General features: G+C 45.6%; 4 protein-coding genes across 8 annotated transcripts; 2 read left to right on the top strand and 2 right to left on the bottom strand.

Annotated features, from left to right (window-relative positions):
- The first annotated feature begins 11,935 nt into the window (after nt 1–11,935).
- On the top strand, nt 11,936–73,473 carry pik3cb (phosphatidylinositol-4,5-bisphosphate 3-kinase, catalytic subunit beta). Its single transcript, XM_036536572.1, has 24 exons — nt 11,936–12,282; nt 28,918–28,997; nt 43,976–44,162; nt 46,853–47,081; nt 48,533–48,756; nt 54,984–55,163; nt 56,264–56,431; nt 57,992–58,081; nt 59,132–59,383; nt 60,341–60,437; nt 60,648–60,778; nt 61,388–61,441; nt 61,725–61,913; nt 64,536–64,657; nt 65,004–65,147; nt 65,465–65,564; nt 65,990–66,186; nt 67,432–67,541; nt 67,662–67,740; nt 70,100–70,267; nt 70,504–70,627; nt 70,844–70,989; nt 71,116–71,248; nt 71,534–73,473. The coding sequence occupies exons 3-24, from the start codon at nt 44,010–44,012 to the stop codon at nt 71,669–71,671; spliced, it is 3,228 nt and encodes a 1,075-aa protein (XP_036392465.1). The 5' UTR covers nt 11,936–12,282; nt 28,918–28,997; nt 43,976–44,009; the 3' UTR covers nt 71,672–73,473.
- Nucleotides 73,474–87,569: 14,096 nt separating this feature from the next.
- On the top strand, nt 87,570–115,272 carry LOC118782751 (period circadian protein homolog 2-like). Of its 5 annotated transcripts, none has more exons than XM_036536291.1 (24): nt 87,570–87,722; nt 97,669–98,130; nt 100,801–100,899; nt 101,223–101,377; nt 101,523–101,644; nt 102,183–102,384; nt 102,858–102,909; nt 103,605–103,747; nt 104,606–104,684; nt 104,862–104,968; nt 105,134–105,287; nt 105,492–105,600; nt 105,972–106,109; nt 106,428–106,533; nt 106,948–107,107; nt 107,798–107,925; nt 108,425–108,610; nt 108,875–109,120; nt 109,459–110,363; nt 110,665–110,844; nt 111,591–111,753; nt 112,509–112,707; nt 114,217–114,367; nt 114,808–115,272. In XM_036536291.1, the coding sequence occupies exons 2-24, from the start codon at nt 97,775–97,777 to the stop codon at nt 114,970–114,972; spliced, it is 4,305 nt and encodes a 1,434-aa protein (XP_036392184.1). In that variant the 5' UTR covers nt 87,570–87,722; nt 97,669–97,774; the 3' UTR covers nt 114,973–115,272. The 5 variants fall into 5 exon arrangements, with proteins under 5 accessions (XP_036392184.1, XP_036392185.1, XP_036392186.1 ...); XM_036536292.1 differs by having other exon boundaries at nt 109,462–110,363; XM_036536293.1 differs by having other exon boundaries at nt 106,951–107,107.
- Nucleotides 115,273–120,547: 5,275 nt separating this feature from the next.
- On the bottom strand, nt 120,548–122,014 carry her13 (hairy-related 13). Its single transcript, XM_036537407.1, has 4 exons — nt 121,694–122,014; nt 121,505–121,591; nt 121,305–121,386; nt 120,548–121,177 (listed from the first exon to the last, which is right to left on the bottom strand). The coding sequence occupies exons 1-4, from the start codon at nt 121,772–121,774 to the stop codon at nt 120,720–120,722; spliced, it is 708 nt and encodes a 235-aa protein (XP_036393300.1). The 5' UTR covers nt 121,775–122,014; the 3' UTR covers nt 120,548–120,719.
- A 4,444-nt stretch (nt 122,015–126,458) lies between these two features.
- her8.2 (hairy-related 8.2) lies at nt 126,459–129,000 on the bottom strand. The gene is made up of 4 exons (XM_036537555.1): nt 128,714–129,000; nt 128,393–128,488; nt 128,182–128,260; nt 126,459–127,167 (listed from the first exon to the last, which is right to left on the bottom strand). The coding sequence occupies exons 1-4, from the start codon at nt 128,774–128,776 to the stop codon at nt 126,755–126,757; spliced, it is 651 nt and encodes a 216-aa protein (XP_036393448.1). The 5' UTR covers nt 128,777–129,000; the 3' UTR covers nt 126,459–126,754.
- Nucleotides 129,001–140,215: the final 11,215 nt, after the last annotated feature.

Genomic DNA, 140,215 nt, shown 5'->3' on the forward strand with positions numbered 1-140,215 from the left:
AAGGCTGTTAAATGGAACACCTAGGCCTAACATTTTCTTTAAACATGGTTGTTCATTTATTTTATTCTTTCACATTGGCTGAAAATGTTTTTGTTCGGTGTAATCAAAAACAGTTGTTTTGTATGGTGTTAGTGAGTAACATGTCTTGCAATGGGTTAATAACTGCTCCTCAAAAACAACTGTTGTCAGCCATTCGATCACGGAGGGACAGTGCAATTAAATGACTGTCTTCCCACAGGTACAAGATTCAGATTGCGTTACCCACAAGCGCTAAAATAAATCGAACTGATATCAGAAGTCTCACTTAACAAGCTGGATCTTATGATGTAAAACGCAAAGAACGCTCTTTTCTAGCGCAAAACAAGTTTGAAAAACCGATCAAGAGTCATTTGCTCTTTGAGGAATTAAAAAGTTTTCCGAATCAATTTAATGTTTCACCTTTTTGCTTTTATTAGATGTAACTATACTCCGGTTGGCTGCCGATTATTATTATTTGTTTTCTTAGCAGACGCCCATATCCTATATCCAAGACCACAGGCTGCTTTCAGTTTAACACCACCGGCAAAGCGGTTATGCAAATAGGCCTACCAAAAGCGGGCCGTTTAAACGGATCGGAAGAAAGAGTTGAAATCAAAGTGATTAAATTGACTGGGCTCGTGCAAGTCGTTAGGTAAGACATGCATGAAGGAACTAAGCAGTAACGTTATTCATCACGCTTAGCCAACCAACAGTCAACATACTTTATCTAAAGCTGTAATTTGTAATTTGTAAAAACGCGCATGGGTTTCTTACTTGTGTGTATCCATCAGGGACACAGTGTAGCATCGTTGCATGAAAACACAGGAGTTGAAAAGGTATATGTATCATAAAGAGGGATTTGAAACAGTATTGCAAACCATTAATATTCCGGAACCGGATTTGACGGGCTGGATGACTTACTAAGGGTATAAACTTAGTAGCGGCGTCCGTGTGGAGTAACCCGTTTTAAAATGCCAAATATCCGTACAAAAGTAAATATAATACGAATAAAATATGGAATAGAAAATTCTTATTTTTGTCAAGACAAGAAAAAGTCATAGGGTTCATTAAATTTCACTCCGATATGCTGCAAATCAAAGCGGTATTTGCCATCCTCTCATCCCTAAGGTCTTTTCAAGCCCTTATGTTTTATCGTTTCATACACAGTTTAAAAATCAATTCTTTAGGGAGATAAATATACCAAAATCCCACAAAAGGATGGTGTCGAATTTAAGGTGGCAGCTATTTGTGGAATAGCCTATTGTCGCTGAAGCCACAATGCACTTTAGAAATGAATCGAGTGCAGTGTGCGTGCGGCACCTTTCACCGCCGAGGGGCGGCATCATCTGACGTCTTTATTAGGCGCGTCGAGTTCAAGTGAAGCTGTATGTGTATTCTGCCTCAAAGCATTTATGTTTTGCAAACAACTATGTATAAAAGCGCATCATTTAAAAGGGTTATTTTTCCAAGTATAATTCAAAAGTGGATGTTAAAATGGTAGTCAGTTAATAGTCACGAGAGCAATGAAGGTGATAGTCACTGACAACTGCGGTTTATAACTTGGTAAGACGCATTAACTTCTCAGAGAATCAATCAACGGGCATTTTTCGTTAACCTTACTGCCAAACTGCTGACGTTATTCGTTATCAGAAATTAAGGACGAAGCGGCTGTGTGGTTAAATTTTATGTGGATTTTTGTCTTTTTATTCTTTTTTGCCTCTTCATTTTCAGCTCACAGTATGGACAGAAAATGATATGTTCATATTTAACACTCTTCTTTAATTTTTACTACAGAATCAGTATACAACAAAACGCGGCTGCCAATCATCAAATTATCATTTTTTCCCCTAACACAGATGCTAATAATTGCGAAACTAAAAATAATTGTCAGTAATTTAACTTAAATTCACTAGCTTTACGATTCAATCGGTCAGCGTGGTCTCTCGTCCCACACACATTGTCAAACATTTGAGAAAGCGTTACAGATACTTTCTTGTTTGATTCTGACAAAGGTAAGATGAATAAATAAAATAAACACAGTTAATTCCGGCGAGCTACAGCCTCCGAGTGTATTCGTGGGTAAGAGTTAAACCAACTGTGGTCAATTCAGTACAGGATACTGTAAATAAAAATCCATGTGTGTTCGCAAGGCACCGACTGTGTAGATGGGTGGCGACACTGATTACTCGCCCTTTACAAAACATACAAAAAAAGAAACAATACAACAAAAACAATAAAAAATAGAGGTTAAAATTAAGCAGTGCGTAGCACTCTGTCATATATAGCCCTTTCATGATCTCACATTCTTCACTCAAATAGCCTATTGATTTCACCTGCAATAATTTGACATTTTGATTAATCGAGTAAGCCCCAAAATGTAGCTCGTCATAACATAGCGTACTGGTGCATCGTTGCAGAATATGACACCGTTTCTCCGCAGCCCTAAAGGTGCGAAAAATAAATGACAGCTGCAAGGAGGGAAAATAAAAACGCAGCAAGAGTGCTCTTTAAAAAAACACAAAACCCTCAGTATTTACTGTGATGACAGTTTCCACAGTTTAAGATGATCACATTCAGTGACACCTCCATATTTTATTTAAACCATTGGCTGAATAGGATCAAAAACACGATCAACAGAAATCAACATTGCTGGATAGTTTATATTTTTTGTTTTACATTTCAAAAACATTTATTTATGTTTTACTTTATTCATAATAGCACTGCACATAGAAATGTCTTATTGTCCACGAATAATTACTTTCATTCCAGAAAATATTTTCACAATTATTCATACCCCTAGTTAGTATTTTATAAATCCTACTCTGGCGTGGAGTACACTGACTCTGGCATTTCTGAGAGGGAGTTTTGACCATTCCTCCAGGCAAGACTGGTCTGTGTTCTTCAGAGCTTTTGGTTTTCTGTTGTGAACTGCTTTCTTGAGTTCAAACCACATATATTTGATCGGTTTGAGGTCAGGAAATTCAGATGACCGTCTGAGAACATTTATTTTGTGCTCCATTAACCCTTTCTTTGAAGATGTGAATGAATGCATTGGACATTTGTCATACTGCCATGCCCATTTGACCAAGTTTGAGCTTCTTGCCTGAAAAGGTTTTGTCCAGAATGTTATGGTACACATTTGAAATCACAATGCTCTCTATCACAACACTGCCTTCAGGACCAAGATGCAAATCGCAATAGACCCTACCATCATATTTCACAGTGGGCATGCTTTTTTCATCATAACCATAATCTTTTTCTGCTAAATATAATGCTGATGAGCATGCCAATAAAGTTCCATTGACATTGCATCTGAACGTAAGGTAGACTAATAACTGCCACTCAGAAGTAGTCTGCCAAGTCCAAGACACCTCCTTTTGTGGTCTCTGCTCAGAAGAAGCCGTTTCTTTGCAAGGCAGCCATGAATGCCACATTCATGCAAACAGCTTTGAATGGTAGTTTTTGAAAATTTATATCCTGAAGATTACAGTTTGGTTTGGACATCTCTAACTGTTGCCTTTGGATTTATGGTCGTCTCTCAAACCACTTGTCTTACAGCCTGTAGTAGCAATGAACACTTGCATCCTGGCAAAGTCGCCACTGTACCAGTAGCCTTAAACTTCTTAATAACGGACAGCAGTGGAAAGTGGTAGATTTGGCTTTTTGCGAATTCTGTAATATCTGTCTCTCAACTTGTGAAGGTCATGACCATTAGCCTGTAGTCGTCAGAAATCTCTTTGACCTTAATCATGATAATGCGTGCTACTCATGAATTTCTTTGGTGTTGCCTCTTTTTTTTACCCAAGGGAAACTGCACGGTTTCAGATACCTCTATACAGTTGTTTTAACTCTTCCACTTAACTAAAAGTAGAATGCTGGTGTAGTTTTGTTGTGTTTGATTTTATTCAAAATGTGAATAAAAGTACCCTGCACATTTTTTAATTAAAATGCATTATTTGTGAACAATAGGAATTTCCAGTCTGTAAGGCCATTAGGATTTAAGGGTAACAACATTTTTTGTTTTTATTGGAATATAGGACTGTACTGATATTCTCACAGAGGTCTCTGCTCTCCCTCTGTCTTGGTCATACAGTCAGACAGAGACAAACACACACATGCACATATCTATGATCTGTTAACGCCTATCTTGGTCCTGGGGGGTAGGAGGTGTGAACTGTGGCAGGTGTGCACTTGAGCATAAAGTTTGGCAGCACATTGAGGCAGTCCAAAACAATGGTCCTGCATGCAGGAAGTCCACAGAGCCGTTGGAGATAAGAGGGAGAGGGACAGGATGGAGAGATATATTATATATGGAGAGAGGGGTTTGCATCTGTGGTACCAACATTAGGAAATATGTAGCAGACAAAGTATAAAGAGGCTTTGATTGTGGGTAAAAGAACTGGTCACGTATGTCAATGTGTTAATAGCACTGGCATCGTGCATATTGAATTAAAAACAAGACATGACCTTGTGTCAAGAAAAACATGCAATTCTCGATTCAGTTAGAATTACGGTAAAAGCATGAGGTGATTCACTATATAATTCAAGGGTGTATTACTTCTTCGAATGAACTAAAATGTAGACTACTGCCGTTTATTAATTCGTTTAATTAAAGTGTCTATTAATATTAGAGTTGACTCAGACACATATTTAGGAATATTTTCAGAAAAAAATACGCTTTCCATTTTTGATGAATAAACATTATCTGCAAGACTATTCTAAAAACAAAGCGATAGATGCGACAGTGGGTCATGCGCAGTTATGTCAATGAAAAACTGGAAAACATTCCACACGAACAGGAAATAACTCAGTTCTTTGATATGCATGCTTGCAACAGTTTATGTCTGATATATTTGAGTTGCTCTGACACTGTCGGTAGTCACATACAGGATAGGGATGCTTCTGTATCGGAGAAAGTGTTTTGCTCAATAAGGTACTTTAAGTATTTATCTGGATGTACTACGCACAGAAGCAGCAAATTGCCCTTAAGAGGCATATTTATACATGCCTACTACTTCATAATAGCAGGACACATTTGCAGGCTTTATATAGTACAAATTTTTGTCTTAATTTCATCACAGTATTTTGAATGTAAAATAAAACACAGCATGTTGCATATGTAACGAAAAAGTAACAGTCTCAAAATACTTTATCGAATATTAATACCATATAATACCATAATTAACATAATACCATTTTGAGTTAATACAGTCGATCAAACGTACTGTATAAAGTATTCTACAAACCAAAAGCAGTGTATGTCCAGAATTTCTGTGAAGGGGAGCAAACATGGGGTAAAGAGGCATTTGCGGGGTAAAGGATCGGTGTGAATTACCTCATATATCTTGATGTCTTTCACATTTCATAATTCTTACTTGACGAATACAAAACGAAACTACAGACACATAATGTGTATATTAACGCACCTCATTTGACGACGTAACAATTGGACCTATATGATCTATACTACAGGAGAAAAGATTAAAGCAATGTAAGATTTTTACAACTACCGGGTCCACATTTATCTAGGTATTGTCTTAATGTACTATGCATAAATTATTGAAAAATGTGTTTTGGATGTCCAGATGTTTCTAGCTGTGTGCTTTAATAAAATGTTCGCAAAATAATTCGCATGTATTCAGTTACTTGCCTTAAAAACGAGTAGTTAACTGCAACGTTGATTGTACATGACTTTAAGTACATCTGTACTATCAAGCAATGTCGACAGTTGTGTGAAGCAGGACATAATTGCTAAGAGTATTTAATCGTTTCATTATGTCTGTGACATATGTCACGTCAGGAAAAAAGTCACTGATTACTGGCTAATTAGCAAGCTGCACTAAAGCCATAGGACAGACCTGAACACATTCTAGCTAACTTAGCAACAGCTAGCTATCCGAGGACACACGCTGACAACTTTTAATGCGCACTGTATACAGATTACAAGATAGCTAGGTGTTTGCAAATTTACAACAAATTTTTTGGGGAAATGATTCATTGTTTGGATGCTGACGGAATAACATACAACTGATAATTGTGAATCATTTATATTCTAACTACTGTTACAACAAAAACGATTCCCCAGAGTAGTTGCAGACAGAGACTAACCATATGCAAACAAACAAATCAGCAACGCGCTTTACTGACCACTATTTTTTCAGCGCACTAAGCAGTGGAGCGGCCACGAAAGCACGCAACACTGAAAAACAACGCAAGCTACTTGTGCAAGAATCACGAGCAAGAATCTGATCTTCACTGGCTCTGCGCAGGTAGATAATGGGCGCAGATATTTCGGGTCATGCATACATGTGCTGTGGATTAGCCAGTTTGCACAAAAACAAGCAAACTAGTTTAAGCCAACCAATATCACTAATTTTACAAAGGAAAACTAACCGGCTACGAAGAAACCCGGAGGAAAAAATCTTAAAGAGGCAGTAGCACTACTATATCGTCCAGCAAAAAGTTCGCAACAGGTACACCTCAAAAGAAGGAAGCAACTGGGGTGCCAACGCTTTCCGTGACAAGGGCAACCCAATGATTACACCCCTGAGGTCAAGTCATCTTTAACGATAAATAAACAATTTAAGACATTGTTCCGCTGCTTTCTCATTTCCCCCACACCGACACGAAACAGCGACCATAATCGATTTCTTGTGCGTGCTGGTAAAATAACTGAATCTATGACCTCGATAAGAGAGGATACTTTTTTTGCTTTTTTGATGACAGTTTAGCATTTCTATTTGGGAATGATTATGTCTAATTACAACGTTTTCAGAGAGTCATGAAGTGCAAGTGTGGAAACTGCAGAACATTTCATGTCGCTCGCACGTTGTGAAACGTATAGTTCTAAATAGATATATAATTTCATAATATCATTTTTCAAGCTGCTGTCATTGTGCAAAATAATTGCATAATTCGTTTGATACGTTTTATTGTCAATGCAAACCTACTGATAACAGCAATGTCACTCACAAGCTTTCTGCTACCAGTGCTCTGAATCTCGAAATCATTAATTTTATTAATGTAATAATGTAATAATAATAATGTAAATATGAAATATGAATTAAAAACCTTTCAGAAATTACTGCCGTGGGGGCAGCAATGCACCTAGTGTGTTTCTTTAAAATGAAGCTGAAAAGCTTTGAACAGTCTTTAACTGGGCCATTTTTGCTTTAAAAGTTTAGTGAATTAACATGATTGCATCCTTCATTATGCGCCAAGCGAAGGTAGATTAATCAAGACGAATGGGAACAAATCGTTCTCACGGCACACGCTGGAGCCCGGTCTCCGCTGCAAACGTACCTGGGCTCGTTTGAGTGCAGGCACACTTCCGCGGCTAGCGGCCGGGGGACAGCGGGCACAGCAGCTGTGTACAGCGGGCTTAGGCAAGTTGACCCGGCTGCCCGAGTCGTATACAGGTTGCCGCTTTCCCAATGCTTTTACACAATTGAATTCCTGACATTCTTCAGAATGTTTTAGATTTAAGCGCAACCATTTCCAGTTGGACGGCGCACACATCACCCCAAAGCCATTGAAAAGGAGAGTGGGGTCACCAGTGTTTATTATACACTAGATAGAAACAGGAAAATATGCAGCGATTTGATTCGCAGAAATCCGGCAATTGTTAAGACCTGTGTGAGGCTTTTTCTGTAAATCAAAAATATGAAACGTTAATTTTGTCATATTCCTTTGTCTTATTTGTACGAGTATAAACACGAGAAGTTTCTATTTTTTCTTCCTTTTTATTCCCAGCACCCTAGAACAGAGCTGCACGCGTGAAATACTACGTACGGCGATACGTGATGTTTTCGTCTCCACGTTCAGTTGTGTTGGATTTCTTCTAAATGACAATGTCATGAAACAATAGATAGCATAAAATGATTCACTTATATGCCAAAATAATCATTTAAGTATGTTTTTGATATACTGAGGTGGTTTATAAATAGGAAACATATACAGTTGTTTGTTTACGGGTCTTCTGCCAAAAAAGACAGAAATTCATCTATCTTCTAAAAATAAGACGCAATAAACACACACGGAGAAAGGTCAACCCCTCAAAAACCATCTTCCTCCAGAAACATTGTGCATTGACCTCCTTGTTCTACTCACCGAACCCAAACAAAAGACATTTATAATGTTGCCTCTTGTTTTGTAGAAAGTCAAAGGGTAACATGCCCAAATCAAAATCACTGTACTCCTTGCGACCCCAGTCCTGATCAATATTTATGCATTGGTCAATCTTCTTAGACCGTATATGAAATTTTCAACTTTAGGCATTTTGTGGACTGTATAACACGTCGATAAAATCGCAAAGTTGTCAAACAGGCAAGTATGTCAAAACTTTAAAAAAGTGTTTTAAGAGGAAGAATAAATTGCATCATTAGTGCCAATGAATATAATGTTACACTATTTTCAATTCAAATGCTGGCGATTATAGTTTTGTGGCATTCAGGTTCCTCCTTGTATATTGAGGTCAGCCTTATCACCTTTGACTGCAATAATGTGACTCCGCGTCTAGAGGGCGGCATTGGCCTATAACAGGACAGTTTGGGCGTGCAATATTTAATATTTTATCATATACAATATATATGTTCGACAATGTTATTACCGATGGCTCGCAGTTCACTGACGCCACATGCAATTTTTTCCTATTTAAGGCACTCATATGGTCTGTTTTAACATTTCCGCCCCAAGTTCTTTGTGGACACTTCCTGTCAGCAGGGGAACGGTATGCAGTACCCCCACATTTAACTTGCATCCCACCTTAATTTTTATCCCACACAGTCAGAAACTGTTTGCCTTTGCTGTTCTGCCTTAAATATTTCCGTGAAATTGTTGGAAATATAGTTTTTGGGTATCTTTAAAGTTACTAGCTATCAAAGTGTAAATTGCTTATAGTGCCATGTCATTTTAAAAGGAAAATTTAGATAAAATATCTAAATATTTTTCCATCTTTCAATAGATTCTTTATGGCATTACTCATTTGAGAACCTTATACCCTAATTGGTGTAAGATGAACGTGCAAAAATCATGTGTTTCTTTTTTATGGAAGTTTTGTTTTCTTAGGTCACAACAGGGTTATTATAAGTTACATCTGTACTTTGATCGGACGCCCTAATAACACTGTTCAAATATGTGACACTGTGTTGTAGAAGGTTCCATTGTTCAGGTGATATGGTAAACTAACATCCAGTGGTGCTCCTCAAAAATAAGGGTGTCACCCCAATTGCACTTTGGGATTTCAAAACCGAGCTCTCTCATCAGTTACATCATCCTTGCATTTTACCCACACCATGAGTCTTTGGGTCAACAGATCAGTGTAAACGGGGATCTGATTCTAAACTGAACTGGCTTATTAGATCATGGTAAATAAATGGACTTAATAAAGACAACATCATGATGGTAATCAATGCACGTTAGCGCTTAATCATTGCTATTTTTATGTAATTGTGCGCTGCGCAGCAAACAGGAAGCCCTGCTCCTTATGTGTACATTTGGGCTGGGCCGCACTCGTGTGTACATCTTGCCTTCTGTTTGACCTTGGCACTCTGCCCTCCACTCAAGCATGCCCCATGTCAGATCTGAGACTTTCAATTTAATTTCAACGAAAAGTACTCCTTTCAAGCAATTACATACTTTCATAGCTGGATTTCACAATTAAACAAATTATATATGTTGATACCCATAATTATATACATTCATATGAGGTCTCCTTTTAAGTCGAATGTGTTTTTTATTAGATGGTAATCTCATATTATCCGATTATCCAGAATGCTAGTTTGGATTGAATTAGGGTACATTTAATCAAATAAAAGTGGAATAACTCTGTAATCGAAGCATGCTGGACGCAGCTCCGCGGGCTGCCTTTCTCCCTTAAAGTCGATCTTATGTTTAGCAAATTAAGGGCAATAAGAATGTTATAGGGGTATACGCCTCTGTATGGCAGGAAGAACAAAGATGCCTGCTTTGCCTATGACATATGATGAAAACACGCCAGCGCAGCGGTTTCAGGGGAAAACCGATCTTGAAAACCAATCCCTTCGTTAGTCATATCTTCAACACAGCTGAAAGCGGGAACTTTTGGAGGCCCTCACATAAAGCCATTAAATGGTGTCAGTGGTCTCAAAAAAGGTGAACTTGTTTATACTAAGATTATGATGACATAGTTGCTTATTACTGATACAGTTATTAGTAACTGGTAATTTATACAGCGTGCAAACTATTTAACAAAATACCACACGGTGGGAAGTACCGTCTGAGGCCTCTTAGGGGGGGTGACTTATCAAAGGGTAATTTGCATGGTGTAATGACCACTGTCCTCCTGTGTCTCACTTGGTGTCCAATGCACCACATACAGCTGAGCCTTGCATTTGCTCATTCTCATCTTTGGCTCATTAAGGGGCTGTAAGTGTACACTAATTAGCGGGTGCGTGCAAACTAGAAGTAGACTTTCTAGACCTTGCTGTATTTATTTAGAGACAAGTGTACTCCTGACAGGATAGGTTTCCTCTGTAACAACCCCACTGCCAACATTTTAATAACTGGTTATTTTATTGCAACATTGAACAAGTAGGCCTACTGATCAACTAACTGCAAACACGACAACAGAAGACAGCATAGACAACCCAGCCGTGTCAGGGAGTTGTTTGGATCAAGGTGTGTTTGGGTGCCTTTGATGTGAACTTGAGAGAATGTCAGTTACCTCTACTTCTAGCTCTCTTCCTCCTCAGTTGGGTTACGGGGGTGTCTGATTTTCACAACCCAGTCCTCATATTACCAAAGCTCTGACCCCTGACTTGGAGAACCTGAAGGAATATTTTCTGGTGAAATGAAGTCTCTGGAAGAGTTCTGAACCTTCCTGAGACGCACATAACTGCTTCCAATAACTGTGATGTTAATAACTCTGACACTCGACACTCTACTGCTCACAGTGAATTGCGTGTGATTGGAAAAGTCTCGCTAGGAGTGCGTTTCCTACTTCCACGCACTAGCTGTCCGTTTCTTAGCTCAATGGTAACAGCCTAGGAAATAAAAGTAACTGAAAACGAGCAAGGTTCGATTCACCCAATTGATTCCAGCGTGAGGTCATCGTAAACCAGCAGTGACCCCTAACCAAAGTACTCTACAGAAAATTCAACTGTTGTATTCTATGTTGACCACCAGATGTCGACAAAGATTACAAATTAACCTGAAATTACAAAGTGCTTTGCAGCAAGCTATCATTTTGTAAAATATAGAAGCTTTCCGGGTATTTCGGGGGTTTTGTAGAAAAGGAAGGCACAGGGAAAAGTCGGCCATCTTGTTGCAAAGTCGACGTGAATCTTGTCATTTCTAATTGCTACTTAACTACTGATCTGGTCCTGTTATGCCTCAGGTGGCAAACTCTATCGAGTCTTTACCACCATTTCAAGTCACTTCTTTGCATCATTCCGAATCACAGGTGTTCGATAAAATAAGTTTCGTGTCTGTCTATTCACTATTTTATTTTGGTTTGCCATTTCATTTACTTAGCCTAGGTAAACCGAGTTGCTGCGTCGGTAAGCTGTAGATAACAGTTGAAATGCACGTTAAACAAACGTATAACGCCAAAAGTACCGTGTGCTGCACTTGCTCCCACCGCAATAGACAGCACTTTGTGCCGTGAGAATGTATGTGCATCACTAACAAAGTGAATAATGATGCTAAAAAACGACTTCTACAGAAAGCGCGTAACATACAGTGGTACGTGCGAACGCCGCATAAAACCTTAAATTGAACGAGCCATCCTAAAGTGAGCTTACTTGGCATTCCTCAGTAACTAGCCACTTTTGCGTCGCCTTTAGTTTTCTTTCATTCCTCTTTCAGTTCACGGGAGGTTTCAGAACTTTGTATTTCCGGGTGAAATCACAGCACAGCGATATCCTGAATTTGGGGGGTGTGAATATGGGAAACTGCCGGCTGCGCACTGCGAGAGAATGAGAAAGGGAGGGGAAGAGCGAGAGAGTCAGAGATAGGAAAAAAGAAAAAAGCTGCAGTTGAGCTGTGCGTGTTTCACCTTGTGAAAAACAGGAAGATAGGCGTTGTAACCCACCTGCTCCGTATTGTCTGTCGCGTTAGACGACCCCGAAGACGCCGGGCCGACTGTACCCCTCCTCGCATGGCCAAGGAACTTCATGAACTATCTGCCTGGTGGATTCGAGTCTTAGAAATAAAACCTTTTTGATTTTCTGAGACAGATGACCGATGCAATTACAATCCGACACAGCTGAAAGCATACACACAAAGGTACGTACTTGGCTAATTTACATATTTAAGTATCCGTCCGTTTGGAACTACTGAAATGGGTTAAATGTAATTTAGGATACACCGTACTGCCAACTGTTTCTTGTTTTGATACATTTCTGAACTTGTTTATTCTGCTCGTTTTGCCGAATTGAACTGTCACTTCTGTGAAACCGTTGTCGCCTCTGAAAATGCCTCGTCAGTTGAAAGGTCCGTGAATTGATAAAGGGCCCTGGAATGAGATTATTTTAAGTTTATTTGTTTAATTAACCGCGTCATTTCGGTTTGAACACTGCTGTGAGGCTCGGGACTTGGAAAATGCAACACTAGCTGTTGGGCGATGGGTGCTGGAAGTCTTAAACGTATTAGCTCCATCAACTTGTGATGTTTTCTCGCATTGTAGCCTTCAGTTTATCCCTCTGCGTAAGGTCTTTTACTTTTCCTTCTTGCTCGTTTTTCGTCACGTTTAAAGCCATTGTTTTGAAGTAGCCGTACACTGCCTGTATGTTTTTGTCGCAAACATTTGGTTCATTAATACGAGCAACAGTGCTAATGGTGTCTGGCCGTCCAGCAGGACGTGGTTTTTTCATCACTGACCATAAGCTTATCTAGCATTTCGGTACGCATGCTGCGATGATGTGGATTTTGCTTACCACTACACCCGAATGCTGATGCTGTTAAACAAGGAATAAAGTGGGTAACTCGGGGAATTCACCGTTCTGTTAAGTTTTATGGGGACTGCAGATAAAATAGGCCAGAATATATCGACGTTTCCCTCCGTGTGGTTTATATTTAAACTCAACCCAGACGTCACATTGGATAAAGGCAGACACGGTAGAGCGATATAGAGGGCGATACGCATAACTTGAAATTGGGGGTAACAAGCTAGCTGCTTTCCCAAACAATAAAGTGAAACTTGCATTAGTTTACAGAAGAGAACTGCCGAGTGAAGGTCTACGCGAACGCAGTGGTGATATTAGTTGGTAGGCTATGTAACAGAGCGCTAACAGGTGCTCACAGTCCGGCGATGCCCATCTCCGGGGGCTTTTGAGACCATTAGCTGCTTTTTAGAGCCATCAATGGTCTCTAGCTGGACTTGTTCACTTTGTCTTGTTCAGTCAGAAATGTTTGTTTATGAAACACACTCTCACACGTACATAGTTCTTGATTTTGTGAATTTTCAGTTGCTGCGGTGCCCAGAGTTCGTTGATCTGTTGGTGATTCGTAATGTGTCTCAGGTTATGGTTGTCTGTAGGTGATTTTAAGCTCTGGACAAATGCATTTTCTGGCGGCGAACTGCGCACATGCAGTTACTACAGCTGGTGCCATTTCACTTTTTCTTTCCACAGTCAGGCTCTCTTTTACAAGTTTAATCATGTCCTGAGATAGCGATGCTCCTCCCCCTCCCCCGGCTTGTTCTTCGCAGAGGCCAGGTCACTCAATGAGTAGACTTGAACACAAGAATTAAAGCAAAAAAGAGACATACAGCAATCTCTGGTGAGACCAATCCGTTTATAGGCGCAAACGCGAACAGGGCAGGAGTTGTGAGGCTTATATTTGCGTGTTTACCGTAACAGCGCAGGAGTCTAGCTCTGAACAACGCCGCCCGAGGTGTGCGCCTGTGCGCGGCCGTGCGCGTGCGTGCATGCGTCCGTAGTATGTGTGGAGGTGCTTGCTGTCTCCCCTAACTGGGTTCAGTTTTGTTCCAAAGCAGACTCTTCGCCATCCCCTTTGTTGAGATGACTTCGTTGACAGCTGTTGTACCTGCCCCTCCGAATGTCTGTCTCACGTCTTTTTCGCCTCCCGCTGTGCGTTTGCCTGTGGAAGCCTGTGAACATTGCAGCTGCTGGCGAGCGCGGGCACAGTGCAGATGTAAAGAATCGTCAGTTTTGTGAATCGGTGCCTGGCCGCGACCCAGGAGCATGTGACAGAATATGAGCGCGACTGCAGAGCGGTCTGCGGATGCACTGAAATAGCCCGCGTGATGTCACCGGTCAGAAGACAGGGCACAGAGGGTTGCCTTGGGGGGGCGAGGCGAGAGATAACTCAGTGTTTGGGGTCTGGGGTGAGGTCACTGGGGCCAGAGTGTAGCCTTCTCCCGTCATGTGAAGGCTTTTGCGTGTTGGTGAGGAAGTGTATATTTATGGTCTCCTAAAGCACATAACCCCCACTCACACATGTATACACACACACACAAACACACTCCCTGTGGAATGTGTGCCTCTGGGATGGGGAGACAGTTGCAACTCATTATCGTACAAACCATGAATGTGCCTCTTGGATTGAAATGGCAGGCAGGGTGTCTGGCGGGACAAGAGTTGACAGACAGTGGATTCCCAGAGCTTGTTTATTGACAGCTATTTTGTCTGTCCTGTGGTGACATCGTATTGATGGGTTGTGATTGTGTAGAGGGCTTAGAAGCCCAGGCAACAGCAGTGGGACAGTGAGACATGCCCGATGCTCTCTGCGGACCGTTTCAAATGCAGTACAGCGTATTAGGATGGTCGGATTTAATTGCTCATTTTACACAGTATTAGGTTGAACAAATAAAACAGTAGAAATTCAGAACAGGTGTGTGTGTTCTCACTATCTAACCAGCAAATCCTTGTTTGTGCATATGTGCCAAATCCAGCTCCCAGGGGAGGATGGCTGTCTAAGAATTAGTTTTTTTTTTCTGAAATCTGCAGTGCCCCTCTCCCCACTCCCAGCAGTACTGTGTCTCAAGTGAGAAGCTGTTGTTTTGTGTCACCAGAACCACAACTGCACTCACTGCATAGATTAATCTCTTTGACGTCAGTCTCCAGACACTTGGTCAACGTTTTTTTTTTTTTTTTCTTCCCTCCCAAAGATTCATTTCTTGTTTTGTTTTCTAAATGGGCTGCACTTCATGAGAAATGAAATGGACAGTGAGAAAATTACAGCTGAAAGGGCTTGAATAGGCCTGCTCGGGCTGCGGAACGAGGGGCTGGAAAACAAGTCCCAGTTTTGTTCTGTTGTTTGTCCCGCGGCCCGGAGCTGTGAGTACAGCAGGGTCTTTTGGGCCAGTGTTCTGTGGCTGCTGCAGCAGCTTCCCTGTTGTAGGGTCACCTGTCCACTCCACTGTCATTGTGAGTCAGTCTCCCCCAGCCTTGCTGCTCACGCTCAAGCCGTTTTCACATATGAACTTCGGACAGTGTCCGGAGAATCAGGTCCGCACATTGTCCGGAGTTGCCCTTTCACACATGTAGCACACAACAGGAGATTGTCCGTGTCAGACGCATTCTCACCTACTGGAAATACTCCGGTTTGGTTTAGGCGAGGGGCGGCGCCTGGGTAGAGAGTGCAGGAGGCAGGACATGACGCAAAAAGTACGCTGCAGAAATCGCAGTGGCTGTATTCGAAACCGCCTATTGCATACTGTGTACTGCGTACTACACAAGTATATACTATGTACCGCATGCTGTTTTTCAGTGTAGCACCCAGTATGCGACCATTAATGATTACATTTGTAGTATGTTACATTGTCGCGTGAAATCATTGCGAGTTTAGAAACGTCCAGATTTCCTCGTGGTATTTTCCAGTTAGATACCACTTGCATTCTCACGAATGAAAAGTATTGATGAGTTTACAAAAAGTATTCGCGAGTTGAAGTATTTGCAGGTTTTTTCTTTTCAATGTCTTACCTTTCGGCGGTACGGGCATATAATGTGGCACGGAGGATGAGAAGGCGAACAGTTATTGTACTTTTGGGTAGCCTATAAAAAAATATCACACACAGCCATCCAAATGATGCTACCGGTACATAGAATTTATTATTAATTATACATTTATTGTAACAGGAAGGTAAGTTTTTGTTGTTCGCTATGTATGTATATGTTAGGTAACCAGTTTACCCATCTCACTATACCTATCACTATTACTTAGCTACAGATAGCTAGCTACTAACCAGATAATAAACTACTAACCAACTTTATTAATCATCATCAAGAGACAAGTTTTGGCAGTATAGCTATAGGTAACTATCTCTTTAACGCTCATTGGACTGAAAAGAACATGTATTTGGATGTATCCGCAATGTCAACGAAAGAGTGGAAAGCAATATACAGGCACGCAGAAAAGAGTATGAAGCAGATGTTTGTATTCTTCCAGTTCCACGCCCGTTGCATGATAGAAAGATAGAAACGTCATCAACACGCCCACTCTCTCGCTGTGGACTCTCGGGAACATGACCTGCTCTATTCACACATGGACTCAATCCAACATTAGACGGACTTTGTACTAGGCAGCTGGCAGAGTGAAGTCCGTCTCATGTCCAGTCCGACTGATTCGGACATTTGCGTTGTCGCATACAGCTCCTCCGGGTAATGGTTAGATAAGTTCCGGCTTTCAGTGCATGTCTGAAAGGGACTTCATATGTGTGTGTGTTTGTGTGTTTGGGGGGGGGGGGTTTGAAACCTCTGCGTCAAACCTCCCCATCCTTTGGCAGTCTCCCCTCCCCCACTCCATCCCTCCTGCCCAGCTGTGGTCCGACCCCATCTCGCCTCCGCCTCCGCCGCACCTGCTCCCCCCTGGAGCACCAGGCTGGCCCCCGATGAGCCGCAGGGTGGGAGGGTGTGGAGCCGGTGCCTGCCGAGCGGGCGAGCGATCGAGGCAGGGAGAGAGGGATGAACGTGCCTGTGGCGCAGGGCAGCAGAGAGCCGCTCCGATGCCTCACTGCAGCATCCAGCAGGCTCTCTTGACTCACTCTCCCTGTGCAGCTGTGCCTCCATCTCGCTGTCCAAGGCCCTCCAGTGAGCTCACCTATTCAAGTGCTCTCGCACCCACCCACGCCCCCACCTTCACCAGCGCAGCGCTCGTGCTTTCATCCCTCCACCTCCGTAATTATGATTTGTGTGAGCGATGATTCATATGTTAATTGTTTTGATTCGGGGAACTCTGCATCAGAATTATGGGCTCACAAATAAAGCGGCGCTCTGTATGCGAATGTGGGCACGGCGCATGGTTTCGAGAGGTGGACAGCGAGTAAGTGTCAGTTGCTGCTCTTGTGAGGGCCACATTTCGACATGGTGAGGTGTCCACAGAGATTTCAGAGCACGAAGAGGAGTGGAGCTTGAAGAGGAGACCCAGGTGACTTGTCTTTCTGTGGAGCCTCTTTTCTCTGGCTCTCCATATGCAGCTCTCCAAACAGTTCGGCTTTGAAGCAATTACAGGCTGTACTCAACTGCTATAATGGGCAGAAATTCTCCAGACCCATAAGAATGCAGTTACTTTGAGCTATCACTCCATTGCTTCACCATGACTTCAGTTTCAGTGTGTTTAATCTCGTTCTCAAAGCGCACACATGCACACGCATGCACACACACGCACACACACACGCACACACACATGCACACATTGATCAACAGTGCTGTCCACTTGTGTAACATCCTCTTCAGGAAAAGGCAGAAGTTTTAACTGTCAAACAAACGGGCCAGCGTTGTGGCATTGCAGCGTTTCGGCATGCGTCACAGTCGGGGCGGGCACGCGGACAGAGGGGCAGACGCAGGCTCACTCCAGGAACAGGAAGTGAAGAGGTGCGGACGTGACACAGCTTTGCAGGGAGCAGGCAGTGGAATTCTTCTGAGTACGCCGAAACAAGCTGGGGCCAGTCAGGGAATCCAGAGAGAGAGAGCGCGCGAGAGAAAGAGAGGGGGACGGAAAAGAGAGGAGTCTGTTCTCCCTGCTGTAGCCCCGAGGTGCGACTGCTTTGTGTTACCTGAGAAGAGTGACTCTCACCACCTCACTATGGTTACATTGCCTGCGGCACCCCCCCCCCCCCCCCCCCACCCTGCAGTGCGCTTCCTGATCGTGAGGTTTGAGCATGTATCTCCACGTGCATCGGTCTCTCTCTCCCACTCTGCCGCTGTTGCATGGCAGCTTCAAAGGCAGAAGTGCAGGCTAGAGCACGTCATCGATAATGGAGGGCAGCTCAGCTGCGAGGCTAATCGTGACAGGCTATTGGATATTTGGGAGAGAGCTCTTTGCGACCACATGGGAGCAGCCTACTCTGATCTCTCAGCCCCCCCAGCCTATCTCCCAGCCCCCTATAGTCCCCACACCTCCCAAAATCTGCATTCCACACAGTTTCACCTTGAGCTCGTTGCTTGTATTTGGGAGTGCTCAAAGTATGTCAGTAAGGATTGAGCTGTGTATCTCTCTGGCAGTTAATATGCAGCCAGCAGGAAGTATACCCCATGCTCATGCCACAGCAGAGGCTTGGCCCGCCTCTTTTGTGATTAGTGTTCTCGTTGGGTCTAATGGCTGCTCGTCAGCACGCTACATGCCACCTCATGCAGCTGCTGTTATGGTGACCCGTATGAGAAGCGGGGCTGTGATGCCACAATAATCATGAATAAGCAGCTGGCAGCACAGGTGTTGTGATGGAGGGGGTGTGGGCACCGATACACTGCAACAGACACCTGCAAGGTCACACACACCTGTTTCCCTGTTGGATCAGACCCCTGTAGTGTCCCCCCCCAGGCAGATGACATGCTCTTCCGTGACCCCAGTCAGAGCTGACTGTCCCTGCATGAGGAGAACATTCCTCCTGCCTGGAGGTGCATGGTCTCCCTGTAACAGCAGCAGATCAGGGTTAGAGGAGTTGTCAGAGGAGGGCCAGCACTGACACCGCTCACAGCAGTGGTGTCTGTGTAGAGATCCGCAAGGAGTGGCCAGCCGATGCCAGTTCCTGTTCCCAGGTCCGCTGTCACCGCTTCTAGCTGAGAGTGCCTGAATGAGAGACGCTCTTTATTAATGCATGACCGCGGCCTTTGTGCGGCGCAACCTAGCAGTTTAGCGAACCAGTCCCAAGGCTACTCTCATAATGGGCGAGGAGATAAACAAAGACCCCAGAACAGAATGCACCGAAAAGGATCGTCTCTCTTGCGTAAGGCGGTTGTTGTTCCGACGGGTTTGTTTTCTTAATTTATTTCCTCTTCCTGCAAACGGAACAAATTTGTTTTTTTTTTCAGTCAGAGACGTGAGGGAGTGCGCTTTGTGAGGCAGAGCCGGGCAGAGGGACCGTTCTGAGGCGGGGGGTCTTGCTGCACGGACCTGGGGGTGCTGTACTGAGACCCGCCGGGTGCTCTTCCTCCTGCAGTCTCCCGCATCTCCAGGCTGTGAGTGGGCGTGTGCGGTGCGCGGGCGGCCTCACGACTTCTCCAGGGCGTCTCAGGGGGACTTTACTCCCCGCGCCGCAGGCCTGCAGGGAGGCCTGAAGGAGCCCCGCCTGGCCCGGCGGAAAGCAGGACCTTTGTTCTGTCAGGCGGGAGAAGGTAACTGATTAACGCCCGCGCTGTCCCCCGCGGGTTCCATTGTGCGGCAGAAACGAGTGGCCCTGGATCCTAAAGGTCACTCCAACAATCGGCACTATATATAGTGTGGCCTCTGCACGCAGGGCAGAGAATATGAGTGGGCGGGACGCGCAGGCACCCGGAGCTATATCTGGACACCAGGGGTTACTCGCTCAAAGCTCTTCTCTTTCTCTGCTTCCTCTTTACGGCCTCTCAGCTAACTGATGGTGATTACAAACTTCTCTTTTCCTGTGTGTGTGTGTTTGTGTGGTGAGGGTGGAGATGGGGTGGGGGTGTGGGACAGAAGGACAGAAGCAGCCTGAAAACACCGACAGACAGACAGTGCTCTCTTTGTTTACGTGGGGCAGTGGTGACGCAGCCGTCGCCGCGGTAATGCTGCCCAGAGGTCTATTTGCAGCTATTGTTTGGGCTCTTTAACACTTTTACCAACATTTTTTTTGGTACCACTTTAGTATGTAAATGACTTGTTTATGGCGTAGGGCGGCACTTGGACAGTGGTGTGTGCTCGCAGTGTGTAGAGACGTGTTTTTTTGTTTTTCCTGCTCTTTTGACTCATGCGCTTATGTCAGGTCCTGGACGGTGGCGGGGAGGGAGTGGGGTGAGCTCACTTGGAGCCAGAACTGTATCCACCTCACTCAAACAGAACTCCACAGCTGCAGTATTGTCTCTCTTCCCAGCAGCCTCGGTTCTGGCTCTTCTGTCTCTCACTCAAACAGAGTTCTGCAGCTGCAGTCCTCTGTCCTCTGTCTGTTTCCAGTGGCTTCAGTTCTGTGTTGTCCGACTTTCACTCAAACAGAACTTCACAGTCCTGTGTCCTCTCTGTCTCTCGCTTAAGCTAAATTCCTCAGCCTCAGGTCAAGCGTGCCTTCACAATAGGGCTGGGCGGTATACCGACTTTTTAAGGTATATCGATATATTTTCAAATGAGATGCAGGATGAGACAATACCGTTTATATCAACGTAGTTTGATGTTGCGTTACATAACCCGTTTCTTCCGTAAGGCCGTGTCAGTGTTTGCATCTGTCCTCTCTCGCGCTGGGCTTCCACACAGCGAAACACCTTGCGAATTTCGCCCTACGACTTTTCGCTCTGGGGGCGTGGTCGCGAAACAGCAAGCATGTTTGGCTATCATGTTTGTAGCAAGTGTAGTTGTGGTGTGGTGACGTAGCCGGCTGGCAAGCTAGTTAGCTAGCAAGCTATTGTAGCCAGCAAGCCAGCTAGCTAGCTATTGTAGCAAGCGATTCAGCTAGATTGTGAAGTCAACCAGTCAACTGTGATGTAATGGCATAGACATTGCATTGTGTATGCTCTCCACCAATTTAATTACCTCCCATTTTTTTTGCCCTTCATGTTCTGAATACAATGATTCTATTAAGCCAATTAAATTATGCACATCAGTATGTTGTACAACAACACAGTGAATAAAATTCACGTATGTGCTTTTGCTATCACCCGCCATAGCCTAACTCCCGCTTTAAAACATAAGTTTTCCTAAGGCAGCCAATTAAATTATACTGTGCACACGTCAATATGTTCTAGAACAGTACACTTACCCCCACCTCTCTAGAGAACGTCACATACCAAGCACATTATACGCTTCACATGACTCTTCACAGGTGTCTTTGACTTACAACTGAGCATTTAGCCCACTTCCTAGAAAATACCGCGATATATATATATCGTGTATCGCCATTCAGCCTAAAAGTACTGAGATATGATTTTTGGTCCATATCGTCCAGCCCTACTTCACAATTTACTTGAATAAAAATACTTCTGCTGCTGGCAACAGTGAAATAAAACCTCTGTTTTAGACCCCGCAGACAGGGCTCCTTCTGTTCAGTTGGTACAGCGCTCTGACAGCTAGAGGTATGGGCTGTAATTCCTGGCTTTCCCGGTGTTGCAGGAGGTGGAGTGTTTCTGCCTGCCCTACCCACGGTTTCCCAGCAGCACCCTGGTTAATGATTCTCTCATGGAGGATGTGAAAGCTGCCAAGGCCTCCAAATGCTCCCTCCAAACGCAGGCAAATCAATAGTCAGCAGGGCCTTTTAGGCCTCAGCTTCCTGTGCTGGGATCAGTGGTTTTGCTCTGTTTTTTTTCTCCCTGTGCCTGTGGCAGTGAGTCAGGAGGAGGAGGACGACGACGAGCCCTGCATCACTATGATGTGACCGTGACACTGTGGAACCTTCCTGTTCTCTGTCTCTCTCTCCCTCTCTGTGCCTGTCTCTCTCTTTGTCTCTGTTTTTTTTCCCCTCTCCCTTCTCCTGCTCTGTGTTGAGTTCTGCTTGTGCCTCTGCATTGCCTCCATTGTTGGTATACGGTGTCAATGTGAAAGGCACACGTGCCCCTGGTGAGTTCTGACCTCCATAACGCTTCATTAATGCTCCAAGATTTACACACCACACTCCTGGCAGCCGGCTCCAGCTGGCCCCGTTCAGCGCTGTTTGGTCGCGGTCGGCCCCAGTCGGACCTCCGCTCTGTGCTCTGACACGCTCCCCAGCTCGGATTCCGTTGGAGTGCCCTAGCAACACAATGCGCAAAACGGAGCCAAAACCACTGTACATGACAGTTCATTGTTTCTCCCTCAGTTTGATCGGCAGACAGTTTCGGACTAAGGTTACAGCTTGTCATCTGTTGGTATGGTGGTTGTTAGTATTTTTTTTTTTTTTTTCTTGAAGCCAAACCAAATTGAAAAGAATATCATCGAGTCAGTCAGCAGTTCTACTGTGTAGCTAGAGTGGGTGGGGGCAGGAGTGGAGGGGCTGAGGAATTCTAGAGATCTGCAGAGTCACAGGAGGAAGAAGGGACACTGGGATCCGGGCAGAGTTGTGTGTGTGTGTGCATACCTGTGCCTGTGGTTAGTTTTGTGTGTGTGTGTGTGCGCGTGTGCGTGCGTGCGTGCGAGCGAGCGTGTGTGTGTGTGTGTGTGTGTGTGTGTGTGGTGTGCTTATGTGAGCATACCTGTGTGCGTGTGTGTGTGTGTGTGTGTGTGTGTGTGGTGTGCTTATGTGAGCATACCTGTGTGTGTGTGTGTGTGTGTGGTGAGCTAATGTGAGCATACCTGCATGTGTGTGTGTAGGGTTGTACCTGTGTGTGGGGGCACATATGCATCGGTGTGCCTGTGATTTGTGCGTGGCTGAGGAATGATATGAATTCTCGACACCTGGGGGGCACAGGGCTGCTGTAACCGGAGCCTGCCGCCGTCCCGGGGCCCACGTGTCTCTGTGAAGAGAAGAGCGCCTGTGAGCTCCGTCTCCTCTCTTCCGCCTGGGAGCCGTCTCTTTCTTTCTTTTTTCTTTTTTTTTTTTTTTTTTTCCTGCTCCAGCGTCTAAACAAAGCCAGACTATTTGTCTTGTAAATGGAGCTGCGTTTGCACTTTCCTGTCTCTGGGGTGCCCTCCTTCTGCTTTTCTCCATCCGTCTTGCCGTGGTTTGAGGCAGTCAGGATGGGCGTGGCCCTGCTGCATGCGAGATGAGAATATGCTTTAATCCATTGCTCGGTGTACGTCCTCATCGGCGGTGACGAAGGCCGAAACGCCTTCAGCAGCTCACCCGCACTCTGCAGGCCGCTCAGACAGCTGCAGGAACATGCGGAGAAGCAAGTGCACCAGAGCACCACCTCATGCTGTCTGCCCACTGCAGAGGAGATTGCAGAATGAAGGCACACCCCAATGGATGACACTACTTTAAATTCAGTATTCCTGTGACATGCATTACTGTATGGCTAGGGAATCTCTGGGGCCTGTGTGGGAAGGGGTTCAGACTGCAGGCGTTTTTAGAGTAGGGATTCGGACTGTAGCGGGTGGGGGTTCGGTCTGGTGGTACAGGGCAGGGTGGAGTGGGGGTTCAGGCTGGGGGCATTGTGGAGATGGGGGGTGGGGGGTGGGGTCAGACAGCAGGGGGGTGTGGGGTAGTGTGAGAGAGTGTTCACTGGGGAGGGGGGTCTGATATTTGATGTTGTTCCTCTTGGAGAGGAAGCTGCATGCTTGGCATTCCACAGCAAGGGAGGGGAATGGGTGAGATGGATGGATAGTTGGAGGGAGGAAAGGAGGGAAGGAAAAGGAGGATGAGCTCTGAATATCACACTCGATCGCCCTGGCACTCTGCAAAAGCCTTAACCTTAAATGTAACTTGCACAGATTAAAGTGTGGCAACTGTGCCTGGTGGATTTAATCAAAACCATCAAGTCATATTGAATGTGACAGACCTGTACAAGAAACCTCCATTATTAACGCAACACCGTACTGCATGAGAGTTGCCCTCAGATTCAAACAAAGCCACCAAGCACTCTCATGGGGAAAAATAACCCAGAATAATTTGGCACTGTGTTAATGTAATAAAATGACGGTAGATTCAGTCAAGACATCAAGCCATCTTAAGTGAAACAGTTAATTATCCTGTCACCAGATTGTTCTGGGTAGGAGTTATAATGTAATGTTATGTAATTTTAAAATGCTTCATGTTTACTGTTTTCATGTTTTGATTGAATTGAGTGAATTCAGTGAATTCAGTGGTGTGTATTATGATTAGTAAATAAAGGTTTACTAACGTACAAAGTTCTCTCCAAACCGCTGCCTTTTAAACATGTACATGTTTTGACGTGTAGCAAAGCCAGAGAGGAGAATGTGCACCCACACCAGTGTATGTGTCTATTACATTATTTAAAAAGATAGCATGCAGGTGCACAATGTTGACATTATAAGTTTGTCAGCAATGGGAAAATACTAGCAATTACCTGATCAAAGACTCTCAGTCATAGGTTGTTGAGGGGGGGAGAGCATTTATGGAAAGAAAGAAGTGTAGGAGGAGCCCCTTCAGAGCTGAAGTGGTCAGGTCTAGAACGTGTCTTATTTGTTCTCTCATAGTACTGTGCTGTAATTTCCAGCAGGAAATGACTACAGTGCAGATGGAGTAGCAGCTAAACAGCAGGGGCCTGAGTTCGGCCTGGCCTCTGGCTGAGTCCTGCGGGAAGCTGTAATGGTGGGTCTCACCAGCGTGTTTATGAGTCTCGCAGCCGCACTGCTGGTGGCTACGTCACACTGGTTTGCGCCTTGTTTGCGTCGTGGTAAGAGTGGAAGAGTAGGCGTGAACTCTCGGGGTAGATAGCGGTGTGTCCTCAGGCATGGAGGACAGAGGAGGAGGAGGGGGAGGGGCATTGGTGGGGGGGTGGGGGGGTTGGTTGGGGTTGTCAGGGGTTAAACGAGAACTGTTAATGATGGGGGCCTGGTGGGTTCGCGAGGTGGTAGATCTGAGATGCCCCAGAATTTTTACACCCCCCCCCCCACTCCATTCCCTGTTGTGCCTCTGCTTGTGGAGGGAGGTGGCTGACTGCTGCTTCTGTGTGCCTGTGTGTGTCTGTGTGTGTGCCCTCCCTACAGAACTTCAACTCTTGTACAGTAAAAAGACTAAGAAGGATAGAGGGTGGTGGGGTAGAGGAAGGGCACAATAGCAGACCCTGAGTCAGAGTCCCGGGCCCAGTCCCTAGGTGGGACTCACTGCTGCTTAACTTGGCGTGTGTGGGCCGGCGGGGGAGTACAGCTTGCGGCGCTCGTAATGAGGGAGTCAGCCGTGTGGCTCACGTGTGACGTAGCCTAATGAAGGGGAGTGGGGCGAGGGCACACAGGTCCACTGTCGTCACCCACCCACAGGAAACGGGGGCTGTCCGCATTCCTTAATCATCGCTCCATCAGGGCGGGGGAAGGGACGCTGCCTGGGGACAGCCCCACGGAGCCGCTGAGGGTGGCAGAGGCTGCGGTGGGTGGAACTGGGCTGGACGCTGGCTGTGCTGGTCCCCGCGGTGGTGCGTTTCTGAGACGCGTCGGAGAGCCCGCGGAGGGCCTCGGCCTACGCGGGCGCGTGAGCTCCGCGCCGCCCGTCTCCGAGTCATCGCGCACGAGGGCGGCCAGCCCCATTGCGCATTGTGCATCGTGCTCCCCTAAGCCCTTTGTTCGGCCCGTGTTACAGGTCTGTCCATTCAAAGGCAAGTTGTATTTATACTTCCAAATGATTGTCTTTACAGACACCCCCCCCCCCAACCCTCTCCTCCTCCCCACCCCTTTACTGCTGTTAATACAGCTTAAATGCAGTGTAATTCCTGTTCTATCACATTTCCCTCTACGGTGAGCGGGGTGGAATTTCAAAAATGGCCTGATTCCCTTAGGTCTTTTCATCAAAGACACTCATTATCGGTTTTGCGCGCGCTGCAGCGGCGGGCTGACGTCCCACGCACCGGTACGCTGCTGCCCCAGCTGCCCGGCTCCCGTTCTGCGCTGGGATCAAAACCCTGCAGCCGAAGGCCTCTGCGCGAGTTAATGTTTAATGTGGGGAAACTTTGCGGACACGATCTCTTATCCTGAGCTGAAGCTCAGGCTGCCCGTGGAAGCTGTCAGCGCTTCGAAGCACCTCCGGACACCTCATTTCCATGTTCGTTTCTGGGGAAGTCCAGAGCTGACGTGAACAACTGAACTGTGTGTTATTAGGTATCCAGGGCGGGACAGCGTCAGGGACATGGCAGTGGGAATGTGCAGAGCACTTCCAGTGAAACACTTATCTGGGCTTCATTTCTGGTTTCAGTTTAATGTATATGTACATAGGAAAATTACACCGGGAGACTTGCTGTGTTTCTGTGAAAGCAGCCGTATTTGTTTGGTTCATGATGTTGACTGTGTGTGGTATGGCAAGCTGGGAAAGTCTGCTGCAAAACTCTACGTCTCAATTGCTGGCCTCCGCCGTAGGTGGGGTTCGACTTGTGTTCAGGGGTACAGACGTGTGCTTGAAGCATACAAGGAAATTGTTTTGCTCTCTCTATTCAAATTGAATTCCTGTAAATTGAGTTAGCAGCAGCTCTGTTCTGACTACTTCTGAAGGGAAAAAAAAGCCACAAGAGGAATGTTTATTGATGCATGACTGTGGCTGCCAGGATGGTGTGGAACCAAAGTCAGTTTACCGTGGGGTGTATTCGCATGACCACAGACACACACACACACACACACACACACACACACGCATAGACATTCTCAGAGTGCTGTCAGCAGACCTGAATGGTAAGCATGTTTCCACGTTGAGTATGAGAAGCCCGTAGCAGTTTCAGGAGCAAGAAGTTAACGTCGCAGGACGGCGCTCCAAGAATGATTTGAATCATTGCAATATTTTCACACCGTAAAGACATTTTACACAGCACAATAAACGCGCAGCAGGATGCACTGAATTGCTTCCCTCCCCTTGCCCCTAGTCGGTTTGCTGGCTGTTTTCCTCGCCATGCGAGGTCACACCCTTGTAAACAAGATAGCGCATCTTGCCGGTGGGAAAAGTCCCGGCGGAAATAAGGGGCCTAGTCACCCCTTCCTCTGCAGCGGAGCGCTTGCAAGCTGTGTTTACATCTCCATTTATCCATCTCTGCGGTGGGAGATCGCACCATGACATTTACATCTCCGAAGCTCTGAAGTCACCCTTTGAAGATGATTGGGCTACGATATATTTCATCTCCGCAGTTCCTCCTCTCGTTTAGAAAATTGCCTCTAGTGCACACCGTTAATGTACATTAAGCATGTTATATGACTGCACTTTTGACCGTTTCTCCATTGGCAGCCGGTTCATCCGCCGCCAGCCGAGCCGCACACACACACGCGCGCGTGTTTACGAGAAGGAAATGTAAAACGGGTCGATCCTCCGCTATTGTAATGCAATGAACCAGTTCTCTATATACTTCCCAAAACGGCGCTGTATAGAGAAATAGGTTAGCTATAAAAATCATCAGCTGGGTCTGAACAGAGGGGTCAGTTGTGATGGAGGGCCGTGTCTGTGCAGTGTTGAGCGGTGGATGTTTGTTCAGTTGTAAATGAATGGTACAGGAGAGGAAGTGCACCTGTGGAAGTCCCCACATTACTGGCTGCTGTAAGAGACTATTGTGCTGCTTCACAGAAGTTTACAGTAGCTTCTGAGACCGTCAGGCTGTATAAATAGACGAAACTGTAACCTGTGTAAGTTACTCTGGATAAGAGTGTCTGCTCAGTGACAGTAATGTAATGTAATGAGACCGAGTGTGTTCTGAAAGACACAGCTCTCTGAGGCACACAGGACACTAACAAAGTGCACACTGAAAGACAAAGTTCTGAATGACACAGCACACAGAGAGGGGGGGGGGGAGAGAACACACTGTCACTAAGCACAGCTCATTTAGACTGCGAGATTGCACGGTGCATAAGACACACACTCAGACGCATTCACACACACACATACACAGAAATATCCATGCTGTTAAACTCGAATGAAGCTCACTGGACCGAAATGCACGCAGTCTTCACACGCGCACACACCGCACGTTCCTCTAAGACGGCACAGTCAGGTGCACTCTCTGAGCGTGACATTGCTGCCTCACACGGGCCCCGCTCCGTTTGAAACGGCAGGCACCGAGCCCGAAGGAGCGGAGGGAGGGATCTGAGCCGTCTCCACACCGTCCTGATCTGTGCGCTTGCAGACGACCTGCTCTCTGTTTGCCTTTGAAACATTAACCAGCACTTATCAGTGGCTGTTAATGGGGCTGTGAATAATTGAGAGGGCTGTTTGAGCGTGCTGCTAGCCTGAGCGAAGATGGTGATGGCGATGGCGGTGGCGGTGGTTTGGCGTGCTCGCCGTTCTCCATTCCGCCCCTGGCTTGTGTTGGTCCCACCCGCCCATGGTTTGGTGTGTACACAGAGCAGAGAGGAGTGTCTCTGCACCTGGGACAAGGGGCTGCTGGTTCCCCAAGCCACTGCCTCCATCCTGCATCGCTCATGATAAACAGCTTCTGACTTTTGCTGCATATGTAAATATCAGATTTACTTTGACCTTGATGATTATGATTGAGTGTGTATGTCTGTACGTGGTATTTGAGAAGAGATCCGTACTCTGTGTGTGTGTGTGTGTGTGTGTGTGTGTGTGTGTGTGGGTTTGCGCAGTATTTGGGTAGAGATGCGCACAGCGCGTGTTGCAGGTGAACGCCCTCAGCATGTCGCCTGTGTGTCCGTGCATGTGTGTGTGCTGAATGCTGATGGGGTCCTGTTACAGGACTGCGCTGAGCAGCCTGGCTCCAGCCTGACAGACAGGGGGCTCGCCCCGTGCTGCTTCAGCCATACCCCAGAGCTCCAGGGGCTCCATTTCCTCCCCCTCAGCCCGCACCGGCTCCGCTGAGCGCATGCGGAGATTATGATGCTGCTCAGCTTGTCTCCTAACCTCTTCCTCCTGCTCCCTCCCTCCCCTCCACTCCTCTCTCCCTCCCTCTCTTTCTCTCTCACTCACACACATGCACCTGACTCTCCCTTTCCTCGTTTCAGATGACATGCCCACCCACCACCCTTGATGTCCCAAGCATGGAGGAGGGTCACAGGAAATAAGCAACTCAAGGTGACACCAGGTAAGGCCGTTTGCACGCACAGGCGTTTTTAGCCTTGAGGGTGGTGGAGGTGTGCGTATATGCATATCCATCGCAGATACGGAGGGACACACATTCTGCTGCAGGCTGACTGAAGCGAGACTAGACAGTAAACTTCCCTCTACGAAATACCACTCTTCAGAGATGTGACAACTTGGTTGTTATTGTCATTATGAAAGTGGTCTCTTGCATGCGAGGGCTTTTAGGTTACATTTGCTGCTGCTTGAAAGCTGCCGTCTGTTTGGAATGAGTTGAGCTATTTGTAAAGGAACGGGGAAGGGAATGTGGGGAATTCATAGGGAAGGGTCACTGGGAATTTTTTTTTTTTTGGGGGGGGCGGAAGTGAAATGAGTTCTACCTCTAACAGTTAATATTTGGTTTTGTGAGATGGTGTTGTGTGAAGTGGAAGTGAGCAGTCTTCCTATAAAAGCAGTGTGAAATATGAGAGAGTGTGTGTGTGTATGTGTACAGTAAGGGTTCCTTAAGTACAGAGTTGTGTGTGGTGTGTGGTTGCTGAATTGCAGGCGTGTGGCTCTCAGGTAGTCTGCACTGTGAGCTCTTGAGTGGCCCGCTGCGATTCCCAGCTAATCAGTCATTAGTGAGGCGGGTTGGCTGAAAGGTAATATGTGTTATGTAGAGCTGTGCTAATTACCGATCGACAGCTGTGTAACGGTGGTCCTGAAAGACCAAAATGTTCTGAATGTCCTAAGTGTTTCTTCTGTTCTGTGTTTCCTTGGAAACTTGGCTTTTAACGGTGTGCTCAGTGTTTCTTGGGGTTTGTCCGCATGATCAGTTTTTCCCGGTTGTTCATGGTTTGCCACTGTGCTCAGCGTTTCCTGGAGTGCGTAGTTTTACTCAGTGTTTCTCTGGGTTCAGTGTTTCTCGGAGTGCGTAGTTTTACTCAGTGTTTCTCTGGGTTCAGTGTTTCTCGGAGTGCGTAGTGTTACTCAGCGTTTCTCTGTGCTCAGCGTTTCCTGGAGTGCGTAGTTTTACTCAGTGTTTCTCTGGGTTCAGTGTTTCTCTGAGTGCGTAGTGTTACTCAGCGTTTCTCTGGGTTCAGTGTTTCTCGGAGTGCGTAGTTTTACTCAGTGTTTCTCTGGGTTCAGTGTTTCTCGGAGTGCGTAGTTTTACTCAGTGTTTCTCGGAGTGCGTAGTTTTACTCAGCGTTTCGCTGGGTTCAGTGTTTCTCGGAGTGCGTAGTGTTACTTAGCGTTTCTCTGGGTTCAGTGTTTCTTGGCCATTGTTTTCCGGTGTGTCCTCTTTCTCCCAGTGCTATCAGTGATCCAGAGTAATCTCACTCCTGCCCCCCCCCCCAATTACCGCAACACCACTGCTGTGTAGGAGCTGAGAGCTGAGGAGTTAAGAGCAGGAGGGCTGCAGACTGCTGCCGCTTAGCTTCAGACAGAGCTTCTGTCAGTCAGAGCTGCTGCTGTCACTGCTCACACAGACCGGTGCCAGCGCCACCAGCAGGGCAAACCCCCAGAGCCTGCGTCTTAGCGGGCACCTTTGAGTTTTGACGAAGCTTTGATCTGGCTTTCTCTCCCACAGCTTCCCTACGGTTCCAGCCCTAATAATAGGACACTGCTAAATGTCACCAGCCGACGTACACCTGTGGGCATTGCCTTTTGTCCAGGACACAATAGTCCTCTCACATTCCCATGAACCACAGCAGGAATATGAAATACTGTGTCATATACTCTTTTCATACACAATCTGAGGATATCCTCTCATAGTCCCCACTCGCAGACATGCATTAAACACTGTTTGCTTTCATTAATGCACCATACTGCACAGGGGTGTCCTCTGTCATTCTCAGGGTGTTTATTGGAATGCCACAAGAAGTTATTGAGGGCACTGAATGACAGACGTGTGCCAACCTGGCATCACATTCAGGAGCGCAGTGTCCCTGATGCTAAGGCTCCCTCTGCTCTTATAACTCAAGGGGAAAACTGTCATCTAATCACACATTCTGTGTGTGTGTGTGTGTGTGTGTGTCTGTGTGTGTGTGTGTGTGTGTGTGTGTGTGTGTGTGTGTGTTTCCATTCCCCTGTAGGTCCCTTGTTCCAGTCTCTAGTGTGTGTCTGTGCTGCGCAGTGTGACACAGCCCAGGGAGGGTGATGTATTAACAGCCACGTAACACAACGTGATGCGTTTCAGACGGCGTGACGCAGTCCGACACGGCCGTGGCAGGGTGTCGTAGTTGCGGCCTTGTAACACAGTAGCAGCCCTTACAGAGAGGAGGACTGCGCCGGTGCCCGGAGGGGATTCTGGGAATGCTGTGACAAGGAATGCAGTGTGTCAGAACTGTGCGTTTGCGTGTGGCTGCATGCCGTGGAGACTGCAGGAGCAGACTGAATGTGCATGTGTGTGAGAAGGCTCTCTTGCGTGAATGAGGCATGTGCGTGTGCAAGCATCTGTGTGCGTGTGCGCAAGAGTAATATGTGTTGGGATGGGTAGCTCTAGTCTTCCTATTCCAGCAGCTGGAAAGTCTGCAGGCAGCAAGTTGTAATATGTGAAGTCAAGGGTGTCATTTGCCCTATATGGAAGCTTAAGTGTTTCTGTGTGTTTCTGTGTGTTTCTGCACCTGTCTGTGAGCCTGTCTGTCTGGTCTGTGTCTGTCTGTGTCAGTGTTTGTGTGTGTGCCTGTCTGTGTCTGTGTGTGTGTGTGTGTGCCTGTCTGTCTGTGTCTGTGTTTGTGTCTGTGCCTGACTGTGTCTGTGTCTGTCTGTGTCAGTGTTTGTGTGTGTGCCTGTCTGTGTCTGTGTGTGTGTGTGTGTGTGCCTGTCTGTCTGTGTCTGTCTGTGTCAGTGTTTGTGTGTGTGCCTGTCTGTCTGTGTCTGTCTGTGTCAGTGTTTGTGTGTGTGCCTGTCTGTGTCTGTGTGTGTGTCTGTGTGTGCCTGTCTGTCTGTGTCTGTCTGTGTCTGTGTCTGTGTGTGCCTGTCTGTGTCTGTGTCTGTCTGTGTCTGTCTGTGTCAGTGTTTGTGTGTGTGTCTGTCTGTGTCTGTGCCTGATTGTCTGTGTCTGTGTGTGTCTGTGTGAAAGTTTGAGTGGTGCTGAAGCACCGTGGAGACTCGGCTCTCTCGTTGCCCCATGTCAGTAAGTTGTGTGAGCGATGTGACGCAGTGTTCCAGGCCAGGCTCTCACATGACACGCCATCATCGGGAGCCGCAGACGTCAGTCTCCGTGGGCGTCTGCCTCCCTTCCTGAGCTGTCAAAATATAGAATCCTCCGCGAGACAGAAAAAGCATCGCGCTCGTCACTCGCATTCTCGTATTTGTTTTCAGAAAAGCCCCCGATCACAAGCTCTCCGTGACCTTTTTAGATGCACTAACAGCGTCCGTTTTCATTCGATTTCTTTGAACCGTTTCATATCCGTCCCGTTTCTAAGCCCCGAAGCTTTCACAGTGACTGCTGGGCTGAATGGCTTCATTATCTTGGTCAGTGTTGTTAAAGTGCTCTGGTGTTTGTGAGAGCTCTAGTTTTATTATTAAGCCTTTGCTTTGCAGACGCTCTTACCCAGTGCAACATGCGTATCTAACAACTTACATGTTTCCATTTATACAGCTGGATATTTTTACTGAAGCAATTCAGGTTTAGTGTCTGTTTACAGTACAACAGCAGTGCCCCACCTGGGAATCAAACTTTTGACCTTTGGGTTGCCAGTTTTAACCACAACTCCACACTTCCTCCAGACGTCTAGGGGCTTGGTGTTGTACTGCATGACTCCCACAGTATAGATCAGAAGGGTGCTGTTCTGAATGTGCAGATCTGCAGCATGCTCTTCTTACAGTGCGTATCCGTAGGGTCCTGTTCTACATAGCTCTGTCATGCAGATATATAGGGTGCTGTTCTGTAAGTCTGTCATGGTAGAGTGGTGAGCTGTCAAGCCTTGACTGAGTTTGGAATTTCAGCCTGAGAACGTCATATCTGAAATAATGTTTAGTGATGATGGGTTTGATAGTACATGCCCCTCCCTGCCGAGTAAAGCTCAGCGGCTCTGTAGGCTGGGTTTGACTGGAGCCTCTGAATCACTACAGAATCAGAGAGGTGTTGAACAACTTATTTTTAACCTCTCGGTAATTTTGTGAATGGCACAGATAGCGATACGCAGTAGTAGCAGAGTAGTAAGATGTTTTGGAAGAAGGGTAATCAGTCTTCTCAGCAATTCTAGCTGCAGTGTGAGTCATTGTGCTCTGCCCAGTGGATTGATTGGAATTTTGCAGTTAGTTGTAGTCATGGGACCCGGGCGATGTTGCCGTGCTGGTGTGAAAGTGCCTTATCCTTAGACAACCCAGCGTTATCGTGAAGGGAAGCCAGCTGGGAGCAGCACTGTCCTGTTCTCAGTCCCTTTTGCTCCCTTTGGTCAGAAGCCCTCTACGTCTTTCTCTCCCTCTCCACTAGGCAGGTTAAGTGAGCAGAAACCTTCACCTCGGCCACATCTGGTTATTATCAAGCGCTGGTTTTGGTCACCATTCCCCTGTGATGTGATGCAGCTGTCATTATATAAATGTCTCTGAAAGATCATTCACGTCTTCACATTCAGGGGTGCAGTGGGGGTCTGGAACATAGTAGGCTTTGGTTTTAGTCTCAGATGATTTTTTTCCCTCCAAGGCTCTTGGGTCTTACCCACACAGTACCGAACTCAGAAAACACTCAAGCTTCTTTAAAATGTCCATCGATTCAGTCAGAGAGGTCAGTGTTAGACCTGTGGACTTGTACCACCTGTGGAGTTGAGTGGCAGCTCAACCTGTGAACCAAACAGCCGGCAGCGTAATGATGTGTGTTGCGTTGGCCACGCACTGTGAGTCTCAGCACCGAGTACAGACTCACTTGTCAGGTGATCCAGAGAGAGAACATGTCTGGCCCGTACTGTTAGTCCTAATATGACTAGTCTTTTAGTGTGAGCTACTGAAGGGCATTAGCCGTTGCTCTCTTTTCACCTTCACGTTCGGTCCTTAACATTGTTCAACTGACCATGTTAAACAGGGGAAGTTTTTACCTCGGCTCAGCTTCCTCTAATCCAATATTATAATTACCTTCCCTCTGAGTATTAAAAGCTTCCTCTTTAGGCTGGCCAAAGTGCCTTTCTGGTAATAAACAATCTACTATCTGCCTGTGTAACGTTGAGAGTGATCATGCGTATAACATTCTCACAAAGTTATTCTTCACAGGAAGTGCAGCGTGAGGTGTTTCCTCTCTGTGACAGGTTGATACACACTGCATCATGTGGCCATGTGACAGTCACCAAACTGCCACCTGGGCCCATCTGTCACATGTTCTTGGAAACTAAAGAGGAATTTTTTTTTCTGAAAAGATGCATTTGTTTTTGTTACACCATGTCCTTCTTCGTAGAAACCGATAACATCTCCCCATCTTTGCATGTGGTTTTTCCTGATGGAGCTAATCGTGGCCTTCGTACTACTATGGAAGCAAGGCCATTTGACTAATGACTTAAATGACTCTGTGTAGGGTTTACAGATCAGTGGTGTTGGCAACGTTCTGTTCCCTGACATAGGGATCTGTGCATGAATCAACTGGAAAGAGAGTGAAAAGATTTTGGAGAAATGTCGTTGTATTACAGTGCAGACATCCACATGGAATAGTATGCGTTTCTTCAGCTCGCAAATATTAATGTCCCATGTACTAACCACTGCATTTCATTGTGTTTGGATCAACATTGACATTTGTGATGATTTTAAATCATCAGTCATAGGTTCAAACCTGGTTTTCTTGCTTTCAGTGAATGAGGTGAACCCCATAGCATAAGAAACCCTACAGACATTACAGTGTCTTTGTACTGACACAATCCTCTGACGTTGACCACGATGAATTCACTTCCCTTTTGATTTCTGGCCTTTCTGAAATTCATTGTACAAGGCGTCGCGCTTTTTAGGCTTTGTACTCAGACTTCGCGTGAAAATGGCTAGAGGGAGCCTGCCAAAGCAGAAGAGTCATCGCTGACACATTAAAAAAGTTCTATAGTACCTTCGGCACTTTGGGTTGGATTGCATGGGTACTGTAGAAATAAAGTTTATCATTATTAGTGGAAGTGGTATGAAATGGGCAAACAAACATGTTTCACCACCTCTGGACTCAGCACAGCAGCAGTCTGTTTCAAAGCCATACGTGCGGTGCTGTCCACTTGTCACCGATGTTGCCCTAAAACCTTATAAAGTACATTTACCATAACTCCAGGGCACACAGTCACCAGCTGTATTTGTCAAGCCACCCTACAGTTTTTATACTTATGCTTTTTTGTTTGTAGTGGTAGCTGCAGACAGATTAGATAAACCTTAACTCTTGCTCTTTCCATAGCTTAATGAATTCTGTGTATGTCCTCTGACAGCTTGGTACTTGCTTATTTTGCATTTTATCTTTCTAATTCCACAGAACTCTCAGAGCAGTTTTACAGGAAACAGGAACTGCTTGCAGAAAATACTGTTTTTTGTCAATCATCCAGTGTTGTTGTGTCATTTCTCATTGGCTAATGGCAGTCTTTCACTGTTCATGAAACTCAGCACTTGAACAGCAATTAGCAAACATTTCAACACTCAAGCTCTATACTCAAACTCACTATCTACTCACAGATCATGAGGTTCTTGAAAGAGTAACTGTCATCATTTATTGGATCTGATGCACCACGTGATCTAAGGTGTTAGGGAAAGGTACAGTTTCAGCACACATGCACAGTGTCGCCAGGAATCATGTTAAACTTGTAGCAAGCACAGAGGGGTAATTAAAAAAAGAGCCTAACTGGAGCCAAAATCTTAGACTATGCTTGGCATCAGCCAGTAGTTGTACATACAGCAAAAAGCTTTCCAAGCCTCATAATGAGTCTCCAGCTCTGTGGCCCTGTTTCCCCTGGCAACCGCAGTGTCACCGTCTGGGAAGCTGTGTTGTCTCCCAGGGCCGGGAAACAAGTGCCAAGGAGTTGGACCAACTTTGAGATTTAGTACCTGGTGGAACTACTGTAGTACGATGGAGTAAGGCTGTTCTGTGAAAAATGTCTGCTAAGGTCTGTAAAGTAGAGCTGTGTGACACAAGTCAGTGTTGCTCAGGATGTGTGCTAGGAACGTGTATTCTTATGTTGAACTGTGTAATGACCAACTGGGGCCTTGCAGAACTCCTGTCAGGCACCTCACCTGACTGGAAATTTCTGGGCCCTGGCTGCTCTTCTAAGCTATTAGCCTGGAAAAGAAACGTATGAATCTATAACATAAGTAATGCAAAAAAACAATTTGTACGGATTCATATGCATTATGTTAAGCCACTGAATGACATAAAAAGGTTGTGCCTGGTTGTTGTTGTGGCAGACCTGAGTATTTGCTGATATTTAATGGCATGTTGCGTTTGCGGCCGCGCTGTTGACACAGCGGCGGAGCCCGGGGACAAGGCCAGCGTTGTGCAGGCGCAGGACTGCCCCTTCTGTGACAGTGTGTGCAGAGCCGCTGCAGGACAGAGCTCCATTGTGGGCTGGCTGCTGACCGGCCTGCCCACACAGTGACACATTGTTCCTTCGGCCCGGCGCGCTCGGCTCACCTCACCCTTGTGCTGCTCCCCAGAGCCCAGTCCCTCTACTGCTCTTCCACTGTAGTGCCCAGCCCCTAAAAACCAGCACCCAGCCCCTAAAGTCCAGCACCCAGCCCCTAAACTCCAGCACCCAATCCCTAAACTCTAGCACTCAGCCCCTCCACCGCCTATGAAATCTAGCTCAGCTTGTTTGAACCCTCACCTGATTTCTGTTTTTGCATGAAGCATAGCTGTGTTTTTTTTATTCAAACACACACAGTGCTTCTTGAGACGGGTCATATTTGCAATTCATTGGATTTTTCACGTAGAGTCTGGAGCTGTCTGTTATTTCACACAGCCCTTCCCGTGACTCCACCCTCCTTCCTCCCTTCCCTTTTTCCGATTTGCTGAGGGAGGTGTGAAGACTCCACTGAGCTCAGTAAAGGAGAAGTCCCCACGGGCTGTGCAGTTTCAGTTGCGCCGTTCACAGGAGCAGAACAGCACAGGACTCAGGCCAATAGATGAGAGGGCTCAGTGCGGGAGGAAGGATCTTTAATATCCTGTTTGAAATTCAGTGTCCGTGTGTGAATCTGCGCGCATGTGCGCCCGTGCGCTTGCATGTTTGTCCTTGTGCTGATCCGCGCCGCACTGCTTCAGTGACCGCGTGGTGTGAGAATGAGCCCGACGCATCCAGGCGTGACACAGAGCCTGACATATTCGGGCGTGACACATCCGAACCTCTCACATCCTGGCGCATCCGCGCTCGCTCTGACTCACATGCTGTCACTCCCAGGCCCCTCCGAACAGCACCCTGAGCTCTCCCTCCGAGCCCGCATCCCCGCCGGTCCCGTCTCTCACGCACCGCATTGTTCTTAATGCCCTTTGTTTGTGCCTACTTGTGTGTGGCCGGCCGAAAGGCTTTATCGCTGCTGGTCCAGATAGCTGCCATTGGTTCCCGTTTCCCGTCAACTGCCTGCCATTGGCTCCCAGCGCACCAGCTGTCATGTCAGGTAATGAACTGCGGCGCTTCAGCATCCGTATGTACACAGGCCCTCTGCGGAAATGAACAGTAAGCCCAATATCCTGCTCCAATCTCTGTGCATCAGAGGGGATTAGCAAGGTGTTTGCTTTTCTCATTAAAGTCTCAGCGGCAAGGTTGCACCGATTGGCAGGATCACTGACTGCCTGCTTTCAGCTGTATCTGTTAATTTATGCCGTGTCCATCCTCGGCCAAGGTGACTTACAGTTAGGGGTGTCGCCTGTCAGTGTTTGACACTTCTGACCGTTAATGTGTGCAAGCGATAGCCTGTTTCTGGGAAAAGCCCTTAATCTGCAGGCTTTTTTAAATTGGGTCAGGAGGTTAGCATTTATCTTGCTGCGCTGAGATCCGTTGCCAGTGTCTCTCAGTCCAGCTAAGGGTAATTGCCACATCTGTCCAGAGCGCATTTCCAAAACCCACGGATTCAAGTCGAGTGCAGCCCCAATGCTGCTGTGCGATAACATACAATGAAACAAACACACCCTTTGTTTTAAGTGCTCTTTGAATTGTAAGCTCAGTAGCCTTGCACACCGCGGTGGGGCTGTAGTTATCTGTCCGAGGTGAACGCACACGGGCCTCCACCTCTCTGACTGTCGACATGAGGAAGAGAAAAGGAGGAGACACGCTCGGCGCAGGGTATGTTTATGTAACCACTGGGCGCGCAAACAACCTCCGAGGCACAGGCAGCCATTCCAGGGTGGGGCGGAGGGCGGAAGTGACACGCGTCAGAGCCAGCCGCCGGGACACCTTCCAGGAGCTGCCTGCGGAGTGAGTCACCGGGGCACGGTTTGAATCCGCGGCGGGGACGAAAGCGCGCGCTGGGACGCAGGTGGGGGGGGTGAGGCTGTGGGGGGTGTGGTGTGAGTAAACAGCCGGGGCGAGCGCGGAGGCACGGCGTCTCTGCCTCACTGCAGGCGTGTGGAGGAGGAGGAGGCCGGAGGAGGCTGGCAGCCTCTCCCGCTCTGCCCAGCGCCGCAGACACGCTCCCCCTCGGGGCCCACCGCGGGCAGCTGGCGAAGCCTCCTGCCCACCGCCATTTGTTTGCGTTGTCTTGAGGATCAAAAAGCGTGCACGGGGCATAAAAGAGATCTGTGTACACATCCCGAAGCTTTTGTGCCAGCCCGAGAGCTGGCTGATAAGTCCTGCTGCAGTATTTTTAAACATTAACCAAGTGATTCAGAAATGATCTTTGTCTGATGCGCGCCTAGAATTAGGGGGTAAAAAAAAAAACACACCAGTTATAGCTCTATAATTCCGCCGTAGAGCAGATGTCATTCCTCTAATGACATAATGCTGAGGATTTGGCCATTTACTTTCCGTGCCCAATCTTTAGAGCTGTCACTGACTTGTCACGGTGCCCAGGGGAATGAGTAAAGTAGATCTCATATCCTGCATTATGTTTTACAGCTCAGCGTCGCATTCTCCCCATGTCTGTCTCTCTGAAATTGACAAATAAAAAAAGATCAAAGTTTTCCACGGAGCATTAACGTTTCTAATAATATCCTCCCCATGCCCATGGGAGCCTAGTTGTGTTTGTATGCGTGTGCGTGTGCGTGCGTATGCGTGTGCGCGCGCGCGCGTGTGTCTGTTTCTGTAGGAAGACAGTGTACCGATCTCTAGAGAGAGATCTAATCAGAATTTGGGGTCTGGGAGTGGTGTCAGTGTGTTTTGAAGTGCAGAGTCTGTTAGAGAAAGGAAGTGTGTTCTGCTGTTTGTCAAACCCTCTGCCTGTTTCTCAGTACTTGGAAGCTGTGTGGTGGATTGGTTTGGGTGCTGGAGTTGTGTGGGTTTGAAATCTGGCTCAGAGAGTGCATTGTTTCAGACACACAAATAAATATATATTTGTGTGTGTGTGTGTACACAGTGTTTAAAAATATGCACCTGAAATCAAATACTTTGCCTTTCAAAATACATTTAGATACATTAAACCATTATGTGGAGTAATGTCAGACACATGGCAGTATGGCAGTTACATGTGGGAAAATCTTATTTTGAATGTAGTTGTGAGTTGTGAAACCAGCTGTGAAACATGCAGTGATGTAATGAATATGTTTGAAATTTTATCTGATAAAAAGTATTTTAAATGAAGTTGACTAATTAGTTAGTTGTTTTTTTTTCCCAGCATCGTATCTGAAAGTCGAGCGTATCTAAGGATTAAATTTCCAATTCCGCTATTCGTATAGCTACTTCCGCATTTGATCCAAGTCTACTTATTCGCCCCCCCCACCCCCCACCCCCCACCCCCCCAGGGCATCTTCCTCTCTGACTGCATTTGGGTTCCTCACCTGGAAAAATACTGCGTCACATCCCTCAAAACCAGCCCACACGGATTGCCAAACACGGCCTCCAGAAATCCCCCCCCCCCCCCACCCACCCACTCTGCCACTTCTCATCTCCTCCGGGAAGCTTCTCATCTCCTCCGTGCAGTTACTCACAGAGGGTAAAGCGGGTGGAGTCCCGTGGCCCATTTCACTGCTCTGCCTCTGCCTCTGCGTCGCAGTTGCAGTTGCGTGCACGTGGCCCGGCACGCAGCGTGAGACTGCTTCAGCCCCAGCCCCACGCTCCAGGCCTGGAGAGCGGGTGGCACCAGCACCTAGGGCCTAGGGACTGTGCGACGTGCCAGTCAATGTCTGTAACCCCTGCAGGACCGGAACCTTCACTGCCCTGTGGGTGATGAGCAGACTCATGCATTGCACCACCACGTAGGTCACAGCTGTGAATCAGATGCTTGTCGTCATGAAGGGCGTGCTTCATAAACAACTGCAGAATAGCCTCGTTTTACACAGATTAGCTATCACTGTAGACATTCCCCACCTGTGTGTGGGCTGCTCTGGTAACACTGTGAGCTTTAGCAGCGGTGGCATTTATTTTTAACTGTAGGGGCCATTATCTGTTTCGAGCCGCCCTGATGGCCTAGCAGCTAGAACCACAGCAACAACCTCAGCGCCTGGGTTGTTGAGTGTCAGGGCTACACGGTAGCATGCGAGCCATGGACCGCGCAAGACCCCAGAACCCGTCAGCACCGCTCGCCTATTCTGCAGGGACACTGATGTTATCTCCCCGGGGGGCTTAAAGGGGGCGTTTGTCTGTGCCTTTTGTGTGTGCCCACTGAGCCTGATGTCATTTGGGAATGCTGAATCAGGTTATCCCACTAGATCCCCCCCGTGTGAAGTCACAAGTGGGTATTTTTAGAACAGGCAGGGGGCAGTGGGGGAGTGGCATCTGAGGTTCATTACTCACCAGGAAGGAATTTTTGTTTACCGTACTTGATAATGTAGTGCACAGTAAGGATAGGATACTGTCAGCACATTCATTTCACTAATTGCCATTCATTTCATTATTCATTTATACTGCCGATTATCTATTATACATTTACCGATTATCCATTTGTTCAGGTAGGTATTTTGTTGAGCAAATGAGGTAAAGAATTTTGCTCTAGAGTACAGCAGCCCTCCTGGGAATGGGACCTGGTTGGGTTATAAGGGCAGTTGAATAGCAATTGCACAGCATTGCCAGCCTAAACAAAACTACAGTTTCAAACTAAAAAATGTAGAAACTTTCAAAGGTCCTTTTGTATGTTGACCTTTGTTTCACTCTTTGTTTCCCCGAACCAGGGCATATTACTGTAGTAAGAGACACAGCCGACTTTGTATGTTGTTTGGGGTGTACCTGTGGATGTCGTGTTTCGTCTGTATCTCAACTGCTGTCATGAGCTCAGGGAAACCTCCGCTTCCTGTGGCCTTCCTGTGATAAAACCGCATCTATGTTTTGCAGTTTATTGGAAATACTGTCTTTTCCTGGCAGCCATTGTTCCTGGGCTGTGTGTCGAGGCCAAGCTGCATACACATAAAATCCCTTTTCTGAGTTCAAATGAGGTGTTCCCTACGTGAAATAACTTTTTTTTGGTGTAGGGTTCCTACTGATGTGGTTCCCCCCCTCTTCCCCCTACACACACACACCACCCCAGGCATCACTTCAGTCTCAGGTATGAACTGTTCTTTGAATGACTACGCTGAACCAGACACTTCGACCTGCCTTTGATACTCTTTACACCTCTCCACGGGATGAAAGCAGGCTTCTGTGTGAGTTGTCACAGGAGAGTTTTACAGAGTGGTGTCGAATTAACCCGCGCATCTTCCAGGGCACTGTCATTGACTGCTTTTCCCACAGAGCCTCTTGAGCCTTGTGGCGTGATGCATTGCCCTTTGAAATGGTGCCTGCGTCAGGCCCTGTGGAAACCCGGTGGAAACCAGGGGGCCTGAGCTGTGCTTGGTGAGCTTATGCTTGTGCTTGTTTGTAGCAGATCTGGGCATGTGTTCAGCCGATCGTCGGCTTGATTGACTGGGGGGTTTTGGTTTTTGTAAGCATTTCTGACAGAATATCAGAGCAGGGACCGCAGTGCGGTTGGTGAGACCCGGTTGGTTGTGCTGCAGTGCCAGTGCAGATGCCAGCTGAGCTGGTCTCCTGAGCTAAGCGCCATCTGCTCTCCCTGATTTCCCCTGGTGGGGTGTCACACTTCTCTCAGAAGGGGTCTGCAGCGTGTCATGTACTGCCACTGTGCCAGTGGTCCCAGACATCTGCTGGAGAGGCCCAGAATTTCCGGGCTTTTCCACTCCTCCATGCTACATAGAGTCCTGAGTGCGCTGCTGCTGTCCCGGCAGCCAGAGGTTGACCACAGACAGCTTGCGATTACACGGCTCTGTATGCGACCGCGGCTGTGGCTGGAGAGCCGCTGGGTCTGCTGTTTTCCACCTGCTTTCCTTGTATTTCCAAAGAAAGCTTGACAGTTGTGTCCCCATTTGCTTAAAGCGCTATCTCCGACATCCCCAATATGAATTTGAATTATTATCGTTTTTGTAGATAATTCTTGCTAAAATGTCTGTTTGGCTACGTTCCCTAGCAGAAAGCTGGCTGGAGGTGGGGAATTTTGTTTTGCTCTTGTTCTGAACATACAGCACCAGATGCTCATAGCGTAGCTAATGGAGAAACTGACTCTTAACACGTGCACTTCAGGAGTCAGTGATTTTTAGTACAGGTTGTACCTTTCTGGTCCGGCACCCTCAGGACCTGACCGTTTCTGAACCAGAGAATTTACCTCTCCACGTGAGGTCGGCGTTGTAGATAGCACGTCTCTGATGTTTTTCCTGGCAAATAAATGCTAAAGCACTTGCAGTGCTCCTGGCACCGTGATGTGCCCTACATAAGCCAATGCCTATCCAAGGCTTAGCAGCTATCTTCATAACGGAGCGTTAGTGTTGTTACAAACTCGTCCCTGCGCACAGTGTAAGCAGACTCCCTGCTAAGTGGAATCATTCCAGACAATGGGCGGTGCCCGAAATACAGAGGTTCAACCTGCATGACCGTTCTGTCTGAATAGCTTTGAGTGTGTGGCTTGTGGATTGATTGTTGCCTGGGACAAAATGCATTTAGCATTTTATTGTTTGTGTCGTAAGACTCCATAGACCACAGGAGCCTCCTAAAGCAAACCTTACAGCTGCTGGCACAGCTCTGTTATGATCACGATGCTCCTGAAAGGCCTCATCTCCGGTGTGAGCGGGTGCACCCATTAACTGTCCTTTGTGTTTCTCTCGCAATGTGCCGAAAATAACGCGCAATGGAATATGCCTGCTGTGTGCCCTCGCTGGAAAAAAGGGAAGGTGTATGTCAGGCTTTCCATTCCCCTTGCTGATGCAGGACCCAGATTTGTTGGGTCTGTGTAATTATCGCAGCCCCCGTGAGTGATCTCGCGAATATTTAGCACGGAGAGAGAGGGGCAGCGTGGTGGTATATATAACCTCTGTCTTTTGTTTTCTTAGTGGGCAGTAGTAATGGGCACAAAGAGTTCATTCATGCATGACAACCGTGTTAGAGCGAGGTCTTGCTCTGTGGTTTAGTAAGTGTTCTGTGTACTGAATGGCTTGGTTCCCTCAGACGCATTGTAAATCTCCTGGATGTCTTTGAGTGCTCTTGAGTCCTTTAGGCAGTGTAAGAGTCGAGACCACAATGTTCTAGAAGAAATTAAACTGGATAGAGGCCAAGTCTAAACTCAAAACCTTGATTGGCAAACAAAAAATTCTGATATGGAGATAAACAGCTAAACTGAGGTGCAAATGGGTGGTTCCCACAGCAGAACCAGTCCCAGCTCTGAAGGTTCCATCCTTGCTCTAAGAGTCTTACTGAGGTGGGATTAACTGTGGCAAGACAGCTCTCCTAGTGTTACTGAAGTTTTTTGGTTTTGTTTTTGAGTTAGGACTACACAGCTCTTTTCTCAAATCGTGTATTTTGTCTGTTTACAGTGCATTTTGTTGCTCTTCTTGGGCATTGTGGTCCTTTCACCTCCTTTAGGACCAATAACGTCACAGTTTGTCTTGTGACACGGTTTCCACTCACGTGTGCGGTTCTGCTGTTCCAGGTCCATATGGTTCTGCTTGTGTGTGGACCCTGCCATGCCTCCCGCTATGACCGATATCCTGGACATTTGGGCGGCCGACTCACAGCTCTCCAATGAGGACTATGTCTCTGTGGACTTCCTGCTCCCCACTGGTATCTACATCCAGATGGAGGTGCCCCGCGAAGCCACCATACAGCACATTAAGCTGGTGAGTATGAGAGTAAGTGAGGGAGGGAGGGTGGAAGAGAGGGAGGAAATGAGGGTCTGAGGGAGAGTGGGAGAGAAAGTCTGAGAGACTTTTAAAGCTCTAAGGTTTCATAGAAATCCTATTCCAAATTACCTTGTTTTGAATCTTATTTTTTATTTACAATAAAGAATACATTTTGTTATAAAGGTATACTCAGTAAAAACATTATACGTTGCAGTTAATCTTCAAAATGATGTTGAGCCAATACTTCCAGCAGCTGAGAATGGGAAGGCGTAAAAGAATAAAAAAGTAATTTTACATAGAGTACAAAGGACAGCGTGCATTTGTCTGTGCCTTTCAGACTGTCTATCTCATTTGTTTTTCTGGCAGTGGTGATTATGTGTGTGCTTGCAGAATGCAAATTTTCTGTCATGTGCTGCCTCTGTCCAGGCGCATGGGTCAGGTTGGGCGGAGGGCGGGGGGGGGGGGGGTCAGCAGCCTTTAGGTGAGGCGTCGGCAGTGCATCTGCGAAGATGTAAACACTGCATCATCTGCGTGACACCTCTCACTGAGTAAACAAGGCGTGTGTTTCCTAGCATTGAGTCTTCTGGTTTTCGCCACAGGGTTGAAAACAAGTCATGAGCTCACCAGAAAACACATTTACTAGAGCAAACTACAGTTAGCTGATTTTAACTGTTACCTCATACTCCGTCTAGCTCTGCCGTCTGAAACATTGTAAATGTCAGTAAGAAGCATCAGTAATGCGGCAGTCCTTTGAGAGTGGGTTTGTGTGTTTATTATTTTTTGTGTGTAAGTGCCTTCAGCTTAAACAGCTGCCTTTCTGGGTCCTGAGCCTGCTTGACTTCTATTCATGTGGAATTTACAAGGCCTCAATGTAACCTTTTACCTGAAATGGAAAGTCAAATGCTATTGTAGCTATTGTAGCATATTAAAGCAGTAATTTTTCATTTATGCAATCTACATCACTTGTTTTCACAGACAGTGATGTAAATGACTGAAAATGCTAGGCAATATTTGCTGTCACAGTAGCTCTCTTGGGTAATGCACATATGGTTCTTTTCAGAAGAAATCTGTCTTATTTTGCTTTAAAAGCAGGAAAAAAAACATAAATCCAGAATTATTCATCTTTCTCTCTGGAACACGGTCTTCTGAATATTTTGGCAGCACAAAGGGAAAAGAAAAACATGTCGGCTCCATGTCAGATCTCTGGCATTCATTTTCACTTTTACTTTTCTGTTTTTTTTTTTTTTTTTTTTTTATCAGTGGAAGTATTTGGCATCAAACCTGGAGCTCTGTTACCTGGAGCAGCAGGGAACAAGTTTTCTTGTTTCAGAGTGTGTCTCTGTGGGCAGGTGGAAAATGAGTAAGAGACATAAAAGAATGCACAGAGGAGAAAGGCATAAGGACAGAAGTGCTTCCAGGGGAGCTGTGATTTAGAGGGCAGGCTGCAGGAGGATAGGGGTTTAATTGCGGCTGTGATGAAGAATATACTGCCTGCTTTATAGCAGAGGAGGTTTGATTTAGCACTGGGCTGGGGCTGGGGTTTGTGTCGTTCATTTGGAAAATGCCAAAACTCCCTGGAGTGAGAGCAGCGAATGCCCACCGTATATCTGATTTCATCATTTACATTTAAATGAAAAGATGGGAGCGATTTGTAGACAGTCGTCCACAGTTCTGTCTTTTCAGCATTCTGTGGGATTGTTTTTATACGTGATTATTTTTTCATTGATATGATATATTGAGAGGTTAAACAATATTAAACATTTACTCACATTCAGTATTTTCATCAAAGTTTTGTGGTAAGCTATGGACAACAAAAACATCCCATCTTTGTGTATATTGTAAGCTGCTGTTGTAGAAGGTCTACTTTAAATTCTAAAAATGACCATGGAATATGCATACTGCCAAATTGTTGGTAAATTATTTTTGAAGGCACACAGTTATATAAGTTTCCAAAAAGGCCACTCCTGCTGGAGCAGCAGACCACGTGCCCATGAAAAGATGAATAGGTTGGCAAATGGTAGAGGGGAGTCCTCCTGTGTCACCCCTGTAGGCATTTGATCCAGCTGCAGGGCGCTGGATGGCCTAACCATTCATGCAGTGTTACTCAGAAGGGCGGGGCTGGGGTAAGGGCCACCTGACACTGCCGCCTCCTCCGCTGTGACAGAGCATGATGTCGTCACGCCGCGGACATGCCTCTGACCCTTCAGAGCAGACGTACACAGCAGAAAATATGATTAATGTGTTTATTGTTCAGCGGAAGGCTTGACTCATGCAGTGTCATCAGATTTGGCCAAACTCAGGGGCCTCACGGCACACTGTCATTTCATGAATGCAGCCACTTCTCCTTTTTTTACTTTCAGTGGTTACAATAAGCGCAGAATTCTCATTGATGTAACTGTAACAGCATGACATTGACATTAAGCTTGAAGGTGGCAGGTGCTCCGTCATTTTCCTATGTAATTTTTTTTCAACATTGTTGTGCAGTTTTTTTGTTTTGCGTTTTCTTGCAGGGACAGGGTGGGCATCGGTGTTCTCTTACTTTGTTGTTGCATTGGATTTTCAGTGATTTTCTGCCTGTCTTTGACATACGTAAATGGACAAGTAAGAGATTTATCCAGCATTGAAAATGGCTCCTGAATGCCTTGTGCTTACGAGCCCTGATCCCAATGCCCCATGTTTCCGCGTAGCTCCTATGGAAGCAGGCGCAGTCCTACCCCCTGTTCAGCTTCCTGGGGGAGATGGAGTCCCACATGTTCGAGTGTGTGAACCAGTCCGCCGTTCACGAGGAGCTGGAGGACGAGACGCGGCGACTCTGTGACGTCCGGCCCTTCCTGCCTGTGCTCAAGCTGGTCACCCGCAACTGCGGCCGCGCTGAGCGCCTGCTGGACTCCAAGATCGGCGTGCTCATCGGGAAAGGTAACCCCTGACCCTTTGACCCCACCCCTCACTTCTGATCAGTGACCTCGGCCACAACCAACAACCACAAGCTTACCCAGTTCCTCACCTGCAGACACAGACCCCAAGCACTGAAATCAACACATTGGAAAAGAATATTCAGACCCCTTGAGTTGAGATACCAGCCTTGATATATCCTTGACTTTTCTGCTAAATCCTCATCTGTACTCTTAAAGTTTCTGGTACTCAATAATTAAAGTGTTCCTTGTTCCTGAACTGTAAAGGGTTCCAGTCTAAGTCATGATTTCACTTCTGTGTATATTGAAACCACCTCATCAGGGTCTTGTTTAACGTGTTGTTGACGAGATGTTATCTGTGTGCCAGAGTCCCTCACACAAACATTTCCAAAAACAAGCCAGTCGTCTTTATCTGGCAGTTTAAGGTCATTGGCAGCTAATAGCAGTCCATTCAATGCTAGTTCTTATTTGGTCAGGTCTGTCAGACCTGCAGTGAATAGTGCTGCCAGAGTCTCTGGTTTTTATTTACTTTTGGGCAGCGTTGCGCAGTCCTCCGGGCCGCTCCCGTGTGAGGGGCAGAGTGGAGCGTGCTGCACATGTGAGAGCCAGTTAGAGCACGCTTCTGCACAGGAACCCCATGGCTTCCTGCCAGCCCCCGCCCCCACCCCCCCACGGATGACGGTAATCGGAGGAGACCGATTGATCCAGTTTGATATTCCTCCTTTCATCGCGGTTTTTGCCAGGTGTGCTCATTGAAGAGCGCTAATTGAAAAACCACACAGGCCCAGCTGTGATGTGTGAGTGTGCCATGGCACGGCCAGTGGGCTGCAGCGGTGCCCACTGTGGGCTCTTGGGTACATGCTGCACAGCTACTCGGGTCAAAAATAAAAGAGATTCATTTTTTTCATTTCCCACATTATAGGGTAATGGTTAGACAAATCAGGCTTGTAACCAGGTAGCTGTAGCAGGAGTCCCAGTGCTGCTGTTGTACCGTTGAGTATAAACATTGTGTTGATGTGATGTGTCTTTTGATAGGAAATCCTGTAGTATTAATGTGATAGGTAATGTGGAATTTGAAATGTGTTCATTATTTCCTTTTAGGTAAAGGCATCTGTTAAGCAAATGGTGATATTGGCAAAAACAATAACATGGTAGCGTTTTCCCAGGAGATGTGTATTTCGGGGCCTGCCGGTCCAGTCGCATACTCCCTCTAGTGTAAATGCAGCCAAGCCAAACGTCTAACGGGGTCTGCCGTGCGTGGGGGCCGGTAGCCCGGGGCCGGTAGCCCGGGGCCGGTAGCCCGGGGCCGGTAGCCCGGGGCCGGTAGCCCGGGGCCTGTAGCCCGGGGCCTGTAGCCCGGGGCCGGTAGCCCGGGGCCGGTAGCCCGGGGCCGGTAGCCCGGGGCGGCGCCGCAGCAGACGGCTCTCGGATAACGTCACTGCTCCGCCCCCGCAGGTCTCCATGAGCTGGACGCTCTCCAGGACCAGGAGGTGAAGGACTTCCGCTCCAAGATGCAGCGCATCAGCGAGGAGAAGATGCAGCGCATGCAGATGATGACCTGGATGGAGTGGCTGCAGAGCTGCTTCTCTCCGCAGCTGGAGAGCGGGGCCGCCGAGGGGCCACAGGACAGGGCCTGCGAGGCCACCCTGAAGGTCACCATGCACTTCGACCAGTCCCAGGTACTCTCTCTCTCCGCTCCAGTTCAGTCAGATTTACTGCCATGTCGAATATAGTTATGTTGCCAAAGCATAAGCTGAAACGGCCAATTAAAATGAATGATGGAGAGCAGGTATATTAAAATAACCATTTGTCATAAACAAAAAAGACATTTATTGGGTCTTTATAGCATTCACTGTCCCTCGGACTGTGATAACATACTGTGCTGCCAGTACCAGTCCTTCCCTATTCTTTCCTAAAAGTAACATCAGCTTCTCAGTCCCTGAGAAGCTCTCCAATTCAGCGCAGATTTCATTTATTCTGGGGAAGTGGAATGTCCTTGTATTGTTGTACTCTTCACATTAGGTTATGGAATTCAAATTCCATCTCTCTCCCTCTCTCTTTCTCATGTTCGCTCACTCGCCATGCGCTTGGACTAGCCCCCAAATACACATATCATTTCCCTCTCAAACGCTCTCACACTCATGACTGGTACACTTACTCACAGTCTCACACCTTGGTGATGGATGAGGTGACTGACACACCTCTCTGTATAGCGTTTTGAAATTCTGGATGAAAAGCTGTACCAGTGCAAGTCTTCAGCATTACTCAGACTCACACACACTCGCCTTCCACAAGTACACAGGCGTAGCAGTGTTACATTCTCCAGTACACTGACATTCTTTCACGTAATCCCTGATGCAAACCCTTCAGCACAAGGTTTATGAGGGCCCCTTCAAGGGCGCATACACCGTCCCCAAGGTAGAGGCATGTGAGCCGTGAAGCTGGAGGCTGGGTCAAAGGTCATCGTGCTCTTCAGTGTGGCAGCACCGTCCCTGGTGACAGAGGGGAGGAATGAGAGAGAGGTGGTAGACAGGCAGCGTTCCTGCATGGACATGCCTTTGAGATCTCTGTCCTGTTTCTTTCTTTTTTTATCAGCTTTCTCTGACACTGCTAGTCATTGGACCGAATGAAAAGAAACTGGCATTTTGACAGCACTAACTAGGTCACTGTCACTAGGATGTTGCCATCTTTACAAGCAAACTTTCCCCATGGCCTCGTGTTTACCACTTGTTCACTCAGGGCCTTTTGGCTTGCTGGATGAAAATAAATTTTTCACACAACAAAATCAATAAAAACATGGTGTTTGTATCCTGGAGACCTGTGTGAAATGGTTGCAGTTATTATGTATTCCTCCTCTCCTTCTCTCTTTCTATGTCCCTCCCCCTCTCCCTCCCTCCCTACCACCCTCTTACTCTGTCTCTCTCTCTCTGCGCTGTAAAAACACAGTCTGAACAGCTCTCTCACAGAGGCACAAGCTTTATCTTCAGTCTTGAAACACTTGTCTACTGATAGGCCATTATCTGTACATCTGAAACATAGCTGTTCTGAACATGCCTGCACACTGACCCAAGTTTAAGAGATGCACACTGCAAAATGCTTCAGTGTGCTGGGTATGTCCTCCAGGATCGTCACTCTGACTCACATTAATCTCCATTATCTAGTCTATTCTGCATGCACTGGATTGTGAGGGGGTATTAATTTCTCTCTTGATACTCAATGCAGTAAATGTTATGTAAATGCATATAAATGTTATGCATCTGCCAGAAGTTGCCCTGTTTATACAGTTTTCAGTGAGTTGTGCCAACATTCAGCATAGCCCCTTGCCTTCGCCTTTGAGAAACTGCTCATCTTCTGTATCATTATTAATCTTTTTTCATTTTTAATTTTCCTCCCTCATCAGAGAAACAAGTTACTTTCACCACGGTAACTATATTCCAGCTGAATAACTGAGAGCGCATTTTGGTCGAAATAAAAGCCGTTTTGTTGAGCATAGGTGTAGAATTGAACATAAGCTTCTGTATACAGTACATCAGCCTGGTAGATAAGCAGGCTAGGATTATGGTCCCTCCCACAAGGGAGGCAGCATAAAAGGCAGAATCCGCCCACTCCCAGAACCGAGCTGCAGCATTCGCCCACTTACGCACCGAGGGGAAGAATAAGAGCACAAATGGTGCCTTACGTTATGTGGTTTTTTTTATTCCTTATCCAGGCAAATGTAGTTTGCGTTTCATACATCATCTATTTTAACATGTCATACTGTCATGTGAGGCACCTTGCTCCTCTGTAGGGAGCAACAGCAGTGACATAGGCCTGTATCTGATGTGGTTAAAAGCTCAGCTCCCAGACCACTACAGCGCATGCTGCTGTCCAGTTACTGAGATGTGTTTATCAGATTCATGCTGCGGCTTAAGGCATAAAGCAAAACATTCTGTGCATACCTGAGTAGCTGAGAGGGAATTGCGGAGGTGTACAACAGGGCTGCTCCTATAAACTTGGCTCCTAATCCTCTGTGGTCCTGGGCCTAACCCATGTTTTCAGAGCTGCACTAAAAATGTTATTTTGTTCATGCTGATATACCGCTTACACTAACCAAAAACAAGTGCAGTGAACTCAACACATAAAAGCTGTAGTTCCATACAAATGAAGCAGAAGGCAGTGACTACTAGGGGTGCAACGACTAATCGACGTTGTCGAATAAAATCGATGACCAAATTAGTTGCCAACGTACAAATGAAGCAGATGGCAGTGACTACTAGGGGTGCAACGACTAATCGACGTTGTCGAATAAAATCGATGACCAAATTAGTTGCCAACAAATTTAATTGTCGATTAGTTGGTGACGTCATGGTGTGTGTTTTTAGTGCTGACTACATTACTTTACTGGAGTGATCAATGGAGATGGCAACACTTTCACGACTTCAAGACCTCAAAAGTGTGGCAGCCTTTTGCTCTTAACCCTTTCGCATGTAACTTATTTTTTATGTTCTGTGTAGTACGCGTGTTACCTTACCTAGTTTTCAGTTAGCATTTGCTATATATGTATATATATTTTTGTGTTAACAAGACGATGTTAAATCGCTGTTTCCTCAAAGCTAAAATTAGCTAGAATTTTTCCAATCTAGTTTTCTAATCGCACCAGTTTTAGCGTACGTGCTAAACGGCTAATCACACCGGTGTGACTGTATGCGCGAAAGGTTAACTCTGCCAAGAAGGCTGTGAACTGCAACATTTGCAGACCTGACCTTGGCTGGCATGGGAGCACATCAGTTATGCTCGAGCATCTGAAGAGGTGGCACGTTGGCTCTCTGGATGATGAAGACTCCTCTCGTTAAGTTAGTTAGCTAGCTAGCATAGCTAATGTTAATTTTAAACGCCATGTTACTTCACGTTATGAGCTGCCACGTTTTCTATTTTGAAATACATTTTCTCTTGACCAATAAATTATTGATGACATTGAACATACAGTGTATCAAATAATAACCTATTATTCACAACGATCCTGTTCATATTCCAAATGTGCCCTAACTTTACAATGTTAAACCAGAGCCCGTCTGCTATTTAGACATTCTCTGCTTAAACGTTGCATTGTTGTCATGGCGACGTTTATGGCTAGAGATGGTGTTGCTGCCGGGTGCATAATGTAGAGAACACCGTAGAATTTGATACTTTCTAAATCGCGAAATATTTCTGCAACTCGTTTCAATGCGTGCGTGCCCAATATGGATTGCATTCGAATTAATTCGAACAAGTTATGGGTTTGCTGGATCTCGTAATGCTACTATGGGTGGCTTTCTTCAAAGGAAGCAGACTTGTACTCCCCAGCAAGCACCTGCCCCCACTGAATTAGTGTAATCATTTATTAAAAGACGTATTTTTAAATGAAGTTCTCATCTTTATTGTCTTTATTGTTAGTTAGCATGTGCCTAAAACAACCAGGGGCAATTCTAGGATCAGACCTTTAGGGGGGGTTCAGCCCCTAATGAGAATGTGACATGCATACAGTGCCTTGCAAAAGTGTTCAACCCCCCTGCTAAATCACTCATTTCACTGGATAACAGTTAATACATTAATATTTTTCTATATGTATTTTAATTTACAGCAGTAACATTTAATGAATTACTAGTAAGTAACATGAGTTTTACACCACAAAATATTTTCCTTGCTCTCTCTCTCTCTCTCTCTCTCTTTCTGCTGACTCCATCCTGCCCTCTCTCCCTCTTTGTGCTGTCAACCAAAAGGCAAACGTAGCAATCAAACAGTTTATAATCTAATAAAAGGTATAAATTGATCCATATCAATTTATAACATTATTCTAATTGAATATTGGGTTGCTGTGGGCAGTGCGGTGAGGTAACGTCATTTTGACCTTGCTCTCTCACCTGAACCTGGCTGTTTCCTAAAAAAAAAAAAAAAATCATATATCCATCTATGGAAAAACAGACATTTCCAATGAGTCAGGGTTTGTTCCAATGCTTTAATGTACTGTCCATAAATGTACTGTAAATATACCATAAAGCCCAATTCTATCAGAATAAGAAACATTGTGACTACTTTAACTAAAATAATAAAGTGCAGCAGTTAGCTCCTTAGCTGGCAACTGTGCAAGCAGACTAACTCAAAAAGATAACATTAGCCGATAATCTCTAGCGAAATATGTCAACTAACGTTCTTTGACACAATTCACACCATGGAACTATAACCAGACACTTTCTAAGAAAGGAATAAACCACGACTGGCGGTGCAGTTCTATGGAAATAAACCACGACAGGGTGGTGTGATGCGGCCCCGCGGCAAAGCCAAGAATAGTTGATTATTCTTTTCAATAATCGATAGATTATTTGACTATCAAGATAGTCGTTAGTTGCAGCCCTAGCGACTACAGTCGAGCACTCGTCATGGCTGACATCATTGCCACGGACTTTACATGATCTTGAACATACGCAACGCAGTCGGCCCGCGACTCTGCTACAGTTATGTGGGTTTTTTGTGCTGCTCTGTTTTGGCTGCGTCTCGCCGAACAGGAGCCCTCTGTAACTCCGCAGACTACCGCGCTCATATTCACTGCCCGGGTCATGACATCATGACCGAGGGCCCCCGCGGTGCTACTTGTTTTCAGAGTTAGTGGGCAGCAGTGAATAGAGGGGAACCATAAATATTTTTAAGTGCGGAGCTGGCTGGCCAATCAGAGAGTCTCACCGGGGCCCTGCGTGCAGGGGAGCAGGAAGCAGAGCTGCCTGCTGCTTGATGGAAAAACACAACACTGTAAACAAGGTGTCAGACTCCTGGTTAACCACAGCAGTCCAGCTGTCCGCACTTCACATGGTCTGCTCCTCAGTGGCGTTTAGCCGAACACGTCTGATCTGTACTGTAGAGCGCTAGCTCCCCCCCAGTCCATGGGCACTGCTCCAGCAGGTCTGATCTGTTATGAAAAATAAAATATGTAATTCTTTTTTATGTAATCTATTAAAAACTGTTTTTTTATGCACTTAATGGCAATTGAATGCCACAATATCGAATAAAATTTGATGGGATACATAGAGGAGATGGGCCACTGTGCGGTGCAGCGCCTTGCTGTAGAATGTAGTATTGCCTGCAGACAAAGCGGAGAAAGCAGCTCTCAGCTCTCATTTGTTTAACACGCTCATTGTTTGGCTGCCAGGCTGGTACCATAAGCACTCCAACACTCAAGAGGGAAGCAAGGAGAGAGGCTGCTGTTCTCTCTCCACTGTCTTCCATTCATTCCTAAGAAATGGGAGAGGTGATTAATGTTCCAGAAAGTCACGATGGAGGCCACCCGGCGGAGAAGGAGAAGTCAGTGAACTGAATGGCATTGGAGGGTCATTTCCTTAGCCTGGCGGATGACCAAGCAGACCATACACTACTGCTGCAGCATTTAGTCCTGCCTGTTGGCTGCCAGAATAGGCTCACCCTTTTTTTCCCCCTCTCCTTTTGAAGTGGTGGTGAAGAGCAGGATAGGAAGACCCTGCTGAGTTTGCCACTGTTTCAGCAGCCCATGAATCTGTAAGATTTGCTGGACTGGGCCGGGCCGGGCTCAGAACCCGAGCAGTGTATATGCAGCAATAGCATGAGCTGGGGGAAGGTACGTTGCTTCGTTGCCGGGACAGTCAGCCCTTTGGCAGTGTAGTCCGCTTTGAATCATGGCAGTGTCTTCAGAGTGAGGGTACCTTGTGTGTCTGTTTAGGATTGGGTTGGCACAGGGAATAGCCACAGACCTCACACGATCTAAAAAATTAATAGTTCTGTTGGCCGGCAGTTGACGCTGAAAACATCTGGCTCGCTTTCTGTCCTCTCCTCTCTCTCATGAAGTAAGCGTAGAGAGAAGAGGACAGTTTGTATGACATTCATATTCATACGTGATCGTTCTCCTCTCTCCTCACGTTGATAGGACACAGCCAGCCTGAAGGTGTCCCCCTACATCACGCCCAACGAGCTGACGGAGCAGGCGGTGCGGAAGTGGCTGACCACTCACGGGCCGGAGGAGGAGGGCAGCTGCAGCGAGTACGTGCTGCGCGTCAGTGGCAAGCTGGAGTTCCTGTTCGGGGACCGCTCCCTCATCCACTACAAGGTGAGCCCTGTGTGGGTCTGGCCTGGCTGGGCCGGGCTCAACACAACACAGCGAGATATGGCGCAGCACCTCTCAGAATACAGCGGAGCTGCATAACACTCATGGTAACGGTGTACTCCACCGGAGCGCTGCGAGGGGCGGTGTGAGCCGAGCTGACTGAACATAGGACCGCAGTAAACAGTAGGCCACCCCCCCCCCCCCCCCCCCCAGCACCATATTCATCCAGACCCACCACCCAGCCCCCTCCCAAACCTCATTCTGCAGAGGCAGGAAACGCTCACCCGTCCAGTGTTGGTCTAGAACGTGGGAGGTGGTCCTCGCTCTCATTTTAAGCGTTTCTAAACGTTTGTGTGGTGTGTTGGCTCTGGAGTGTGCGGCCCAGGTCTCTTTGAGGGGGCAGACTTGTTGCTCATGCTTTCATGTTTTCCATGAAGCTACACATGAGATTCCATGACGCTCAACCTTAGCGCTTGAAGGTGTCATTTGCAAATGCCTTATTTGGCACTAAAATGAGCAGGTTTAGTCTCTCACCCCTGAGCCGTGGTGAGCCATAGCTAAAATTGTCAACTTGACATTGTAACAAAGTTGAGGACAGAGCTGGGATTGAAGAATGTTGTTTTTAGTAGACTTTTACATGTCAAATACCTGCTCACAAAGTACACTGTGCCCCATATTCCAGTCAGTTCCCCCATTAATACCCCCACCCTAAGTGCTCACTTCATTAATACACCCACCCCATTAATTATTAGCGAGCAGTAAGCTCTCTAAAGGACGCCCCCTGGCTAGTCTAGCCTCAAGACTGGGTCTCATCGATGTTGTTTTCAAGAAAACTCTAAGTGGGGCCAGACCTTTCCAAGAAGTCTGTGACCTGACAGGGTCAAGTCATTAACATCCATAACAACAGACTTGTTTTTGCTTTCACCACTCATACGCTTCACTTCTCACAGAATGTTCATCTGAACCTTTCCCCGTGATCAGCCTGGCCGTAAATTCACAGCTTAGATGTATTTTCTTTAGTTCCCTCCTTCCTGTGTGTGTCCCCTTAAATGCGCTGTGGTGAGTCTTCCCTCACTGTCCTGTCTCCTGTCTGCACTCTCCAGTACATAAAGACGTGCATGATGGCGAAGGAGAGCCCCCACCTCACCCTGGTGCATAACAGCACAGTTAAGGCTATGTTTGAGAAGGAGATCACGGCCATCGGAGCAGTGGTCAACCGCAAGACCTCCAACCCTCCGCTGCCTCTGCCGCCCAAGAGGAGAGGACCATCTGTGAGTACTACAGTCTGGCTGGTGTCTCTGTGCTCTGGTCCGTCTGGTGTCTCTGTGCTCTGGTCCGTCTGGTGTGTCTGTGCTCCGGGCTGGCTGGTGTCTCTGTGCTCTGGTCTGGCTGGTGTCTCTGTGCTCTGGTCTGGCTGGTGTCTCTGTACTCCGGGCTGGCTGGTGTGTTTGTGCTCCGGGCTGGCTGGTGTGTCTGTGCTCTGGGCTGGCTGGTGTATCTGTGCTCCGGTCTGGCTGGTGTCTCTGTGCTCCGGTCTGGCTGGTGTCTCTGTGCTCCGGTCTGGCTGGTGTCTCTGTGCGCCGGTCTGGCTGGTGTCTCCATACATTAGCTTGTTTGTATATTCATGGTCACCAATCAATTGATAACAATGATAAGAGCTTTATCAGGCACTGCGGCCGTCAGTATGTACGCTCTACCATAATCTCCTCCTCCATGACAAATGAATATCTGTTTTTGCGAGGGAGAATGCGAGCTGCGCAGTGCTGCCCTTTGATGTATTTATACCTCTTCACTCTCATTTGAAAGGTCGTCTGGATTTTAATTGGAGGTAAATGATTTGATGGGCTGTGTCTCCCAGCAGGGCTGTAAGTGTGTAAATAACACTGGCCTCATTAACAGCGTCTCTCATCCTGGCTGTTTCATCTCCCAGGCGATGCTGGGAGAGGGACAGTAATTACGCCAGCCCTCTCTGAGCCTATTCAGGTGTCTCCTCCTCTGTCCAGCACAAACGGCATTACCAGATAGGCCTTGTTGATTGAAAACAACATGCGATGGGATCTTTTCATAATCTGTATTCAAAATCATATGAAATGCTATGACTACAATAACGTAAGTCCCCTTTTTATAACTTTTATTGCTGTGTATCTTGCTGGTTTTTTTTTCTATGTAGGAGGGTTGTTTTAATGTATTATACAAAAAAATAGGCATTAAATAAAAAAAATGATAAGGCATCGTTATTACTGTAGATATGGGTGAAACCAGCTAGAAAAGGCCACTTGGCCCGCTAGGGACATCGCAATGTCTTTATCTAAGATACGGGCTACTGTGCTGGCTGTAGCTGCAGTCCAGACGTCCCCTGCGCCCGGCACCGTCAGGGCCATGTGTTCCAGTGACTGCCCAGCCGGCGGTATCATGTGTTTACCAACCGGCTTCACTGGCCAGAACGGAATGTTAATGAGCCTACTATGGGCCTGGAGACGGCCCTTCCGCCTGTGGTGGCGGGCAGCACATGACTCCATCATCACACACACCAGCGAATCGCAGCAATGTGCTTTTCAAAAGGTTCCAGGAACTGAGTGTCTGACTCACGTTGTGGGTTTCAGTTATCGGCTACAGCGCTGAGGAGGAGTCATGTGATGGTGTGTGTGCGTGTGTATTTTTTTTTGTTTTTTTTGTTTCCTTTTTTTGCTCGCAAGGACTGACCTTTTCCAGTTCTGCTTGCCTCACCATTAATTTGATTCGCTTGACATTCATTGGGAATTGTTTGCTTCTGCGCTGTTTCTGCCGCCTTGTGTTCGCTCAGCACATTCCCTGCCTCCGTCTCCCCCCAGCAAATGCAGATGTGCGTGTGGGACGTCCAGGCGCCGTTTAAGATTGTGTTGGTCAAAGGAAGCAAGGTCAACGCGGAGGAGACGGCCAAGGTGAGACGAACCTGTGAATGACCTCTTTCGCGATGTGGCCCCTGTTGGACCGAGGCCTTAGCACGCCGTGAGTCCTGCTACGTGGTGGCTCTGTTACAGCGTGATCCCGTTACACTGTGGTCTCTTACACGGCAGCCCTCTGTTTTCTACCAGAATGGAGAAGTATGGAAGCAGGGTCTGGATGGAGTTATGTAATGTCTAGCTCGTTGCAAGATTTATTTCCACTTGTCAAGACTATTCATGCTGCTGACTACACTGCATAGAAGGGAAGTATGCACAGTCTAACCATTGTGCCGGTCAGTGAAGAACTGGACAGGAATCTGGCAAATGAAATTCAGCATTGCCAAGTGTGAAGTTATAAATGTGGGAAATGACAGTTTAAAGGAGCATTGTTTAACAATGGGTACTAAAGTATACTTTTTGCAATAAGATGTAATATGTGACCCAAGTCTGTCTGTCACATTGTGCCAAAGCAATAGAATAGGATGGTGAAATATATAGCAACACCCTGAGTAGCAATCAGAAAAGGGCATGGCAGATACATTGCAAGAGACACTCTTTACTATCCGTTAAATAATGAGCCTAGTTGCATGAAATGGCCCGTTCTTGTCATTAGAGTTTTTATGTTGTAATCCAACACAAAATCACTGTCCACACTCGCTGGGTGTGCTGTCAGATCCTTCCTTATTAGTCAAGTGATTTTTTTCCACTGTAACTGCACCTTCCTGCCTGACTGACCTTTCTCCTGATACTGACACCCGGTGTCGTCTTTTCTCATATGTAATACCCAAACACATTCAGTGGTTCATTCATAAAGTCAAGGGCTGTTTCCATCTTGCACTCTGACCACAATCTTTCTCAAACTGTCGCTCTCGAACTCCATAATACACACATACATAACGCAGATGCAGACACGTTCACACGGTCCGACAGCAGACACGATTTCTCTGTCCTCTGCATTCTGAAAATCACTTACTAATTCGTTCACGTGCGCACACGCTCACACACATTCGCGCCCGCACTCTCTGACCCCTCGTGTCCCTCCCTCAGGTGCAGGTGCGGGCGGGGCTGTTCCATGGCACGGAGCTCCTGTGCAAGCCGGCCGTGAGCCTCGAGAGCAGCGGGCGAAGTGAGCACGTGTGGAAATGCACGCTGGACTTCGACATCTCCGTCAGCGACCTGCCGCGCATGGCCCGCCTCTGCTTCGCCATCTACGCCGTCATGGACAAGGTCAAGAAGCAGAGGTCCACCAAGAACACCCACGCCAACAAGTCCCAGACCATCCGCAAGGCCGGAAAAGTGGTACGCACGTTGTTCTTTTTCCCAGTTTGCTCCAGTGTCCCTTGTTTTGTCTTCCTTGGTCATTACATTATTGTCATTTAGCAGACGCTCTTATCCAGAGCGACTTACGTAGGTAACAGTTTTACATGTTACCCATTTATACAGCTGGATATTTACTGAGGCAATTTTTGGGTTAAGTACCTTGCCCAAGGGTACAACGGCAGCACCCCAGCAAGAACTTGAACGGGCAACTTTTTGGTTACGAGCCCTATTCATTACCACTACACGCTGCCTCCCCAGAAGAAATAGCATACCTGCACGCATTTGTGTTCACGTCTCTGAGCCTGTGAAGGCCACAGTGCTGGAGACTCTGATGCCAGTCTAAACGAGGGGGCGCTGCGGTGACCGCAGGCAGCGTGGGGGTGTTCCGTTTCCCCTTTATCACATGATAACGCTGTTTGCCTTACGTCTCGCGCCCCGTGCAGCCTGCCTGACCTCAGCTCCGGGGTCAGCTCCGAGGAAAGCGCCAGGCCCGCGCTCCGCCAGGCCTCCGGGCAGCAGGCCCCGGCAGATGAAAGCCCGAGCTTTAATCCTGTTTCACGACGCGTTTGACACGCCCGCCCACACGCTCCTCGCCCACGTGTGCTATAACAGGACGGCTCGGTCACGGACCCCCACGCTGCCTCCGATCTCATTCGTCATGCACAGCATCCTCTGAAGGGCTAACCGATGCTGACGCGCTGCGCGTAGCCCCCGGCTCATGTGTGCAGCATATGAGCCCGAGACTGGAGTCAAACCCAGTGTTATGCACGGTGTTATTTCCTGGGCATCCTCTGGGTCCAATTAAAAAAAGGGAGGAGGCGCTTACAAGCCTGTGCCTTCAGTGGCGTCGATCTGACCGCGTGTCCCTGTCTCTCTGTCCGCACCCCCCCCCCAACCCTGTGTGAGCGCTACTGATGGCGTCTCTGTCTCTGGCAGCACTATCCTATTGCCTGGGTCAACACCATGGTGTTCGACTACCGAGGACAGCTGAAGACCGGAGACATCACTCTGCACAGCTGGTCTTCCTTTCCTGGTGAGTACACACACCCATATGTGCGCACACACACACACACACACATACACACACAAACACACATGGTCACACACAGTACATGCTGGGGTAGTTAAGCTGTCAGCACGCATATGGACTCCTGGAGCAGGGACTCTTAAGGCAGACAGATCTGGGATTAGTATGCCGTACATATTGTTTCTCCTGCTGAGATTGTGTGTTCTCGCCCTTCAGATGAACTTGAAGAGATGCTGAATCCCATTGGCACTATACAGACCAACCCATACACTGAGAATGCTACTGCTTTGCACATCCAGTTCCCTGAGTACTCCTCCTGCCCTGTCATCTTCCCTCCATTCGACAAGGTGAGCTGATTTCTGCCGCACCACTCTGTCTGACCGCACACAGCCTTTACACTGTTAAGGTCTAACCACACAGTTTTTGCACTGCTACTGTGTGACCGTACAAAGGTTTTACACGGTTACATTGTCTGACCACTCAGGTTTTTCACTCTAACGGTCAGACCACACACAGTTTTTTCACTGTTACAGTCTAACCACACACAGCACTTACACGGTTACTGTCTGGCCGCATACAGGTTTTACATAGTTACTATCAGACCACACGCAGTTTATACACGTAATTTATACACTGTTACGGTGTAACCACACACAGTTTTCAGGCTGGTACTGTCTGAGTTGACAAAGCCCTGACATGCACTCTGTACTTCAAAAGTGGCTACCTTTGGATAGCACGGTGATTGAACTGTTCATACTACTCTTCTGTGAAGTACAGACAGAAGAGTGAAGCTGGCTGTAGATGTTGGAGGGGTGCACTTATTGCGATTGTAGTTTTTCGTGATTTTTCTTGCACTGTAGTTTAGAAGAACGTTAACAGCTAGTGTCATGTAGTCATGTTACCATATTCAAACAGCTGAGCTGAGGCTGACGGTTTACTTAATCATGTCTGCACAGATATTGGAAAAAGCTGCAGAGATTGCCCGTGGCAGTGACTGCATGCCTATGGTGGTAAGTGTCAAAGTTCTGTTTCGTCCCAATTCTATGAGGAAGTCTGCGAGAATTAATAGATACTTGGAAAATACATTTTTAATTGAATTGTAATTTTATCACTTGTAAATCCAAAATTTCCATTTCCTTCCTGAAACTAGAAAGAAACTAGGCAGGCTCTTGGAGGATTATGTAATCTGATGTGACACTGCATGCTTGCTGCAGCTTGCCCCTGCAGTTTGGCTGTGTATTATTGCACAATGGTGCCCTCTGGTGGTGAATTTGTGGGACTGCTTCCTCACAGGGGCGAGGGGGTAAGAAGTTCCATATTGAGCTGAAGGAGATCATGGAGAGGGATCCCCTGTCCCAGCTGTGTGAGAATGAAAAGGACCTCATCTGGACACTACGCTACGACTGCAGGGAGAACTTCCCCCAGTCCCTTCCCAAGCTGCTGCTGTCTGTCAAATGGAGCAAACATGAGGATATGGCACAGGTAAATCATGTTAGGGAAATGGCTTGTTCATACCAACTAAAGGTATCAAGCGTAGTTTTTTTTGAAAGGTAAGAGGTAAAGTTTTTGGTTGAGAATAGCAGCCATTTAAAATTCTGTCTCAAATTGTTATTTAATGGGTATTTGATACAAAACAAACAATAACTGCAAAATACTGAACTGAAAAGTTCAGGCGAAGATCAGACAGGCTAAATGATCACTGTGAGGTAAACTATATACTTTTTTTTTACAAAATAGTCCCAGTTTCCCTTTGTCTTTTTCTGCCCCACAGGGCATATTTTTACATATTTCTAGGTACATATTGATTTGCATCGTCAAAGGTACTCACAGAGGTAATACTCTTGCCTTGGTTGTGTTACCAACAAAGTAAGAGCTATTAATCTCTGAGAAATGTGAGTATACATTTTATCCTTTAATTTCAATGGTTTATTTTCTGTTTTTGTGCATGTATTTTTCTGTTATTGGGAGGAGAGGTGGTGGACAGAGAGATTGCAGGGAACAAACAGGCCTTTTCTATAAGCAGTTGCTCTTCTCCACTTCTGCTTGAGTTGTAGGGGTCAGAGCGAGAAGAGGTCAGAGTAGTTTGGCAGTTTGAATCCCCGTATGTGTAGAAACATATTGTCAACTACTATCCACTGCAAAAGATTCATATCAACACAGGGTAGGTGCTGTTTGTTGCTCCATCATTTTGATTAGCCTTTATCCTTTGCCCAGAGTGGCCCCACGGTGTCTTCAATTCGCCACGTTACGTGTTTTGGCGTCCAGCTGTGGCAGTTGAGCCAAAGAGTCCCTCATGCAGTGCCACCCCCCGGATCACAGCACATTGTCTGAGTCCAGTGGCCTAACCGCTGCTGGCTCTCAGAGGTGCACCGTGAGGCTTTCTCCTCAGTCAAATTAGATTTCACAGGAATGTGTATTGGATATCACACAGCCCTGTGCAGTGTTGCACTCTGGCTGTGGAGAGTGCGCGTCGGGGCGGGGGCGTGTTAGTGGAGGAGGAGGAGGAGAGGTTGGCGTATATTGTGCTCTGCTGAAGAAACACCTCCCGCGGCTCACCTCGCGACCTCTGTGCTGGGGCCTCCGCGTGCCCGCCCTGACCTCAGCTCTCCCATGAGCCAGAAGCCCGCCCACACAGAACACACAGCCCCCGACACAACCGAGCAGCGCTGTCCCGCCCACTTCTCACTCCGCTCCTCATTCTCCATCTTCTCAACGACTCGGCTCGCTCTCTCCGTTATATTTTGTATCACTCTGTGTTGTATCTCACCCTATCTCTCACTCTATCTTTGTCCCCCACTCTCTCTCTCTCTCTGTTATATAGGCCAGGATTTAATCTGTGGAAAGTCCATTTCAGTCTGTTTTTCATCAGACAGAGCCAGAACACCGTGGATAGCCATCAAATTCTAATGGCTTCTGTATGAGGCTGTTATAGTTCCCTGCCTATCGGCTATAAATCTAGGAAACGACGTCAAGGCACCAAACGTCGCCAGCACAAGGAGCGATCCCTGATCGTAATCGCTGCACAACAGCAGAGCCGCCGTCAGGGTGCGAGAGAAAAATGGGCCATCCTGGCGTTGCGGACATTTGGGAGGGAAACGAGTGTCAGGCAGGCAGATTCCTTTGGCCGAGGCGTGTTGGGGGAGGTGATGGCCGGGCGTTTTGCTCAGGCTTCCCTGGGCAGGAGGGAGGGGCACATTGCGCTGGCCAGAGCGTGGGTCAGTCAGCCGGCATCACTGGAAACCCCCCACATCTTCCGCTACCACACTGAAAAAACATAGCCTGCAGCCTTAGACCCGGACAGCAAGGCACCCATTCAATTTAGAGTCGATGGGGTTGGAGGAAGAATAACGTCATTATGATATGGAGCGCTGCGCTATGATGCTTTATTGATTTAAACTTTGTTCCTGTTAAAGATGCATTTGTGAGGTTTGTTATTTTTAATTAAGGCATTAGGCCAAGAGAGGCCAATAGTTCAGCCATTGTTCTTCGGCAGCTGGAGGACGGAGGGCATGTTTTCATGATCTGCGCTAGATTACAGTAACACGGCTAATGAATGCGGTTAAAGCTCATTAGGGCCGTGTCTCTGCTGCGCGGCCGGTATTGGGTATCCGGGCGTAATTCAGGCGTGCAGAGGCTACCTGTCTGGGGAGCTGAGGAGCGGGAAGTGCGCAGACTTCCTTTCAGATGTGAGAGCGTGTGTCTGATACTGTGAGCCCGGCAGTGAGCTTTACCAGCATGAGTAGAAAAGCAGAAGGGGGCGGACACAATGGTGTAACATAACTGTGATCGTAATTACTACAATTAGAGGAACAAAACTGGATTACAGCAGGATGGGTGTGATTAAAGAGGAGTAGCTGAATTAAACACGGACAACTACACTTTAAATTAAGTGGGAAAACCCAGTATAAAAAGCCAGTGTGATGATACCAGAGTGCCAGAGTAAATGCAAACAATAGCAGGAACCCAATCGTCTGCCTGTGCTACAACAGTGGCAGCTGAAGGAGCACTGCAGCTGTTAGGTATGCAGGTGTTGGTCAGTCTGTAGAGTAAGTCCAGGTGGGAAGGTGTCTCACCTGTGTGCCTCGCTCTCCCTCTCCTCCACAGCTCCAGGCTCTGCTGCAGATCTGGCCCAAGCTGAGCCCTCGGGACGCCCTGGAGCTGCTAGACTTTAACTACCCCGACCAGTACGTGCGGGAGTACGCTGTGGGCTGCCTGAAGGACATGAGGTAACCACGCCGTCTGCTTCCCTCTCAAGCTCAGCGGCTGTACACATACACGGCCCCCATCGGTATCCTGAGTTTCTCCTTATGGAGAGAGCCTTTTAATGACATACCTTTTCCTGTTCAAAATGCATCCAGTTCTCCCCTAAGCAGGGTCAAAACTTGGATCTATTGATCTGTTCTCTCCATTTTCTTGAATGCCATAAAGACTTGAAATCATTCTAATGGGCGTTCTTAGAGTTGAGGTCATCATCATGTTTTTCACAAATTTCCTACCTGGTCAGTTCTGTGTGTATGCGCGCACCCCATCCAAAGTCCAGTTCCTGTACGAATGTGCCCTCTCCTCCCACAGCGACGAGGAGCTGTCCCAGTACCTCCTGCAGCTGGTCCAGGTGTTGCGCTATGAACCCTACTATGACTGCGCCCTGTCCCGCTTCCTGCTGGATCGCGCCCAGGCCAACCGCAAAATCGGACACTTCCTGTTCTGGCATTTGAGGTGAGTGTGCATGTGGTGTGTGTGTCCGTGTGCGGAGCATGTATGCTTTCTGGGACAGGGGGGGTCCCTGTTCTGTGTAAGAGTACACCAGTTGGATGTGTAGAGCACACAAACACCCTCCTCCCCCTGCCGCTTCTCTGAACTGTGTTCCCAGCAGTCTGTGAGGGACGGGGGTGAGATCAGAGCTCTCACACCTAACCTGCCACAGGTCAGACGGATGCGTCAAGGCGAGGGCTTGTGGGACACCTCTGTGGGAGGGATACGCTGTTTGTTATTGCTGCCGGTCACTGACGCTGGCCGTTTGCTGCCCCCTACAGGTCGGAGATCCACATGCCCGCCGTCTCTGTGCAGTTTGCCCTGATTCTGGAGGCCTACTGTCGTGGAAGCATCCCTCATATTGAGGTCCTTAAGAAACAGGTACGGCACAGCCCGCTGTGCTCACTTCAGTCCTTTCCCTACGCGTTCTCTCGGACGTATTTTTAAAGGTGTTTACGCGGGGTGGCCTGAGGTGAGGAGAGCTTCTGCAAATGCAGAATAAGTATTTTTAGAGTGTGGACCTAAGTGACAGCGGCCTGGCCTTCATACTCTGACCCCAAACTCAGCTTTGACAATTGCACCGCGTGCCACTTCCTCCCCCCTCACTTCCTGTCCAGTGCTGTCCTCTCACACGGCCTAAGCGTTTCCTGTTTCAGGGAGCCAGGCAGCAACCGCGGTCCTGTGTGTCCAGTGGTGGTACGCGGCCTTGCTGCCAACAGCCTGCAGGGCATGAGGGAGCCTGTGGTTAGTTTTGTCTAAATTGTTTCTTTTTTTTTTTTTTTTTTTAAATTGTGGTGCATTGTCAGGTGGAGGCGTTGAACAAGCTGAAGGCGGTGAACGAGCTGATCAAACTGGGCACCATAAAAAACGCCCGCAACAAGACCAAGGAGGCCATGCTGACCAAAGAAGCCATGATGACATGTCTGAGACAGACGGGCTACGCCGAAACGCTGTCCGACCTGCACTCCCCTCTCAACCCCAGTGTCCTCCTCTCAGGGATCAAGTGAGTCAGGGCTGGGGGTCAGTGGCGCACACGCGCCTCGCTTCCTGCGATGAATTGTTCACATTGTGTGATTAAGTGCCTGTTCAAGTACATGCAGTGAAGCTCTTCTCCTTCTGATTTATCATTGCATTTATCTGTTGGGGAGTGTATTTATGAACATGAGAAAGCTGTGTCATTACCTTCAACATTCGTCAACCTGCACAATTAACTTAACTGCTTCTGTACCATCACCGTGATGTTGCCGTTATGGACTCGTTAAAGTTGGCATGGGCCCGGTTTGTCAGCAGTATGTTCTCACTGTGCTTTGGGTGGAACGCCATATTGACACCAGAAGGGTGTATGTTGGGGACTGAAGCCTTAGTGTGAAGTGTGTGCATTATCTACACTCCTTCCAGCTCGAGGCCTCTGGTCCAGATTACAGAACGTTTTGCTCTTTCTCTAGTAATTCAAGTGTAATATTTAAGCAGCTCATTGCCAGTTAGCGTAATGTCCCAGGAATGTCTTGAGGGAGACCAGAAGGGAAGTGGGGCTGGAGATGAAAGTCTGAAAAGCATGATACTTTTTTCCTCCATCATCAGAGCATTTCAAAGCACCTACTGCTAGCCAGAGATGGCCACATTTCCCCTTTTTTTCGCAAAATGTCCTTAAAAAGTCTTGCCCCACTGCAAAGGAGTGTTGGCCTCCATGACTGCGGTGTTTAAACACCCTGGCCTCTGTGAATCCCCATCACCCTGGCGTTCCCGCCACCCTCGGGCAGCACGCCCCGCTCTGCGGCAGAGTCTGCTCATATCTGCTCCTGCAGCCCGTGTGCGGAGGAGCGGGTTCGGAGAATACAGCGTTGCTCTTTTTAGACTTGCCACCTAATGAGAGCTGACAGCCCTGGAAGCGGTTATATGGTTTTTTTAATGCAGCAGAGACTGTGGCCAATTCTGGGCCTTGTGCACTGAAGCTGTGTGCATCTCAGGCCCACACTGCGGCACTGCTGGGTGCAGGTGACGCAGAGGCAGGGTCCAGTGAAGTACTCTACCTGCTGCCATTGTCTGTCTCACCAGCACAGCTTTTCCACCAACCTCCCTCTGCTTATCTGCCTTAAAAACGCACCCAGCCTCTCTCTGAACTCACCTTCATCAGTTCATCAGTTCAAATGAGAATGATTCACAGCGGCTTGAACTCTCTCTCTCTCTCTCTCTCTCTCTCTCTCTCTCTCTCTCTCTCTCTCTCTCTCTCTCTCTCTCTCTCTCTCAGCGTGGAGAAGTGCAGATACATGGACTCAAAAATGAAGCCCTTGTGGATTGTGTATAACAACAAGCTGCTGGGGGGCGACACGCTGGGAATCATCTTCAAGAACGGAGACGGTGAGTCAGTGGTGGAGGAGCGAGGAAGGGGTGAATGCAGAAAGTGCACAGGTGTTGGACTGCCTCTCTCACGAAGCCAGCTCTGAATCTGTCTCTCTCTCTCTCTCCTCCATCACGCAGACCTGCGGCAGGACATGCTCACCCTACAGATCTTGCGCTTGATGGATCTGCTGTGGAAGGAGGCCAACTTGGACCTCAGGTACAGTCTCACGCAGCACTGCCAAGCTCCAGGCGCCCCCCCCCCCCCCCCCCCCCCCAGCTGCGCGATATTGACATGCAGCAAGCATTTTAAAGCTGTACAGTGCTGATGCGCATAACACTTCCTGGTTTGATTTCTACATGGCCTCCGGAAACTGTACATTCTGGTGAAATTGGGGGGGGACCTCAAGCATTGCTGAGTGGGTTTTGACTGCATTGTGAATGCTGTCGCAGTGCTCACACTCCTCCTGGGGAAGTGTGGTGTAGTCTTTATTGCTTGTGCTGTATGGTCAGTGGTTCTGGTCAGGAGTGAGCTATTTGGGGACAGAGTGGTGATGATGGGGAGTTAGACTTCTCTCATCTCTTGCCACCGCTGCTCTTCTGATCTCCTTTCTTACTGTCTGTCTGTCTCCCTGCTGTCTGTCTCTTTGGTCTCTGCCAGTCTCTTCTGGCTGTCCTTCTGTCCTCTGCCTCGCTGTCTATCTCCTTGCTCTCTCTCTCTCTCTCTCTCTCTCTCTCTCTCTCTCTCTCTCTCTCTCTCTCTCTCTCTCTCTCTCTCCCTCTGCCTTCTGTCTGTTCTCTTCTCTGTGTTTTGTTGATTTCTCTCTCTATGATGTGTCTGTCTCTGCTTTCTGTCTGTCTCTCTCTCTGTCTTCTGTCTGTCTGTCTCCTCTTGCCGTGCCCTGCCAGCCAGCTGAATGGTGCTGGGGGGGTTTGTGAGTGTGCTGCCGCTGAGCAGAGGAAGGAAGAGGGCTGTTGGAGAGCCAGAAGAGGCTGTAGATCTGTCAGCGGGGCTGTCATCACCGGGGGCACTGAGTTCAGCCCAGAGGGGGGGGGGGGAGCCAGGCTTCGGAGGACAGGAAAGAGTCTTTAAGAGTAGGGGAGAGGGAGCGTGAAGCAAGAAGAAGGGATGAGAGCAGGAACATGAAAGATGGAGAGACTGTGGTGAAGAGAGAGGGGGGGCACTGCGTGTCACAGAGAAGGGATGAGAGATGGAGAGAGGGGGGAGGGGGGAGCAGGAGGGACAGCCCACAGGACATGCCCTCAGGTTGACTTGTGCGAGACTCTCTCCTGCCGGGATGTTTGTTCCTGCCGCAGCTCTGGGGCTTTCATCCTCTCCTGCAGGGAAGGGGAAGCTGTTGGAGGGGTGCCCGGGGTAGCTGACACGCTGCTGGGCCCCCTGCCAGCACCACCTCTGACCCCCCCTGCACACTTGTGCGCTGGGCGGTGTTGCTACAGGGCGGTCGTCCAGTCAGCTTCTTCTCCTCGAGCACGGAATGCTCCTCCAGAACTCTCTCTCTCTCTCTGTCTCGCTCTCTCTCTCTCTCTCTCCCCTTAATCAGATCCACTCCTTTTTCCACACGTAGCCTGTGCTGCCCTGACCCCGCCCCCAGCACTCTGTGGCCTAACGCTGTGCCAGGCCCAATGAGCTGTGACTAGGCCTCAGGTGCCTTCAGTGAAATGAGGACCAGCGCTCCTCTCTTTCCTCCCCTCTCTCCCCCCTGTGTAGGGGGATACAGGGAGAGAGAGAGAAGCTCCTCCAGTCAGAACGCTCCGTCAGAGGAAGCGTTCGCAGTGTCCAGAAAGGCCTAATGGTTTGTAAACAGTCGGCTGCCTTTGTACTGGTCTCCCACATCTGGAGCTGGGCAGAGGAGATGGGGTCTGTTTTGACAGTCGAGTCCCCGCAGCGTTGTTTTGTGAAACGGGGTACGGGCCTCCAACAGTTGAACCTGGGGCGTTGAAGAGAAGGAGGAGAAGTGTGGGGGGGTGCTCTCTCCCCGTCTTTTCTTCTCATTTCTTTATTAATGCTGCATTTCTCTATCAGTCCGGTGATGCGTGTCTGGAATATGGGATTAGGTGCTCCCTCCAGCGTAAATCACACACACATGCTTGTCATGGTGACTTTTCCCCGACACGTCCTGCATGTGTTCATGACTCACGCACGTTTAATCTAATCTCCCCGCTGCTTATTTCTGCCACGGGCAGGTTTGGAATTCATTAACAGTCCTCAGAATGTGAGAGCGTTTAAATTTGCTGATTGAATTCCAAGGCTCACAGCACCCTCTACTGGCAGTTCAAAGGGTTTTTTTGTCAGTAATAATTAAACGCAAGGCAACTCAAAAATGGAGAAAGGGCTTTTTAAATTAAATTTTTTATCTCTATTTTTAATTTATCAGGATGCAATAAACTTGTTTGATGTGAACTCAATGTGTTGACATGACGTTGCTTGAAATTATAGTGTTTAAAATGGTATGTGACACATTCTAGGAAATCAGCTCCATTTGTACTGATAATGGAAACTGCAACAGTGTCGGTGATGATTGGTGGTAATAACACTCGTACGGAAATTGTGTCTGCAGAATTGTGCCTTACGGCTGCCTAGCAACAGGGGACCGCTCCGGGCTGATCGAGGTGGTCTCTGCAGCGGAGACCATCGCGAACATTCAGCTGACCAGCTGCAACGTGGTGGCCACAGCTGCCTTCAACAAGGACGCCCTGCTCAACTGGCTCAAGGAGAAGAACTCTGGGTAAATTATGCTGTCAGCAAATACCTCTGCATGCAGCTTACGGAGACTGTGGGCACACAGTGCTGTTCAGCACAATTCATGCATTATTTGTGTTTCTTTCCGTAAGGCCGCAAAGGAAATGCGAGTCCAGTTAGTCTGGTGTTGGCGTGAAGAGTAAAAACGGTACCTGGAGTACCTGGTGCGCGAGCTGATCGCATACACAGCTGTTTGACCGGTTTTCTGCTCTTGTGTCGCAGAGATGCTCTGGACCGCGCCATTGAGGAGTTTACCCTGTCGTGTGCAGGCTACTGTGTAGCCACCTACGTGTTGGGCATCGGGGACCGGCACAGCGACAACATCATGGTGCGGAGCACTGGGCAGGTGAGTCCCTCCTGTCACGTGACCTGCTCCCATCTTCTCAGTCTTCTCCCCCATATCCTGTTGTGCCTAGATGTGAAGGGATGGCAAGAGGGAAATTAGTCAAGTTTATGAAGGAAAAGAAATAGGTTTGAATTTCAATCTAACTGAAAGTAAGTGGGGAAAAAAATGTTCATTGGAAGACTGTTGGTGATGGCTCTGTCTATACATATTCCTCAGCTCTTTCACATCGACTTTGGACATATCCTCGGGAACTTCAAATCTAAGTTCGGGATCAAAAGGGAACGGGTCCCTTTCATCCTCACGCACGACTTCATCCACGTCATCCAGCAGGGCAAGACGAGCAACACTGAGAAGTTCGGCAGGTGAGCGCTCATGATCTATCTGTCAGTCTGTGCCTCATTCTGCTCGGCGAGAGATCAGTGAGCTAACTGTGACGGGGGGGTTCAGAGCCAGGGGACGTGATCCTCTAACTGTGAATGTGTCTCCAGTTTTCGACAGTACTGTGAGGAGGCCTACCTCATCCTCAGGAGAAATGGAAACCTCTTCATCACCCTGTTTGCCCTGATGCTCACCGCCGGACTGCCAGAGCTCACCTCCGTCAAAGACATCCAGTATTTGAAGGTAAAGGCAACTACAGGGGAGGGGTGGGATCCTGGGAAAGGAGTGTTAAGTAGGCCAGGGGCAACACAGGGACTGTGGGGTGAAGTAGGAGGGTATGCAGTGAGAGTGGGAGGCCAAGGTGTCCGTCGGGGTTAGAAAGAATTTGTCAGAGGGCTGGGAGGAGAGGAGATGTGTGAGGATGAGACAGGTAGTGAGGGAGTCTCAGAGAATGCGTCATCAGAAGAGAGTCAGGGGAACATTACCGTTTTAATGCCTCTTAACACTGTGACCTCTGCCCGCCGGCAGGACTCGCTGGCCCTGGGGAAGACGGACGAGGAGGCGCTCAAGCAGTTCCGGCAGAAGTTCGACGAGGCGCTGAGAGAGAGCTGGACCACCAAAGTGAACTGGATGGCGCACAACGTGGCCAAAGACAACCGGTCCTAGCGCCGGGCGGCAGACCGCTGAGCAAACAGGGCTGTAAAGAAGGGAAGCGAGGGGGCGGAGCACCCTGCCAGTGACCCCAGACCTGCACTCTAAGCTACTCCTGCTTCCTCATGGACCCTGCCCGGGACAACACCTGCTGTTCCTTTCCCCCTCCCTCATCCTGTGACATATCTGTGCGTAGTGGGTAATCGGAGAGTTGCTGAATTTGCACGCTGGTAGAGGGTGCTGCTGGTCCCGTTAGGTCCCTGTGTCGTGTTGTAAATGAGCACCCACGGGAGAGGGATGGCAAACTGTCTGCTCTCACATGACGAGTTACACTGTAGCGATTCCCCCGGGATCCGAGGCTTTATCTGAGCTGGAGTCAAAGAGAAAAATAGGGGATTGAACAACAGAGTTGCAGAACCGCTGGAGCTCTGTGTAGCATTGAAGATCTCATGCAGAGAAAGAATGTCTACTGAGGTCAGAGGTCATAGGTCACTGGGTGAGCTACAAAGGAGACCTGCTCACCGTTGAGATCGGAAGGGGTCGGTACCTCCCTCTTCATCCGAAGGGCTGGTGACCAGCACAGTTCATGGACACAGTTTAAAAAAATCCGTGTCTTAAACGACGACAAAATGTACACACCTTAGCAAAGTGCATTTTCTAACTGTTCACTGCAATGCCTCTTTTTTGGAAGATTACAAATGCGTGCCTCAGACTGTGGGGATTTTTTTTTTTTGTTTGTTTTTTTTTTTTTTTTTTTTAAGATGTGTATGTGCCAGACTACTTCACAAGCACCGCGAAACGGAGAGCCCTGAGCCTTGGTCCGGGTTCAGATCGCGGGCGCCAACCGGACCGCTAAACACTGGAATATTAAACCGCAGAGACACTGCTGAGTCTGGTTCAGAACATTTCACCCCAGAGAGGAGTGGCTTTTGAACATGTATTTTCACTTAACACTTTTAAAAGTGCTTTTAAAATGAAGATTTTAAAGATCGTTTGTGTGAGACTGGGAGTGTGGAAGCAGAAAGCATGTTGCCAGGTTTTTTGAGCTGTTTACCGGCCCCATTCAAATGTTGAGCTCTGTGATCAGCCCTAAATGGGGGAGGAAGTGTCACAGGCCCGGGGTTCAAAGGTCACATTGCTTGGGTTTAAGTCTGGGTGGGTCTTGCTGCTTCGGATCCTTTAACAGAGCTCTGAGGTGTCATGGGAGATACTCCCATTCTCTAACTGTCCCCACTTTTAAATAGGAAATCATCTAATGTCGTTTGCTGAATGCCAATAATAATCATTTTGCTGATAATAATAATTACAGAAAAATAATTCACATAACATGAATTTAGGACCAAAATGAAACAAACCAGTCACTTTTGTTTAACTGTGACTTTTTTCTGCTCAAAGGGGAATGTATGTCATAAAATGTGGAATATGTGGATTTTAAATTGTATGAGTTTTATATCAGCAGATATGGGTGGTACTGTGGTGCAGTTGAGACCAACTGGTTAGAGCTGCCAGCCAGAAAGCATTATGAACCATTTAGTTTGAATGTTTCAAAGCTACTTGTTTTTTTATGAGGTGCTCTTCCAACATCTGCATTTGATTTTGTGCAATATACATATATAAATATATAAATATGAACCAAGGCTTTCCAAGTCTGCCTGTAATGTATATTTCAGTGGGTTCTTTTGTGATGCTGCTGTACTTTGCACCGGTAGCCTTGAATTCTTCTTGTAGACACTGAATATTTTCAAATGTACAGGCTTTGTTTGGTAGATGTATTTCATAGGAGTTTTATTAAAGTTATTTTACATTTAACTTATTTTTTTATTATTACTATTCACGCTACCTTGCCTTTTGTACTGTCCTGGCTCTCAGAAGGAAAAGCCTATGATGTCACTGCCTGCAGAGTGCACAGAGTATCTTCATAGTGGTAATGGGGTGACATTAAAGAGCAGTGCAGAGAAAAGGAGCTCAATCAGCACTGCGTGTCTTTGGGGTCCTATGTCAGTGTGGTGTGGGATTGTCGAGGGGGATGACGCTGTGACGTCCATCGTGTGCCATCTCTGTGACCCTCTTTGTTCCCTCTGACACACTCTAATTATGCGTTCCATGCTGGAATGTTCCATGTTTCCCCTGCAGGTATGAGGCTGCACTTAATTTGCAAAGCACTTAATACCACATGTCTCGCTGCGCTTCGGTTTAAAAGGAACTTTAAAAATTTGGCCTCGTAATAACTTCAGTCACACGCTCGCGAGTTGCGTCTCAGGTAAGAGGGTAACACAGCATTGCCCTGGTGGTAATTTGTGTAGAGCTTGGTGAGCATCTCTGCATGGAGGTTGCACCTGGCCCGTGTTCATGCAGGTTTTATGTAGCCTTGTGTTACGCCCATGTCTATGTGGCAGGGCTGCATTTGGCAGGGCTGAATCTGGCACCTCCCTTCGCCCATGTGCTGATTGAATCAAGGCCGGCATTCCTCCTGCCACAGCGCTCTCCACGCGAGGGGACCGCGGGGCCCGGGTTCTGGCGGAGCGGGCTGGAAGCGGGATGCCTGCCTGCTAATGTCATCCGTGAGCCGCACCGCGAGGCCCCGCCCGTGCCGCCACAGGCACGCGAAGGCCGCCTCCCTCCCGCGCGGCTTCGCTGGGTCCGTCTGCCCGCAGTGTGTGGAAGCCGTACCAGCCCTTTTTTTCACCTTTTCCTCTTCACTGGGGATTTTTCAAGACTCTTCTCAAAGCGGTCTTATCCCATACTTTCAACCTTTGTGCAAAGCAACATCCAGAAATTAAAGCGAGATCAATGTTTAAAATCCAAGCGTGATGAATGGGTGGCCCTTATAACGGTTACTGCAGCAGGCGATCATGCTCACTATTTCAGCTCAGCCACGTACCCTGTTCCTCTCCACATTTAATTAATTTTGCATGTCATCGATTGAGCCATTCCTTGTTTTCCCATCCAAGTGCACAATTGGCAGGGGTCTCATGAAGCGCTGATTACTGAAGCAATGATTAGTCTGCATTTTCTGTTTGCCATAGACTACAGCATCAGGGGGGTTTACCATGCGAGCGCTGTAGCCACTGACCGAAGGGAAAAGGCAGCTTTGGGTCGACTCGGGTTCACCAGGTCAGAACGCGACTGTTGCACGCGGACGATGAACCATTTTCATTTGGCGATGACACATTCATTTGGAAAATGACATGTATGTAAAATGACAGCGATTTAGCTGTTAACTCTAGTGCAAAGATGAGAGGGTGAATTCTTCCCCACACAGAGGCTGCTGTACACAATAACACTGAGCCCAGACATTTGCAGGTCAGGTCTGTGTTTTTCTTTCCTTGTGCCGTTTCACTGCCTCGCACAGTGAAAGGAGCAAGATGGCTCTGGCAGGAGTGGTTCTATTCATTACTCCTCGGGGGTGGATGCAAGTCCACCCACTACCCTCACCTCTGACATAATCTGCGTCAGTTGTTGTTGTATTTCATTTAAACCGCCTCCTGCAATTTCTCTCCTGAGGAAAGTGCTGTGGCCCACGCCTAAACCTATCAACAAAGGCAAAACTGACCAATACGTATACAGCATTATTGGAATGCTACCCAGTCCTGACAAATAGTTTGATGACGAGTCAGGTGAACAAGGCCATGTGTTCGTGTTGTTAATTTAACGTGAATTTGAGTGTGTGTCAGGGCTTTTGTCTGCCTTTTCTTCCTGATAAGATTTAATCCAGGTGGTCTTGTCCTCATGGTTTGTGTTGTAAAGGCAGTCTCATCTGCTTTAGGTTCACCCATCTTTGGAAGTGGTGCTGTCAGGCTGCAGGGCTCTCAGTGTGACACTTACTTTAATCTTGTTTATCTGTTTCTGCTTTTGTTTGCCAGCATGTGGACGTTCCCTCTGATTTGTATTCACGTTGAAGTCTGTAGACTCCTGCCATTTGTTAATGTGATGTGCATTTAGTCATAATGGCCCCTTTTTGGTAGCACCCCATACACAAAGCCAAGATAATGAATGCTATGAGGGCCTCGTAATTGCAAACTCAAATCAAGAGACCATTAGCATCAACCCTGTCCCCAGATGGAATATTTCTTCATAAGGTGTTTTCACCATAGGGGAGGAGAAGGAAGTGATTCATCTCTCTGCACTCTGTCCTCTGTAGGAGGGGCGAGACAATGGGAGGCATTGGCTCAGAAATGGGCTGATGCACTCAGCCCATAAACCACCACTCCTGACTGTGCAGAGAGAGATGTACAGAGCACCACAAACCACATGGCTTTCCTGAGCGCCAGCATGCTGTTAGATAGCATATGAAATTGAAAACTGGTTGTCACATGTGCGTCAGATTCAATTACTCTTCCTTCTGCTACAGCATTCTGTAGCTGAGCTGCCCTGTAACCAAATAAAAATGTATGTAAAGAAATCACCCCTAAGAGGTCAGAAACTGATCCCCCATTGTGCAAGTCAAGATTAGGTTGTATTGCAACGATGAAATACCTTAGACCAGATTTAGAATACTGTGTTAATTTTGATGACTGTACTATAAAAAGGTGCAGAAGGTCAAGTGAAGTCCAAAAGAGGGCAATAAGACTGATCATTTATGAAGATGGATATACAATTCCTGAAGTTTTTTGTAGTACAGTCCATCAGATCCTCAAAAACTCAAAAAGAAACTTATGGATTTTCTCCAGATGCAAGAAAAATGACCAGCTGGGATTGGCTAAATGGCATGTTTTCATCATTATAATGTCTTGGGTTATACTATATTGTGCACATGAGAGATCTGAGAGGGGTCTCTCAAGTGCAAAGTTTCAAAAAGCAAAACGAGTCCCTAGTTGTTGCACACATGGTCTCTCTACCCTTCTGCTTATATGCCATTAGGGCCTTGCTGTGACTCACCTTGCGCGAGGGTGGGTGTGGGCTGGTCCTGCGGGAATCACCCCTCACTGCTCCAGGCAGGCCTCAGTCAGGAGCCATGCACCACTACTCCACCCCACGCTCGACCTACACACATGAGTGCTTCACCTGACGCTCTACACACACCACTTGCCATGCGAGGCCCAGGGCTTAATTGTGTGACCTGGCAACAGTTCATGAAGCCAAAAAGGGAGCTATTCTGAAGTGTGTGTTAGCATTTCCCTACCTATAGAGATCAACCATTTTCATGTGCTGATGATCATAACCTTGCGGTAGGGTGTTATTGCTGTTTGGGTGTAATGGGCCGCGTCTCAGGGCCTGCTGAGTGTGCGCTCACTGAGTTTGGCTGTGCGTGCCGCCTCCTGGTGTGTGGGAGGAACGTGGTCTCCACAGTATAGAGGATTATGCTGCAGTGCACTGTGATGGCAGAAAGGAAATGCCCCTTCCTCTCTGACCCCCCTCTCTGACATTGCATTCGGCTTTATCTAGCAGTCTGTGCACAAAATGGCAAGAGTTCATATTGCATAATAGATCGGTGGCGGACTCAGGCTGTTTGAAGGGCAGGGCCGAAAAAATAAAAAGAACACCTACTGCATCAGCATGCAAAAAGTACGATGAAATAGTCTTCGTCCTTGACTAAGATTAATATTATGTTATTAGGCAACCCAGATTAAAAGTGTAACCACACCTCTATGATAAAAACACACAGGGAACTATAAAACTTCAAAATGTTTATTTCACAAACACCTCCGAAGTAAAACACAGAGGGAACTATTAACATTTGTTTCTCAAGCACACACACACACACACACACGATAATGTCAATGAGAAAGCTATGATTTGGGAGCTTAGTAGTCAGGGAAGGGAGATGGTGGGTGGTAGAGTCATAGCAGAATTCTTCTTTTGGCCATGTGTTTATATATGTCAATGACCTCATTATGGTCAGCTGGGATATCCCTCTCAATTGACAGCTGCAGAAGATCGGAGAGCCTTCTTTCCCCACATCGGTTTCTGAGCTGGGTGTTGATCGGCTTCAGTTTAGAGAATGATCACTCTACTAAAGCAGTTGTCACTGGGGTTGTAGCATATGCTTTGAGGAGCATAGTCAGATTAGGGAAAACTCACTCACACCATTGTCTTTAAGGCACCTTAGCACAGCTTTGACATCGCTGGATGGGAGAGCATATGATGAGTGGAATACCTTGAGTTTGGTGACAACATTTTATTCCTCCACATTATACAACTGGCACGCATCTCTGACAGATACTTTATATATAGTTCATACTTAATATATTAAGACATACTTCAGGATAAAAAAAAAAAAACAAAACCCCTGAAGAGGCCAAGGAGGCACTAGTTTTCATTAGTAGTCCTAGAACCCACCATCAGCACAGGGTACATAAATAACACTTCTGGAAGGATGAAAGTGGGAAGTTTTGTTGTGACTCCATCTTGTACGTATTACGGGCAACTTGTAATCACTGGATGGCAAAAGGAGTCACTATACAAACTACACAGTGCAGGCATAGTCACAACAAATGTGTCAAATCCCATTTGGAGAAACTGCATTTAAATAATGAATCTGATTTCCATCTCTTTCTGACAGCTCATTTCAAAGTCCCCTTACGCATGACTCTTAACTTTCTGAAAAGCCTAAATCCTACTGTTGATTACTGAATGTTTCTTCTGAGTGAGGTGTGCTGCGTCAGGACAAACCCCTCCTTTCTACGGCATGCCCGTGTACTCCAGCCGCATGTGCTCTTGCCAACATACAGAGACCACAGGCATCGGATGGCATAGGAAATGCCTATACATGCAGTGAGTTATGTCTGGGTATTGTATATTATCCCACTTTAAGGACTGCATGAAATATTTTTTTCTAGGGAGAGATTGTGCATAGCATGCAGGAGTGAATGGGTAATAATGGACCTTCATTTTCCCCACTATAGTTACAGTGTGATGTAAACCGTCAACTGGATGTTTAGAGCAATTTCATTTGAAATATGGTTTAAAATGTGATCTCTCGCATTTACTGTCCATTGCAATTTTTGATGCAATACCTGCTGTAGTGTTCTGTTTGGCTTAGTGCATTTTGCGTCAGTACATGACAACAGCTTCCTGAAGAACATTCTGTGGTTGGATAGCAGGAAGTGTTGTTCAAAACAGGAAGCCTTCACGTTCACTTTTGACCTGCATGTGAACCCTTGACCTATACAACCTGTGCTCTCAGCTCTTTCTCCTCAAACTTTTCTTTGTGTCTAAAGACCAATTCAAGTGCAATCAGTTGGACCCGTTGAATGATTCACGTTATTTTTCCTGACCACACCCTAACAAGCTTCCAGGCTTAGTGCTGGCTGGGTGGAATATTCAGTGTTTATCACTTGCCATTGGTTAGAGACCAGAGCCAAAAAAGCATCTATTGTATGTACCTTACTGACAAATAACCTTTGTGGCCCGTTACCTGCAACTTTTTGTAAAGCCAGAATAAGGGATGTGCTGCACCTGAAACGCATATACTTAAAGCACTTTATATATATAAAAAATACAAAATTACCCCCTCAAAAATGTGTAGTTGTCTAACCGGTGTGTGTATATTGCATTGTGCACGTCTCATATCTCATGTGGAAACAAGTTTTAGAGAAAGCTGTACAGGCTCTGTTTAGTGACCCTGCCATTATCTGTGAACTCAAAAGGATTAAGAGCCCATGATTCATGCTGTCTGGTTGCCAAGTAACAGTTTTTCTTCAAAGGTCCAGAATGAACTGGAGGCTAACAATTTTTTATTGTTGGTGGAACTTGGGTGTTTATTCATCCATTCACACACATATTCAAAAAGTGTAAACAACCAAATAACCTCAAATAAAAAGCACAAAGTCATGGTATGAATCTGAATATAAAAAAGAATTAAACACAATATGCTGGCAATATATAGTTCACACTAGTTGTGTGCTTAGGGAAATATACTTTAGTGTAATTTTCAAAAGATCCACACAGTGTTTTGTGCATGAAGGTGAGCCTAAAAGAGTCACTTTTCAGCATACTGCCCTATACTTTCAAACAAGTGTTGGCCCCCAAGCATTTTGATGCCTTGTTTTGGAAGTTGTTTTTTTTCCAAATACAAAATACTGTCGACAATCCTCTTAATTGAAGGTAAGATCGACATCTTAATTGGTTAAACAGACAGTGAAACACCTTATTAGAATGATTTCAAACTTAAAAACCTTTCAGGTTTACAAAAGGAATAAATGAATGAATACTTACTTAATTGACTTAATTTTAATTGACTTAATTTTAACTGTTTAGGAAAGTCAGAATGATTTTAAAATTTTTTGATAGTAGATTCTTGGTAAAATATTCTCTGTGATGTGATGAAAATAAGACATGTTGAATGTAATACTCTTTCTTTATCTATTTGACCTTTCCTGTCAGCTTCATCCAGCCTCTGGTTTCTGTTGTGTAATGACTGTTCAGTCATCATGGAGAATATTCTTACTACCCATGCCTTCATACTAGAGGCATACTATACAGTAGAGCCATGCTGAATGTTTGGTGTGTGTGTGATTTATGTGTGTGTCTATGTAGTGTTGCCTGTATGGTACAGGAATGCATTAGCCGCTTCAGCTGTCTCACAGTAATATGTCTCATCTACAGTCTGGCTGCTTTGGATATGATACGCTTAACAATATCAACTGGAGTGACCTACATCTGTCTATACCTGTAGGATTCAGGCAGAGTGAGTGGGGTGAAGGGAAGTCAGATTCAGATTTCTCCATTTGCTACAATCTGGATTAACTCAGAGTGATGGAAACTGACACTGTTCCTGGTTGGACCAAAGCTTGCCACTTCTTACCTTTCTATAAACAACTAGCCTGGTGGGGGGAAAAGAGCATGAATGGTGCAGCCAGGAAAACCCTCAGACGGAAGACGGAAGGTTTACCTGTGGCTTCTTTTAGTTCTTTTAGTGTATGACTGGAAAACTGAGGCATTTTCTATTTGCAAAATCCTCTGATGTCAATGGAGCTGATTGCATTCAAATGTATGCAGATTTAGTGAGCAAACATGACGTGTGTCAAATATGAAGTGTATCATTTTTGCTGTGAAATTTGTGTATGAAATAATGACATTTTCACTGGTTATACTGGAGCAATTACAATACTGTTATCTATGGCCCAACTACCGTTATCATCTATGTTGTCATTGAAGAAAACATTAACAGAATCACTGGAAAGCATCCCTATGATAAAACACTTGTACAATGACCCCCCCCCCCCCAACTGGGAGCCTTTTTATTGGCTGATCCCTGATCATCTGTGACTCAGTCTGCTGTTTGACGTCACAGAATAAAAAAACAACATTATTCATTTGGAAATTGCTGTGTTCTTAATCCTTGGCATTCATGTTTAAATGAGTGAAAAAATCCACCAGATGTTAGATATGTAATCAAAAGCAACAAATGCCTGTTTTTGCCGTTCAGCCAATGACACATCTTGACACCAATTTCCGCCCGGCGTCCACACCAAATGGTAATGGGGTTACTGTTATTCCCGGCTATGCTGTGTGTGGGAGTGATCCTCGCTTGGATGAAGCTGTTAGAGCCAGACTGAATTCGAATTCATTAAAAATTGGATATTTTTTTGCCTGAGGGACTGCTGTACGCCAGAGAGGGCTACAGCACTGGGTCCCACTTCATAATTTTTCTTCTCCTTTGCCTCCCTACCTCAGTTTCCTCTCTCAGTTTTGATCATTTTATCTGTGATTCTGTTTCAGAGCTCTGTGCTGTATGCTTTTTGTCCTGTTGGTTATCTGTTGTGTTTCATTTCACAAGGGATGCTCTCCGAGACATGCAATACTTTAAAATTCCGATAGAGGGAGACATACAACAGTTACTGTATTGTACCAGGAAGCACCAGCTCATGACTATTTGTTCCTGTGATTTTTCACAGAAACCTGTCAGCATCACATATTGCCTCCTTCACAAAAATGTATGTAGAAATGAAGTTTAATAGTGTCTCAAGGGACATTCCCCCTCCCCGCTTTGTACATACATCATTTATGTCTTCCAGGGGCACTATTGTGTATTCTACAAAGTAAGGATGTGAAACTTGCTCTGGCTTTCAGTCATCCACTTTGAATTATTATTATTTTTTGTTGGTTACTTGCTATATGAGTTCTGTATGTGTTGTAGTTTGCCTGTGTATTGTCCTCCATTTAACCTCTTTTGACCAGGAAGGTCAAGTGAGAGCTCAATTCTCTTCTTCCGTGATGATTGGGAAAATCAATGTGTATAACGAATACAAAGGATTTGCATACCTACTCAGCTGATGGTGGGATAACGTAATGACCACACTGAGTCAGGTTTAACAGCTCATCCAAAGAACAGGGCCATTCTACAGCACAGTGCCCCTGTCATTGCACATGGGTACTAAATCAACCGACATCACTTCCAGCAGCAGGCCGGTTTTCCAGGAGGTCGCTTATCAAAGTACTAACCAAGCACAACTAACCAGCTTAAGCCATCTGATATGAGAAGCTACGGGGTGGCACATTCCAGTTGATTTCTTATTTGGTGTTGTTTATGGTTTCCTGGGTGATGTGCTATGTGCGTGTTGAGCTGGGATGTTCATAAATATTTACACAGATATACATCACCATTCAAATCACATTTATAGTGATGTATGTAAAAAGTTATAGACATATGTGTATGTGTATTTTGACCTACAGCCATACACATACACACTCAAATTAATTGGAGATCCACTTGTGGTGCTTTCTGTCAGTCCATTGAGAATTATTCATGAGTACTCCTGCATAGATTAACCTCCAGCAGCTGGAAGAGCTTCCGTTGTCTAGTCATCCTCTCCTCCTGTGATCCAGCCCCACGCTCATGCCTCACTTCTGTGACTCATCACTCCCCATTTAAGGAGTTCCGCTAAAAAAAAAAAACACCACGCACCGCACTTCATTACAAAGTCCTGGGGTCCTGTGTGGTCAGGTGATCGGCCCATAGATCAACAGACATTTTAGCTGAGTACACTGGCTGAGGGGAACATGCTGCAGGGTGCGGGTGTGTGGGACAGTCCTCCTCAGGTGAGCTTCTGTACGTGTAATGCTGTGAACATGAATTGTGGTGGAAAATGGCTGCAATTATGCAGATATAATGCAGATGAAATGAAAATAGTATAATGCAATGACATTGCAATAATGAAATGATGGGATTGAAAGATGGCTCTGTATGTGTGCATACCTGGCAATGTTATTCACATTCACACCCTGAACACATGCTTAACTCTCTTTGGGTTTCCTATGCGTTTCAGTGTTATATTTTCCTCTCTCTCGGAATGGAGTGATTATTGGGCTCCTCCCACTTATTAGTTTAGTAGCTGACCCCAGGATGTGACAGGGCAAAGTGGACTCTTCAGTGCACTTTCATCAGCTATTTCTATAAATGTAACAGTCTCTAAACCCAGTAGGGACTCTTATAATAGTGTGCTGCTTGTCAACGTTGCTGCTGCTGGCTAAAATGCCAGACAGTCTGGGTGCAATGCTCTGGCTCTGTGGATGGAAGCTAGCTCTCAGCATGGGTGCCCATATTGATGGAGTTGGTTCGAGGCTTGGATGTCTGGTGTTGTGACTGGTTGTGTTGTGTGTCACACTACCACCATCTGCTCCTTGCATGTGTCATGTTCATAGAAAGTCATAGGCTTTTGTTGGAAAAACATGCAGCTGAGTGGCAGTTCTTCTACTGGCAAGTACCTTTTGTGAGGCTTTGCTGAGTCAGCATTTGGCATTTGAGTCAGTGGCTAACCTTCACCTCGTTATACCAGCTGGGTTAAAGGTAAATATACATATTTATAATGCCTCTTTCCCTTTCCATTTGATTAATAAATTTACTCACGAATAACTGACAGTTGAATTGTTTTTTTTCAACAACCTTTCTCACACCAGTTTATTGTCAATGTCAGGTACAAATGTGAAAATCTGCAAATGTGAAATGCAAAATGCAAGTAACAGAGCTCACTTTGCTTTTAGGCCATTAATGGAGATGACGTCAATCTTTGGGGTCAGGGGTTAAAAATGCTGGATGAGTATCACAAATGTGAGAGACTTCTGGGACTTTGACAGCTGATTGAATTGCCCCCCGGTCACAAAAGTACTCACTTCATAATGCGCCTCATTCCTCCCTGTGAAAATTGCAGCATTATGGTCTGTTCCAGGCCCTGTGGTGAAACTGAGGAGGGGCCGTGTGTAGGATTTTGAATGAGTCCCTCTCTCAGCTGCACTGCTTTTTAAATAGGACCAACGCAAACTGTTGGAGCCACAGGCGGTCTTTCTACAGAGATCCCTGTGGGGCTTTATTTCAGGCAAAGAGAAGCAAGTGGGAGTGAGGACACCCACAGCGAATTCTGGCTCTGGCTGCAAGCTGAAAGTTATACTGTGAATGAATGTTTTCCCTAGCACTAAAGGAGGCTGGTCTGACCATAAAGGACTGGCATGCCTCCTGGTTTTGTCCTTTTCTCCCTTTTTGCATCCATGTCTCGTATTAAAGGGTCATAATGAAACAAATCAGCATAAAAGACTGATGCATACATAACCGAAACAGCAGAGGAGGGTCTACATATGCCCACAGAGGAACATGCATCTGTTTGTTTCTCAAATGCATACCTGGCTGTTTCTTATCAGGCACCATTCAACTTAATAAAACAAAATGAATGCACCAAAAAGGAAAAACTCCCACCTTTTTATATGCCCACAAATGTCATGGTGACAGTTAGCTGCCAAGTATACAGGTCACAGCTTGTGTTATGCTGCTTTTTAATAAACAAAACAATTTTAATGTAGTGTGGTTTACTGTGACCCTTGATTGCTTTTCTGACTGTTGTTAGGCATGAACTCTGGAGAAGTTCCTAAAAGTGTGATTAATATTTCTACATCATATTTTTACCACATATTTTCCATATTTTTACATTTGGTTTTAAATATAAGTGACCTTTAACAATTGTAATTTCAAAATGTATCCGTTTTGCATTTTGCAGAGTCTATGAAGAATATATTATACCATTCAGTGAGTACATGTAAGCGGAAATGAACCATGGAATTAATCGTTAATGGACGTTTACATTTTTCTGACCATTAGTGGCCTCCATCTTTGACTTTTTAAAGTGCATTTTACCTTTTCAAAAAACACATAAACCAGTTTTTCTATTATCCTTGGCCAGATTTGAAGGCCAAGTGTCCAATAAGCAAAACTAATGTACTCTACCAAATTACGAGAGGCAATTCAGAATAGGAAGTCTGACTAAGCCATCGAAGAAGAGAGGAGGCAATCTCTGAAATGTCAAAAAATAAATAGCTGAAAAATACTTGGGTCAGCAGTGTGATGTAATGGTAAGGACCAGGGTTTACAGCCCAAATGTCATGTGGTTTGCTTTCCCAACAGGCCACCGCTGTTCAGCCCAGGGACAAGGCGCCTAACTCAAATTATGTTTGAAAATATTCTGCTGCATAAATGGCCCATACATAAAAATTGTACGTTATGTACGTTGCTCTTGATGAGACAGTCTGCTAAGTAAAATATAATGTAAATGTAATGAAATTATACAACATTAATTAAATGAATGTGCCAGTATGGCATCCCAGTTATCCTTTGGGGTGATTGCCACAATGCACAGACATGTAGCTGACACACGCTTTGACCAGCACACTCCCTGTAACCTCCATCAGACAGTATGAAGTAAATATGTATATTATGCAGGTACATACACAGGTACACACAGACTCACACCATACCTTTTTTGTCAACAGACACTATCCCTCCCATAATAGGATAATGAAATGAGCACCAATGCAAAGCTGGCCATGGTACATGATTCCATGGTATTTCTGTCATTGCTGCCTGAAACTTCCTAAAGGAAGCAGAACTATCAAAATGCAACCTAACTTGTTTCCATTAGCCATGGAATAAAATGTTTGTACTGTATGTCATGGTACAACCGGAGATTTTGTTAAACCATCTTAACTGTAGCATCATAAAACAAGGAGCAAAAGTATTTGTTGGGGAGGAGGCAGGGCTGTAAATGGGTAACATTTTGTTTTAGATTTATAAATTGTATAAATACAAAATGTGTATCTGTATTGGTTCTCTTTTACATGTAAATTAGCTAAATTATATGCATTAGATCAGCGTTTCCTAAACCTCTCCTGGAGGACCCCTTGTCCTGCATGTTTTAGATCTCTCCCTGCTCCAACACAGCTGACTCAAATGATCAGCTCGCTACGAACTCCTGAAGCTGCAAAACAACAAACTGATCATTTGAATCATCTGTGTTGGAGCAGGGAGAGATCTAAAACATGCAGGACAAGGGGTCCTCCAGGAGAGGTTTAGGAAACGCTGAGTTATGATCAAAGTCAATGTCCAGCAGCCCAGTGTACCCACGTCTGATGATCCATGTGTGTGCCCTGTCCCTGGATATAAACACCGCTTGCTTGCGCGCAGTGACACATGTGCTTCAGAGATTGTGTTAGCGTACTCTAGCAAACGTTTGTCAAAGTCACATTAACGCCAAAACTGCTTCAGACCCGTTTGTCATGTATTGCTTTTCTGCCTACACTGACTGATTGCATTGCAATCTTACGTTTTAGAAAATGTGGTATTTGTAGTTGTATGACGACATAACCTTGACCGTCACCTTTGTTAACATAACAATACTTCCAAGTGACTCACTGCACTGTAAAACTCCATTTCAGTGTAGCAACCCATCAGGCATGTTTCGTAATAGGTAAAGACCGCCTCTGCTGCCCGCACGTGAGATGCAAGGGCGACGCATCCGCGTTAGCTACCGCTGTTTGCGCTCTCTCTGCGATCAGTAAGCTTTCTGTGGTTACCGTCTGTATGGAAGTCGCCGTCTAAGCAACATGTAATTCTGATGTACAAAAGTCTACATTAACTGCACTGTCTCGATTCCTTTCTCATACTCTCGAAATCCAATTTCAGTGCTCCGCTAGCTCCAAGTTGTGACGAATCTCTTCCGTGCTCCTTAAAAGGATAAGGTATTCAAAAAGCGGAAAAATTCTGTGTAAAAAAAGAACCAACCAAACCGTTGTTGCATTCGCTACCCAACATAAAGTCCTTGGTAAAAATGTGCTAAGCCTTATGAACGAACAGACAGATTTCCAACATTTTAAAAAAGTGACCAAAAAACATTCTCGTGTAAATGTATGGACCTCTAAAAATCCGTTCTAAGAACACATTTCATACCACTGAAATTAACTTGCTGGCAGTTTTATAAATTGGACCAAAAAAAGCGAATACTAACAATGGAGTTGTGGAACTGTCCACCAATGTTATTATATTGTGGTCAACCTAGAGAAAAGATATGGGGGGCTTCTCGCTCATTAGGATAAATTAATTTCACTGTGAAATCCTTCATCACGCGAATGTACGTAGGCTATATTGTACGAGACGTGTTTTGTGGAATGATGAAAATAGTTGTGTCACATTGGTTAGTAACATCAAAAAAGTTGAACGTTTCGCCTCAAATAACACATAAACGTTACAAGTTTCATGAGAACGCGTGTTTATATTGCTTCTCAAGAATAACAGCCTTTAGACAATCATCTCCTTCAACCACAACTACGTAACTAGCTAGCTATCCACATTGACTGTACACGACATTGTATAACAGCTTTAGGTAACAGTCAAACACCCGGGACCAACCACGTTCCTTCCCTGTCACTACTTCGTTCATCCACTGTTTTTGTGTTACTGTAGCTACGACCCACTCATACGAGCCGACTGTCTGCGTCTGCAACATGGATTCCCACGTGAGGCATATGACAATTTTATATAAAGAGACTGGCGGGGTTCTGAACCAACCGGCGATGATTGACGTCATATCCAAATGTTTCCATGGTTACCTCGAAGAGCGGACCAATGAGCGGGGAGCAGGGGGGGGAGTCTGAATTGGGGTCACGTTTGACGCTCGAGGAGTCGGGAGTAGGACAGAGCCGTAGAGTAAGCTTAGTAGTGCCTAGTGCAGTGTGTCAGTCAGACTCTCGTTTCGTGCGGATTTTAGTTAGCAGTCTATCGTAATCGATTCTTTACAACGACAAGAAAATTAAGGAATTATCTCGAGCTCCTGCAAAATATCCAAGGCGCCTTGTGATTGCACAGGTTTGTTTTTAATTATTATTATTATTATTATTTGTAGCTAAGATGGAAAAATAGTGTTGTATAACTCATACAGGCGTACGCATGTGCGGGTTTCCCCCTATGGTTAAGTGTAACAATTCCTAGCTTGTTGATTACCTAGTTATCTAGTACTGTAATTTGAATAGTGTGAGGTTCGCTGACATTGCTTTGTATTTAAAGGTGCTGCAATATCTACAGTTTCCAAGCTACACAGCTAAGCAAGTTAGCAGTAGGGTTTCGTTATGGGAACAAGGAATTGTGTGCTAGCTCCCTTTACATAACTCAGTTGTTGAGCGGGGTCAGCAGTTATGTGCCTGCGAATAGTTTTGGGCTGTGGGCTTACAACCTAGCTACATTTATTATTCTGACTTTCTGGCTTTTGAATATTCGTAGGTAGTTAAATTAGCATTGCTACTGTAACCTAGATTGTGCACATCTTTAAAAAGGAAGTTTTTTTTTAACAGGTAGATAGCTATGTGTTTTCTTGACTGATACCGTTCTTGGTATATACCAGGTGGCTAGCTGGGCAGTAGTGAGAGTAAGTTCATTTCACGTTGCCGGGTGGAGGAAAACGCAAGTGTTGCTCTATTATGCGTGTGTGAGGCTCTTGTTGCTGCAGAATGTGTGCACCTGTGCAACTCACTAGAATACGGATCTCACGGGTTTGCCCAAATGTATTTTGAACAACTAGATTGGTTTGTTGTTGTAGAAGGATGCTGTATGACACGCTAGCTAACCATCTGTATTATGCTCTCATATCCTGTGCTATAGAACTAGCTAGATATAAGTTAGCTGTAATACTTCTCTGTTTCTTAACACTGCAGAATCCATTAAACACATTTAAATCGTCTTCATAATACCGTGTAATTCAGTTTCCATTTCGCTTTTAGCATCTTTTTTCCTCCTTGCTTTTTACGTTTCTCTTGTTTTCATCTTTGTTTTGAACATTTTGCCTACCTGTTTTAATGATGTTCCGTATGCCCCACTTGTACTTTTTTATGGAAATGACTAGCCCTGTTTTAAAAGCTATTTACAAATAGTTTATTTTATTTATTATATTTCTAAATCCCATATTTTTTACACACTGGTTTTAAGATATACTTTCTACCACACCCCCTACATTATTCGTGCACTAGCAGCCATTGAGTATTGCTAAAGTTATTTTCAGTGGTCTTAAACTTCATTTGGAGGTGCTTTTATCAGATGCCAGGTGAATCTATAAATAATCCAACCTTTAATACCATGTAAGTGGGCAGACAAAGTGATCTTTGTGGTGGAAATCCCTTGAACCTGCTCCCACCACTGCCAACTTCCCATTCTGTGTCAGCTGGACCAGAAAGTCTGGCTTGAGGAAAGTAGGGCTTCTTGATGGCTGTTTGACAGATGCAGTGTGTTGTCTGCTGTGATTATTGCTGTCATGCTGTGTTGCTGAATAGGAATATGAGCACCCAGAGGTCTCTCGCATAGCATTCTGAATGATGGGGAATGATTTTCTTCTGTCACCATATTTAAAAAGGTGGGGAGCCATGGAAGTGGGTGACTCACTCCAAAGAACCCAAACAGGTTGACTCATGCACTGGTTATTGAATTGGCAGAGATTTTGCCCACTGGACGCAGACTTGCATATAACAAATAGTGTCCTCTGTGGTGCAGAAGCACCACTGAGGCTCTCACAAGAACCATTGGTGTGAATTTAGCGTCACCGTGCAAATCGGTGGTCTTTCAGGCTTGTGGATGTGTGTGATGGGCGCTTGCCTGCCTGCAGCTGGTTGAGTGGATCTTGGCCAATAGAACCCACGCTAGCCTGGCTCAATGAAGCCGACTGTGTTCTTGTGCTGTGCACTTCCTGCTGCTCTCGTGAATAATGAGACAGCCCACACTGAAACCAGGATCTTAGCCGAGGGACTTCACCTGTGCATGACACACGCCTTAGCCAACTGAGCCGCTGGAGAGCCCTCATCCTTACAGTGTTGATGCCTCACAAAGTCTTGTACTTTGAAGGGATGTTAAAAACCCACAAAACTGTCAGACATTTAAAGGATGGTTTTGTGTTTTGATTGATTGATAATTAGTTAATTGATTTGTTTAAAGTGAAAATATGTAGGCCTTTATGTTAGTACTTGGTTCTATGCTTAATATTACTGCTAGAGCAACATATGGATGACAAGTCTGTGGTAGGCTGTGTCTTAGAGCACATAACAGGTCCAACTGATTACTTATTAGCAAAGGTAAGCAATGTAGCTAGCTAGCTTCTCCCCCAACTGATGAATAACAATATCCAAGCCTGAAATTGAATACAGACATCAACTTGGGGAAAAAAAATGTAATGAGGATCAAGTGATAAAGTAAAGCAGTAGCTTAAACAGCCTGTGAATTGCTTCATTTGACAGTGTAATGCATCATAGATTTATATTACCATATAACAGAGGCGCATTCACAATGACATGACTGTTTTGTTGTGGTTATTTTCTCCTTGTCACCCTGACTGTGTAATTACTAATTGAGCATTGGGCTCACAGCACTGTGGTAGCTTCCCACTCTCCTCCGGCTGTTTCACATGAAGCATTTCTCTGGAGGAAAACTTGGCACAGACAGTGTTGTCAATCAGGTAGCCTGCTGTTTGTAATACATAATAACAAGTTTGAAGTCCGTTTTTCAAGAAAAACTGTTTTCCTTTTTGATGGAGTATTTTGTGTTCTCAACATGTGTATGTAGAAGTATACATCAATAGGTTTGTTAATACGCTTTCTTATATGTATATACATAGTGCTTACACTGGCACAGTGTAAGCACACATTATATATATTGTATATTATAGATATACTGCACAGTCACATATTTGATTGTGTGTACTTCCTGCTTGGCATATGCTATTTGCAACACAGATCTATTTTCTGTCTGTAGGGGCAGCACTCATTTATCTGAGTCATTCAAATGGCTTCGAGACCTTCTATTGGATAAAAGTGCCCACGCATAGTTGTTCCATTACAGTCCAGTATATTCATGATTCATATCAATAAACATGACTAATATTGAAAATCCGTCATTGCCGTAGGATTTTGAAGTTAATGGTTTGAGCTGTTCATGAGCGCAATACAGAGGTTCACTTCCAATGTGGTGGGTGGGGTGTATGATACAGCTACCTTGTACCTCACTATGCAAGAGTAAACACAAAGACCCACTGACACATCAGCTCTCCGATTCTTTCAGACAACTCCTTATGTTTATGTGGTGTTGCAATTCCTAGCTTATGTTGTTTGGTAACAGATGCAGATGGTCAGGTTAACGCTATATATTATAAAGACTAATGGATCAGCACAGTGCCTGCTTGAAGGCATTGTTTGTGGATAAGCGGAATCTCACTCAAGGATTCTGTTTATGGTATTATTTATTTCATGGATAAGGGGGAGCGCTCTCTCCTCAGTGCACAAAGCACAGAATCTGAATGGAAAACCAACATTTTAAACAGGCCTAGAAGTTGTCTTCCATATTTTCCATCTGCACTAATTCCTGGTTCAATCTTCACACATTCCAGAGAATTCTGAGCCGGTGGAGTTCCGCCAGCATTCCGCTGTATTGGACTGGAGTTGGTTCTGCCAATACGTGGTAAAGTCACCACATTCAGGAATGCGGAGTCAAATAGATGATCCCAGATAAACAACTTCAGTTTATTGTGTGGCCTGAAGTGAACCGGTAGTCAGAACCAGATGTGCTGACTCCCTCAGAACTAAGTGGAGCACATAGCAGGCATAGCTTCCAGCATGTCAGAGGATTTAGCCTCCCAAGGGTGGGGGGAGAAAACTGATGAGGGAGGAGGGTCAGAACCTCCTGTTGCTCTTCATTTGTGTTGCGCTGTGTTTGTTGATGTGCTTTCGATGGCTTCGGAGTGACTCATGCCCTCTCAGCCCCTCCTTCCTTTCTCTTGCCGCACTGTAGAGGGGTCCGGCCCCCTCCCGTCGGCGGATCAGATCGCTACAAGTCCGTCTGCACATTTGTAGGCAGAGGTTGAAAATGTTCCTCTGTACGTATGCCAAAGAACAGTGAAAATGGACGTCGCATCATATCGATTGTCATTGGGCCGATGAATGATCAATACCTGTCTGTACCCAGGCTGACTTCATTTAAAACTCTTCTTTAAAACCTGGACAAGTATTTTGGAAAAGCTGCATGCAGGGCTCCCTAGCTGCCAAATATTGAAAACGTGTGGGTGTTTTTCTGTTTGAGGCCTGTGTTTTGCTGCACTTCGTACGCACAAACAAGTGTTATTATGAGCAAGCATCTTTTGTGTGCAACAGTGAAAAAAGAGCCTATTGTTTCGGGTGCTACGTTGTTTTCTGAATATACACCTCAGATTTTGGATTAATTTGTGCTGTCATCCTTTTTAACTATTTGCTTACACATCCTGAAATTATGCAATTCCTTATATAATGGCAACCGGCAGTGCAGTATTGTGTATACAGTTACATAAATGTAACAACAAGATACCAACTCTACAGGGTTATGGAATAGAGGAGGTTATTCAGGGTGAGCTGGCATTCCTGATGGAGTCTTTATTTTTCAGATCCAGTTTCAAGTGTACGGGTTATTTAAGCTCAGGTGGTGTTTTTTGTGTTACTGTCACGTCTCATACTTTAGAGGAGATTTGTTTGCGGACGGATTCTTATTGATGATGTGCTTCTCTGGTGGCTTTGCAACATGGTGCCCTGGTTGAAAATGGAGTTGATGCTGATTCTAAATGTGTCAAAAGCAAAGCAAAAGTCTGCTTCAAAATATCTTCAAAATATATCGAAATAGTTGTAATATGATGGTCTTGTGGAAAAACGATTAGGATGTTGTGGAAACGATTGAAGAATTTGAAAGGCAAGTGTTGGACGCTTGTTCTGGACTGTGCTAGTGTTCAGAATTGGATTTCAATGATAAAGTGATAAAGTGTGGTATGTGCTGTGTGGAAACCTCAATATTTTCGTGCTGAGAAGGTTTTCTGGCAGGATTGCCCATAATGAAAGAGATAAATATAGCCAGCCACTTTGTCCCACATCTTTACCCACACATTTCCCAATATTTTAGCAAACTTTAACATGAGAATTGCTAATTCAAATTTGAAAATCATTACGCCTTAAGTTTTTCAAGAGAACAATAACCACAACTCCAGAACCAGATCGCTCTCTTTGACTTTGGCAGTTCAAAGACCACAGAGCCAGAGTAGCCTATTATTTAGATGAAGAATACATAGAGAAATCTTACCTGAGTCCATAGCTTGGAGGCTCTTGTCAGTTTTTCAGAGTGCCCCTCTGGTTAGATACATGTACGACAAGGAAATTAAACTTGTGCAGTAATAATAATATTAAGACAGTTTAAAATAATGATGTAATTGCATGGTCTAGGGGCAGTGTTGACAATTTTCAAACCAGTTTGAAGAAAAAACTTTTAGGTCACTTGTCTAGTGTTTAAAACTTTAATTAGCCTGGTCCTTGTCTGGTCCCTGATGACTGTAAAATGTAGGAAACAATTTTAGGATCAGTGGACTAAAAAGCACCATTAGTTTGTTTGTTTGTTTTGGTGCCAAGGAAACGACCACATCAGGTTCTCTGTTTTAGGTCACTGATACATACCATATCAACTGACACATCTGTGGTAACGGAAATGACGCTAAGGTTAAGTTTGTTTTGATTGTTTTGGTCTCCTGAGTGTGAACTGAAATATCACCAACTGTCTTAGTCTCCATCATTTCAAGGTTCAGCTGTGCCGCATTTGCAAAAACAGAAGACTTCCTAGTATTTCGCATTAATGATTGGAAAATAATAACTGATGATGATGTTACTCAGTGAGGTGAGCTAAAAGTAATTTAGCAGCTCACTTTAATGGCCAAAGTAACATTAGAATGTCTGCTGATATGGATTGTGTCAGTTTGGTCCATCTTGTCAGCTTTGAACTTCCGCTGTATGACCTCCAATCTTCTCAAATCCACTGTGTTGTAGAGAAATGTACTCTACTCCCATATCTGGCTGTTTGATTTTATTTAAACATTGCACATTTCAGAATGTGCATCAGCAATTCACAATGGCACCAGTTTTAAAGGAAAAGAGTTTGAGAAGAAAAGATGGCTACATGGTCTCACATTTCTGAATGCATCAAAATAGGAGATAGGAGATCTGGCCTGTGCGTCCCAGGGGGCGAGGGCTCAGCAGCCAGGAAGAGGAAAGCAGACAGGGTCTGGCTGTGCAAAATGTGGCTGTGGCTGTGGGTGGCTCTGGAGCACCCGATGAGGCTAAAGACATTAGAGCTCCCAGGAGGCACCTGTGTCCCTCGCCGCCGCAGGGAACGCCGGTTCCCCGCATTTTTCCTCAGATGCGCGCTCTGTCACTTGGACACACAGTCCCATTTCACATGTGGCCAGCGGACGCGACAGCGAGGGCTGTTGATCGAGGTGAGCACTTCAGAGGGGCACTCTGTTCTATTTCAGGCGCTTCGCAGCGATGCGGGAGCCCATAGGACACGGGTGACCACGCTCTGGGAGGGGGGGGGGGTTGGAGCCGCTTTGGTCCTGTGTTGCCATGAGATGAGAGAGGAAGGAGAGAGAAGGTGGGAGATGAAGAGATGGAACAAAAGCGGGTGAAGGAGGGGTAGAGAGAGTGCAGGAGAGGGAGATGTGGACAGGGGGCAGGAAACAGACGGATTAAAAAGTGACAAGAGCGTGAATGCATTTAGGAAGCAGGAGATGGAAGAGCAGAGTGAGCGAGAGAGCGGACCAGCAAAAGAATGCTGGCAGCATGGCTTCACACTGTGTTTGAAGTCAGCATGGTTGCCGTTTGGTTAGTTGACTAGTTGGTTGAGGTAAATAGTGCAAGTGGCCTCTCTGTTTATCCAGTTAGGTCTGTGCTTGAGCTGAATCATATGGGCTCAGATGTTAGATGTTCGCTTGCCTTGCACCCCCAAGGTGTTGACCCTCCCCCAGACCCTATGGCCCAACCTCCTCGTAAGGTAGCAGTTGTGAGGGTGCAATTCAGGCTTGCAGTTCTACATCCAGGATTTGTTAGCTGTAACGCTTCAAACATACAATTAAGAACTGTGTTTCTACAGTGATTATGATGCACATTAGTTACATGCATGCATATTAGGATGAGCATAAAGATAGGAGATTTTTGAGGAGTTTTTGTAAGGCCCGACATGCTGTTGAAAATCGTAAAGACTTAATATTTAACATCTAAGGTTGCTGTTCTGGTTTTATGTCTACAATCCATTTAACAACAATCCTTGTATTTTTGGTGGTTTTATGTTCTGCATATGAACTTTTTAGTGCTATGCAAATACCATCTGTGGAATTTAAGCAAACATATGAATGAGTCTTCATTTAATGCAATCAATGAATTGTGAAATAATACATTCATGTGTGTTATATCAATTGATTATTATATAGCTAATATGGTGCTGTAACTGAATTGCTGGTTTTGCAGCTTACATAATTTGTTGAGTAACTGTGTAGAATGAATCAAACTGATATATTTTCTGAAGTGTTAAGACTTAGTTAAAACTAGTTAACCTGACCTGACCCCTGTCTTGGGACACCTGTGATCAGTTTGTTAATGATGATCAGCTATCACAGTGTAAACAAGGAGATATGAAATATAAGCAAAATTCTTCTAGCCAAATGTAACATAAAACAATAACGAGCAAATCACCTCATTTTACTGCAAGGACGCATTTCATAGGATTACACCTTGTGAAATTCTTCTATAAATGTAGTATCTGAATGAATGGCTGATTTCAGCATGCTTGAAAGGTCTGACGGAAATGGCCTTGGCAGTGTCAGGGCCCTGAATTCCAGAGGATGCACTCTTAACTGCCCTTTGTGATATGAATTCAGCATCAGTGCGCTGTGCAGTCAAAGGGAATGCGCACACAACAGGCCCATCGTCTGGGCGCTACAGTAAGTCCTTTTTAAAGCCCGCCAATGACTGGTTTTCTTGGAGCGGATAACTAAGTGAAGTGACGTTGTATTGTCTGGCAAAACTGGTTCTGCACGAAACGGCCTGCTTTAGGCTGTGTATTTAATGTTTAGAGGTGGTAAAAGGAGGCGGAAACTGAGGACTCAGTGGTGACTTGCAACTACCTCATTCGGACCCTCTGAGGAAGCATTCGGCGGGTGTCCCCTTTTCTTTTTCCTGTCACTGTTTTGATTGTCCTTTCCTTTTCTGTCTGCCTCTCCTTTTATAGACTACCAACATTCTGTTAAATTCTTCTTCTTAAAATCATCTTCCAAAAGAAGGTGTTACTAGCAAAATTGGTCAAATAGTAAGCATTTATTCATTATTTATATGTATTGTAATATGCCTTATTTGTATCTATGTAATATGTAAATTTGTTTAAGGATTACATTATGACTTGCCCTCAGGAACTCATGTTTGAAGCTGATTGCAGAAGTAGACACTGATATACTCGAGAGTGAATTACAAAGGAGAGTGGCTATGGCTTCCTGAACGTGTGATGTCAAATATACGAAAACATGATCTATGGTTAGTGTCTCTTTACTCGACGCAGCCACAAAACATTGAGTGGGTCTGCATTGCAAGCACACAAACCGAAGGATGACCGCACAAAGGCCTAAATGCACGTAGCTCCCGCAGGTCCAAAGTGCAGTCAGCCCCGCTCCGCTGTGAGCCGGCCTGGGTGTTTCCCTGGCTGCAAAATCTGGGTTACACAGCTCTCACTCTTATCGCTCCACCACAGAGTGGGCCCGCTGCCAGCCACGCGGGTTACCCTGCTCCTCTTTCCCTCCCTGCTCCCTGAGGAGGCTGCCTGCTCCACAGTACAGAGGTCCAGGCTGTAGCAGTGTGCAGTGCAGTTCTGGGAATGGTTGGCACCACTGAGGTGTATATGTGTACTGGATGCAGCAGGGGCCTGTCTAATCAGTGTCCCCCCTCGGTTTGGAGAGCCCTTTTGTGTAAGTCTGGACCTGCACGGCACTTTTTCTCACACCTCTGTTGTTCTTGGGTTTTTTGTTTTGGTCCCTCTTAAGTGGCCTGAGGAAGGTGAAACTCGGCAGTTTTGAAGTCCATTTGTAGATTTGTTAATCTGACCATCCTTGCAAACATAAGAAGGCAGTCAAGGCACTAATCCACACAGTGCATTAGCACATATTACTGCCCTGAATCTGAAATCGTGGTGTATTACAGAGCCCTTGGCCCAGCTGTCTTTAAACAGCAGTGTGTTGAAGGCACTCAGAGGGCTTATTTCTTTTTTTAGGCGTAGTTAAAGGTTACTGAGTGTGCGCGTGAAGTGATGAATAACATGATAATAGCCTCTCACAATTACTGATGCAGCAGAGCTTGTCTTCTCTGAAGGTGTTTGTGACCACCTCCTCTCTTCACAATATGTGGGAAGAAAATGCTGGAAAACACTTGTTTTCAAGCCAGCAGCCTGACCTTTGCATTGCAGAAGGTGTGCATTTTAAAGCTTTGAGTGTGCTTTTAAATGATTTTTTTTCTATGACCAACCTTTGAAGGCTAGTCTGGCTAGGCTTTGCTTTCAGCGTACACTTTGGCTTCTGCAGCACTAGGAGAACTGTGAGGGGCTTTGATGTAGTCCTCTTTGGGGACATACTGCTAGGTTTGTGGAAGGGTACGCAGCTTAGAGGTGTGTGATTGAAGGATTTAACCTTTAAGGTGTCTTTTTGTTCTTTTTTGTTTGTTGTGATACCAATAATAGCAGATTTTTTAAAAAACAAATCTCCACCATTGTGATTTCAATGTAGCTCATATTGGTCTGATTACTTTTGACACTTCTCTTTTGGATCAGTTCCTTCAGTGTGAAGTCCAGCTCTGAGATGTTTGATATGTGAAATCCACTGAACTGCCCCTAGGCATAAATTCATTGATGCCGTTTGGTAGCACTCTCCTCTCCGCTTACGTATCTTGTGTTTTCCACACAGGCGAACAGGGACACCAGCAGCATCGTTCCGGTACATCGATTCCCACGGCGGCACTATGTGGAAGATCGGGTGATTCCTCTCTGCCTTGTCGTCCTCCCGCCAATTGATGTCTGAAGACTCGGACTCCAAGGGCTACCAGTACTCTGCCCTGGAGGGTCGGGATGCGTTCGGAGCGGAAGCAGCGGCCCGCGGGCCCATGGCCCAGCTGCGCCACATGGGCGGCTTCGGCGAGGGCAGCGACAGCAGCCAGGAGCCGCCCGCCTCGCCCCACGGCGACCGGAAGCGGGCGCGCGCGCTGCACGAGGATGTGGAGATGAACGGCAGCGGCTCCAGCGGCAGCGGGACCGAGTCCCACGGCAACGAGTCCCATGGCAACGACTCCAACGGCAACGAGTCGCTCGCCAGCTCCAACGGCAACGGCAAGGACTCGGCGCTGCTGGAGTCGTCGGGGAGCAACAAGAGGTCAGTCTCCTCCGAGGCCTGCAGTCTGGGTCCCACAGTCTGGCAAAAGTGCCAGCTGGAGGGCAGCTATAGTGCTTTCGGCCAGCTCACAGTTAGTGTTTGTTATTGTGTCGTCAGTTATTTCTTTATTTATTTTGAACCACCTGTCTGATTACAGTAGCTCTCCTACCACATATGTCAGACTGTTACATAACAACCTGACTCACTGGCCCAGCAGTGTGAAGTTCCAATCCATTAGATGATTAGAGTTTTTATACAGAGAAAACATCTTGCTGTCCATAAACATAGCTTTGTCCCTGTAATTCTGTAGTTACTGCTAGCTGTTTTGCTGCTGTAGCCGAGTATTAGCTACCCACATTGGTTGCAGGGAAGTCATGCTCACTATTCTGATTTTTTATCATTGTCTTAGATAGTTAGCTGGCTAACTCGCTAACTGCTATTGCGTAGTTGTCTCCTTTGAACTGCTAGCCTAATTAGTCAGTTGTTTAGGTTACTGACTCAGATGACTGGTCATCCACTTGTTAACTTTATTGGGTGTGTCTGTGCTGGGGAGGCAGCCTACCAGCCTCATTGTACAAAGGCTTGGTCTTACAAGGACAAAGGAGTGTATGGGAGTCTGTCCAGGGAGGCCACTGAGGAGGCCCAGTCATATCGCTATCAGCATGTTGCAATTGTAAAGTCTGTGCACCTAACCCCAACCATTTTATGTGGACATTTTACTTCAGGGTATTTCTTGGCTTTGTGTTGAATGGTCTTACGGCTGTGTGTGTATAATTTTGTACTTGCTTGTTGGGCCGGATACGCACTTGTGGCCTCGGCACTGTGTTTGGCGCTGGTGCTTGCGTGTGGATGGCGGTGTACTTGTTTGTGTAAATTTTTGTGTGGTTTTCTTTGGATGTACTTTGTGCTTCACTTTGGGAGTTGCTCTACAATATGTCAAAAATATAACTGTGACATTACATGAACTCACATCTTGTATGTTGTTCTGGATCTGCTGGAGGTCAAAAATGTAAATGGGAATTTAAATGTTTTCACATCTTGAACATGACAAAATATAAATGTAAGTAATGTAAGTCTACTATAGTGAAGATATCTAACTACCTACAACATCTTTGCTAGCTGAACATGTGCTGGCTAGCTAGCTATTCTAAGTCATGAGTTCTATGACTGTGTTAGCTACTGAATTGTGAATTTTGCTACCAACATGTGAAGCTCAGTTAAAATATACTCCATCACATTTAACAGGTAACAGGCAAAAGTTATTCCTTGAAGACCACGTCATACCCGAGTACTCTCTCGCTCCCTTGCTCCTTCATGGAATTTTTTGCCGGACACTGTTCGCTGGTGTGAGCAGCGGCGGTTCCCATGCCAGTGGCAGCAGTGTTTTTGCACGCTCGGAACATCTGGGTGGAGAGAAAGTGCAGGCCCTTCCTGTGGCTCCCCGGAGCACCACTGACCTCACACTTGGCTCACCCGGCTTCAGGGTGGAATGCCAGTGTGAGGGGCGAGGCTGTTCCACCCTTCCCACCCCCCACACCGGCTGCAGAGCCGAGAGCTGTGATGCTTACGTCACGCCAGAGGCCACAGGTTCTGCAGTAACTGTCCTTGGTGCTCCGCGAACCTGGAATGTAAATTGGCTTCATCAGAAAGCGCCTCCCGAAGTGTGGCAAACCGCACACAAACACCATCTGTCTTCCTGCCCGGGTGTAGGTGTAGGTCAGGGCAGGCTAGACTCGTTTCACAAGGAAGTGATGTAGGAAACTGACTGGAAGGGCAGCGTTGGCACGTTGTATGGGACCGCAGGGCACGGCTACTTCATTCAGGGCTAATGCCGCTCTCAGTGCTCTCTCATCAGTCCTGTTAGGTTTTTTTTTTTTGCAAGACACCTTCTCAGTTAGCCTCTCACATGGCTGCCTGAGTGACATTGACTGCTATTTGTAATTAGGCTTTTATCTTGCTATTGCTGGCTCGCGTGGGGCTATTTGTGAACGCACTCCCTAAAATAAGCTCCTTTCTGGACCATATATATCCTCTGGCCGTTGCAAATAAGGGACTTGCTGTTTCAAGCGCAGCTGCTTATGGCCTCCCAGAGCGTTAGGGGGCTGAGCAGAGAGGCTGAAGCATTGTCCTAGACTTGCTCAAGTTTATTATGCCACAGTGGACTTACAGAGTATTACCCTGGGCTCAGTAGTTCACTGCTTCTTCTTAGAAGGTCTGTAGAAAGTGGTTTCAGAGCTTGGAAGCTGTCAGAATAAAAGCGCCTCAGCAGCTACTGATTGAGAGTGGATTTGTGTTATGCAATCAATAACAAAACACTTGAAGAGCACAGAAGGCTACCCTAATTTAATATTATTATTTTTTTCTCGGTGCTCCTCGGGACCGGTCCTCTTTCACACCAGAGGAAGTGCATCTGTCTTTGTGTTCGAACAAAACCGAAATGATTCATCACAAACATGAAGACTGTCCTCCTTACTGACATTTTACCCATTGTGCAAACATCCATTTCATGAGTAACAGGATGTCAGCAGAAGGGTTCTAGAAAAACACAAAATCCAGTGTTTCTTCTCTCCCTCATATTTCTGCAGCTTGTTGAGTAGGTATGTTCTTCCGCAATTGCACTTCACCTGTCCTCTGACTGTGTTATTGTGTCCCTCACCCTCCTCCCAACAGCTCCAACTCCCACAGTCCCTCTCCTCCCAGCAGCTCCAATGCCTTCAGCCTTCTGAGTGCCAGCTCCGAACAGGATAACCCCTCCACCAGTGGCTGCAGGTCAGTCAGGTTTCACCCCTACCCTTGTCCTTGGTCAGCCATTGGCTATCAGGGGATAACACGATCTGAAGTGTTTCTATCATTTTACATGCAACCTGGCTGGTGCTACGATTTTACACAGTATATCTTAGCTGAAGCTGCATTTAACATATCAAAGCCCCTGAGTTTCCAGCCTTTGTTGGTAGTGGTCAGCGAAGAGTGGCTGGCAGCAGTTGCAGTGATGCGGCCGGTACAGCACAGTGCTGCAGTTTGCACAGAGTCCTGCCGCTGTGTGGCTGCGGCCTGACGCGCCTCCCCCGTGTGCGTCTCCCCCCCCCTTGCAGCAGCGAACAGTCGGCCAAGGCCAAGACTCAGAAGGAGCTGATCAAGACCCTGAAGGACCTGAAGCTGCACCTGCCCTCCGAAAAGAGGAACAAGGGCAAGTCCAGCACCCTGAACACCCTGAAGTACGCGCTGCGCTGTGTCAAGCAGGTCAAAGGTGAGACCGGGTGCAGGCCTGAGGCAGCTCTCTGTTCTGTGTACACACTGCTGTCTGGCTAACTGGTCATGATATTGGACTGTGATGGAGGTTTTTCCCCTATACAGAACTCAGCGTGTGTGTGTGTGTGTGTTGTGTGTTCCAGCCAATGAAGAGTACTACCAGATGCTGATGATCAATGACAGCCAGCCGCCGGGGCTAGACGTGTCTTCTTACACCATTGGGGAGATAGACGGGATCACCTCCGAGTACACCCTCAAAAACACAGTGAGTGGAGTCCAGCCTTCTCAGATGTTCTGTAGAATCGTACCTAAAAAGGGGACTGTCCACTGCCCTGATCAGACACATTGCACTCAGTACTGATGACTTTAATAAGGGATGAAAATCTGTACCACCTTACGTGGATATCAACACTTTTTACAGTGATGGTGGGGGTAACTCAACCACCACCGGTGTCTGTGTCCCATCTGAGTGATGGCACTCTGTGGCTCACCGCACATCAGCTGAGGTGATCAGTGAGAGCTTTTTTATGGGCTGTATTGGGAATCGTACCCTTTTTATCATCCAGGTCTTTGAAGATGAAGGTACAGAGTGGGAGAGTGGTCATGTTCTTTTAAGTGAAGAGCATACAGAGGAAATTCTTGCTCTTAAAGGGATGCCTCTTCACTCCACTGCACAGCCCACAGCTTAAACTCACTCTGTCCTCTCTGTAGAAACCTCTATTGCCTGTTCTGGTACGAAACAATTCTCATTTCAGGAGGTGATTGATTGAAGAGTTGCTTTTTCTTTGTCGCCCACTCTCCAGGACATCTTTGCGGTGGCCGTGTCCCTGATCACGGGAAAGATTGTGTACATCTCGGACCAGGCAGCCTCCATACTCAACTGCAAACGGGACGTGTTCAAGAACGCCAAATTCGCGGAGTTCCTGTCCCCGCAGGACGTCAGTGTCTTCTACAGCTTCACCACGCCCTATCGCCTGCCGTCCTGGAGCATGTGCACAGGGGCAGGTATGGCCCTCTGCTGTCGCCTGGCTCACATTAGTCTGTAAAAATAGAGCTAATCACTTTCCCACAGCCAAGCCTATTACTGCAGTATTACTAACTATGTGTACTAGGGTCTGGGACTAGAATGACTATAATGCATTTACTAAATTTCTTCAGCACATCTCCTGTTGTTTAAGTGGCTACTTTGTCAGATGCACACAATGTAATTTTCTCAGCCTAAAGCTTTGGCTAAGCAAATGAGATCCAGAATAGACTAAATGAGAAAAAAAGAACAGGCTGGACTGTTTTTAAGCAGAGCAGGAATTTTCCCATCAAGTGCACAGAAAAAAAAAAGATTATGTTTATGATTGGTTATATGACTTTCAGATAGAGTATGACAAGAATGCATTGGCAGAACAAATATTAATTTCATTGATTATTTCCAGACCCATGTTATTTTGCATTGATTTTATTTGCCATTTTTCTGTCCCAAATAGAGTCCTCTCCATCTGATTGCATGCAAGAGAAATCCTTCTTCTGCCGAATCAGGTGAGAAATTCTCAATCTTCTCTAGGCTACAGGCAACACTTAGTGATTGTATGCATCACTTCCTCCCAGATTCAGTCTCTCTTGCAAATGATCTTATTTGGAATGCTCAGGAAGCTGTCGATGGTCACTCTTCGGAACGAAGACTGTAGGGTGCTCAGCTCAGGACTCAGATTGCCCCTTAGTGGACAGTTGAACTATTACAGCTTGAGTTTTTCAAAAAAGCTCTTGGGTTTATGGAAACATTGGCTGCAGCTTTGAATCATCTGAAAGAGTATTAGTAAAATGAAAATAAATACTTTATTAACAGTTTATATGGGGTAATTTTTGGCTAGTATCTGTACCTCTTGGAATGGTTGTTGTGGGCAATGCAGTAAAATGATTTGGAAAAATTCTTGAAAATCAGAACTTCCATTGACAATAAATAACTTCCTGAGATACTGAGAATGTCTTCCACCTTGAAAAAATTAAGTGACTAGAAAAATCAAAGCCTGTTGGCATAAAAATGAGTGCATAAAAGGCTGAAGTAAAGCTCAAGGCTCAAATTTTGGACGATGGTCAGCTGTGCATGGAATGGACAGGGCCACCCGGGCAGCTTGTGAGATGAAGCCAGTCAGGAGGAAAGACGCTGTTGTATTCCTGGCGTCTGCGGGTCTGTCGTTGCTCCTCTCACGCCGGCTTCCTTCCCGTCTCTGCAGCGGGGGCCGGGAGCGTGAGGGCGACCTGCAGTACTACCCCTTCCGCATGACGCCCTACCTGATGAAGGTGCAGGACACGGAGCTCGCAGAGGAGCAGTTCTGCTGCCTCCTGCTGGCAGAGAGGGTGCACTCCGGGTACGAAGGTACGGACTCGAGGGAATCGAAGGGGAAACACACACACATGCAAATGAATGCACTTGACATGTAAATGGCAAGACACACAGGGGTTTACCACAGTTCCACTCTGGTACACTTCCAGTAGCAGCATTACCTAGTTTTGGGAAGGGCATCTTGCATGTTCAGATGCTTGACAATAATTCAGAAGGTGTTGTGCCTGATTGAGGCAGCATTTAGCATCATAATTACATATGTTTTAGCATTTTATAAGTTACGAACAAATTATTGCTAGATTTATACTTCTCAAGCATACAAAAGTGTACTCCTTCATACAGAAGCTTGTAAGTTTATAGGCGTAATCATGAGTTTAACACACTTCAGATTTCAATGGTTGTTTTAAAACAATAATCTTTCATCCAGGTATTACCTAATAAACATCTATGCTGATTAATCTCACACATCTGAATACATGAAATTAATAAAAATGATTGGGCCTAGTTTAGATAATTGTAATGTAGAAATTAGAATTGTTGGAATAGGCATAGGAATTGTATAAAGTGAAGAGAAGGAGAGTGGCACCCACCTCTAACTCAGAAATACTAGGTATACATCCTGTTTCTGATGTGTATTAACATTAACGTTGTATTAGCATTAACATTGACAGTAGTTATATTTAACTGAAGTGCATTACAGAGTTAGCAAGCTAAGCAGGTTTAGTGTGGGTTAATAAAGTTTTTAAAGTTCTTTTCACAGGTGTTTTGGTGTATTTCAAGCCAAGTGCAGTGGATAATATTGTAGTTCATGAAGAGAGGAGGGAGTGGTTAGGTTCTTATATTGTAAACATGGTGTGTCATCAGTGGGTTTTTTTTCCGTTTCCTGTGAAGCTCCCAGAATCCCCACAGACAAACGGATCTTCACCACAACACACACGCCCAACTGCGTCTTCCAGGACGTGGACGAGAGGTGAGCTCTGCACATCCCTCCTCTCCTGAGCCTTATCAGCTAAGCACACAAATACAGGCGTGTCCCAGAATATGTGTCTTAATGAAGGACTCCCTCAGCTCTGGTTGCTTAACCTAATTAAGGTTTTTCTCAGTACGCGTTATAAGCCCTTATGAGCTGTCTCTCTCTCTCTCTCAGGGCTGTTCCTCTGCTGGGCTACCTGCCCCAGGATCTGATCGGTACCCCGGTACTGCTGCACCTGCATCCGAGCGACCGCCCGCTAATGCTGGCCGTTCACAGGAAGAGTGAGTCACGCCTTCAAATTTGTCCTCTCATAGTCAAGACGGAGCGCTGCAGAAATGGGAGCGGGCCCTGCTTTCCATACATAGGGCCTCCATCTGTCAGCCTTATCTGCTGAGTGACCGTTTCTCTCTCGTGTCCCGTTTGTCTCCCCTCTCCCCCCCTGACAGTCCTGCAGTATATGGGTCAGCCGTTCGATCACTCCTCCATCCGCTTCTGCGCCCGGAACGGCGAGTACGTCACCATCGACACCAGCTGGTCCAGCTTCGTCAACCCCTGGAGCCGCAAGGTGTCCTTCGTCATCGGCAGGCACAAAGTCCGCATGTGAGTGAGGCCACTTTCTTTCTGTCTCTGTCTCCCTGTTTTTATCCTCTGCTCTCTTTTTCTCTCTGTTTTTCCCAGTGTATCTCTGATGCATGCTGGTTATTCATTCCTCTACTTCTGACTGACTTGCTGTCTTACAGTAAAAAAATGAATAAGCTGTTAGTAAGGAATGGCGTTATGCATCTATGTGTTGTTTGTGCTCAGGGGTCCTGTGAATGAAGACGTGTTTGCGGCCCCCGCCTTCACAGAGGGAAAGATCATGGACTCGGACATCCTAGAGATCACAGAGCAGATCCACAAGCTGCTGCTGCAGGTAGGTGCTCTGATTCATGTGCGCAGGTGCGCATGCACATACATACACAAAATCAGTTGTGTTTTGTCTAAAATCACAATACATCCAGTCAGTGCAAAAAATCAAATTTGTGTGGAAAAGGATTATATCCAGGGTTATTTTTTGGTTGTCTGTTTTTAGTCTGGTTTGTAGGCCTTGCTTATGGTGTGGTGATCAAAGTCAAATCCTGCAGTCATTTCAGAGGCCTGAATAGATTCCACAGATCTGCCTTGGTGCAGGTGTTGCCAGTACCATGGCATGTCTTCTTTCTGATTGGTTTACGCAAGGATACAGGTTAGCTTTAAGCCTGAATAGTGTGTGGAAGCGCTAATGTGCCTTGTGTCTCCTCTCAGCCGGTCCATAGCATCGGGTCCAGTGGTTATGGCAGCCTGGGGAGCAATGGTTCCCACGAGCAGCTCATGAGCGTCGCCTCATCCAGCGAAAGCAACGGCAACAGCAATGCCAACGAGGACGCGTGCAAAGTCAAGCCGGTGGGTTCCACAACCTGGGCACTTCAGTCTGTAGACTCCCTTTAGTGGAGTCATAATGTACCTAAATCTCTCGGTCACTCCATCCTAGAGACCACCTTCAGTGGAATTTTAATGTTCCTAACTGCTGTATATAGCTTTGCGTATATGGTAACTAAATACATTTCCTATAGAAATATGTGAAACATGAATTATTGAAGATCTGTGTTGTAGTCATTTAGTTGTGTGTTGTGTCAGTTTCTTTTATGGTCTGGCAAAAATCGTGTATCGATTATTTCATTCTTCCATTCATTCATGTGCATTCGCTTGGTTTCCCTACAGCGAACGTTCCAGGAGATCTGTAAGGATGTCCACATGCTGAAAAACCAGGAGCAGCAGGTCTTCATGGCGTCTGCAGCCAAACCAGAGCCCAAGAAGATCTCCGATAGTAAGTACAGGTTGCTCTCGCAGCTTCCTGGGAATGCATAACTGAGATTGATTCACAGAAAAAGAAATAATGTAATAATGCAGACAAGCGATTTGTATGTGTATTTCCACAATAATGCAATACACTTATGTCGTTAAATGATAATGCTTTTAGAATGAAGCTCCTTCGTAACAAATTTATCATGTTTTAATGAATATATGACACTTGTCTTTTAAAAGTCCAGAAATCATGGGAAGTAATTCAAAATGGTGCAAGTACATCTTTGCGTGTGTGCGTGTGTGTGCGTGTGTGTGCGTGTGCGTGTGTGTGCGTGTGTGTGTGCGTGTGTATGTGTGTATGTGTGTGTGCCTGCGTGCGTGCGTGCGTGCGTGCGTGTGTATGTGTTGCCCGGGGCTGATGAGGTGCTCTCTCCAGCAGAGTTCCAGCAGAAGAGCCCTGTGGTGCGGCCCAAAGACTCTGCAGTCCTTTTCAGCGGGAGGGAGAGCGTGGGCAACCTGGAGGACAGGGGTGCTGCACAGGAGCAGCAGATGGCCTACTCCTACCAGCAGATCAGCTGCCTCGACAGCGTCATCAGGTCAGGCCGCCATAGCAAAATGACATTTAATTTGTTAGTAGTGTCTAAAGAGGAGCTTCAAAAGGATAGTGACTTCATAACACAAACTAAACAATCTCGCATGGAAATTAGACAATAAACAAGAAGCTCTCCGTCTTCATTGTAGAAGATGATACACCCTGTGCATCCACTCTGTCAGTATATACTGTTATTATTTTTATTTTTTAATACATTTTGTATTGACGTTATTATTTTATTTTCTGGCTGCTGACTACATGGTATGCCCTCCACTGTGAAATATCAGAACTGAGCGGAGAGGAGGTTTGCTGGGTGTTTTAAGAGCCCCGTGTTTCTTTGGGTGTGCGTTTCTGACGCATGCAGTCACATTCACGGTACTGCTTGCAGTGCTGAAGGAGCTCTTGAGGCAGCGATGGAGTGGTGCACGGCGTGCCCGCAGCGCGTCACGTGAACACTGCTGCTCCTCTTCAGCTCCGTCCTTTCTCCTCCCTGCATGAAGAGTCTCTTTCAGGTGGCGGCGGGCTTGTTTTCCACCTGTTTACTCCAGGAGATGGCACCTTTTAGGCCTCTCTTCTGCTGTTTTTGTGGTTGCTTCTAGCTGCAGTAATGGGGTCTCAAATAATGTTACCACGTGTGATACGCACGTGTGTTAACGTTAACGTTAACGTTAATGGCCCTAATGTTTCCGTACAGGTACCTTGAGAGCTGTAATATTCCCATCACGGTGAAGAGGAAGTGCCAGTCCTCATCCAACACCACCTCCTCCAACTCTGATGAGGACAAGCAGAAAGGAGCTGACAGCAGCATGCAGGAAGCTCCAGGTATTTACTCCTCTCTCACTTAGCCTAAGGAGACTTAATGTAAGACATATAAATAACGGCCTCATTTATAATGATGTATTTCTTGGAGTGAAGTAATAATCATTACAAGACATAACATTACCACAGAATGTATATTCACAGCTTTGTGTGTGCTGTTGATGAAGTTGGTTCCAGGGTATATCTGTGTTGGGATATGTGAGTGAGTGGGTGAATGTAAATAACGTCTGCTAAAAGTCTGGACTTTGGCAGTCTTGATGTCTGCAAACCACCAAGGTAAAAAGTCTGAAAGATGCCCAGGATTTATTTTGAAGTCAGACCCTTGTAGTAATATAGTGTAGTCTCTCACATAAAGATGTATAGATTAGTCCACATTGCTCAGCCCATAATGCATTGCTGCCATTGGAAAGAGCAGCTGTCTGAGACTTGTCACTGAGTGTTCCGCCCTCATGTCGCCACACCCGCGGTCCTGTGACATCACCGCTCTACCTCTCCTTTTCAGAGGCCCTCGCCAATCTGCCGTCTATGAAGGCGCCCAAGAAGCCGCCTGGAGCCGCTGTGGTGGGCGCTTCCCTGGCTCCTCTGGCCCTGCCCAGTAAGGCGGAGAGTGTGGTGTCCATCACCAGCCAGTGCAGTTACAGCAGCACCATTGTCCACGTTGGAGACAAGAAACCCCAGCCAGAATCCGGTACATACTCTTTCATACGCTGGGCTTCTGTTATATCTCTTTTATAGCTACTTTGATTCTGTGAATGTATTGTATAGGATTACTTGACTTAACTGTAGTAATAATATAACTGACAGAAATCTGGCCTGTATTTCTATTGTTGGATATTGTTGTATCGATTTGTAAACCATATCTAAATGTGTAATTTGGCCTAAATGTACCCGAAAGCCATATTCTTAGGTAGGAAGCTTCTCCTCTTGCCCTGGGTTTTGTGTCCTGTTACAGAGATCATTGAGGATGTGGCTGAGAGCCCGGCTCCCTCTGCGCCAGCCCCGAGCATAGTGTCGCCCCCCAGCCAGGAGAAGGAGCCCTATAAGAAGCTGGGCCTCACCAAGCAGGTGCTGGCCGCGCACACGCAGAAGGAGGAGCAGGCCTTCCTGAGCCGCTGCCGAGAGCAGCTGGACGGCCGCACCTTCCGGGCAGACTGCTCCCTGTACCTGGAGCGACACCGCAGCCTGCCCAACCCTCAGGGTACCGTCTCTGTCTGACGCTCCACCGATAGCACTTACCACACACAAACCCGTACTCTACACGTATGCGCTCCACACATAGCATGCACAAGCATTGCCACGCACCGCGTGTACACAGACACACAACCACACACTTCACACATCACACACACAGCGCACGTAGTGCATAGATGTACTGAAGACACAGCACATGAGCAAAAACTCCACACACACACACACACACACACACACACACACACACACACACATGCATGACCCTCGTGTACGCTCTGTAGTTCTCCTTGGCTGTGTGAAGTTGCGGTGTAAAGTGCTGACCAAGCTCCTCCCTGTTGACTGCAGCAGCTCTTGGCTCTCGAGGACCGAAGCCCAGCGGTAGTGGGGCAGAGCCCACGGCCAAGAAGGGCGGGCGCAACAAGAAGACGAAGAAGTCCCGCATGAAGAAGCACGAGTCCTCAGACAGCACAGCCTCCCACAGGACACAGCCTCAGCGCCCGCCCCTGCAGAGCCTCAACCAGACGTCCTGGTCCCCCTCGGACACCTCCCAGTCCACCTTCCCCATCCCCTACCCGGCCGTCATGCCGGCGTACCCGCTGCCAGTGTACCCGGGCTCCGGGGAGGTGCCCCCCAGGGCCGACCCCTCGCTGTCTGGCTTCGGGGAGAACCAGGGCAGCCAGGATCCCCGTTGCCCCATACAGGCCGTGCCCTACTCGGCCCCGCTGGTCACGCCTATGGTGGCCTTCGTACTGCCCAACTACATGTTCCCCCAGATGGGGGCCGCGCCACGGCAGCCCTTTTACCCAGAGCAGCCGGCTTTCCCGCCGCAGGGTGCCTTTCAGGGACAGGCGTCCTTCCCCGCTCAAGCCTCTTTCCCCAGCCAGCCCGCCTTCCCGTTTCAGACACAGTTTGTAGCCCAGCCCCCTTTCCCCTCCCAGGCACCGTTCCCTGCCCAGCCCTTCAACTACAGCGTGCCCAGCGAGCCCCCGAAAGCCTCCGGGCCTGAGCCGCGGGAGGGCCTGTCGCGCTCCTCCACTCCCCTCTCCGGCGCCCGGGACCAGGCCTCGCCCCCTCTCTTTGAGTCCCGCTGCAGCTCGCCCCTGCAGCTCAATCTTTTGCAGCTGGAGGAGACGACCAGGTCTGTGGAGAGGCAAGACAGCTCGGCGCCCCCTGCTGGAGCCCAGGGGAGCAGCCCGGGGGAAAAAGGAAGCGCAAGCAGTGCCGCCAAACCAGACAAGGAGCTGCAGCAGGTAGGCCCCACCCCTCAGCTGAGACCACGCCCCGCACGCATTCACAAATCTCTGTGACCCAGCCCTGCCACTAGAGGGCAGCAGCCTCTACAGGCACTTTCTGCAGGCAGGTGCTTGGCCTCCACCAATCATTACCTACGTTGAGCCAGTTCAGCCTGCTTCCCCAGCTCTGAGAGTTTCATGCAAAATTATGCCACACTGTTCACCAACCTGATTGACATCTGACAAACTGACAAACCATTGTTGAAGTACAATAGCATCAAAAAGCTAATGTTAATCAATGTGTCCTTACACCTTTTAGCGGTCACTCGGTCTTCCTGCGCTAGTAAGCGCGTGTGGAGCGTCCGCCTGTGGCCTCAGTGCTCGAGGGTCCTTTAATTCCAAGGACACACACAGGGGTGTGGGTTTATCAAGGTTAAAGTCGGAGGACAGTCTGGCTTGGAATAAAGGGTGCTCTAGACTCGATTGTTGCATCGATGAGGTAGGCCAACATTGCAACACCCTGGCCCCAATAGAGCACTAAGATGGCACTCTTTTTTTTTTGTTTGTTTAAAACGGTTGTGCAAACTTTTTATTGGTACTGTTTTTTGTTGTTTGTATTTATAGATTGTATTTGTTGTATTTATTAACATTCATTTCTAAAATGAATCAGCACGGAGATCAATGAAACTGCAGTAACCATGTCTGATTTTGTGCTATAACAAAGAAAATTTCCATTTTTTTTTCTCAGTATGTTTCTTCTGTCTATATAATAAAAAATAATTTAAAGAAACCTTTATCTGACTTTAGAACAACCAATTATGTGATTGCCTTTGTCTCCAATATTCACTTCTCAGCAGTACATGAGCTGCAATAATGTCATTCTTCTCCATTGCTTTTTGATAATGCACATGACCCAGTTAAGTCTTTCTGTTTTGCTAGCATGTAGTCAAATTCATTTATGAGTCTGGGACTGTGATTTTTCATATTATTTGATCCATTTGTAGCCTAAGGAGCTTCATTCCAGACCGTGCATTTGCATCAACTGGTCTTAGGTTTTCCACAGTCCTGAACAGAGTTTTGATCAGACTGGCATACTGAGCAAGAGCCTACTAGAGTATGGCCATTGCTGTGAGAGGTTATCCAATCATGGCTCCATGCTTAATTGGAAGGAAAGGGTGTAGTAAGACATACACAGAGGAGAGGAGAAAGGAGAGTGGAGTGACCTCTCGGCGACCTGTCTTACAGGTGGGCTCCCCAGGTGAGGGTCAGCACAGCGACGCCCACTCGTCCTCCATTGACCTGCTGGACATCCTGCTGCAGGAGGACTCCCGCTCTGGCACTGGTTCCGCCACGTCCGGCTCGCTGGGGTCCGGGTCCCACGGCTGCAGCACCTCGGCCAGCGGCGTAGGTCAGTGCACCGCCACAGCACTGAGTTACTGTGTGTTACACTGCAGTCTACTCACACTGCCACAGCACTGAGTTACTGCGGTTTTTAACATATCACCCACTATATTACTTTTATTAATTAACTCTGCAGTCTTTATATTGGCATGTAACTCCACACAATGTTGTTCCACTGTAGTTTATGTTATTGTAGTTGACCACTAACCCAGTATCATACCGATGTATGTACTGCCTCAGTCACTCTAGTTACTGTGTTTGCATCATCTGTGATAGCTTTGCTCACCACATGGCCAGCTTTGCTGTTGTGAGTTTTTTGCTTTTCTTCACCATGCCTTTACTGTTCACTCGCCCACTCTCCCAGAGTGACCTTACCCCCTGCACCCAGAACACACCTGGAGCCTGTTCCTGCTGCCCCGTAGGCTGTTTTACACTCCTGTCTGTGCCCTAAATGCCCGACACACACTACACAGAGCATAGTATTTTGCTCACAGCTCCCACGTATACCACGTAGTCCACTTTTGCTATTCGATTGGGGTGGCAGTGTAGCAAAGTGGTAAGGTGCAGGGCTCATATGCAAAAGGTTGCTGGTTCAATTCCCCGCTGTGGCACTGTGTATATAAGACACTCTGGATAACAACACCTGCTAAATGACAGTAAAGTAAAGTAATGTAATGTAATGATTGACTCAAAGGAGATGTTACACACCCCCAGATCTACCTACACACTAACCCCTAACCTTTCCTCCTCCTTCCTGCCCAGGGAGCAGCCAAACCAGCAACACCAGCAAGTACTTCGGCAGCATCGACTCGTCGGAGAACGACCACAAGGCCAAGGCGCGGGCGGAGGCCGAGGTGGAGGAGAGCGAGCACTTCATCAAGTACGTGCTGCAGGAGCCCATCTGGCTGCTCATGGCCAACGCCGACGAGTCCGTCATGATGACCTACCAGATCCCCTCGCGGTGAGTGGCGGGCTGGCGACCTGCTAGTTCTACTGCTGCCGCTGCTGCCTCTGTCTCATGCCGGGCTTACTCAGTACCACGCGGCGCCGATGTCACCCCAGCGTGACCGTGTCATAGGTCAGACAGTGCACAAGAGCACCACCAGCCTCTGCTTTTGAGAGCTGCGGGCTGTGCTCCGACCTCTTGACGAAAGTCAGGTGTGTGGACTAGCTAGAGTGTTGTGTCTCCAGCGCTGAAGCGAGAAGCACTTTGAGTTGACTCCCAGTGGCCATTAAAAGCTAGGGAGAAATGGTAAGCTATCAAACGAAGGAGAACACGAAAGTGGCTGAGCCTCGCAGCATATGGACCTCTTCAATTACAGTCTAAAGAATCAAATAGCACTGTAACCGATTGTCCACCTGTATGTGTGACATACATACACATGTTTTAGTTTTACACCTGTGGAAAAAAAAATAAATAGTAAGAGAAATTTGTTCTGGTGAAAAAGTAACAAAATATATAGAAAATAAAATATAGAAATATATTTCTATATCTATACATAGAGATGGCATTCTAATCTGCCTCTCATGATCGCTGACTTGGCGAGGTCTGCAGCTGCAGTGGTGCAATGTGAGAGCCTAAACTGCACAGAGTATCTTCCACCCCGATCGAAAGAGCGCTGGTTCAGTCGCTTAGTCTGGTGATGGTGAAAGTGATACTGTGTGAACTCAGCATTGTTGATCCGCCCGCACAAGCGCTCTGCCCCCTTCTTGCCTCCAGCACAGTCACTGGCGTGATTTCCGCCACCGGGTAGCTCCTGCGTGTGCTGATGTGTCCAACCAAAAAGCACGCGGAGGGCGCTGTGGGCTGTTCTATTTGAAAACTTTCCAATTATCACTTAATTATCACTTTTCAGAAAATTACAAGCATTTAAAAATTAATCTGAAGGAAAATGTTAAGTTGAGCGCGAGTTCAGTAAATGGATCCTGCAAGGCAAATTTAATGTCATTAAACATTTGGCGGGTCAAACACTTTCTGTTGGTGTGATTTGATGAGAAAATAAAGCAAAGTGATTTTTAATGTACCTTATTTTGTACCAGTGCAGTAAGGGAGTTTTTCCACAAGGTGGCACTACAGTAAAGGCAGCCAGTGAAATTCTGAGCCCCCAGCGCTGGCACTCTGCATGGTTTTAAGATAATACATGGTGTAAGACATACAACTGGTTTAAAGTTCCATCCTTATCATTTTGACCACTACCTTTCGGCAGAGCAGAGGTTACATAATCACCCGTATGTGTCTGCCTCCCTGCTTGTCTGTCCCCAAACTGAAAAAGCTCTGAGACCAGGAAAGAAATTGGTTAGCTTTGAGACCAAGAAAGAAATGGGTTAGGCTTGGTTTTCAGACTGCCATGACAACTGTGAAGTGACGATCTAGAATCATTCATCCCTGCGCAAGAGCGGTTATGTGAGAGGGTATGTGAGAATGTGTGTGCCAGAGCTGTTTTCTTATGGGTGTTGGCTCCGTCTGCAGTGATGTGCAGAAGGTCCTGAAGGAGGACCGGGAGAGGCTGCGGCAGATGCAGAAGAGCCAGCCGCGCTTCACAGAGGAGCAGATGAAGGAGCTGGCGGAGGTGCACCCCTGGATGAGGAGAGGAGGCCTGCCCAAAGTCATCGACACCAAGGTGAGGTCTCCCAAGCCCAGAGATGCCTGCATGCAGAGTGTGGATTGAAGCAATGGTCAGGGATTCTCTACTCAGGTGGGAGGTAGCTGTAGTATCCCAGCCAGACCTGTGTAAAACAGTGAGAATTGTTTTAATGTAGTTGCATGAGCATGAAACAATGAATCGCCAGGGTTCTAAGGGTAAAACTTCAGTTTGGGAATCATGCTTGTCTCTGTGTAGTTTTGAGACCTCTGTTTTTAAAAAAATCTTGAAGTGCTTTATTCATTGACAGTTTCAACTAGGTTGCACAGCAAAAGGCCACACAGAATTTAGTTTCTGTTTTACTGTCCACACAACACCCTGCAGTTCAGCTATACAGACTGTGTCCACTGTATATGAATATTTCACAGTTGTGTGGTACTGAACAGTGATGCAGATAATAAAGGTGTGTGTCCGCGCAGGAGTGCTTGTGCTGTAAGGGCGGCTCTTCGTCCCTGATCGAAGAGGAACTGCCGGACATGGATCTGAGAGCCCTGGGGGACACGAGCGAGGAGCCCACTTTCCCGAAAGGTGGCGAGGAACCCCTGCAGGCAGACGCTCGTCCCGGCCCAGACCCCGTCCCCTAGTACCCTCCACCTCCTGCAGGGGGGAGGGAAGGACCTCCGGCAGCCGCTCGGGGCCATTTGCCCCTCGTAGACGCCTGGCCCAGTCCTGCACCGGGACCACCGCTCAGCCCTGGAGGGCCCGTCTGCAGCAGACGCCATGTGCAGCTGTGACGCATTCTGAGGACGTACCCGCTCCTGCGTCCTTCTTCTGACCCTAACGCAGCCCGCCAGCCGGTCTTCACAGGATGCCTGCTTAGATGTTAAGGTCCTCCTGGGTTGCTATATTTTTTTACATTTGCTGTCAGATATATTTAAAAAAAAAACGGGAAAATTTGGTTATCTGATTACTTGTTGCCTTCAGTTGTTTTCATTTCTGAGCTTGTCTCCTAAAGTAAACATCATTTAACAAGTCAATGTTTTATTTGAGCTGGTAAACAAAATATATTTTCACAGGTGTATTGGAAACATGAAGCTTTTCAAATTGGTGTCATTTTCCTTTAAAGGAATAAGTTACCTTTTCCAGCTGTAATACTCACAAGGCTGGGAGGTATGTAAGATGGAACATACCATTTTTGTCTTTTTTACAAAAAACATTTGCTTATTGGACTTAGAAACCTTGTTCTTTGATAGCCACAGTGGTTTCTTATAGGACTTGTACTCGCTATGACAATGTTCTCCTTCCTAGTGCAACAAAGTCAAGGAAATAGGCCAGTTCACACATGAACCTGTTTGGACCAAGGAATTATATCCCCTTTTTCTGCCTTCTGTTAACATGAAAGGCTGGTGTCTAGCTAGGAACTGCTCGGTGATGCTCTTACGACACTCCTATCATTAAGGGGTACTAATACTTGTCACTGTGGATCAGAGGGGTGTCAGAAGCTCAAAGGAGGGTTTCAATAAACCCAGCACCCTGTGTCTGTACATTTATAACACTGAGTTCAGGTGAGGGCTTGACTCTGGAATGTCTGTTCCCCCACATGGTAGGGGAGTATTGTCACGATCTTGTGTTTTCATATCAAATGTAATGGTGAGTGGAATCAACAAAATACAGGTTAATATGTACACACAGAAGCACAACAAAGTGTTCAAAGTTGTCATATTGTGCAAAATGAAAAACGGCTGCCCTGAAATGGATGTCTGTGTTTGTTTCTGGTGTTGTCATCTCATTGCCAGTGTGAAAAATTTGTGGTATTTTAGCACTTTTTGTTTTTTAGAAAATTAAAATGTGAGAAAATAGTAATGATATAATGTAATAAAACTTTTTAATGAAGTGCAAGTTTCATGACTCGTTTTGAAAAGCACCTGACTGTGGTTAAATTTGAAATATTAACGTCATATAACGTTCCTGTGTATACACCAGTACATTAATGTCAGAAATGGTGGTGAGCCGCACCATTCCCCCAGGAGGTGGCGCTGTGGTGCGCTAAGAAGGACCTTCTTTTTAGTCAGCCGCTTACGTACCTGTAGATCAATATTTTGTTTGTATTCGGTCATAACATTATCTCATGACATTAAAGCCGTCATATCATCGGTCTATGTCAGTGTATAGGCTATCAGTAAACCTCTCCGTCATGGGAACAGATGAGAAGGTTGGCTCCTTCCGATGTTCATTTTTGGGCGATTGTGTCCCCTTGTGTCTTTTTTCATCAAGTCGTAAGAGTCAACTTTTCTTAAAACGTAACTGGGTTATTTTAGGTAAATTAGCCTACTTTTCATTTCAATTATCTAGACCAAAATGTCACGTATACAACTTAACAATATGAATACCTATGTAACTCGTTCAGTAGGCCCAACGAAATGTGCATGTACACCATTCCATATTAGCAAATTGGTTATTGTGCCAGGGCCCTAACACACAGCATACAGTACAATACATAGTTGGTGACACGACAGGGGATAACCGTTACGTACTGAGCCTTGAAGCGCACCGAGTTGGTGTTCTGTCCGAATGTGCGGGTCATGCAGCGCGGTGTTAGTACAGAACCTGTCCCGGTTTATTTATTTATTTGCATTATCAACGGCGCACTGAATCGGTCTTGAGATATGGTAGCCCCTGTTCTCCATTGAACAACGTGCTGGCGCCACCCGCAATCTGGTATTTTGGTTTCATTTGTTAATCAGGTATAAACATACGGCGTAGAAAACAGCAACGTTTTTCCAAACGTGTCTTGCATGACTGCTTATTCAGTGGAGATTAATTTACAAGCGAATGAATCTCTGGTTCTCAGTCTTCACGTTACAAGCCAGAGAGAACAGCAGTGTTTTATGCTAAAGGAACTTTTTATGGATGTTTTGCTTTGACGAGGCTTTGACATCCGTTAGGCAAAATATTTATCACAACGACTTGGTGACTGTTGATCACTGTCGGTCGAGACAGTTTGGAGGCGTGTAAAATGAAATCCCAAGTGGTACGTTACAGAGCCATATGTTCACCACGGGACAGCGAGGCGGTTTGGTATTTGAATTGAAAATAGGTTTACTAGCTTTGGCCAATCAAATAAAAGAATGACTGCACGACCGGAAACAGCGTAAATAATTTGATGCCTTAACTCGTTTAACTTTCAAGCATGTGCCGTGGTGCGTGGAGGACGGATGTAAATGATACTACAATTATCACAATGGGTGTTAAATGTATTTGACCTGAAGAGGGACTTGACACGTTTAATACATTACAGATTTTACAGAACTGTGAGGCTATGGAAGCTTTATTTGCTATAGGTAAATATCAGAAATGTGGCTGTCGTCCAGAAGCAGGGGGATACTGATCACTAAAGAAGACCACTGGATCTAAGACGTATATAGAGTTAAATAGTTATGATCTGATTAACTGTGTTGAACAACAATGTATGCACGCTCTTGGCACAATTTCATGGCCACTATAGAAGATCTACGTTTTACTCATCCTGTAATTTCTCCTAACACGAGGATCCACTACAAAGAAATACCTTGGTGTAATTAAATATCATAGCAGCTCATCTTTGGCGACGGGCTGGATGGTCACACCAACTCTGATCAAAGTTTCCTTGGCAATTTACATGTCTCAGGTTCGGCCTTCGCACCTCTCCCAATTTAAGGCTGAGGTGTGAACACTTACGAGCCATCCCGCGGGGAACGCCACGCCTTGGTCGCTGCTAATCCGTCTCGTTAACCCTTGTTCTATCACAAACTGAAAACAGTCTGCGAATCTAATATGTGAATAAATAAATTAATTAATACTCCCACTCCTTTGTATTCATTAAATTGTCACCCTTTAATATGAAATAAGACATCCATCCACTTCGGCTCCCATTAAACCCACCAATTTTCGTTTAGGCACTTAGGGGTGGTGCCGGTTTTAGGCTTAAAAAATATGTAAGGTATATTCCGGTACGATGCAAACTTATAGTTATTTCCATTTACCTTTGGCGTAGAATCAAGATCTGTGCCATGGAATTAGGCAAAGGATACGTATTATTATTTACATAACATTTATACATCTCTTTTTACGTTTTTGGGAACTGTGGACCAACCGCATTGCGGTTACATTGTTAACCTTTGTTTGTTGCTATTTAAAGAGTCGCTGGTCGGTAATATTATGAGGAATACCTTTTGGAATACATTTTTTTTTTACTACCGGCTTACTTGCTCTGAGAAAGAAAACTCGCATGGACTGGGGCAATTTGTAGGCTAGCACAAAACAGACCGTGGCTTTGTATTGGGGTCTGACATTTTGCTCAGGAACAGGAATTAACATTTTCCTGTTGACTAAAGCAATTGTTTCCGTGCTTGTGTGGCTAGTAACACCTTGTTGTCGCAGACCCATCAGAGGTGTTAGTTTACATGGTCTGCGCGGCGGCTGCCGCCACAGGCGGGGCCCTTTTATGTATGGCCTGGGAACAACTGTCTGGGGCCCTGGGTCCTTTGCTAAGAATATTTGTGTAACAATTATGTAGACTTATGGTCCCATACGTTGCTGTCGTTGGAGATCACAGGACAGATGGGATATAAAATCGAATTTAGCAACACTCTGCCTTCTCCGTCGATCATGCAAATGTATTCCTTTTATAGAAGTGCTCTCCTAGCTCAAAGGCCTTTAAATGTCTCAGATTTAATCTACCATTGTAAAAACTACAAAGACGTTTCAACGTGTATGATTAAACAAAGTGTCAATGAAACATTTGTGTATAACATAGAAGGGCTGCTGGTGTCACTTTTGGACATGTGTCCAATGGATACTCGTGATACCACGCTTTCAGTAACTTTCTATCATATATATATTTTTAATATACGCAACCGTAAAATAGACTTATATGGTGATGTTATATGTTTAATTGCTTTTAAACTTTTGTATATCTTCGTTTTCCGTCACCAATCGTCCCCACTATTTATCCGTTTCATTAGGTTTAATCACTCGTAACATAAGTGCCCAGGTCTCGATTTTCAACGGACGGTTCAATCAAGACAAAGTTGTTCGGCAGTTCAACAGCTATGGAAGGCGAGGAGACCCATCTTTACCAAAGGGAAGCACTTACATAGTCACAGCGGTTAAAGCTGAAACTCTGTTAAGGAACTAGAAAGATGTGTATGGTGTCGATGAAAACCCATATGCCCACTGTCTGCATACTTTTTGTGTTACTCATGTACTCTCACGTTCATTTGCTTATTCATAGCACTTTTCATATCTTGTTAGGTCGACTTGTGTCACATAGGTGGACGAGGTTGCACCTCCCACGATTTACTTGGTTACTTTTATATATGACATATACGAGGCGTTTTCTGATCAGTTCACTTGGTTTTGTTAGCCCGATGAATTATGTGGTCTTACATGCGCAGTGCAATTTCGATTTACTACTATAACAGCCGTGTTGCTTGAGGCTAATATTGCGCGCACAGACTACAGAAAATTGCGATTGACCCTTTAGGATTTTTACTCATTACCCTTTCTTAATTTCGCTAAACAAACATTTAGTTGACCATGAGACTTTGGGGTAACAATGATATTTTAATATATTCAACATAGGGTAGACAATCAGTTACATTCTAGAGTCACATTACATGGGTGGCAGGCGCGACGCACACATACGTGCAGATGCAGCAAGTTGCACTACAGTGTGGCAACGGCATTCTGGAGGCACAACATAAACACAAAGGCAACAATCCGGTTTCATTACACGGCTCAAACAGTGAATGATATTTTAATTAAATTACTTGAACCCAAATTTAGGTAACTATTCAAAATTCGACTACTTATGATTATGGTGTCCAGTTACCTCAATGCACGCCCACCACACAACCCTGCTACGAAGTATTAATCATTTACATCTACAGTTAATTTACCCTTCCCTTCACTGAAGGTAGAAATGCATGCCTACTCGATTTTAAAAACCCTCTACGGCATATTCCTTCAAGGACTATGAAGAAAAGTACGTCCATCTAAAATAATAGCACTATATGTATACAATTTTATCTTATTAATGAAAATCAAGTGTATTGTTCAGTAAAAATAGCTGAAATCAATGCATTACCAGAACTGTTTTAAAAGAGCTTTATTATTTTTAATTTCCCCTCTAAAAGATATTTACAACACAATCCACAAACGTTTGGGTCAGCGAGCGAGGACTCTTAGTCCGGACTGGAGCAGTGCTGAAGGTTTCTTACAGCAACGCCACTTAATGCCAGCTGACACAACGTTTGCAGCCGAATCTGTAACTATATCTAAACAGATGCAGTAGGTAGATTCACAATTATTCTACTCATTCTCAAGCGGACTGGCCGCTTGGACTACACTTCTACCATGGTCTCCACATGGATTTAGAGTAAACTGTTGTAGGCATGTTTTGGACCTCCTGGTTTTCCATGGTGTCCGGGGAATTGTGGTTCTGCTCACTGTCAGTTTCGTCCAGATCTGAACAGAGGTCCTCAGAGGACGTAGTGGAGGGGGACGGGGAGTACGCTAAGGAGACGTTAGATAAACTCCTGCCCCCGGGGGAAGCCAGGGGTACACAAATCCCTTCGCTAGTAGGCCAAGTGCTGCTGTTGCTGGAGGTGTCCGACATTAAATCCACAAGCATGTCCTGAAAGTGATCTTCATTCAAAGGCATACATTCCAGGAGGTGGTTGAGGAGCTCCGCGGCCACCGTTGCGTCAATACCTGGGCAGTTCGACACGAACATGTGCACCTCATGCATGCACTGAATGTAGCCTGCCGCAAACCTCTCGCTCGCCTCTCGATTCATGGTGTCAGCCTCTGCAAACGGAAGACGAGGAATACAATTAGATGGATCAAAGAAAAGAACAAGCAGCGCAGACATCGCACTGTGTTGGTACACTACTTTTCTGTAACAGGTAATACTACCACGGGGGGAACAACGTACCTTGAGATCGTTTTCGGAGAACATGCTCAACTCGTTTCACGGTCAATTCAAGCACTTCAGCATTCTCCATTTTAGACTGGAACTGCAAAGAGTACGAGCAAAATAAGGTTTTATTTCAAAAACAAAAAGGCGATCGAACGAGCAGCTCTAAATGTTAATTACCACAGAGACGACACAATTCAAGCAGACCTAAAACTTACATCTGAATCGGCAAGGAGGGTCCTGAGCTCTTGCAAACTTTCATTGATCCGGGCGCGTCTCTTTTTCTCCACCAAAGGTTTTCTCGCCTGTCGTAAGAAGAATACACAAAAACAACGCTGGAAATTAGAACCTCGCTGTAATTTTCAATAGTCTGGATTCGGTTATGCACGGACAATAAGTGTCCTTACCTTTCTGTCTCCTTTAATACCGTAGTATTCATCCTCATCTGTACTACATCCATTTTTGCTGAGTCGAGACGACGGGGCCATGTTGGTTTCAACCCAAGCAGCGGAAAGAGCGCTATTTGTAATCCACAGTTACGTTCTATCCTTGAGAGGGGCAGCTGGCAGGCGGACCCAGTCACAGAAAAGCTATACACTCAAAGCAAACAGTCCTGTGTTTATTGTGTAAGCTTAACGAGATGCGCTATTGGCACTGGTAGTTGTAGTAGGTATTTATAGGGTCTCATTTACATGTGAATAAAATGTTCGGCTGCACTATCCAGGAAACATCCGAGCGCACCTCATTCTAGCCAATCAGCGCGCAGACCTTTGTCTCCTGCAGGTCTGGCTGCGCCAAATGGATTGAGCAGAAAAAAAATTATCTGGTTTGTGTCCCCGTCAGTACATGTTTTTAACAGACCATTATGTGTGGACCAGGGGATACGAAGCGAAATACAATTTAATTAAGACAGTCTAATTGCCAGTCAGTGGTTGCATTACCACACCTACTAGCCTGCTGTCTAGTTTGGTATTTTTACGATATCCTTGCATAAGGGTTTATTCCCAGTTCATTAATTTACTGGTCACTGAACTGACATAGAACGCAACAGTACACTTACAATGTTGTGAGAGGTTTACAGTGCTGTGCAACTCCTCCGTTCGACGGCGTTCAAATTTTACATACACGAATTTAGAGTGTTACTTTGTGGCTGTCCATCAAATTATATCAAAATAATTTAACACACTTTTGACACTCTTTACCCATAAGGATAAACTACAGTTTCTAACAGTATCTGCATCCATCTGATGTAAAGTTACATCACAGGCATCACACTTTTAAAAAGATAACGCATGTTAATTCGTTTATTATTATTATTATTTGAAAATGCACGCGTAATCGCGTTAGACAACACAACCAGCATTTTGGTATTTAATGCAGGACTGATTTTTTCATGCCCTTCCTGTTCCTGTTTCGATCTTTTCTTTTCCTTGACTCTGAGAGCTTTCTGCCGTGGGCTAGTGAATGTAACGCGATGCCGACAGTTGGCAGCTGCGGGCTGCAACCCCTCGGACTAAATGAAGCAAGTCGGGGAATTAGGGGCCAGTCCTCAAAGAAAACGACAGGTGTTAGCTTGCGCTTCATTTGTTCTCCGTTGTGTAGTGCCCTCTGTGATTTGTGTGAGGCTTAACAATATTTTGGGATAAAGCGTCTGGAATAATGTTGACCATGAATATTTGACAACGTCTGTCAGTAACATAGACGTACCTATATTCGTGCGCAAAAGCAGACATGAAATCTTTTTTTTTTGCATAATTGTATGCCCCATCTATATCTTCTTAATGAAAGCCCGTTTGTTTCAGTGAGTTAATGTGTGAATAACAACGACTTTAATTTAAAGGATTGATTAATGTCAGTGTACTTATTGTACTCAATTATTCATTCTCTTAGAGTCTAAGACGCAACCCTGATGCATAGAGTGTATAAATGGGGTGATTGTTGTTTGTTTTGGCAAATCGCAAACAATAAAGGGACATATTTAGGGGAAGGGATGGTATTATAGCACTCTCCACAGGTAAATTCAAAGAAGCCGCCGGATGTGTGAATACTTCAGCTCCGTTCAGTGCAACAGGCTGGTAATAAGGGAATAATAAAATAGCTCCACACATAAAGGCAAGTGTGTCTGGGTTTTGAAGTTGAAGTCTTTGGCACCTAGCCAGCCCCATGTGTCGCTCCAGTTTTGCCTTAACTGTCCGGTTCGCAGATCTAGCAGCTGTCGTCCACTATTGTTCCTGGAACACGCAGAAGTGCCCTGCACCCTCTCTTTCAGCCCTGTCCAAGCGCAGTGTGCACGCACGGCGGGATCTTTCCAGAGCATTCATACACACACACAATGCCCTCTATATTCAGGCATACGCCTAATGTATACAATTACAGACACAATGTTAGCATCAGATTACTTTTTTTTTCTGATCAAAATGTAAACATGTTGTAGGCCTACTTTAATCTTAATAGCACAGCACATACCAAAGCCCTATTGTCCATAAATAATGACAGTCATACCATAAGACCGGAGGGCCACATCTATTCACATATAAATCAAAACCCTACTTTTAGCATGATGATGATGATGATAGTATTATTATTATTATTATTACAAAACACACCATTCCCAAAGTCAAGGCACTGTATAGTCAAAGATATAATGATATAATGTATGAAAAAATGCAGATACAACAAGAAATTAGCACGTTTTGCAGAAACCACTCATGGAAAATCCTATTGCACATATCCTGAATTCTATTGTACCTGACTGCACATTATCAAAAATTACACTATGTACAATTAAAAATTCAGTATGGTGTGTTGCACGTGTGCCGGAATTCAGTTGTACTATGCTGTGCACATTCAGGAATCCAGGTTTACCATATTGCACATATCCAATGATTCTGTTAAATGAATGAAAGGAACATAGGGGATTACAGCTGAGATACAATGAAGGTGTGTAATCAAGTGCAACAACGACAATGCTAACTGATGAGTGAGTCAAGTTCATTCCATCCTGAGGGCCATTCTGAAAAGGCAGAGGTTTGGAAGGGATTTAAAAGAGCAAAAAAGTCAGCTGACCTAACATGAGTGGGTAGGGAATTCCATAGACAAGTCTATCTAGGAAGAGGCCCTATCAGCAATGGTGTGCATAGCAGTGGCAGGTACTGTTGGTGCTGACCCGGGTGTAGTAATGAAGCAGTTGATCAATATAGTCCGGTTCAGAACCATGACGATCCCTGTGTTTTAAAAGGAGGACCTTGAAATCAATTCTAAACTACACAATGTGCTAATGGAGGTAAGGAAGCATATGAGTAATGTGAGCCTTGCATGGGTGTCAGTTTGTTTTGAAAAGTGCTGGGGACAAGGATGGGTTCAACATGTTCGCACCTTTTTAAAGTGGTAGGGACGAAATGGGCCACGACAAAAATTGGTGGGGACATGTCCCCAGCGTCCCCAGTGTAAATGATGCCTATGGATCCTTGTAAGTGGTGCTGGAGAGGGCTCTTGCAGCAGCTGTACTTGTGAAGCTGGAAGCTGGAAAACTTAATGTGAATGACAATTGGAACCAGTTCTGATACGAGCAATTTATGCTACTATGCTATAAATGTACATGGAGAGAAAAAAACAACAACCTCTTCCTGGACAGAGTGCAACATATACAACATACATGAGTAAAATTCAGGGTCATCAGGTCCTTTGTTCAATGTTCTCCTATCATTAGATTAAAAACTGGTTTTCACAGATTTCCCCACACTGCACTGACCCCAGACAGAACAGTCAACTACCTTAACTGAGGGAGTACAACATTTTTGTTAATGCCATAGTGTTTTAGTTAAGGGCATATTATAGAAAGAGCACGATGATGGAGTGTGCTTGTGATTGAGGAGCTGACTGAAGGCCACATGTTTGCCTGTCCAGTTATGATGGATTCCAGCTGAAGTGTAGCCTTGTGCATGCAAATGACAGATAGCTATAATGGCTTGCATGAAAAGCCAGTGAATACTGAACCGAATATGATTATCTTTCAAATTAAAAATAGTTTTAATAATTCTACTGGATATCAATACTACTGGATATTAGTGTGTCAGAGTTGTCTTCAGTTTTATTCACATTATTCACATTCACATTTTATTCACAATGGGGTCACTGCATAATAGCCAAGTACTAACTAGCTACAAGTGAATGAAGCAGGAACACAAACTTGCTAACGTTATATATCATATAATGCCAAGAAACATCAAGAACCAAGAAAAGCTGGACCACTGTCCATGTAGATAGTGATTTGGTAAGCTGGTGCTGGACAGTTAGCTAACCAGCTAGCATCATACCAAAATATACATGATGGCAATTGTGAGAGGTTAAGGCAATGTAAGTGCTAGCTTGCTAGAGAGCTAACTTAGCAATTCACTAATAATAGATGTTATGTTAATTTTAATTTGTACACACCAAAACCTTTTAAAATAACTATCTTTTTAGGTCAAAATCTAACATTTCCTTGTCCCTAGACTTTGAATTCACCTGAAATCACATATAATCACACATATTGGTGATGCTGGTAGGTGTCACAGATCCCTTCAATCTGCCCCAAACACTGGCCATGGATCAGTTTAACCTTCTTGAGACAGGGCTGGCAAAGCGTGCCCTGTAAACTGGTTACTGAGAGACAGAAACAAAGACTCTTTCACAGAATGTAGCTAACTGAAACCCACCCTTTCAGCTTTGGGAATATGCATCAACAGAGAAACAACTGGCCTTAAACACCAGAACGGTGCATTGGGAAATCAGAAACCTGCAGTTTTGTACATTTGTGCAGAGGTGTCTAAGCAGTAAAACACGTTCACGTACACAGTGAGCTTATCTGAGTGTCATGGTAATGCGAGGACAATTTTATGTGTGATGATTACAATGTAAGGTTGATCAGGGTGGAGAAAGCAGTGAACTGAGGCGTGCTGCTGTAATGGTATCTCTCTTAAATGGGTCAATGACACGTCATTCTGACATAAGCATAAATGACATCGCAGGAAATCTGTGACACCGTGACAGAGATGTTGTAATGTGTTTGTTTTCTGCAAACAGTGCATTTAATTTCATAACACATTTTCATGTAACACAATAAAACACGAGTCTGGTAATCTCGCAAACCACATGCACATTGAGGAAATACATGTTTTATTAATAGCGGGTTAATAAGTTTACATTATTAGATACAAAGAAAGAGAAAGCACACACTACATTATGTGATGAACAAACCTAAAAGCAAAGTTTATCTTATTAAATAAATTGAGTTAATAAAATAAATAGACAAATAATAGCCTTCTACAATGCAGGCTACAAGAAGTTTACTTCTGCCGGAAGTACCCAGGGTCTGTGATACACCTATTCTGGAACAGTACTGCCCCACAAGTGTTCTGAGAAGCATATCTATAAGATACATAAAGAGTCTACGCATAGATCAAAATAGAGTTTTGAGTTCCGGCACTTCACCAGGGCCTCCACATATCGAGCGCGGCCATGTGTGCGTTGTTAAATAACCGATTCCCTGGTAGCAGGAGCACCCTGTCGTTGGGGCCGGCGCGGTACTGGACGCTGTCTGTCTGAACCTCTCTCCTGGGCTTGGCGTCGCTGTTGCTGAACGCCTTGCCCGAGGGAGCCGGGGTCCCGTGCCTGGGACTCTCGTGCGTGTGGTGAGGGGGGAGAGGGGTGGACGCCGGCGCCGGCTGGGCGGTGTCCTCTGTGGAGCGCGGGAGAGACTTGAGCAGGTGGTTGAGCAGGCGCGAGCCCAGAGTCTTGTCCATCCACTCGCAGGTTAAAAGCAGGTTGTGCACCTCGTGCATGCACTGAATGTAGCCTGTGCTGTACTTCTGCTGGGCCTCCAGTCCCAAAGTCGGGTCAGCTGTAACACATCGGGGATTATTAAACATTGCTTGCTGCTTCATCTGTTGGTGTCAAGATGTATCATATATGCATGACACAAAGAAGCCTTTTTTTGAGTTAAATTTGTACAGTTATTTTCCTGAGGCAATAAAACTACAGTTGGTATCCTCAAAGAATACTTCCTGCTCCGTAAAATAAAATATCTGTTACTATGGAGGTCATGATTCATTCTACTTTCCCAAGTGTTCTTGTGGTACCCCTTTTCCACTATTGTGCTGTGGCCTACCCAGGCAATTTCAAGGTAAAAGGTAGCAGGGAAAAGCTGTATTGCACTACATGAGTCTCCACCACATGGACTGATGACCTTGGAGGAATTACTGCTTAGGAACATGACAACTTAAAAATGTCTACCTACCACTGATCACTGCACAAAAATGCATTCAATGTTCAACTTTGTCTCGGCAGATAGCAAAAGGTAAAGAAAACAATTTACACATGGAGGTGTAGTAGCTTTATCATAGGGGGGGTAAATGTACAATTTGTTTTCTTTCATGGTGCTTTCATAATGGTATCTTTATAGTAGAGGGAGAAGTGACTGCAGCCTGCGCCTGTGCGATTATATGTGATGTCATTAAAACATACCTAATATTGAGCATGTCCTTGACAAACTCCACCCATTGTCTCAGTCCCAGTTACAAAGTACTATATTCATAACTGGGCAAGAAGTGTCATGATTGGTTACATCTCATCAGAGCTGCCAGATAGTGAAGACACATGGGAATCAAGAATTTTTTTCTGAATTTCACGGTACAGTGCATCCGCGGAAAAGAGGTAGCCTATTCCAAGCGTGTCGTTACTTTCCCATGGCAGATACTGCCCTCTGGTGGTAAAAATAGAAAATCACTTAGACGTAGGGTACAGTCATTCTAATATCGGTCAATAACAGCACACGCATATGCTTCTCCCCGAAGTTTGGCATTTGAATAAATATCGTCTGTTCAGTGTAAGATGCATAAAATAAAATGTTACTTACCGGCGTATTTATTGCTCTGAATATTTTGCAGGTGTTTCACTGTCATTTCAAGAATGTCAGCCTTCTCCAGCTTAGATTGCTGCCAAGATAGTATAACATGAATGAGCAGTGATTCTATTAAACCAAATACTACTTGTAATTTGTTTGACTACTATTGAGTACAGGTAATATAACTCTACATCGGTAATGGTCATTCATTGTGAGCACTCACATCGAGTCGAAAGGCGCCAACTACTGTTTCTTTCAGTTGATCCAAGCAATTATTTATTCTTTCACGTCTTTTTCTTTCAATAAGCGGCTTCCTCAGCTAAAAATAAAGGTAGGCAGTAATAAATTTGATGACAATATAGGCAAAGAAGCAGACAAGAAAATTAACAAGTCAATCCGATGTTCATTCCAGAGATCCAAAAAATCATCCTCTCTCTCTCTCTCTCTCTCCCTCTATATATATATATATATATATATATATATATATATAGAGAGAGAGAGAGAGATTTCTACATAATTTCTGCCAAGAGGATACCATTCGTACCTTTCTCTCTTCCTTGGCACTCGAAAGTTTCTCCACGTTGTGAGCCATGGTAGTAGCGGTCATGTCCCTTAGTTTATTGGATATAATCTGATTTTCCCCCGTGCTCTCTCGTGTGAATTCTGCCTTGTCTTTAAGGCCTCCGCGCTGCACACTCCTCTTATTTATAGGGCCGAATTAGCATGTGAATGAGCGAGGTTTTTGGCTGAGGTATTTTCCCACACATGGGGTCGATCCCAGCGGCCCGCTCCCATCAGTCAAGGCTGACAGGTCACTGCTTCTTTTCAATAGCTGAGCTGCCCGCTCAAAAAAACAAGCGACAGATGTCCAGCCTGGAAATGTGCACCCCTTGCGAAACCCTCTGTTTTCTCTATTAGAGCTGGTCACGTGGTGCTGGGCGCGCGGAGCCCCGGCGTGGCATTCCCAGGGACGAACAAGAGTCTGCTATTACTGCAGCTACACTGGGGACCTCGCGGCCCTTTCATTCTGAATGAACTGGGACAGCATTACCTGAGAAAACGCGAAACCTATCCCTGAAGTCTCACAGAATACAACCTGACGCCCATTGTTAGACGACCCATTGTTTCTCGACTGTACTACTGTGTGTATTTAGTCAGTATCGGGGAAGTAATGAAGTGGGGGCAGTCAAAGTTTGATAATGTCTCAGTACCTCGCCCACCCACTCCCATATCCAGTAAATTTCAGCCCTGCAATGTTTAATAGTGGGCAGGATGGTGTATTAGGCCTATGCTTCACCGTGTTTGGGGGGTATATCGATGGCATTCATTCGATCACTATAAACAATTGATGAACAATTATGAAGCCTTGTCAAAGGATGAATTGAAATCTGATGGCTCAGATAAAGGTTAAGACAAGCAGCCTACCCGTGGGTGAATGTCGTCTTAAATGTGTATATGACATTTCATTGGAAATAAGAACCATATCTCAGACAAAAGCTCACATGGATATTAATGTGCCTTGAAATAATTGTGACATATAAACGCACCTGTTGCGCTCTGAGGCGTGGTACTTATGCATATCTAGTTGTATAAATGAATAAAGTAAAAGTGTTAGGCTAAGTCACGAAAGTGTGTCTGCTAAGAAAACAAATTATGTAACTGGGCGAAGTGTCCTATTTAAGAAGAACATTATTCGTGAGACAATGGAAAGTTTCGTGCCTGAAGAAATCAATGTCAGGATGCCTGCGTGATTCATGGCTGTCATTGTCATTATATATTGAAGTTATATAATATCATCTATTATATTTCATATTTATTTCCAACGTATGTGTTTATAAACGGCCACAAATCTCTGGAAGGCGAAGAAAACTTGTTGATTGTGATTACATTGGTACGCAAAGGTGGTATTATTCTTCCAGTAATGGCAAGTGATGCTATAGGGCTTTGTAAACTGGTCACAGATAAGAAACACATATACACTATTATCGTTGAGTGAGTTATTCTAATAAAAAATACTGTATGGAAATAATTAATTGGCCTATAAAAGGTTCACACTAATGTCGAGTGAGTTGCTAGTAGCATATTAGGTATGTGGATGCTGTGGACTTTCCCCGCTGTGCTGTTTTTATCTCCAATAATATCTCTAGAAATTGACAGTTTTGTGAATGTTTGAACTGGGTGTTTCATGACGTGAGCTTGTATCATAGGACACAGGTTTCAGCCATGTGGTAAATGATAGTTTCTTCTTCATTTTCAATAATGTCTGATTAGCCTATGCACCATCCGGGTTAGGTGAGTTCTCAAATCGTTTACCATTACATAAACAACTTTACTAGATCTGTTCCTGTAAGCAATCTCAACTATTTTAATGGGCTCAAGAATTTATAATGACGAAATTTGGCATATACATAATTAAATAACCTGTTGATATTATGGTATTTTTGCTTATTATGTTCAGTTTGTCAAATTTCAAACAGTTGTGTTTGCACTGTTAGGTTTTTACCACATCACGTCATTTGAAATCCAATGAAAATATTATATATATAATGTATTTAGTGGCATCCTTACGTGATCATTTTTAATGCATTTGAACAATAAACAATTTTCAATTTTGAACCCTATTAGTATGAGCTTAATGTTTTGGGAAAGCTGTTCGTTTTATTTTTTCTTTTTAAGACGACGGCGGTGTGGATGAAAACTTTGAACATCTGTTGCAAACTTTTTTTTCTATAAATGGAGAGGGCAGATGTCAGAATAGCCACGGGCAGATGTCCCTCTTGCTGGTCGTCGCTTTTGGAATTCATGGCAGCGGCTCTGTTTGACTTGAGACACGCGACTGCCAGGCGAATGCTGGAACGTGGGAAACTACGACGAACAAAGGCTTGTATTCAACTGAATCTAATCACCATGAAGAATGTAATAACCCCAAAGAAATGGACAGCAGGACCGGGGCCACCTCTGTAACTCCTTGCGGAGGAAGGGCCCACAGGGCGTTACGGCAGGTGCAAGTGACCACTGTGAGGTGACAGGTGCGGTGATTACAATATCAGTACGTGTGGCCTGCAGTTGTTCACAAATTATAATCGAAATTATATTGTTAGGTGAATTGCAGCTGTTTTCCCAACACGCGTTAGTAGTGGAGGCATTTTAAAACAGCAAGTTTTTTTTTTTTTTTTTGAAAACTGACCGTTGAAAACGGTCAACGGACAAGTACATTTACATTTGACGACAGCTTTAAGGTCAAACCATGTGTATGTGTGCCTGCTTTGCGCCCTGGCTACTATACAATAATCATTATAGATTTCGTTGTCTTGGCTGTATAGGCTATTCTTTTCAAACTGCAATGCATGTTTGACTTAACCTTAGTCCGTGAACATAGACGATGATACGTGTTAAAACCCAGGGGCAATTCTACGATCAGACCTTTAGGGGGGCTCAGCCCCTAATGAGAATGTGACATGCATAGAGTGCCTTGCAAGTGTTCAACCCCCCTACTAAATCACTCATTTCACTGAATTAATACATTAATATTTTTCTATATATGATATTTTAATTTACAATGATACTTTTAATGAATTACTAGTAAGTAACGAGTTTTTTAGGGGTGCTGAGTTGAAATTTAGGTGTGTTTGAGCACCGCTAAAATGAGTCTAAAATCGCCAATGCTAAAACCTCATGTTTATCTTTATCTTTAATAAGGGAAATTCTATAACGGATGAAACAAATAGCGGATTTCACGAGCAGAAGGCACGGGATGGCAGGCGGGTGGCCGTCACGCCATGTGCGGGAAGTTTTTGTGTGGAGGAAATGAGTCCACTTTCTAAAACACCTGTAAATCAGGATTTACGAGAGAATAATGGCTAGTCTTTTGTAGAGAGCTCCTCTGGTGATGAATGTACTCCCAGAATAGAGGGGTTTGTTTGAAGATCTAAAGAAGCTGACAGGGGAAGGAGGGGGAGCTCGGCACAATGTGCAACAAGACATCTGGCCACGCGACCCACGTGCAGTCAACCGCCTGCTCCTGCAGCGGAATTGAACGCGTAATCGGCTGGCTCTATCCGGCAGGCGGCCACACAATGACACCGAGCAAGATTCTCAGCACTGGCACAGCCAGCGACGGGAAAGAGCTATGCTCAATGCACAATTGCCCTGGCCTGTTTTTTTTATTTTAGGCAGTCATTTATTTCATCCAACATAGTAACATTTCGACTTGCTAGAAGCAGCGGTATCGTGCTTAAATAACCAAACGGTGACAAAATCGGTTAATTAATCGTATAATTAGCCTAACTAACTGCTGCCCAGTGTGGCATAGTGGTAAGAAGCAGGGCTCATAACCAAGAGGTTGCTGGTTTGATTCCCTGCAAGAGCACTGCTGTTGTACCCTTGGGCAAGGTGTGTAACCCACAAGTGTCTCAGTAAATATTTAGCTATATAAATGGATAAAATTGTAAGTCACTCTGGGTAAGAGCATCTCCTAAATGACAATAATGTCGTAGGGAGTTAATTGAAATAATATGTAAACATGTATTCTATCCACAGGCTTGAATGGAAATGCTAGGTTTTTACAGATTTCGACATATCTGAGCTATGCATTTGATCAAGAGATGCAGCCATTGGGTTGCTATGCTTTGAACCACACCTTTAGCTGCTTTTCAAACAATGTAAAGTGAGGGAGTATACCAAACAAGCTACCAGAGGATTACATTTTCTGTCATTACTGCTTTCTTTATTAGTGAATAGGCCACAGTTTTGATTAGACCACACAGAGTAAGGCATTCATCTTGAGAAATCAGCCCTTGATAGCTGTAGGCATCACTAGTGGGGCTCAAGCAGCCGCAAGACTGTAAAGGAAAGAAACGCTGAGGGATTGGAAGAGAGAATGACATCGAACTACGACGGGAGCGGCATTTTCTCTGCCCGCATCAGGGTGAGCTGTATGTACTTCAAAGGCTATGTTGGAAGAACGTGCGAATCTTTTTGTGTTCTCTCCTGCCATCTGGCCACGCGTCTCCTTGAATCAGAATTAGCGTGGGAATGACAATGCCACAATGGGCCCCTTTCACCAGCTCTTTCAGGCGGTGCCGTGGCCTGTCCAGCACCGGTTACTAATTAGAATGAATATAATCACCGTGCTGGGCAGATTGTCCTTGCCAGTTCAACTTTTGTCTCATGTGGCTAAATTCTAACACAAAATGCTAGTGATAGGCTTTGTAAATCTCATGACAACTGACTTGCCCCTTGCTTAGTACCTGCTGTAAGGACTTAATGGGCTACCATTTTCTCCCAAACAACACCACTGCCACAATTGGATTGCATATTACTGCAGTGCCATAGTTACTCAGCATATCTTAACCGTAGATATCCAGATGATGAGTAGGCTATATCTTCCCTAGAAAATAGGAAGGTCAAGTGCCATTTTTCGTCATGTGGAAGATGAGAAGGGCAAAGTAGCTACTGGGTTCCCCTTCAGCATCTAATTTTAACCAGAAACTTTTGCTAGAGCACAGAGCTTAATATATGGCTACCCAAACCAAAGAGGTCTTGTAAACCTTTTTGCCCAAAAGCAAACCCAGAGAAAATGTTTGAAACCAAAATATGCATCTTTGGTGTCAATGCCAGGTTCAGGTGAAAAACAAATATCTCCTTTAGGCGTATGGTGTAACTCGTATACTTGGATGATGGGTTGTAAGCCTATCTTTGTCTTCTCCTAATAGGTTTCCTACATGCAAAGCGTGCTTTTCAAACTAAGGCCGTGAGCGACCCCTTGTGGCAATGCTCAGTGTTCGAATATGAGAGTATACAGGATTAGTCTGCCTCGCTTGCTAATGTACTGTTAATGTTTGACCTGCCTCTTTTCTGCTTATGTTTTATATTGGTTACTGTCTTGTCAGTCATATATGCCTGAGTGAAAAGCAAAAAAAGAAAAACATTTTTTCTTAAAAGTAGATGATGTTGAGATCTGAGGTACTCATTTTAAAAATTAGTTGTGATTTTATATATATTATATTATATTTTATAAATATATATATATATTTAAATAAATAAATGGTTTGGACTGTGGCTCAGAAAATTATCCTGTCAGGGGTAAGCAGTGCTGAAGGGTGAACCACGTATAGACTTTATGACAGAGAAAGCCAAACTGAAATAGGGCAACCCTTTCCAGACTGAGACGCAGCTATTGGAATGGTAAGTATGCCATCTGCTATAAGTTTGGGGAACATACCCCATACTAGTACAGCACTGAGAGTTTGGCCCTTTATCAGCTTTATTCAGGTTTTATAACAGATATTAGCACGATGACATTGAGGTCTGCACAAACATTTATTTCTTTGCCTCAAATAAAACACATAATTTGCATACAATTTCATATGGTCACAAAATGAAACTTTAGACTCGTTTTCTTGCACTTTCTTTGTTATCCTTCGTTTCTCCTTTATCTTCATTTCCCTGCTGTATTACATCATCTTAAATCCTCTAGTGCATCGTATTACCTTTTTCTACATTGCTCTCTCCTGTATTCACCCAACCACTAAATGTGTAACTTGCAGCCAATTGCAAGTCATAAACAACACAAGTTTTGCATTTAAATATTTCCAGGTGTGTAACCAATAAGAAGGTCCCTATGATAGGCAAGACGGTGAAAGACAGGGACAAGGGACAGTCTTTTGTGCCACTTTCACATCTCAAATGGTAAAAAGTTTAGGGTGAAAGACACTTTCTTTATCAAAGCAATGGGTAAAAAGTACACTACAGATGTATTGTCAATGCTTGCTTTTAAGTTTCTAGCACCAACAGATTACCTAGGTCATAGCATATAGTAAACATCTGCACTTACATTGCATTAATACCTTGACATACAGCACAATCCATAATTTTAATAGCGTTGTGCAGACCAAAGTCATTGTCCACATGCATTTTCAAATTGTCAAAAGTAGTTTACAACATTGAATTTTATTCTTGAAAACACTGATGGTTATATTTACTCACACCTCTGTGGTTGGTTTTGTAAATCTCGCTCTAATATGGATGACTGACAAGATTCTGCCTGTGGTGTTGTATGAGGTTTTGGCTCTTCTCTCCTCTTCAGAAGGGATTTTGATCATTTCTCAAGGCAGAACTGCTGTAAGTCACTCAGAAATTTTGGCTTTTGTCTATGAAATGAATTTAAACAACAAATGGCCAGCTGAGAACATTTATTTTGTGCTCAGTAAACAATTTCTTTATAGATTTGAATGAAAGCTTTGGATCTTTGCCATACTGGGAAGTTTTGGCCAAGTGTGAGCCTTCTGGCAAAGCGAACCAAGTCCTGAGTAAAATTTCCAGGATCTCATTCATAATTCATTCTGTCTTAACAAGGGCTAAAAGATCTACAGATGCAAAATAACCCCAAAACATAATAGACTCTCTGGTTTTCTTAACATAAGCTTAACGTTTTTGTACCAAAAATAATACCGATAAGCACATCCAAAAAGCTCTATTTAGGTTTGATCTGATTATAAAATATGCTTCAAGTTGTCATTTGGATGTAGTTTGCCAAATTCAAGGTACCTCTTTCTATTGTTTACCTTGTAACCCAGCCTTGTAACCCATGCTCCATTCCAACCGGCAATGTTAGAATAGTACTTTCTGGCACTTTGTATCCTGAAGATGTCAGCTTGTCCACAGACTATCTGCTTCCTAGCAAAGATGTCACTGTACCAGTAGCCTTAAATTTCTTAATTATGGGCACCATAGTGGAAAGTGGTAGATCCTGGACATATCATCTATAACACAGTTCAGTAATTAACTGACATACAGCTATATCATTATATATGTGTGTAACATGGTTGTGCTTTATATGTTTGCAGTGGTGCAAAATCAGACACCCAACAAACAAATCTACATGTAACTTGGCTTCATTTCAATATTAATTTTTTTAATGGACTTGGACCAATTTGTTTGACTTGTGGGTATTGTTTTTCCTCTTCAGGTCAACACAGCATTACAGTGGCTTTGCAGCTACAGTATGTGGGGACCTCGCTTACCTTGATAGAATTGAGACAGCGATGTTAGACCTGTTCCTAGTTCATATAGCTGTTCTCTTGAGATGAAGTTGACTGGAATGTGTTAGGAAGTGAACAGGCATTCTGACGCCATTCTGGATTGCTCCTGAAAGATTGCTATAGATGGCCTGGACTGACATCATCAAGAACTCTCGCTCCCTCAGTCCACATCACAGATTAATAGTTTTAGTGTTCATGATGGTTTCCACTGAATTTCACCACCACTAATAACACTGTTTAGCATTGCTGTCTGGTGTTTACTTGATTACTTCTATCTTTCACTCATTGCGTTGAATTCTCTCACCTCATGCATTCATTTATTCTCAAATTCACACAGATAGTCCACCTACTCTGATCAGTCATTCTCAGGCACATAGTACTGTGCTATGTTGAATAGATCATTATATTGTTACCAAGTTAATTAATGCTGTCACTTGTACTTTTAGTGCTGCTATATTAGAAGTTGCCACAATTATAATTCTATTTCTCTAGTGTGAGGGCTCTACAGAAATTCATAATGTCTGCATTTTGTCTGCTGATACACTGATTGATATTACATTCTCTCTTTTCTTACAGAGATCTTGCATTACAGTTGTTGTTACGATGCCATACTATTGTGATTCTTGTGTTACGCTAATGCAAACAGCTGATGCTCATTCGTCCTGCTTGTCTTGCCATGGCTTTGAGTGTGCCATCCAGGCAGTGGTGTCACCCTTCAACTTCCTTTTCTGTCAAACACTTGGCCCCCATGTATGTGAGGCACGGCTGGTTATTTTGTGCAGCTCCTTGGGGAATCAAGGCAGCCTGCTCAGTTGCTGTGGCCAAACGCAGGTCCCCCCCTTCAGTTACATTACGTGGGCCCCCTACCCAGCTACCTAGGGAAGATATTTTGTACAGTCTTAGGTGGCAAGCTATCTCCCAGATGGCAGTACATTCTCTTGAGTCCTGCATCCTTCCCTAGAGAGCTGAACAGGCAGTTCTTTCCATCCTTGCTGAAGATGACTTTGATGCTACAGATGGGGGGTTCGATGCTGGCTCTAGCCATCCCACATTAGCCTCCTTGGTAATTGTAAGTGAGGCCCCCTATGTCTAAGGGGATATGCCGGCCCTCCTGAGTCATGGCTGCCCTGGCCCTAAATTTGGACAAGGCTGCTATGCCAGGCAGGCTTTATATTCCCCATACTCTCAATTCTCTCAGGCATTTAATGAAACATGGACACAGGTAACATGACTGCGAAGATCCATGTAATTACTCAGTCTTAGTGCTGGACCTTCATGGCTGACACAGAGAAGCTCAGCCGAAATGAATATCCTCCCATGGATTCCATTGTAGCAGCAATGGTTCTGCCAGACAACGAGACCATTGATAAACCACCCCATTGCCCCCAAAGCACAGCATGAGTCACTAAAAGCCATCTGAAGAATTTGTATTTGACTCTAGCATTGATAGTCCAGCTCATAAACACCATCACTCTACCATACGCATGCCAAGCACAGCTGATGACATGCCTACATGATGCTGTGGGTCTGGAAGGCAGGATCTCTAAGCCATTCTCCCTCCTTCACACTGATATGACATGTGCTAATGGAAAGGCTTTGGTTACCATCATCTCTGTATGCAGAGGCTTGTGTCTTTCTCAAACCGTGCTGCTGGCAGCAGCCCAGAAACCTTTCAGTGATCCTCCCCTCACTCTGGGCTCCACCTTCAGACCAGGAGTTGATGTGATTTTGGAGCAGACGGCCAAATTATGCAAGGACAAGGGGACCCTACAAACTTTTGTGGAGTCTTGTCCTCCTGGACACCAAAATCAAAGAGGCTGGCAGCATAAACAGCAGCTGAATCCTTCCCTTAGGGAATGTTTTGGACCTCCTCCTAGTCAGAATCCTCAAAGCCAGTCTCGCCAGCAACATATTACATGCTGATATAGTCCTCTTCAGTGGTGGTGTAAACCCCGGGTTGCCAAGATGGAGAGTCTGTCTCAGTCTGCCTGATGGGCAGGGCCCTGGCATTGGTCCCTTCCATCATGCACATTGGGCTTTCTGGCAGGAGCAGGTGCAGTCACCCTGGGCACTTAAATATTTTTTGAGGGATACAAACTGCAATTTTGATGCCAGCCACCCCCCTACAGAACCCCCTCACTACAATTTCTGGCTCAGTGATGAAAGAGGCTGTCTTACAAGAAATAAACTCCCTGTTAGACAAGAATGCAATCAGACAACTAGAACCATAAGAACACCCCAGTGGGTTCTATTCATATTCATTTGTATTCCATTGCTTTTCATTTCATTGTTCCAAAGGAGAGGGCAGTTTCCACCCAATTTAAGATCTGTGGACCCTCAACCAGTGACGGAACTGCTGTCTCCCCCTCACATACTAAATACCATAAGTTCAAGTCAGTTGTTTGCAATACTCAACCTTACAGATGCTTACATTGTCATCCCTGTCCATCTACACAGGAAATTCTTACGTTGTTCATCTTCAAATGGTCTTCAAATATAAGGTCTTCCTCCATAGCTTCTCCCTGACATCACAGATGGCCCAAGGCCCAAATTATCTGATTAGTTGGTAGGCTCCAGGGTGTGCACTACAGCACTGATGATTTGGTGATTGACAGTCTTTCTCACAAAGGGAATGTTTGGCAGAATCTGTCAGAGGAAACTGGTATACACCTATGCATCTCCTCTGAGTCGAAGTGCAGTGTTCTGGACTGGAATGGACCTAAAATGGCTATCGCATAAAGTGGCAATTTGGTGACAATCACCTCCATTGAGAAAGTTAATAAGATTCATGTGTTTTCTGGGCTCCAATAAAACAAGCATTTCTCACAGGCCCAATCCGTCTTTCCTGGCCAAACTTCTTTCCCATAGCACATGAACCAGGAAGTGGTGTTAACTGCTTTCTCCTCCTCTGCTTCATCTGGGGGCTTGGTAGGTGGTACGAACATTGTATTTCTTGCTATGGCATCAGATGTTTACTTTGTGCAGATGTACAACACACTGCAAACTAACAAGCTTTTTGTCTGTTACAGTCCTCTGGACCCAGGAAGCCTCTTTCCAAATAGAGGCCTTCTGACTGGATTGTTGCCGTAGTTTCACCAGCTTATTAGTCGGTTGGTTGTTCATTGAGTTACAGTCTCTTGGACATTGCTTAAGCAACCCCCTTTTATCTGATATCTGAGTGGCTGCTAGATGGGCATCGTCTGGTGCCTTCGCAAGATTCTGCTGGTCTAATGTTGCCACTTCCCATTTGGTGAGTTTGATAGTGCTTGTTGCAGTCTTTCACAACGCCTGTTGCACAGCCGTTGCCTCCACCCTGCAAACATGAGGCTGACATAGGCACTGCTCAGTGTTAAACCACTGACATACACTGGTATTGTCACCTACTTTCTGAACTGAAGCTGTCATTTAAAAGAAACAGAACGAAGGCTATCATAACCACTGCTCTGTGATCTTAATGGCTGTCCCAGACTTTCTTGCCAGACCTTTGTTCTCCTACAAGAAAAGGGGTGACATGCCAAGATGCATTGTAACATGGTATTTATGGTGCAATTCGCAGGCAGAGTGCATCCTGTGGCACTGAACCACTCTTGAAATTTCACATATTGTCTATCCATCAAGTAGTGTAGAGTTCAATTTCTCTACTGGGGCAGTCATTGCCGCAGAGAACTATGGTTACAATAGTAACCTTATTTTTGTGTAGATCCTATACTATGTTCTTAACTGTCTACTGGGCAAGTTTGTACGGGATGGCACGGCACTGATGTGGCCTATGACACTTCCTAGTCTTCACTTCACATATGCATGATCTATGAACGGTTATTTTTATATAGGCTAATAGGCTAGCCATATAATTTAACAAGAAATTGTTTCCCAACAGAAATCACAACAGTTCTTCAGAAGCAACACAAGTATCGTCAGTACGCAGAATGGAGTTTTTAGTAAACCACCATCGTATTTAGTAACCACCATCCCAGTTACCATTCCCAGATCTTAACAAATAATTT

Source organism: Megalops cyprinoides, chromosome 9 (assembly GCF_013368585.1).
Source record: "Megalops cyprinoides isolate fMegCyp1 chromosome 9, fMegCyp1.pri, whole genome shotgun sequence".
In the NCBI taxonomy this organism is placed as follows: domain Eukaryota; kingdom Metazoa; phylum Chordata; class Actinopteri; order Elopiformes; family Megalopidae; genus Megalops; species Megalops cyprinoides.

Coding starts and splice junctions, on each gene's coding strand:
- pik3cb (XM_036536572.1), top strand. CDS start 44,010: ATGCCTCCCGCTATGACCGATATCCTGGACATTTGGGCGGCCGACTCA. Junction 48,757..54,983: donor TGCACTTCGACCAGTCCCAG/GTACTCTCTCTC, acceptor TCACGTTGATAG/GACACAGCCAGCCTGAAGGT. Junction 61,914..64,535: donor AACATGAGGATATGGCACAG/GTAAATCATGTT, acceptor TCTCCTCCACAG/CTCCAGGCTCTGCTGCAGAT.
- LOC118782751 (XM_036536291.1), top strand. CDS start 97,775: ATGTCTGAAGACTCGGACTCCAAGGGCTACCAGTACTCTGCCCTGGAG. Junction 103,748..104,605: donor GGTGCACTCCGGGTACGAAG/GTACGGACTCGA, acceptor TTTCCTGTGAAG/CTCCCAGAATCCCCACAGAC. Junction 110,845..111,590: donor TCGATTGTTGCATCGATGAG/GTAGGCCAACAT, acceptor CCTGTCTTACAG/GTGGGCTCCCCAGGTGAGGG.
- her8.2 (XM_036537555.1), bottom strand. CDS start 128,776: ATGACCGCTACTACCATGGCTCACAACGTGGAGAAACTTTCGAGTGCC. Junction 128,489..128,713: donor GTGCCAAGGAAGAGAGAAAG/GTACGAATGGTA, acceptor CTTTATTTTTAG/CTGAGGAAGCCGCTTATTGA. Junction 127,168..128,181: donor TCAGAGCAATAAATACGCCG/GTAAGTAACATT, acceptor GATGTGTTACAG/CTGACCCGACTTTGGGACTG.
- her13 (XM_036537407.1), bottom strand. CDS start 121,774: ATGGCCCCGTCGTCTCGACTCAGCAAAAATGGATGTAGTACAGATGAG. Junction 121,387..121,504: donor CCCTCCTTGCCGATTCAGAT/GTAAGTTTTAGG, acceptor TACTCTTTGCAG/TTCCAGTCTAAAATGGAGAA. Junction 121,178..121,304: donor TCTCCGAAAACGATCTCAAG/GTACGTTGTTCC, acceptor TTCCGTTTGCAG/AGGCTGACACCATGAATCGA.